General features: G+C 39.6%; 3 protein-coding genes and 1 non-coding gene across 5 annotated transcripts; 1 reads left to right on the top strand and 3 right to left on the bottom strand.

The window, feature by feature from the left end:
• Positions 1–12,254: 12,254 nt before the first annotated feature.
• Positions 12,255–59,087, bottom strand: LOC131962439 (myosin-10-like). Its single transcript, XM_059327441.1, has 19 exons — positions 59,026–59,087; positions 53,931–54,098; positions 51,749–51,928; positions 46,188–46,271; positions 45,669–45,836; positions 45,407–45,490; positions 44,501–44,668; positions 42,248–42,478; positions 41,841–42,071; positions 39,505–39,606; positions 39,141–39,217; positions 38,662–38,806; positions 36,961–37,198; positions 30,526–30,610; positions 27,536–27,647; positions 14,371–14,480; positions 13,789–13,863; positions 12,632–12,725; positions 12,255–12,526 (listed from the first exon to the last, which is right to left on the bottom strand). Exons 2-19 carry the CDS (start codon positions 54,096–54,098, stop codon positions 12,482–12,484), a joined length of 2,397 nt encoding a protein of 798 aa, XP_059183424.1. The 5' UTR covers positions 59,026–59,087; the 3' UTR covers positions 12,255–12,481.
• On the bottom strand, positions 56,612–103,899 carry LOC131962440 (golgin subfamily A member 6-like protein 25). Its single transcript, XM_059327442.1, has 9 exons — positions 103,363–103,899; positions 99,623–99,772; positions 86,399–86,475; positions 80,600–80,723; positions 78,875–79,054; positions 77,501–77,773; positions 69,152–69,235; positions 59,026–59,145; positions 56,612–56,653 (listed from the first exon to the last, which is right to left on the bottom strand). Exons 1-9 carry the CDS (start codon positions 103,618–103,620, stop codon positions 56,612–56,614), a joined length of 1,308 nt encoding a protein of 435 aa, XP_059183425.1. The 5' UTR covers positions 103,621–103,899.
• trnal-uag (transfer RNA leucine (anticodon UAG)) lies at positions 103,238–103,319 on the bottom strand. Its single transcript has one exon. It is a non-coding gene; the product is annotated as a tRNA-Leu (tRNA).
• A 147-nt stretch (positions 103,900–104,046) lies between the features above and the next one.
• On the top strand, positions 104,047–111,651 carry pex2 (peroxisomal biogenesis factor 2). Of its 2 annotated transcripts, none has more exons than XM_059326993.1 (2): positions 104,047–104,133; positions 110,044–111,651. In XM_059326993.1, exons 1-2 carry the CDS (start codon positions 104,130–104,132, stop codon positions 111,024–111,026), a joined length of 987 nt encoding a protein of 328 aa, XP_059182976.1. In that variant the 5' UTR covers positions 104,047–104,129; the 3' UTR covers positions 111,027–111,651. The 2 variants fall into 2 exon arrangements, with proteins under 2 accessions (XP_059182976.1, XP_059182977.1); XM_059326994.1 differs by having other exon boundaries at positions 104,102–104,133; positions 110,047–111,651.
• The last annotated feature ends 7,316 nt before the right edge of the window (positions 111,652–118,967 follow it).

The following is a 118,967-nucleotide window of genomic DNA, read 5'->3' on the forward strand; positions in this document are numbered from 1 at the left end:
GGTTTTATTAATGCCTATTGACGGTATGTTAATGCCAGGAGATATTTCAGTCACATAAACGTTTTAATAAGAGATGGGGTTAGTGCCTTTAGGGCCACAGATTCCCACCTAGCTGGTTCTATTCGTGCAGACTGGCCTTGATTTTCTCTGCTGATAAATCTCTGTTGAGATGGTTCTATATAGTGATAGCAACTACAAGAACTTTAATTTTGTGTTAATTTTGCAGACCCCTGTGGAAAAAGCGGCGGTGTTTCCATGAGCCTCATCTTGATCTGAATAGCAAATGCATTTGTTTTAGAAGCCAGTGAAAGAAAGACCCAAGTTATTCTTCTTTTTAAACACAGCTGTTTGCAGGATGCAGGATACATGGTAATGTATTTATTTGTGGTTATGTAAGATTAATAGCTTAACTGTAGTTTGGCAATGGTGAAACAAAGTAAACTTTGTTGAGGCCACCATCATAAATTCATATACTGATGTAAAACAAAGTTTCACAATATATTTCACAAATAAAAGCCACGTTACGTACCTGTTGAAGAAGAAGAGGGCCAAGTGGGGATCAGTTTGAATATAAATTTATAAAATATAAAGGTAAAAATAAAATTCTCTATAGAAAAATCTCCTCCTGCTTCCTTTTATCTTGCTAACTTAGTACTCACTGCCAAACTTTATCTGTGAAAATACAAGAATGCTGTTCTGGTCTGTGTGCCGTGAATTATTTTGTCTGATTTTGCAGGGATCACATGCAGGGACAGGCATTTAGAACTAACTAACCATAATAAAATAGTCAACCTTCTCACTGATGGTCTTACTTGCCTATGTACTGTATGTCATATAGAGGCTTCATTATTAAAGTGTCAGTTCCCACCCAAATTTTAAAAAACAAACATAGAATAATGATAATGATAATACTTCTTACTTGTAGTGCTATTTATCAGTCTAGACTTGTTACAGTAAAGGGGTCCAGTACTACACAGAGGCAAATCAGTTTTCACCATTAACTGTGCACAAACAATAAAAGCTTTTAGTTAAAGTAAAACAAATAAAATCAGATCAAGGAGGAAACCCATTGACTTTTAATAACTTCAATCAGTCTTACAGCTACCCTTGCAAATTATTGAGATGAGATATAATAAATAAACATAAAATTACCTCTACAGTCTATCTCCACCCAATAGGTACTCCAAGTTGGTTAAAACAAACACTAAGTATCATTTGCAAACACTATTTGTTGCAAAGCTGCTTACGACATGGGCGGTAAGTGCAAGCTTTTTGTCTGATTATTAGCATGGGCAACCACACAGAGACCTACAGGGAAGCCCAGACTGGAGCTGATAACAAACACACACACACACACACACACACACACACACACACACACACAATCACACACACAATCACACACACACACACACACACACACACACAATCACACATCACAAGCACCCCAATCATTTGTATCTTGAAATAGGGATCAAATAATGCCTCGTAAACACTGTAATGAGTGCCGTGATGATCAACAGCTACTCTGTCTCTCTTTCTCCGTCTCTCTCGTGGTTGAGGGCCCACACTGTTCACAAACAGCCTGACGCTAATTTGGGATAAAAAGAAAAATACTGACTTGCAATATTTTGCTGGTTTACCACAGATTTCCAAGGGACCACACATACAGCAGTGAAGTACCACCCACTCTCATTTGATGAAATTAGGTTAGGAAGGAGCCTGTTCTGTGCTTTCCGCTTTTGTGAGGGAAGAGCTCATGGTGTGGAAATTAAGAGCCTGTATGTGCTTGTGTGTGTGCGAGTGTGTGCATTTGTGTTTGTGTGTGTGAGAGGCTGACTAATCCCTCCACAGAGCTGAAACGAGTTAAAAACACATCAAAGGGAAGCTTAACCTCTGTGAAACCTCACCGGGTTTTCAAGAACAACAAATGATCATTCTCCTCATTGTTTCCAGGGGGACTCTTTTCACCGCTGCGCCGCTGACTTTTCCCTCAGTCCTGGGAGTTTTCAAAAAGCGTGTGGTTTCATTTTTAATGACTGTGCCGTTTGCGTAAGTGTGTGTGTGTTTGTGAAAGAATATAAATGCGTGTGGATGTGTGAGTGGGTGCACGCATGTGTGTTTGCACATAAAAGAAGGGTATTTTTGAGTGTGACATGGCAAATGAGGAAAACCAAGCTAACAAGGACATGCAGTTCTACTCACAATCATTAAAATGTACGACATCCTGACCGGCTATACAACAGCTATGCATGTACAGAGCCAATGAAGGATTAAAAAAAAAAAAGGTTTGGAAGATAGGTGGGGGAGTGTGGGAGACAGGTGGGGGGAGACAGCAAGATGAGGAAGCCAATTGTGGTCTGAGACCTGCTTTCCCTAGAATTCTCATTATCACAGTATAATAGTGCTTCTTCTGTTTAGGTTCAGATATTTGCATGCTTTTATTCCTTGTTTTTGCTCATGTGTATGTGAAGTGCTCTTGTTCAACCACTATAAAAAGAGCTACGAGTCACCTGTAGATGCTCATGTAAAGACTGCAGGTCAATAGTGTGTAAGTGTGCTTTCGTCCCTGCTTCAAAACCTCATTTAGATCATTTATTCAATGCTAAACATCCTAATTATGCAATGTTAGCAGGTAGCATTGCTAGCCTGCTATTATACACTCCTAACTGGTAGAAATAAGATATTGAATGGGGGGAAATGTACGACCGCTTACAAATGTATCTGTTTTTATTTTCCCGTCTTTACAACGCGGGGGCTCCAACACAGCGACAGAGAGAAATCAATAAATAGTTTTTAAAGTATAAAACAAAATATAAAACAACATCTACCACAATAAACATCTAATATACTCAATCACACACGAGCACACACTCCCCCCACGGGCACTTACAGAGAGACAGAAGCACGCAGACACATATGCACTCGCACATAAAGACACACGGCCGCATTCACTGCAGTAGATGCAGGACACATGGCGCACAGCTGCGGCGTAATCAGAGACTGTGTTACAGCCATCCACATCAGCATCTGAGTTATGTGTGTAGACACTGATGATGTGCTGTCCCTCATTTATCCAAAGCACGACTCTACTCCAGTGTGAGACACATTCATCAACACCAAAGAATTTGCAGTTAGTCACTTGCTCTGTTTAGTTCATTTGCCATTTTAAGTTCAATTAGATTGATTATAGTCCATGGGAAATGGTGGAATTTTCAAATAAGTGCAGACAAAAAATATTTTAGTGCTTAGTACTCCAGTTTTGCTGAAAAACAAGATCATTATTTAAAGGAGTAATTGCTAATGTTATGCGAGCTGCCGCTGCTCAGAGCATTAAAGACTTTTCCGGATGCTATCAATTCTTTCTTTATGTTAAGTGTCAGATTTTTGAATCTCTAAAAATAAATGTTCTTGGAGTAAATCTCTTCATGGCACAGGAGTAGAGATATGTTTGGGTTGATTTTTGATGATTTGAGGGAATTCCATCATGCGCTGGTTCTGGAGCCCCCCTCAGGCAAAAAGCACCCAGGGACTTGACTTTGACCTGCAGGGCATTAACCTCATACTGAGCGTGCTCCCTGGTGAGGAGCTGGAGGTCAAGAAGTCATGACAGGTCAAAGTCTTCAGGGGGCTTCATTTGTTCAGATCCCTGCTCTTCCTCCCAGACCAAGCATCTTCCAGAGAGGCAGTCGGCCTAATCCAGAACGCTTCACCCAATGCCTCAGACTCACCTGGTCTCCCTAGCCCAGCTCCGCTCAGCTGGGTTTGGGTTCGAATCCTGTCAGTGTCCCTTGTCCCTGTGTCCAGGCTCAGGGGATGAGGGAGGCAGAGGGATGAGGGTAGGGAGGTGGAGAGAGGAGGTGGGCAGGCACTGAGGGAGAGAGGGAGGTGGATGGAGGAGCACTGCTGGGAGGTGGGAGGAGGAGGGAGCAGTCGCTCCACTTGTCTACGCATGGACCTCTCCTCCTCCAGCTGCCTACGCAACCGCTTATTCTCCCTGGCGAGGGAGTTTAACTGGAGAGAGAAAGAAAGAGACAATGAGAGAGACATATGCACACAGAAAGACACGTACAGACAAAGAGGATAACAATAGTTTTGAAAGAAGACCTTCATGTGTCACCGTGAAACAGACTGAGGGAGCGGGGAAGTTTCAAGGAAGTTTAAACATCACACTTGTTTAGTTAAATCAACCAAATTACAGAACTTAATTTCAAGTTACCAATAAATATCAACCATCAAAAGTCAACAGCTATCAAGTTGATGAAGTAGCTGACATCCCATTATGTGCTTAATTCATCTTTCACAGTTACTTTCATGCCTGTTGAAACAGAAATGCAAGTGGAAAATTGCGAGGGGGGCTTTCAGGAGAGTATTGTGTTCACAGTTTGAAATGGTTGCAAGTAGGAGTCATGCGACGGTGTAAATTTCTACATGAAAACAACCAATTTGAGCGATCATTAGAGGTCGATTTGACACAAAATCATCCGTGACACAAAACAAATCGCACATCGTCAGAACATGATTGGGCTCCCTGAAACACAATTACAGACTAGCTAAATTGAGGGTGTTTTATTTTTTGACAGGGACATTTGGGTAAAGGCAGGGAGGAGTGTGAGTTAAAAAGTGGCTTTAAATGCAAAAAAAAGGCATTTACATTTGTTGTACAGCGTGGTAATTATATGCAAAATGTGCCAGTCTAAAAACTGTAATAAGGCAGATAAAAGAGAATAAAAGATTTGAAATAATGTATTTTTAGCTATGAGGAAGAGTAAAATAAGAAATTAAAGGATGGAGAGACAAAGAGACACGTCGGGTAATGACAGTTGCACTAATCCACATCTGTTTTTTAGTGTGCGTGTGTGTGTCTGTGTGAATGCTGCGGTTCAAGAATGATGTCACATCGACATGTCTGGCCATGTGTGTGTCTGTGTGTGCATATGTGTGTGTGTGTGTTAGGGGGGAGAGAAAAACACAAACGGAGATGAGACAGACACATTTCCGAATGGTTCTGCTAACATTACCCTTCCAGACACAGTGCGCACGCACACACACACACACACACACACACACACACACACTCAATAAATCTCAGCAAATGTATTACATCTCATGACTAGAAATAGCAAAGTCTTAGGCTTAACCCTCAAAGGGCCAATGACATGTCGATGTGTCAAAACTATCCTAAGACGCTTAAAGAGTATTTACTATCTTCAACAGGCAAACATCCTACAACGTGTTCATTTTATGTTATGCCAAAAGCAATAGAATTTCTAGATGAAAAACACTGAGGTTGACATTTATAATTAACCGTATATTCAAGGGGACCTGTTTAATTTTCCTCGTCTTTGGTTGCTCTGGATGCTTTCCTAATTGCAAAGGAGGGGGGTGAAATTAAAAATCACAGCTTGTCTCCTCAACCTTCACATATTGCGGATGAACTGGTGGGCATACGTTTGGATGAAAAGGATGTGTGTAAGTGGGGGAAAAGGGAAAGAAAGAGACAGACAGAAAGACACAGGGGGGGTGTTTTATTCCTGGTGTATGAGTGTGTTTGCACTTTTTCATTTGTATAGCTGCGTTTCCATTCAAGTATTTTAATACAAATTATGAGAATTACTGAGCTAGAAAACCTGAATAGAGACAGCAAAATTTGAGTACATTTCTTTTCGTCTACAAAAAAGTTTGAAAATGTGGTTATTTTTTTAATGGAGTTTTGGATCCGTTGGTGTAGGATGATCTGCACACGGAAAACAAAAGTAATTTTTCGAAATCCTGTGCAATTGATCCATAACTCCTGTGCAGCTGCTTGTCGTGGAGGGTGTACTAGAAAATTGCATCGTCTTTGCATAAAAGCCTGAAACAACCTGGACATCAGCTGACACTAAAGCACAATAACAGCTTGCTTAATGCTAATCAAGCCTTGAAAGAATCTCAGTTTTCTCTTCTGATGTTCATCTTCATCCCAGTTGATGGAAAATCACTTAACTCGCATCTAATTTTGTGCGACATTTCAAAAGTTTGCATGAAATTAGCTTGACAGTTGGATGTAAATCATGCGAGCGTGTGTTTTACAGCTGGTGTTAATATGCGCCTGTGGGCAAGTGAGAAAGCATCAGCACTAAACCAGTTTGTGACTATGAGTAAATGAGACCGATCCAAAGCAGAGACACAGAGCTGATTTATAAGCCAGCGCCGAGATAAACTGAGACATTCTATTCGGCTTCTTTACTGATATCTGTATGTGTGTGCAAGTGTGTGTGTCCAGTGGACAGTAAAGGGAATAGCCTTGTGTAAATGACTTGTCTATATCCCATCCTTTCCAACTGTGCTTGTATGTTTGTGTGTGCGTAGGATGCCCATGTTGGATCGATGTGTGTAATGATTCACACTAGAGATTAAGAGGTGCTATTACACACCTGACCTGTTAAACAACACCTCTCTCTTCCTCTCTGTCGGTCTTCTTCTGCTCCCACCTTCCTCTGCCTCATGCATGCAGCTAATGCTATTTGCTTTCCACTGAAACAACACTACATTAAAACTTCAACAAGTACCAGCTTTTGTCGTACGCCGTCAATCAGCGGGCCATTCTGCAGACTAACAAAAGTCGGGTGAGCCGTTCCCCAGGCCCTGGAGTTTTGGAGAACTGAGGGGGCTGAGGAGTACTTTTGATTTGTCTCTCCTTTGGTGATTTGTTGACTCTTGTGAAGTTCAACACAGTAAAAAAAATGTCAGCTTTTCCTCAGAATATTCCTCTGTGTTTTTTCCCCCACATTGTTTTATCACAGCGGGCCATTTCCCTATGCTGTCATGGAGAGATCAGCGCGGCTGTATTGATATACATCCCTCTCTCAGTTTCATGAAAGGGAAATCATTTACCAGTGGAAAGAAACGTCACTGCTTTTTCCCGATACGATTTGTCCCCCCCTTCCCCACACCGCGCACACCCCCCCACCCTGCTGCCGACTTTTCACTTTTATCGTAGGAAGAGGAAATGGATGTCTGTGTGCGCCTGTGTGTAAGTGCGCGTGTGTGTTTGAAGTTGGACGCATGAAAGCTTCCTCTTCTGTGTGAGCTCAACAGCAGGTGGGCTGGTGTGTGGGTGTGTGTTTGTATCTGTCGGGTAAAAGGACTGTCAGGACCTGGTGTGTGTGTGTGTGTAAGTGTGTGCGTGCGTGCACGCTCTTACTTGTTGATTTAGCATTCCAATGGCCTCCAGGTTGCTTCGCAATCTGGTCTGCATGTCCTCGATTCTGCTGAGGTTCAGAGCCACACAACCCTGCTTCTCCAAGCTGTAACATAAGCGTATGCACACACACAAACATAACTTAAGAAATTAACTTTGACATCTTTACTGTATACTGTAGTACCTGTAGTAGTTTAAGAAAACAGTTGAATAAAAACTTTACTTTTCGGCACAGGCTTGAAACTGGTTCGTGTGTGGCTTATCATAAAAAGCATAATAAATATACAGTCATGATAAACTTTTAAACTGTAGTATTTTTGTATTATGATATGCATTTGCAAGACAAAACAGTTTCAATCAAATGTCCTGGAAAACTGGGGCATAAAGAAGTTGGCGTACATCATCTTCATTATAACCCTCTTCATTATAACTTATTACTAAAGTAAAAGATGGGTAAGCAAATGAGTTCCAGGAATCATTAAATTATATATGAAAGCGCATATAAAACTGAAAGAAAAAAAATACAAAAACAAAACGAACGCAACCGCAGCCAGGGAACATTAAGAGTACAAGAAGCCATTTAAGATTTTAACTGTTTATTAAAAACGTTTTGGGAAATGACAAACAAATGTTAGGGTCTGCTATCTTCAGACCCAGGGCTGACTAAGGAATGTCTATTAAATTAACGACGGTGGATAATGGTGCTCTGTACGGGCTGAAGAGCTTGCTGCCCCCGCTTTACGCTCTTTCTTTCATGCCCCAGTGAACCTGTCCAGTTAGCATTCGGAAAAACCTTCTAAATACTTTATTGAAGACTTCTTAGCCCATTAAAGTACCACTGTACCTCCCCAATGTTAATTTTCTTGTAAAAGAGCAAGCTGGGATTTTCTATCAGAGCAGCGGATGGAAAGATGGTCCCGTTTTGCTTCAGTTGAGAAGACAGGCACGCTCATCCAAACGCTAATAAATGGCATTATTGTTCCTGTGGATGTGGGTGAGCTGACACACACACACACACACACACACACACAAACTTTTGGCCCTATTAGCGTTGAATTAAAACATTTAAGATCTGAGGAGACACTTGAGGGAGATGCTAGTATATGAACTGACATTTTTGTCTGAAACGTTTTTGAGGTTCATTAGTGAAAGCTCCCATGTATTTGGAACCATCTCTGGTAAACCTCAACCAGGAGACAATAACAACAACATAAACAACTGTGACTGCAACACCACTGTATGAAATAATATGCACCATATTTAAATTGTGATTTCTCTTTTGGATTTCTATGTAAATTGATGCAACATCTACCTAAATCACTGAATCCAACCATTTCTCCAAAAAGAACCAGTTATTTACAATGTGTGTTTATGTAAAGTACTTTCAAGCCTTTCAGGGAAGGGATGTGATGCATTGACCCAATCATTTTTTTTAGTAAATATATTAATGATGAAGACACCAAAATAAAAATAAATATGAATTTAGAAATTAAGGCTGGGTGATATGGCCAAAATGTTGAAATCTGATACAGTTCATATTCTGATAATGATATACTGTATCTTATAATAACTATATACCGTGTTTTCTGGTGATTCAATAAATAAATAATACAAATAACCACATGGTTAAGCCTACTTTTATATGCTCCTGTGTGAATAAAATAGTTGACAAATGAAAAGTGTATTTTCTGATTTAATTTAAAAACTTTGGTGGAAAATGGACATAACAGCTTCAAGGGAAGTCATAGAAAAAAAATAAATGAAAGAAATTTTATGAAATTGAAAGATGATAAATTATCATACTAAATTATCACTCAACCCCATTAGATAAGTTATATATATTTTTGATTAACTTGCCCATATATGTATAAACAGAAAATTAACCATGACAAGTCATCAAAACATTTTTTTTTTTTTAAATCCATACATCTACTGACAGAATGTAATCTGAATCACCGTCTATTAACCAACTAACTAATCAAGCTTGGCCAAAGTAAGCATTTTTTTTTAAAGAAATCTAATTTCCTGAAAATGACATTCATAAACTGAACATAATTGCAACTGACCCCTCCAAATCTTTCAATTTCACACCATAATGATGATACAGAGAACATTAATAAGAAGAAATGTTGAAATTTCCTTTGATCTTTTGAAATTGTAAATGCCTTTTAAAAAGATGACTTCCCGTTGCTACAGCGAAGGAAAAACAGGAGGCGTAAAGTTTAAACACAAGCATTAAATCCAAAGAGCCACATCTCCACAGATTCTTCACATGATTTAAACTCTTTCCTAGATGGTAATGTGGTCTTCAGCAGATCATGAAACATCACCGCCGCTGAGACAACTGTGTGAGATTTATGCACCCGATGTGAGAAGGCAGCGATGCGCTTAGCGCTTGGCGTGACGCCTGTGTAAACATGTGTTCCACTGTTTACACGCAAACATGGATGTGTGTAATTAGCGGCCTAACCCAATCAGTGTGTGTATAATTACAGTCATTAGTGTCAAAGCCAAGCTGCCATGCTCTCTAAACCAGGCAATAAACTACATGGTCCCATCATTGCTCCAATCTCACTCTCATCTTTCTTATTTACTGCTCTCATCTTAAATTTTATGCAAGACTTGACTGTCTTCTCTCACAGTCTCCTTCTTATCTCCTCTTTCTGTGTCTCTGTCACTTTGGTGCTCTGTGTTTGTACAAATCCTCTGCTGTGATCACTGGGTGCTCTTAATTGGAAGCACATTGTTAATGGTGCGTCTGATGAAGCCTGATGCTTTATGAGCGCTTCCCCCAGATGGGTTGTGTCAGACAGTCACAGCAAACAGCATCAGTCTCGACTTCCACAACTTAGTTCATCTTAATGTGTTATGGTATTTTAATGTTTTCAGATATTATTTTAGATCATTTAAGGTGAAATGTCAAAGATGCTGATAACAAATTATTAACAGTTAATTAAAAGACTGGAGTGTAGTTGTTATTGAGAAACATTTGGAGTTCAGGGTTTAAGTCCATCTAGTACATTGTTTAACAGGGAAGGAAAGGATGGAAACCTAGACTCCTCCTTCCTAAGTATTCTTTATAAACAGATATCTGCATATGAATGCAAATTCTTTAGGCAACAAGACAAGATTTTGTAAAGTTTAAACACAAGCATTAAATCTCTTTATATTAAATATGGTAATACTGACCACTAACATTTGAGTGAGCTTTGGTTGCATGCAGGTAAACAGTCTGTGTGGAAAGCAAAGTAGGTGGATGTCTGACAACTATTAAGCTTTTTTAAAAAAACATGGTTGTCATTCATCTGAACTTGCTGATTGTACTGTAAACAATGAACCGCATATGAAAAAGGAGATCTGGGCATGGATATCAGAACGACTGGCGCCTCCAACCGGCCATTCAGCGTAGCGATACAATCATTTGAAGATCAGTAGGATTGAAAAAAAAATCCCCATATAGGGTTGGACAAAATCTACCAAATTGGCATGAAACAATGTCGACATAGACAATATCATTGTTCTTTATACACTTTCTTTTATACTTGAAATATATATGTATGCTGGATATTAGTTAGTATTTTATCTTTTTAAATATCAATATTTGACATCATCATCCACCATCCTCACCTACCCACCCTCGTTCCTTAGGCTACTTTTCCTCCCTTTTAGTGATGCGTGGATCGGGGATTTTTATTGTGCACCTACTCTACCTGTTAGAGCCAATACACAAAAAAAGCATTAATCACCCACCAGACCTGAACTGCAAACTGCAAGCTTTATGCACTATAGCAGCACAATTGCCAGGACTGAGACGAAGGGCTTTTAAGTCATGATGTTGGGCTTAGTGGCGCTCGACAGTCCCTAATACTAGTTTTGACTTTAATTTGGCAATACGCTGTTATTTTATACCTAAACAACTTTTCTAACTTAACATAACATAGGCCTTTTTCTTTCATCAATCTAAATTTCAATTTCTCTTTTCTTCACCTTTCTGTGGGTTCAACTGGTATAAAATGCCCTCCACAATGTGAAGCCGTGACACTCTAGCTGCTTTGTAACAGTAGGCCATGCAATCATAATACATTTCTTTAATAAAGGCATATCTAATGACAAAACCTTCAAGCGGTGTTGATTGCTGCCAGTGATAGTGACAGTGGAGAGACACTGAAGATATCCCCTTTGCCACCAGTAATGAGATTTATACACTGAATGTATATGGCTGCCATGCAAATGACACATCTGTTTCCTTATGGATGTATGATATCCACACATATGGCATTTTGGGTAGGTGTGAGGGGTGTACAATAATGAAATGAAATAAATTAGGAATCCTCATAATAAAGAAAAGAGGAGAGGGAAAAGGGAGAGAGAGAGAATAGATGGGGAGACACTATGGAAGAGGCTTTCATTCACTGTTTTTATCTCGTTCCATGTTATTATATTCGCTCAATCAAAATCCCTCTTATGCATACATCTATATGAACTGCCTCTCTCGCTCTGTCCCTCTCTCTCGCTCATTCGCAATTATGAGGGAAAGACAAAGAAAAGCGATTCATCTTTCTGTCGCGGCCCCTTAATGATATCATTAAAATGACTGACAGCTTTGAATAGCATTGGAAACCTACGCCAGTCAAAACAAATCTGATCCGTTTTGGAAACAGAGCCTGGTGGTTCGTTAGGGGAGGGGTGCAATATGAGCGTGTGCACAAATGGGGTGAGGTGGTGAGGGAAGGAGGGGGGTGTTGTTAATGAGGGAGACCTCGGGGGGTCACACTGGGAGTATGGGGAGTACTGCTGCAGGCAGGTGCCCCCACAAACACCCTCTCCCCCATACACACACCCTCCTTTCTCACTTCCATCCTACACCCAATCCCATCTGTGCCACATTCATTTTAATTACCTTAATGAACATAATAAATATATCTCCTCTCTATTGATGAATGCTATTTGACAGCCATGGGGGTGGCAAGCAGGAGAGGATGGGCCCTTGATTGGAGTGTAATCATTGTTAAAGGCCCAGCATGAATAACATATTCAGACTGAAGAAGAGACACGCACACACATGCATATACACACATGAGGAAACACAGGTGGCTAGGCCCACAGGGTGTTTCATTCACAACTTGGCACTCCTGCTGTTATTATCATCATCAGCTTTGTTCGGGCTCGATTGAGTGTGAAAGAGCGAAACATGGTGGGCAACGCTTTTGTTGGATGTAAATGCTAAACTCTGATCAGCTAGTGGATGCACACAAATGTATGCACTTATATATACGCTCACGCACACACATAGAGGACTCACGTTCTCTCATCTTGCCGGATGCCCTGGTCTCGGATCCGGGCCTGCAAACAATTACAAAAATGAAAAACATACCTGTTTGTCATCATCTCTTTTTTTTGTCTCTCCCTCTTGTACTTCATTGCCTTTTCCACTCTGCACTTGTTCACCTTAAAGTGCTCCATGTCTCTCTCCTTCTCATCCGCCACTTCTTTCAGTCTCTTTACCTCCGCCTTCAATGTGTCATTAGTGTCCTGAAGATGTCTGACGAAGCCAGGGAGATGCAGAGTTAAACAGAGAAACACACATAGGGAGGCAGGCATAGAGAGAGACAGACACCTATTATCATCAAGAGACTCTTGTTAACATGGCAGACAAAATATTCCGCCACACAACGGCAATGATGTCTGTGTTTCTGTGCTTTCAGAGCAGCCTTTAACTAGCAGTTCAGACATTATCTCTGACACATAAACACACACACATATCACGATCTATTATAATGAAATGCTATATTTCCGCAGTCATTTATCATTTACCCTTGTGGCTATTTATTTCCGTATTTTGCTATGCCACGAATTCTCACTATGCTGAACTATTAAAATAAGTTGTTATTCGTACGTTTATTGTACTGTCATAATACACTTCAGACGCATAAAATAGTTTTATTTAATCGAAAGGGAGATTAAAATATTCTGTATATTCAGGGAGATTTCTGAGTATAAGGAAGAAACTCTATCACTCTAACTTTGAGTAGCCTGAGACTGGTAAAATTGGTACAGGTTTCCATAACAAAAATATAAGAAGAAAACACACACAGTGTAAAATAAGAGAGAGAAGAAGAGGCAGACACACAGACGGTTGTGGTGCTGATGGGCGGGGCAGAGGGAGGCATGGCACTGCAGGGGGCCGGGATGACAGAAGACGGCTAGACCGCTTTGATCTCCTGTAAGAGGAATATGTCCCGCCCATGTCTGTGTGTGTGCATGTGTGTGTGCGTGTGTGTATGTGAGTGAGTGAGTCATGATGATGCAGATATGCTGAATGACTGTCAGGTGCAAGCATGTCAGAAAGTCCATCTGAATCCCTCCAACACGTGCGCAGAAACACATACGACATAACAGTATACGCACACACACGTGCAGTATAATCATAAAACTCCTCCTAGTTCGAAGGTGTAGCGGTACGCTGAGTTGTTTTACCCCCATCTTTAGGAAACAAATATACTGAACAAACACACACACACACACACACACGCCCACTCACAAACAAAAATGCACTCATTGATGATCTAGCGTACCTAAAAATCGGACTCTAAATAAATACTCACTCTTTTTCTTCAGTGACGATGAGCAGCACCTTGTTTTGGGCCTTCATCTGGGCTGTGAGACTCTCGTTAGAAGTCCTGAGAGGAAAAGGAGAAGAAAGACTTTTGAAATCTAATGATGAACTTTAGAACTGCATCTGTAGCTCTATGTACACTCAAAGAGCTGTGCACTTGTTTTTGGGTGTTGTTTTTGCATTGAAACTTTATATTTTCACAGTGTGTTTTTGGTTAATAAAAGTTGACATTTTGGTCACCTAAAATGTTGTGTTCAGTGTTCTAGGGAGTAGGCTTTTTTTTCATTTCAATTTATAGTTACCGTGAACTAAAGATGAACCTTTATAACCAGGCTAGTGTTAGCTGGTGCTTCAGTGCTTGCTTACTGGTAGCTTCAAAACTGTAGTTCACAGTTCACACAACCAATCAGTGATGTCACGGTCTTTTATACACGGTTCTTTTATAAAATCTCTGCAGTTACAAGACATGAAAAAATATCCTACAAACACACAAACTATGAATGAAAAAACATTCTGTATGTACAATACTGCAAGTTTTTCACAACACATAACAGTGTGAGTGTGGTTATACTTTTGTTCGATAATCCAACGGTTCACATTAGTCATGACCAGCTGGCTCTCATGGCGAAGGTTTGCATTGTCAGACCGCATCCCCTCTAGCTCTGACCGGAGCGTATCCACCTGTGATACACAATCAAATATTATCTGTCACAACAAAGACTGTCATTCAACAAACAGTGTAAAATCCTGTTACAGTTTTTTTTTTCACATTTCCCTTCTAATTTGTTACTTTTCTAACTTTAAAAAAAAACTCATCTTTACTGTGATGAGGGTTTTTAATGTTATGACTATGACTGAATTAGTGATGGATAACATCTGGGAGAAAAACATTGCTAATTTTAATTGCAGCTTAAAAAATAAATAATAATAAAAACATATTACTTTCTTTCAAGGAAAGTTATTAACGCCTAATACTGGCTTTTCACATTTAGATGGGTTTAAGTCTGTCTCTTACTCTATACACACTCTCACACCAAAGGTGTGAAATAAAGGAAGGAGAAAAAAAAAAGGGATAAGTGAGGCTCTAATAGATGGGAAGCATGGACAGGGTGAAAATATATGTCAAAAATAGAGCCTAATCGCAACAGAAGAGAAAAATTAGGTAAATGGAGAATAATAGGGGATGAATGAGATGGCATTTTGCAGACACAGGTATAAATAGCAGGGTGAGGTATTAAGCAGGTGCAAAGAGGTAAAGATGGAGGATGGGGGAGAGCAGAGGCAGACTGAAGGCGAGATTGTAGAGAGAAAACGGGCGAGGGGTTAAAAACAGGAATGGGATGGCACTGGCCAAACTGCTGACTTTTTCATTCTGCTTATCAGTCAGGACCTTTCCAGGCCTAAACTCTAGGGACCCTGACACATTACCCTTATCGCCATGGAAACACCTTGATATACCATACCATCTTCCCACAAAGACTTGGGCAAACATAAAAAAAAGTTTCCAATATGTGGGCCATGATTTAAGTATCCAAAAATGTCATATGATTAACCTAAAATGTCAAAAAAATAAACTGAAATCATGTAGTGTGCATGTGTGTGTGTGTGTGTGTGTGTGTGTGTTGAATCCCAGAAGTATACCAAAATATCTTCCTGATGATGTTTATCTGAAAACCACCATGGGACAGAGATAATAACACACCTGATCTTGTTGATGCAGAGCTGAATTAAAAAAAAAATAGCATGCAGGAGTAATCAAAAAGTGATTACGACAAATATTCTTTCATTATCAAATGGCTTCAGTGGAACAGGACAATACAGGCAGTAAGAGTGAAGAGTGGGAAATCATCAAGATTACAAAAAATAGATGAATTGTAGTAGTTCAGAAAGTCTGGTAATTTAGTGTCTGTTTGTTGATGGCTCTATTGGTTGAACAGCTTGTCGATATATTAGTCACACACCTAAATAAGTTACAGGACTCGTGCACCCCAATGTTCAAGTGAAAATAACATGATTTTAGTTGCCTGAGGGGAAAATCTTTTAAAGTTATTTATCGAAGAGAAGCCACTCTTTCATGTGTGCTCCGAATCAACCCTGGGCTGCACAGTGGGCAGACAGTTCAAAAGTTTACCAGACAATTTTGCTGCATACTCTATGAGAAGAATTCATACAACAACTCACAGAAAATGTGCAATCTAATATTAAAATCTGCTGCAACATCAACTGATTTCAACACTGTATGAAAAATACTGCTAAATGAACCAATGCTGTACCCGTTTTCTACCAGTGAATACTTGGATGTTGGATGAATGGATGATGGATTGTGGAGCTGGTTAAATCCATTACATACATAACTTAAAGGGGACATATAATGATAATTTTCAGGTTCATACATGTATTTTGGGTTTTCACTACAATATGTTTACACACTTTAATGTTCAAAAAACACTTTCTCATACTGTCTGTCTGAATAAACCTTATTCACACTCTCCGTTTCTTTCACCATCTCTTTATGCCCACCTGCCAAAAAAGCAAAATGGTCTCACAGGAATCCGTGAAATAGCCACGGATTTGCTTAACTCAAAATCCGTGGAATACACGGAATCACTCAAATTTCCGTGAAACTGACACAGATTTCGCTACAATGCAAGTTAATGACAGTCATATCCCGTGGCTATTCCAACATACAAAGTGATTATGTACATTCACTGAGTGAATATTTAGACAATAAAACATATATTTCTCGCTAGAAATGTGATCAAAATCCATTTTTATGCAGAAACTAAGTCAAAATATTGATTTTTTTCACTAAAAATGAGAGAACTGTCCGCCATGTCTTTTGTTCTGACTGTCGGGACCTTGAAAGTCACATGACTTGGAACAAACCAATAGGAAAAAATATTAACTTGCATTATAGCGAAATCCGTGTCAGTTTCACGGATTCCTGTGAGACCAGGTTCCAAAAAAGCCTGTTCTGCTCCGTTTGGTCAATGTTTTTGTGAGAAGTTCCATCAAAAAATGTCTTTGCTAGAAAGCCTTTCTAACATGTGGTTAATGTTGTGAAAGGGTCTATTTTAAAACAAAACCATGAGCTGAACCCAAACAACCTAACCCAGCAACCAAACTTTAAAAAAAATAATAATACAAAAAGAAAAACAAAATAATAGCTCAACTAAGTCTGGTGTCTTACGGGGCACAAACCAAAAACTGCTGGGTGAAAGTCCTGTATTTGACCCACTTATTCATCACAACCTACTCACTGAATATATAACCCTGATTCCAAAGAAGCTGGAACAAAACCCAAAATGCAAACAGAATACAATCAAATCCAGAATTAAAAACAACATAAAAACTATTTATATATATATATATATATTTATTTATATTTATATATATATAAAACTTAGTTTGAAAAATAAATCTCGTCTTTGTACTGTATTCAATTGAATTCAGGTCAAAAAGGATTTGCAAATCATTGCATTCTGTGTTTATTTACATTCTTCAGAACGCCTCATCTCCTCCAGAATAGGGGTTGTACTTTGTCTCTCTTTATACTACTGCTACTACCACTACTAGAACAAAAGCTTTCTGGCAAAATGCTTTTTGTCAGAAAGCCATATATCCCATGTGGTCAAGCCGTGTGTGGAGATACTCAGATGAGGGGGTTATGTATATCTAATGAGCCTGCATGTGACGTAGGAGGAATAGCCAAATCTGACTAGCTTGCTGAATCTGATCAAAACAGCCCATGAACAAAAATGACTGGATTGTCATGTTTCACTGTTTGTGGGTTCCACTTCAGGTACCAAAATGTATATGCACAAGCCCCAAACAAATAAGTTCTTCATATGTTCTACTTAAAATGTAACGCAGAACAATACAAATAAATTTGAGTGCAAGACAACATGCTGACATGAAGACATGTAAGGTGTCATAAAAGAGATGACTCAGTGAATCATGTTCTGGTCAAAAGAAAAAACAGATAGATTTGACTTGTATTAGACATGCACATATTTGAGATAATAAAGATAGAAAGAATGATCCTTCAACAACACAGATGAATAGGCTGCATTAGACGTGAAAGGAAGTTGTGAATATCACAGCGACACATAATCAATGATTCAAATTTCATAACATGCTGAAGAATTACACTTTTAATTACACTCAAATTAAAGAAGGGCTGCATTTCAACAAATAAAGCAATGAAGAAAAACTCAATGAATTAATGGAATTACATCAAGCAAATCATTACATTTTAAAGAGTAAACCAAGTCAGGGCATCAATAGTAACTGCATTTATCAATTAACAATGAATAGTGGATACCCTGTTGTTTCTGATTTCATTTATTTTTTGTCTCGTGCATAAACACATTTTCATATGAAGGAAGTTCTGTTGTGGACCAAAACCCCACGCTAATGCTCCGATATTAATTATATACACAAAAATATCAAACCGTACCATTGAACAGCTCAAAACACAGCCACACTCACACCCTATCTGCACACACCTCCACATGCACGAGTGTTCACACACACTGGTGGGATGTGTGCTGTGCTGTAATGACAGTAATTACCTGTGGTCTCACATTAACATCTCCCTCCTGACTGTCTGACTGGCTCGGCTGGTGGAGGGATGTAAATCGCAGCACAAGTCTGATGTTGTGATTAGGACTAAATTACGCACCATCACTCTGTTTCCACCAGTGTCAGGGGAGGCAGTGAAAGGGTGTGTGAGAAAGAGGGGGAGAGTGAGAGAGAGAGGGACATTTAGAGAAAAAGGGACAAAGGAGGTGCGATTGCAAGCAGGGGGAGGAGGAAAGTAGCCTACCTGCTTAACATTTAGATTGGTTTTGTTGCACAAATATTTTAGCAGATGATGGGGGCTAAAAGGGGCAACAAAATGCATTTGGGACGCACTTATAACCAAGTTGGGTGATACCACTGGTCTTTCAGGTCTATGCTAGAGAATATGAGTTGACTACTGCACTGCTGGTGGAGGATTTGGGATCTTTACAGCTGCTGAAATAGTATTCGTCGTCTTGATGGTTTATTCTATCTAAATAAGGCCACCCAGCCCACAGCCCATACTTGCATTGATAATGGAAACAAGATGGACTTTGTGCAATCTTTTTTCTGAACTTGAACATCTGAATGAACTTTCATGACAAACCACAAAGTGTACCTGCAGACAGAAGAAAAAAAAAAAGATTGTGGCGACTTAATGGATTTTCCATCTTTTCTATTCTCAATGGAGCTGTGGACTAGTATTACATTGCACATTAGCTGTCCAGGACAAAAGTGCATTTTCACTAAAACAGACCAAGCTGTCCAAGGTCGTGGGATAAACATAATTCAAAGTTAACTTTCTGGGTAAAGAGCGGAATATGAAGATGAGGGGGGAAAATCAGAAACAGACAGCCGAGTTGTTGCTAACATCACCATCAAACCGCCAGAGCTGAATACGAGCCATTACTCTGTTCCACTCAGCTCATCAGAGCACATCCTCTCATCAAATTAATGAACACATTTATTGTTAAACACGTTTTTATAAAACATTCATTCATTCTGTCTAATTAAAAGACCCAACAGGCCTGACATCACTTAAATATGCATACTTATCACTCACAGGGTCTGAATTAAAGATCTACAGGCGTGTGTGTGTGTACACTGTATGTGTGCATGTGCGTATACGACGGCAGGAGAGAATGAGGTTTCCTAAGCAGGTCTTCTCACTCTAGGCTTAATGGTGATAATCATGGCGTGACCCAACATTAAGACCATGTGTGCGTGTGTTTATGTGTGTCCCACTCTCCCTAATGGTGACGATGATGACATGTTCTCCATTAGACTAGTCAGTGGGCCACAGCAGATCTAGCATATTAATGATGCTGATGATGGCTTCTTTAATTACCTTCGTCTGCGGCTGCATGGCCTCACTCCTTTCCCCGAGTCCTTTCATCACTGACTCTCCTACGCATGCTGCTGGGTTGTTTATCAGCGGCTGCCATTATTGAAGTCCCCTATCTTGCATCTAGCCCGCATGAGCACAACTACATTACCAGCCTTGGTAAAAAAGTTTCTAAACCACTTCCCAGCCAGATGAAGTTCCCACATCAAGTTGGTACAGAGGAAGCTCAGACTTGGTTTCTCGGCTCAAATGTGCTTATATTACTGAGGATACCAAACACAGAACACTTGCACATATTCATAATCTTCTTTAATCGGCCTTTAAACAGATGGTTTCCAAAAGTAATCATAATATTGTCAATTTTAGACCGCATTTTCTACAAGAAAATGTATTTTAAGTATGTTTGTTTAGATAACGTTTACCTTTTGAGATGTTTGGTTTCTTGTAGTTTCTAAAAAGAGGTTATTTGTCGAAATATAAGTTAAAAAATTGTTATTAGGGCTGTAACGACTTGTGTATTTGTGCTAACAGATCCCTGTAAGATAGTTACTGGGGCAGGGTGACTAAACGAATAAATCTGCCGTTCGGCAATCGGCTGAGTACATCATCAGTTGTTTTATTTGGGCAATTTTGTTTTTTTATTTTGCAGAATGTGCTGCACAATGGAATCCAGTTGTAACAGATGTTAATAAAAAACATCAAATACCTAAATGTTGGTAGCTAATACCAAACCTTAGAAGTCACTCAGCCTCACAGTGTTGTTAGTTAGTTCACAGGACTACTTAAGAAAAAATGCAAATAGTGTCATTCAACAACTACGACTGCTTTATTTGTTGGTAACCTCCAACAATAGAAAGCTATAAATGTATCCTGGATGTGAGGAATTCCCATTTGGCAGACCTTCCGATGTTTAGTTGTCCAGGTGACCACCCAGCAGCAGTGCTTAGCTGACAGCAGCAACACAAAAGAACAATTTTAGGTTTTTATTGTTGCTGTATTGTTTAGTGAAGAGCTGATGCAGCAAGAGTTTGGAAAAACACTGCAAGTCCTGTTGTTATTTTTTCAGCATGTTAATAAAATGTTGGAAAATGAAATAGTGGTGGGAGGCATTTATTTCTAATTAGTTATTTTCGCCAATATAGGAAACAATTTCTGCTTACAAAAACGTGCCATGGCCAAACTCCTTTTAATGGGCCACAGTTCAATTCACAATACAGTGAAGCAGCCCCAAACTCTAAATGCTGGTTAATCAGGGAGCATCATAATATTCACTTGTATAATGTTACATGTTCTCTTGTACAGAAGCATTTATATGATATGTGGGACATGACATTTAAAACTCAAATTACCTCCTTGCGGGTGTATGCCTCCGCCAACCAGTTTAGTTGTAATCCAGACTTCTATATATAGCAGTCAATGACAGGAGACAATGCTTCAAATATGGATGTTGCTACAAAATCTAAAAACTGGATGCTACAAACACATCTTTAACCCAACAGCACAGAAGAAGAGCAAAACAATCACGAGTCTCAAGGTGGGCACCAAGATTAGTGTCATTAATTAATGTGAAATAAGGTCACAATCTGCCCTCCTAGAGTTATGGTGTTAAATAAGTTTGAAATTAAAAGGTCTTTTTGCAGAACATTATAATGTCACAGTGAAGCTGACCTTTGACCTTTTGAATATAAAATGTCATCACTTCATCCTATTAGACATTTGTGTAAAATCTTGTAATAATTAGTGTATGAATTCTTGACATTTGACCACCAAAATCGAATCAATTCATTCTTGAGTCCATGTGGACGTTTGTCACATATTTGTCACATTTGAAGACATTTCCCGAAGGCGTTTCTGAGATATCGCCTTCACTAGGATGGGAGAGACATGAGGTCACAGTGACCTTTGAATACAAAAATCTAGTCAGTTCATCTTTGAGTCCAAGTGGATATTTGCGCCACATTTGAAGACATTCCCTTCAGGTGTAACTAAGAAATCATGTCACGATATTGTGACTTTGACCTTTAACCAAGAAAATCTAATCAGTTCCTCCTTAACTCCAATTGCACATTTTTGCAGAGTGTGAAGACATTCCTGAGATATCGTATTCTCAAGACTGGGACAGACAGGGCATTGTGCTGTCTGGTCCGCATGCGCAGAGGGAAAAAATCTCACCATAAATGAAAAAAGTATGCTGCTGCTGCAAAAATGTTGAAATGAAAAAGAAACACACTTTTATAGGTTTCCATTTTCACGTTATTAATCATATCAATATACGCTAACTAGTCTTTATTCTTTGGTTCTAGACTGAGAATTGACTTTGAATAAGGGGGTATTGCAAAGCCCTTTTAGAATCTGTGAAGGAGGTTTTAGTGGAGTAAAACCTAAGCTAAGGTGAGATGATTAAAGGTTAGCCTTGAGTAATTACAATAATAGCATTCTTTTGCACTTTTGCAAATTAGAAGCTGTTAGATGAGTGGCAGCTGGAATTTGTAAAGACTCATTTTCACTCATTTTCAAGTTCCTTGAACAAGGTCACAAACACGGAGCTATATAAAAGTGAAGAGTCTGAACTTTGACTAAGTGATATGAATTTGCCTCGGCTTCTTGCTAAAACTAACAAGGTAAATACACATTTTTAACTTAGAGAACAAAATGTTTCAATAATAATGTTAAAAACCTACATTTATAAAAATGAAAGTAAACATTTCCTAAGAATAAGAGAGACACAACCTTTAAATATTTTTGGACATACTCCACATTTATGTCTCATCCTGTTCTTTCTTGTGCTAAATTAAAATCATCCTGCCTTATGTGTTACTTCCATGAACTTTTCATGCAGCAATCTTTTTATGATTAATCCACATTTTATACAGTTCATACAGTCTATGATCCACATTCATGCACAGAAACATCTACTGTACAGCCTTATTTGGTGAAAAAAGTCAGTGTATAACACAGGGAGTTATGGAGGCAGCATAAGGAGAATAAAGGCTGATGTATGCTTGACTGTCCGTTCCCAATAAATTGCAGGACTGTAGCCTAATGAGCTGTGTTTGAGAGCGATGGGACACAAGGACATGCATGCACACACACATTGAACAAACACGAAGGCCATTCTATGGTTAAACAGTCAGACAATTGGACCACTTCTCTTTATTCATCAACTAAATAAATGAGCTTCATTTGTCTGTCCTCATTTCTCCATCAACAAACCTGTGTGTGTGTGTGTGTGTGTGTGTGTGTGTGTGTGTGTGTGCGCGTGCATGTATAAAACGATGATCTAGTACAGGTCATTCTAAGCTAATTAGGCCAGGCTTGTGGGCTTCTATCAGGTGTAATGTGTGAGATCAATGAACAGATGAGACCGTTACAGAGACCAATTCTCTCTGGCATCACCAAAATGAAAAAACTACACGCTAATGTTTGCAAAGTTCACCCACACAGCCACATTTCAAATAAAACAAATACTTAACAGGTGTCTGTGTTTGACACCTGTAAGTGTGTCGAAAATGATTGTATAACAGCAACATTAGGAAGCTAAATCACTGTCTGTAAATCACTGTCTATCGCTGCTGGAGTGGTGAACAAACTGGAGCGAATGACATTTCGCTTTGCCCACCTCCATGCTCAACTGCTGTGCAGAATAAAAAAGCGTCTTGGAGCTTTTTGTGATTCAGTGTGTTGTCTTGTTCAAGGATACTTAAGCAGCGACCAGGCTCGTCTCTCTAATCACTAGGCAGGCACCCCACTGACTCGGAATGATTAAAAGCTACTGTCTAATTGTATTTCTATAGAATGACATCAATAGTTGTAAAAAGTTTATGGAAATGAAAACATGCTCATAAACTTTTGCTATCTGAAAACTTCTCTGCAAATTCTCATTAAAACTGTTTGAAATCTTTTACTCCATGCTAAAAGAAGTTGAGGTAAACACACTAATGACTGTGATTGTGTGTGTGTGTGTGTGTGTGTGTGTGTGGTACTGTACAGAGAGAAAGTGAGGAAGAGGGAAAAGGAAAAAAGGAGAGAGGGATGATCTGATCAGTTACACAAACATGCCTCATGTTTACCACGACTTGTATTTGAACTGGACCCATGCAGAGGGGCAGGATCGAGTGAAGTGTTTGTGTGTGTGTGTGTGTGTGTGTGTGTGTGTGTGTGTGTGTCTGTGTCTGCGTCTGTGTGTGTATGTGTATGTGTGTGTGCTGAGCGGCATACATGCAAGCACAAAATTGACTGGCAGATATCATGCTAATCCCTTTCTTCATATAAGAAAAGAAACATTAAACAGGCCCGGATAACACAAACACGACCTTGCGTGTAAAACACACACACACACACACACACACACACACACACACACACACATAAATATACACACACTGTGCATACAAAGATATACACACAGAGAAAGACAGAGCTATCTGAGGTTCAGCTACTGTGCACCGAGGCAATTTGTAATATAGATTTCCTCTATAGGCCACTGTAGTGTACCATTTACCATTTCAAACCCTTTGATTTTTTTCACCAGCGGATAATTCATCTTCTGCTGGTCAATAACAGAGATTGGGACCTAATGAAGGAGTCATAGTCAGAACGGCCATCACACTGGTGTTTAAACACTGTTTGGAGTCAAATTCATTGAAAAGCTCATCTGTTGTTGAAATGATGGAAGACAGCAAGAATGCAAAGGGGAAATGTAAGAGATTGTGCATGTGTGCAGGAGCCGGCCATAGAATACATATACACAGAGAAATAGAGAAAAGCACATGCATTTTAAAACAGCTTACTACAAATATAAGTCTAAAATAATCAAAAGTATATGTTTGACTGAAGCATTTAAGAACAGCAATTCAAGTATGATCAAGTATGAAATTGCTTTAAAAACAAAAAATTGCTTGTTTTCATACTGAGTCGTCAGAATTAAAACATTAAACAAAGCTTTTCTTAAATAGTGTTCAGCCAAAGAAAAGCAGGAAGCTTATCTAGTTTGTCGGTCCAGTAATGCATGTTTGATGTTTTTGGGAAATATGTTCATTAACATTTTTACCAAGAGAAAGATAAGAAGATCTATAGTATAAGTCTAAGACCTGTAAGCTTAGATTTACATAAAGACGGGAAGCAGGGGCAAACAGCTAACCTTGCTCAAAAAATGTTAAAGTAGCAGGACTATTTATTGGCTGGGAGCAGTGATTTCATGGACTCAACCTCATAGAGAAGGCAAGAAAAAACCCATAACCACCAGAACACCCGGACAGAGCTAAACTAAGCTAATCTGCTACTGAGCACATGGAAGTGGTATCATTCTTATCACTAAAAATACCATTGTTAAGGATTCAGGGGGCTCTGTTGGGAGAAATTGAATGAAATCTTCATTATTTTTTATTAGAATATAATCACTTGAAACTACAGATTATTATGTTTTCGTCCTTCATATCTACGTAGGGAGCAGATCCACGGAGTCCGGCATGTTGCACCGCCATGTTTCTAAAATAGCCAAGAATGGGCAAATCAAATAGAGACTCTGAAGAGGGCCATTTTTTCATTACCTGAAGGCCACTTTAGTTCTACGACATGCTTAGAAAGGCCAGGGTGAGCTTAATGGTATTCATCCAGTTGCAATCTGCAACCTCACGGCTAGATGCCACTAAATAATCCTTTAACTCTAAAGAATAAGGACGCAGAGAACAGAACTCCCCCATGCACAGCCAGTAATAGAGACTGGTTGCTGGTTAGTCGCAGGAGTAACTGAGATAAAGATTTTTTTAAAAGAGAGTACACATACACAGTATACATCAGCTTGCTCTGCTTAGAGGAGAAAGGGAAAAAGCACATTTCAAAAAATATGAAACTATTTCTTTCAGAACTAGAAGGGCAAATAGTGAGAGCAGACCTCTACCAAGACCTTGCCCCATTTGGTAATTTAAATGAAAGGGAAAAAATATTTGTGAATCTCCTCCATTATTCAAATAATAACTGGAGATTAATGGGGTCCTCCTTGGTCCATGCTTCACACTTCCATTAAGTTTAATGAAAATTGGGCCAGTATTTTTCTGTGACCACTGACAAACAGACAAATACACCAACAAACCGAATGGAAAACATAACCTGCCATCAAATAGTGAAAATGGTACAAGAATCAAAATTGATTTAGAAGTGTTAGAGTGTTATCTTAATGATACTCTTTAACGACTTTCAGTGAAATTGTATTGCAAAAATATGATTATATAATCTCATTTTTTTTAAGAAGTTGTACCTACCTAAAATGTATTATTCAAAGCAAGTTATAATTAAAACTAACAAAATGAGTTAGTGCAGTTCATGTTGTACATGCCCGATGTAGTTTTGTCTGCTTAAGTGCATAAAGTGGAACACAGTTCACCGTATTGTACATCAGTTAATTATTTTAGATGATATTTTTGCCATATTCAAATATAAATATCAACACCAAAGAAGAAGTAATATGCTCATTATTTTGTGACATTAACTGCATCCACCTCAACATTTAAACCACTTCTGTTTTACCCAAGCAAACTGTTACTTCTAATACACTGGAAACAGACCTTTACGTAATGCTTGATAATTCATACAAGGGTAGCCATTGCCATGTCCTCTTCATGCAAGACTTGACGGACCTGTGACTAACTCTGACATGTCTTGCAATATGTTTGATCAGAAATTGTACAATGGAGAACAGAGGGCCGGTCACACAGCAGAGGCAGAGATGAAAGGATTTCCAACAGCTGAGAAATAGATGAAGAATTTTTCACGAGCACCAGCTTGGCTACTGACTGACCAATCAACTGGCCTAAGTCAGTGTCTTACTGGCCCTGGGCAATCAGTATTGTCAAAACCTGGTGCACTAATGTTAAGAGAAAAAAGGAGAGGCACGCTATGTGGGCTGCATTATTCACAAGGACAGGGTGAAAAAAGAGTAAGGTGAAAAAGAGCGAGTGAGAGAGGAAGGAATGGAGAGAGAGGAAGACAGGGAAACATGTCTGAAAGAAAGAGTGATAAAGAGAAGGACAGAGAACAAGAGAGCACTTGGAGAAAAATAAAGAAACAGAGGCAGAAAAGGGAGAAAGACCAGCAGTCATTTCAAGAATTTAAACAAAATGCACAATCAAGATCCGAAGAGCACTTCTGTGCACGGAAGCTTAAGACGGAATTCAAAGTTTGTCGGATCTAAATGAACATCAGTTCCCCGTCCTGGCTTTACCCTTAATTATCCATTCTGCCTTTGTACAGCGGCGGCTCAGCTCTGACAACTGCTCTCCCCAGAGACGCAACCCCCCTCCTCCTCCACTCCCAGCCAGAACATTAGGGAATATCAGGGAATATTACACCCAGGAATTAACGCTCCAAATCACCTTGCCAGGTTTAGGTCCCGCATGCACCCCTCCTTCTCTTGGACAAGATAATCCGGGCTCTAGCACCGGATATATGCCACTAATCATCAAAAAGGTAAGGGAGGGGTGTAGGGAGAGAGAGGAGGAAGGAAGGAGAGAGGAGGAGAGGAAGACTTTGGAGGGCATGGGAGGAGAGTGAACATATATGCGTTTGTGTAGACCTGGCTCACACTTTAAGTATAAAAAGCATGAGTTAGCTACAGAAATCAATATGCCAACTGGCAGAAGGATTCGATTATCATACTAAAATTATATTTAAGTGATGAAACTGATAAGTTATTGTGAATACAGACAGTATCTCAGTGGTTCAGATGACAAACACCTCACCTGTGCAGTGCCGTGCTCCAAGCCTATTTAAACAAACCCTCCAAATTATTTGCCGAGGCCGTGTCACTCAGGTCTGGTGTGTATTTATTTACCTGGTCCTGGGCATCCTGCGTCTCTCGCTCTGCCTTGAGTTTGTGATCGACAGCCTGCTGAAGATTCCTCCTGAGCTCTGCCACCTCCGTCTCCAGCTTCATAGCCATTGACCTGCACACACAAACAAAACAATTCAACCAGAATAAGGTTAATTAATAAAAATCTGTTACTATATTAAAGCCACCCCTATATATTTTCTGAAAATGTATTTAAATATTTTCTCATTCATTTTTACTATAAACAATCCTAAAAACAAACACATTAAAAGTATTTAATTCCAATATTAAGTTTTGTGAAAATCTAGCTATGTGGGAGTGTAACGTAGGCCCAGAAAGTGTGAGTATGTGTGTGTGTGTGTGTGTGTGTGTGTGTGTGTGTGTGTGTGTGTGTATGTGTGAGTGTGTGTGGCAGCCGAGCTAAGGGAATGTGAAGGGGATCAATATGAGGGGGTCTATTCCTGCCACGCAACTGTGCGTCTGTGTGTATGTGAGTCAGTTAGTGTCTGCAAGTGTGTGTGTACATGTGTGCGAGCGAGTTTGTGTGTGCCAGCTGCCCTGGCTACAGCGAGATCAATACGACAAATGATTACCATTTCCACAAACCTCCCTCCACAGCCTCGCTTTGGCCGCTCAGTGAGCCTCAACACCCCCACCAACCTTCTCCACACGCACATAAACACACACAGACCAAAACAAACCACCCTCACTCTTGACCCACACCTTTAAAAGCAAATATAAAAAATGAAAAATTACAAGTTTATTAATAGTAAAATATTTTTGGCTTTGTGCAAGCAAAAGTTTTGGGACAGTGGGCTGAAGTTAGTGTATTATAGATTTTACAGTTAAAACAAGAATGACTGTGCAGGGAAAGATCACACAGTCAGCATTTGACCATTAGTTTTTAGTGGCATTTGTGTTAAATTGACAAATTTAAAAAAAATACCCAAAACATAATGCATAATCCAATACATACCCCTGTCCTTTTATACTTCATTTGTTATTTTTTTTCCAGTGATAACTTAGTCTAGTGACTGTCAAAAGCAATGACCTATCACAAGTTAGAGGATTCTACTTTTGTAAGGACAAAGCTATCAATTTGTTTTTATTATTATTATGATTAACTGAATTGTTGTTTTCTTGGTGAAAGAAGTACTTAAGCAAAACTAGTAATTCCACAGTGTATAAATATTCAGTTATAAGTCCAAAAAGTCCAAAAGGGTTGCCAGAAAAATATACATGGTCGCCCATAAAGTTGGAATAAAGTATTTTTTTTTACCTCTTTCCATGAAATGATTGTGACAATGTGATTTTTTTCTAGGCAGAAACAGTGTATCTTCTCAAAACTTAATTATTTATATTTAATGTGTAATATATTACTATTAATCAATCTCTTCCAAACAAATCACAATAAAACACAAATGAAGGAGGATTGTGTCTGAAAAAAACAACTTTATGGGCGACCGTGTGCTGAAAGTACCAAAAGTAAAAATACTCATTATGCAGAAATGCCCATTTCAAAAGCTTATATATATTATATTATTCTCACTTAAATATTGCAAGATGTTGTAAATGTTGATAAAGATGGATTAATTTTAACTACTTGATGTACTCCAATGTAGTTTTATCCATAAAAATACATCATAATTTATTGGAATTTTAAAAATAGTTTAATAAAATTGAATCACAATTGAGAAACTGGGATGGCAAAATTTGGGGATTTTTTAATTTTTAGATTTTTTTTTATTTCAAGAAAAGGCTTACATAAATAATCGCAATTGGTCTCAATTGATCTTATTTACACTCAAAGTTGAGATATGTTGGAATTTTTTTTAAATCTTAAATAGACAGTGGAAAAAAGTTGTGAGGGCATACCCAAAGCTTGGCACATTTAATGATTCAACATTTTAAATGATTATAAAACATAAACTATAAATTCTAAAATATATCATACAAATAAATTATTGTTGCCTTTTATCTATGTCCAAATACAGATTAGCTGAGTTAATGGTTCAGCAGTGAACTTAAAATTGATACTAATAGAGTAATGCAGTGGTAGTAAAAGATGAGGCAGAACGGCCAAAACAAAAAGAGAAGAAAATGCCTGATAGATTGGTCCGTGGAGAGAACACATGATAGGATGAACGGAGTGGGAGAGAGAAAGGAAAGAAAGAGAGGAGGCATCCTGTGGAGAAAGGAGGGGATTTCCCACAGCACAGATGGAAGCCATTAGTATGGTGTTGTTGCTTAAAAACCTTTCATGTCTTTGCAGTTATTAGATAATACTGGGTTAACAGTAAACAGCATGATTCTGCAAATGGATATAATATGCAGACACAGCGATTGTTTAAACCATTCACTACCTAAAATTGGTTTAAATCTAATAAAATGTAATAATTCAGAATGTAACCTATAAAAGTCTGCATGCCGAGTTTGAAATTGTCGGGTTGACGATGAAAATGTTCCATGGCTCGACTTAACCAAGAAACTCCCTAAGACGGAGACCGTTGCAGTGAGGTCATGTCGAAGCCAAAGCCACAACCACAACTATGTGCGCACAAACAGACGCACACAAACACACACTCCACTGGGTGATACATGCTTGCTGATGTCATCACCGCAGCTCTGGTGACACACAGGGGTCAACCAGGGGTCTCGCCTCTGAACTCTGAACTCCGCGACCTAACATCTGCTGTGTCTCGTCAATAAACATTTTGATATTCAAGATCAGAAATGAACACAACAGAAATCATCAGTTGGACTGTTCAAATCTTCAGAAATAAAAATATTATAGGCATTTTGCTTTGTAGACTCTCCTAAACAACATTTAGAGCTTAGGGCTGTTCTGTTCAACACATGTTCGGTTAAACAGCCTACTGTACGCCGCACGTAAAAAAGCTAAATGTTTTTGATTACTGAGCTTACACAGGGGACGATGGGAAATGGGATAAGAGAGGAAGCTTCTTTCCCTCTCTCCCTCTTTCCCTTCTTACCTTATTTTCCCCTCTGCTAGCTTTCCCTCATTCAGGCACCCCTCCATCCGCCTCGCCTCCTCTGCACGGGCTGCCAACTCCTCCACTGAGCAGGAGAGAGAGAGGACAGACAGAGGCAGAAAAGTGTGAGATAAAGAGCAACAGTTCACTTCAGACACTGTTGGTTAAGATTCATTAGAGAGTAATTCAAATAGCCATATGACAGAAAAAGGACATTTTCCAATTGAGATATAGCTCTCAAGGCCGGGTTAAATACCATTTTTAATATAACTTTTTAATGTACTTGAAAAAGGAACATGTAACATGAGTACAGATATACACAATACTTCACATGCACTGGCATATCAAGGTTAACAGAATGATTTACAACACATGCATACACAGAAGTGATTATTGATTCTGTTCGAGTTCAGCAGGAGTGGGAAAATATGAACTGCGAGCCACCTTCAAAGCAAAACAAACTCCGCCACAGAAGAGGCACTGAATGCCTTTCAGAGGCAGAGACGGGAGAAGTGAAAGTATTGCACTGCTTGCACTTAGACGAGGCAGCAGCCCTTTTGTTGAGAGACAAAAGGAACGCTCCCCGGCTTCGTCAATAGATGGCACTCTTTACCTTGAGCACACCACTTGAGCTCATACTCCTGACTGCATCCCTTCAATCACATTCCCTTTTCAGCCGTCTCCTGCGTCTACATGCAATAAAACCCTATTGTCCTACACTTAGTAGTTTAGCGCATTGAGCGGATGCATAATAAACCACTAGTCAGGTTCCTTGGTTAGGTTTGCTTTTGCAGGCCCTTTTCAGTTTGAATTTAAAATTTAGGATTTGCTTCTTTCACCCCTCTTTTTTTGTTCTGTATGCTGTTTTGTGAGTCAATGTTTCTCCATAGCTCTTAAAACCTTTTCACTAAATTCAGTATTCATTGAATATAACATAAACTGTCAGCCATCGGTGGCCAAGGCTAGTGAATATTGAGAAGGTGTGTGCGCTGAATATGTAGAGGTGGGTGCGCTCCTGAGTATGTGTGTGTGTTGAATATTTACAGGACGGACCTTGACTTTGTGGGCGTGCATGTGTATTTTAGTGTGTGATAGAAAGAGAAAAATGTTTCATGTATTGCTGTAATGCTTTTAGGGCCACGCACCACACTGTGATGGTAGTGGTGGGACAGACTGAATATGGGGGAAGATAAAACCAATACCAGAAAAGGAGGAAACAGAAAAAAGAAAATCTACATTTAATAAAACTATGATTAATTTATGTTTTTGCAGCATCCAAACTGTTTAAACTGAAGCCCTAGGAAAATTGAAGCAGCAACTGGAATTGCTAAATATTTAACGATGCACAAACAATTTTATTTGTGTGTGTGTGTGTGTGTGTGCGTGTGTGTGTGTGTGTGTGTGTGTGTGTGTGTGTGTGTGTGTGTTCTACCATGGCTATTTCACTGACTCTCAAGGTGAAAGTTTGCTATGAATCTCAATAATCAATAAAAGCAGAGATGTGAAAACTTGAGATGAGGATCAAATTCGCATTCAAGGCATTCGTTTTGAGGTGACCTCAGTGACACCTCCCACCAGGGGAGGCCACAGAGAGAGCAATTAGCTGCAGACTGACCGTTTACACAAACTCTCATATTTGCAACCAAACACACACGTAGGAAATAGGCACACACACACTCACACACTGCTGAAACAAACACAAAAAATTAAGTGAAAACACACACACACGTTTCTGAAATTTCAGGAAATATGAAAACAGAGACACACAAAAATGGAAAGCAACATGCACATACACATGCACGCGCACACACACAGGCACACACACACCAGGAGTTTAGACAATAGATAAGATGTATTGTTTATTTAGCTTGATGACCAAATGCTGCCAACATTTTCCACATTAAACAAGGATCCACAGAGGATTGTGGACTTCTCAACAATCAATTCTTCTTAATAGCTTAAGGTAGAACAGTAGTCCATATTCTGAGGCCTGCGCTCTTTTACCACTGGCTTCATGAGTTAAGTTATGACATTAGTCCACAATCTAAGATCTTGGGTCTCTCACTTTCTTGACCCTTTTATACTGGCTTCACAACTTAAGGTTTGACATTAGTTCTTAATCTAACTCTCTCTTGGTCTCTCCCTCTCAACGCCTTCATACAAGCTTCAAAGCCCATCATACAGCATCAGTTTATAATCACAGATCTGCGATCAGATTACCCCACTCTCACAGCTAACCTTTAACATGAGAGGGACGAAAACCCGGCTAACCCTGAATCAGTGGTTGGGGCTAGGCTGGGCCCTGCCTGGCCCTCATAAAAGCTTCATAAGGCTTCATAGGGGCTTCCTTTGGCTTTGTTGGGGGATTCGTAGCGGGCTAAGGTGCTCCCAAGAGACGTCCCAAAGCCTCCCAAGACTCTCTCTCTCTCTTTCTGAAGTTTCATGGGCTTGCAACACTGCTTTTGGGTATAAGCCAAAAGGTGCAGGCGCACAGCCGCACACCGCCATGCACACAAATACACCACAAGAAGAAAAAAAAAAAATCATATGCACACCACAGTGAACGCTCACAAAGACAAAGAGTAACACACACACTCGCATAGATTCTAAAACTCACACACACATACACCCCGAACACACTCCCCTCTTGCTCTCTCCTCTCCGCTTTATTTACAATCCTCTGGCAGCGGTACAAGGGCCCGGGGCTATAACACACGGCACCTAATGCTCAAACTGCCAGGTAATCTCATGTCTGACATCCCCCTTTGATAGAAACTGATCAATAGACTCTTGTAAAGGAGTCATTTTCTCTGATGTTTCTACCAACCACTTCTCTCTATCTCTATCTCTCTCCCCTTCTCTCTCTCTTTTCCCCCTTTCTCTTTTATTAGCCATACATTTATAATTCATATTTCAGTGGGGTTGAGTTTGCTCTGAGACAAAGGGGGGCTTCTTTGTGTAATAAAGAACAATGGTGGTGAAATGATGGGGAGAAATGCCAGTGTTTGCTGCTGGTTCCGGTGAACAACAGTTTTGGGGATCGATAGAGTGTGAAATGGGATTATAGCTAGTAATAGAGGTGAATTGGAGGAGAGAGGCCTGTGCACGTGTGCGTCCAGGGATCCAGATTGGATAGCAGCACACACACACACACGCAAACGCACACACTTGTGCGCGCACACACATATGCACGCTAATGATTTCATCATCTTTAGGCAGATGCACATCAGCAGCACAGAGGGGTGGTAATATCACATTTCTGTTTTTGTGGAAGTGTGGAAATATGGATATTGTGTTTTTGTTTATGCTGTTATTTCATTTGTTGTCACACAGCATCACATTTATTTCACATTAGGGCCAACCCTACAACACATCTTATTTAAGATGGAAGATGACACCATCAGCCATATTTGAATGTTTTAAACATCCATCCATGCTCAAATTTCACAGGTAGGTGGTAAAAAACATTTTCCAAAACAATTAAGCAGCCATTCATAACATACGGTTTCCCATTAAACTGATTAATAACGCAATCTTAGTAATAAAACATTTCTATTTGTTGTCAGTATAATAATGTTGTCACAGTACTGGAATTTCTAACTTTGATAGAATACCTTCAGAAATATTGATTTTTGATACCCCATTGAGACAATATTAAGGACATAAACATTTAGAATTGTATTAAAAGATAAATATAACAACACTATAAAATGACAACAGCTACCTCTCTTTTCTATAGCAGCAGAGAACAGCAGAATGAGTGCTGTAAAAATAAAAAATATATATAATTAAAAATGCAGCTGATGGCTGACCCGTGGATCGATACTGCGGAACATGAGTATTAAAAATCATTTTAAAAAATTCAGCATTGATATGTATCAGTACTGATATTTCTGACAACACAACTCTATAAGTGTCTTTCAAAAATGGTGCCACATTTCAGTTCAAACTACCCTAATATAATGTAAATGCTACATTGCATACTGTACACACACTGGCATTCTCTTTGCCCCATTTGCAGTTTATTTAGTGTTGCGTGATTTTCTTTCTGGACTCACTATTTTTGTAAGTAACAGAATATCTTCTGAACTGAGAATCATACAGAAAATGCATGCTGTCAAAGAGTGACAGTAAATTTGACACATACAGTCATATGCCAGGTTTAAGGACTTTTTTTCTCTTCTTTTTAATCACCCTCTTCTTTCCCGTCTCTCCTACCACAGTCTGATTGAATCCAGCTGCCTTCAGCCGCTTCAATCTCATCCATATGACACTTCTCTGGTTCCCAACTCATCCTCCTATATCCTCTGTTTCTTTCCTTCTTTGACATTCCCTCCATCTGGCCACAGAGACCTTTAAATATAATATCCATCACATCCTAACTATGCTTATGTGTACGCCCAGTTAACTGTGGGAATCATGTACAGGGTTCATACAGCTTTTTAAGAGTTAATTTCAAGCACTAATCAAGCATTTCCAAGGTGATGAATCCAAAAATGTCCAAACTGTCAAAGCCTCTATATTCATGTCTAAATTGTTACTAAAAGAATTAATTTATACTCACAGCAAATCAATGTATATTTAAACTTCTTTTATCGGCTGGTTATATTAACTCTGATTTTATTTTTTTTGATCATGAGTTTTCAATGTTTGCTATTTTCCAGGGTAAGGGATGAGCAAAGGAGTAAACACAAGAAAAGGATTGTTTCGTTCACATAATAAAAGTATGTGTGATTGTGTAGATGATGCACCAGATTATGATGAAAACCGAGCACTTTTCAAGGAGTGTATTCAAATCCAAGCATCCTAACCTTGACAACATAACGGTTATAATTCAGCATTTGTTAACCGTCTCAAAGCAGCAAACAACTTTCCAAGTAAAAATTAACCATAAAATATATCAATTCTATAATCATTTTAACATCAGCAGTAAAAATGATATTCTGTCATTTTACAGGCTGCCAAAATAAGAGAGACCATTGACTGGATACCCATTACAACACAACATAAAGTAATAAAAAAAAAGTCTTACCTATGTAGTATTAATGGAAATTTACTGTGGTCTGCTCCTGTTTTGTCCTTACTATTTTACTGTATACCTCTCTGTGTTTATCCATACTGTTCTAACAATATGCATCTAACCTGTTCATTTTCAATCCACCCCATCCTGAACCAGATCTACTGTTATCAAGCAACAAAAAGAATCATCTCCACTCAAGGCTCTGTTTTCATAATACAGAAACCAAGGGCTTCGTGTTAATAAAAAGGCCTTTTGTTCACAACAGTAATTTCTCAAGCTGACTCCTCACCCAGTCTATTCAGGCTACTGCTATATCCAGGTAAACAATGCCCCCTTTGTTATAATAATGCATCTTTATTCTTCTTAAGTCATTACAATAGGCTCTACGTTGCTGGATTGTATTTGCTGAAGGTAAAAGCGGAATAATATGTGGTTTTGTGTGGATCGTAGAGTTGAGGGAATGCGTTTTGATCACAGACAAAGGCCAAGCTACACAGCGTTGTCCTTCTGTCTCTATCTTGTTAATGAGCAGTGTTCACCGAGCAAGCCAGCCACTGTCTGCCACAGAGAAAGACCTCAGATTCATCTCTCTGCGGACAATAGGTGAGTGTGTGTGTGTGTGTGTGTGTGTGTGTGTTTGTACCTCAGAGAGCGAGTGTGTATGTGCTAATTAAAGCAGTGGGAGTAGGGAGAAATGGCTGTGTAGCGTGTGTGTATGTGAGGTGTTTGCCTGGCGTGACCGTAGATGTGTACGTTAATTCTTAATGAGACATTTCTGTGCCCAGTGAGACCCAGCCATCACCATTCCTGCACTGACACACTACTACAAAGGCCACCATCAGACACGCACACACACACACACACACACACACGCACACGCACACAGACAGACAGACACACGCACACATAAACCAGATCATTACCATACCGCTAAAGCAGTGTGCCATTAAATCAAACCTCTATCTCCAGTGTGTGTGTGTGTGTGTGTGTGTGTGTATGTGTCTGAGTTAACATTGCGTGCAGACAGCTAGCAACTGAATCACCACATTGCTGTACCACTGCTGGCTAATTTGAGCTAACTAACAGCAGTGTGGCTGGTTCAAAACAAAGCCAGGGTACACAGTATAGCTCCTCCAGCATCCTATATGCTTCCGACGGACAACACTGCCAATCCAGAAAAGCAGAGCGACTAGTAAATCAAACAATTAAGTGAGATAAAAACGAAATTCTTGATAGAAAAAACTCATCTAAACTTTTTTTCTTGTGCACCATTTTTTCAGCTATGCAGGTGTAAAAGCTGCACTGGCCACTGGTCATATGTGGGTTAGTTTTTTATTATTTGGTAAAAAAGAAACCTGTATGTGCGTGTGGTTAATGGGTAAATGGACAGATGGATGGATGAAACTGCTTGCTACCTGTCACTTGCAGCTTGCAGCGTTGCTCCTCCAGCTCTTGGCTCAGCTGCCTGACGTGACTGCTCAGACTCTGTTTCTCTCTGATGGCACTCCTCTTCATCTCATCCTCCTTTAGTAACTCTTCCTGAAGTCTGTGCACCTCTCCTCTCTGTGCATCCGCCTCACCGCACCTTCTCGCTGCCTCTCGTCGGGCCTCCTTCAGCTCCTCCTCTGACTGTCTGAGAAGTGCCACATGTACCTGCAGCATAAGTAAGGGCCAAGATGAGTAATAAATAAGTGACTGTGTTTTTGTGTGCACACATGTGATGTTTGTGGCCCTGTTTCGATCGAATAACTTGCTAGATTGTGTCCAGAATGCACTTTACACCCACCATAACAAGTCTAAAATGTGTATTGAGCGACAACTTATTATTTGATTTTGCTTTCATTTGCTTCTATCCATGGGCAACCTTGACTGAAGCTATAAAATAAAAAAATACATATTTGCAATGGTCATACAGCTAGAGAAGCAAAGGCGTAGGACATTTGGTTGCTCGCCTCCAATGCAAACTTCAAATTCTTGTCTGAGTTGTTTGGCATAGGCAAATCAATTGTGTTAAGGGGTTTGGAAGGCATACACTAGTCCGCTCTGCATACTGCAAACTTATTAGAAAGTCCTTCACAGCAGTTATGGATGGATTTATGTGTACACGTGTTCCTGACTTTACACAGATATTAAAAGTTGTCCACCTGTGTGGAAACTATGTAGTAGAAACTACAGATGGGTGACATACACAATAATAGAATAAAGAATAATAAAGAAAATAACTAACTAATTTGAGTTATATTTTATGGCTCTGCTATTTGTTCTCTGTTCTCATTTTCAGTTGTTAAGTGTTTTGTCTTTTAGTCTGCAACATTGTTAATTGTGATGTTGCCTGTCCCAGCTAGGACACTGAAAAAGGGATTTTTTTTAAATCTCAGTGAGATTCTCTCCCGGTTAAATAAAGGTTAAATGAAAAAAAAGTGTTAGTTTTTCCTTTAATTTGTCACAGACTCATTATGTGATTTTCCACAGGGATGCTGGATGAAAGGACAAGACCTGACTGCAAGAGAATATGCTACAGTTGCGTGTGTGTGCGTGTGTGTGTGTGAGAATAAACATCTGTGCGCATGCATATGATCTTGGTAAGCATGACATGTCTAGCACTTGTATGTGCCAGAGGACGCACAAATTAATGTGTAAAATCAAATGTTCCCACTTGCACCTACGCATACAAGACTACACACACACACACCCACACACACATACACCAATGATGTGACTATGACTGCCAGCAGTGTTGGCACTCTGCCAGACTACAGTCACCACTTTGAGTAATTTGAATATTTAGTGTCCCATTGAGCTCTTAATTGGAGTCAATTTCACCAGCCTTGGCACGTTTGGTGCTTTAATTAATGGCGAGGCAATTTGTTTCTGCCAGGAAATCACGGGACAATCACATGAGTGGTGGGTGTGTGGTGCCGGTGGAGGTGGGTTGAGTACTCCTCTTTGGGAACTTGAATTGAATCTCCTGCTCATGTTTGTAGCCTGAGATGCATGCATCGCCAACATTTTAGGACAATGGATGAGGTTTCTTAATCCAAAGGGGAAAAAGGTCAAAATAATATCCCCGTCTCTAAATTAGAGGACAGATCAGCAGATATGCATTACTTTAATACCTTTTGGGTGTCAGCCAGCTCGAGCTCTAAGCGTGTTACTTCCTTTTTCAGACACATCACTTCCTGTTCCAGCTGGCTGCGATTGCTAATGTGTGTATGGTGGGACGCAACAAGACTTTGCTTCAGACCTGCTTTTTCCTTGGCCCTATAGGGAGGAGAACAAACAGTAACTGACCAGTCCAAACTGCTGTGTAAGGAATAAAAAGCACCAGTGGAAGAAAAAAAAACTGTCTGCAACAAGAAAAAATAAACCAGATAACAGATTAGCTAAATTAGGAGAAAATGATTTGAGTGGATTATGTTAAATTATCCATGTGACATAAAGTGTGCTACTGTGTGCCATTTGGCAAGCAGACTGTTAAGAGAATGAGAGAGGGGAGGGGGCGGCGGAGGCAGATGGGAAGGACATGAGAGGAGAGACAAGGACAGGAACCAGGATCAGCAGAGGAGAATGAGAGTTTTATAGACTCAGTTATTACTGTCTCTCCAGCTCTGACTTCATCTGAAGAATAGCCTTTTCACACTCCGCAAGGCGCTCAACCTGCTCAGTGCAGCGCTGGAACACACATATGCAGATACACACACAAAAATGTGAGGAATTGAATCCAGTTTCATTTTATTGTTTACGTAAATGTGAAATCAACCTTAAGCATTACTTAGTATTCACATGTATCTGAATAAAGATATACATAAGATAGGTGTTTGTTTTTTTTAAGACTAGAACATTGTTTTTTGTTTTCTTTATATGTAACTTTAAGTACTGTATATATTCTAATGGTTTAATGAGATTAAATTACGATATCTCTAATTTGTAGCTTTAATGTATCAAATGTTTGACCTTACCTTCTGTAGCTGCTGTCTGTGTCTTAGTAGGCTGAGGTAGTCCTCATCAGAATGAGAATGACTCTGTTGATAAAGCTGTAGGTCACACTCCAATGTCAGTTTCTGTGAGTTACAGAGCACGTGAAACAGGTAGAGAGAAATAAGAAACCGTTATTATTTCAAAGAACTAACACATTTAATTTACCTCCTATTTGTTGGGCTTTTTTCTTTATTTATTTAGTCTTTATTTGAATCCCCTTTAGCTGCCAAAAAGTGGTCACTAGTCTTCCTAGGGCACACAAAATTATATGTTTTTTAATTAAATGACACAATGACAATAAAACAAGAGAAGGTAAAACAAGCCACATATAAGGATCAGAAATTAGGTGATTTGGCTCTACGTATAAAACAATGAACAATAAAGGCCTACAATAGAAACAAATACAAAATTTTCACAAATACACAAGACAATAATAAGAATAAAAGTAGCCGTAAAAGCAGTGGAAAAAGCTACAAAAAAAAAGAAAAGAAACAAAAGTGATCGTTATAAAAGCAAAGTCACAAAAGGGTGCATTTGTAATGAACTGAATTTCAACAGATTATATGCATTTTGGTTTACTAATAAATGACAATGACACTGATGTGCCACTAAGGAAACACATCATTATGCATTACACTCATTTGTGAATTGATTTGTTGCATGGCAGAGCACAGAGACACATGGCCTTGTTGTTCCAAGCTCAGTTGACAAACTCCAACACAGCTGGCATAGCATTAACAAGTGAATCTAGCATGAGAAAATAAAAAAGCCAATGAGCACCTTTAGATCTTAATGTTCTCTTAAAAGTGTATTATAGACTCACTTTTTAGATCTCGATCTAAATATATATTTTAACCAGATTTTAGTCATTGCAAGTCTGGATCGTCAGTTATCAGAAACAAGCTGAGCCAACATTTGCAGTCATTCAGCTTGCAGGGTCCTTTACCCACCGAACAGTGTTGGAGAAACACCGATTTTTAGCGTGAAACTTCTTAATTCAGTGTTTTTTACCGGTTTTTATCACCTGGTCTGTTTGTTTTATAGAGGAGGAGAACTCTGCAGATACTTCTACGTCCAGTAAAACCTCCTGAATAATGAACACTGAATGAATCCTAACTGGGAAAAGCTGCAATGACGACAAGGGCGTGAAGGGAACAATTCCCATGATCCCACAATACTTCACAACGCCATCAAACTCTGTCTTTTGTTATTGTTTTATTGCGAGACCCTTAGCAACAGAAATTACATACTGTAATTTCAAAGTAAAATCTTCTTGAAAAAAAGACCTTGTAGCTCATTGTGTTTTCTAAATGTATTGCTAAATGTATCACCACACTCAATCTTGGTCTATTAAGTGCTGTCCTTTATATAGGCAAATTATGTAACTAATTCAAAAGTAGACATCTTTATAGGAAAGAAGAGACATTTCATAGTAATAATCTTTACGTTATAGTGAAATATGTCCTGGTCAGAATACAAAATGGAGTAGAATAAAGATAGCATTAAGATACTATACTGTGTAAGTATTGCCTCTTTTTCTATTTGTACTCAAATATAAACTGCTAAAACTTGTATACTAATTTTATATACATTTAAAAAAAATCCATTTAGATTTTCTTGTAAACAGGGAATGAAGACATTAGTGATTTTAGGGTTAGCTGAGCCCAACAGTGGCACGAGGTAGAGAATTAGCAGGATGTGAAGCTCCATAAGAACTTCTAACCTCTTGATAGGCGCCTCACAATCAAAGTCATTAGCCAGTGTAATAAAGGGCCTGAGATACAGCCATTCTTCAACAGCCTAACTCTTTTATAACCAACAGATTAAAGTTGATTGGATTAAAATGACATTCTGCCCGTCTGACCTTGGCGGCAGCAGTTAAGTTCATCCAAATTAAATTTCTCCGTAATAAAGATGATTCATTTGTTGCCTGACGTAGTAAATATAAAACAGAAAGAAAAAGGAGAAAAGATTAAGTGACACACACCAGTGAACACATGCACAAATGCACACTTGTACACACACATACACATGAGTGCAATGACAAATGCACACAAAGGCCCATGCGTGCCCTCACACAACACTGATGGAGCTGGCAGGCACCTGGGAGCTCACACAAGAACACAGAAACACCCATTTAACATCACCTAAACTCTGGTACGGGTAATCCAAATGCTCTTGTTGAGATCTCACATGAGGTCACATGAAAACTGCATCCTTAAAGATTACAAACAACCACTATGAAATAAAGTATATTAAAATGATGTTGTATGTGTTGTGTCTCCATATGCTACTGTAATGTGTCATTTGTCCTGACCTGCTGTTGGAGTGTGTCTGCCTGCTCCTGCAGGCATCCTATCAGGCTTTTCAGGTGGTCCACTTTTTGTTTACTCTCTCTCAGTAAATTCTGATTGGCCTGGAGCTCATCTGTCAACTGGTCAAGAGCCTCCTGTGAGTTCTCCCACTGACCAGCCTTTTCCTGGTACCGCCGCTCCATCTCTGCTAGCTCTTCCTTCACCGAATGAGTGGCCAGTTTGGACTCTCCGAGCTTACAATTAAAAGAAAATTATTTTATACTGTAGTTTTACTCACAGGATTGAGGGCATGTTACACAAAAATGTATATACTGTATGTAGAATAGCTATTGAGCTGATTAATTCTCTTCAGAGGCACAAAGCAAGCCAAATACAATAATATACTGTATTACGGTAAACTATGACTTACCTGTTGCTGTGAATACTGTAGTTCCTCTTCCAAAAGCTCCACCTGCCCTTGCACTTTATGCACCTTCTCTATTGCTGCAGTGTACTTTTGTCTAAAAATGGCTAGTGTTTCTTTCTGCTCCTGGGCTTTTAAACTGGCATCTTTCAGCTCCTCCTTGGCTCTTTTCAGCTGTTGATGAAGAAGTTCCATCTCAACCTCCTGCTTCTTTACCTTTCCTTCATATGTCTCGACCTGAAAGCAAACACGGTGGAATGTACAAAAAATGAAGTGAAGTACACTATTACAAGGTAGCATTGAGCTTCCCCTCATGCAGAGAACAGTTATGGAACAGCTACCAAGTGTGGATGGTTACTGATTCAATGAGTTGCTGCTGATGAATAAAGCAGCTGGAAGCCTTTATGCACAAATAAAAAATACTAAAGATTAAAGATGGCTTTATTGTCACTGCATGAGGCATAAAAGGTGCACAGCCTGAAACAGTGCTCATAAGAGAACATAAAATATACAGTATATAATTATGCACGTGTATCTATACACCCTGACACACACAAAATAAAATGATCCACACATCTAACATCATACATTGTAAATCATACACTACATAAACGCAGGGAAATTCTGAATCTATTACAGCAGCAACCATCATAATCAAGGTGAGAAAGGATACTCAATCTTTAAACCATATTTGCTAGAAAAAAGAAAAAAAGTATGCTAGTTTGTCAAACATGGTGCAATAGACTGTGCTGCTCTACAGTAACCTCACTTATAATGAAAGCAGAACCCAGGAAGTGAAACCAGGCTTAATCCCGGTGTTACACAAGGAATCCTACCGTAGCTCACCTTTCAAGGGAAGAGGTTGAGAAAGTAAAACCCACTCTAACACTCATCTTGAGTTCATCCACGTTAATCCCGCTGTAATCTGGATCAGAACACGAGGGTTTACAACTAATGACAGCCAACTAGTTAGATTTCAGTGGTTTGCTGCAGCTTGGTTTAACCAGGGATTAGCTGGGCCCATCTAGGACTAACACTGGGTGCATGACTGGGTAGAGAACTTGCTCATGCAAAGGAAAGAGACACAAACCAGAGGAGAGCATGGAAGGGTACCATCAACTTTAATTCTCTACTTTAGAGTCAAAACTGAACAACCTGTGTAGGTGTATGTGCGTGTGGACTTTTTAAAACCATTGACTCAGCCCATGTGCTCTCGACTTTATTCAAGTGTGTGGCGAATGTTTTACCCAAGGTTACCCAAGGTAGCAGTTTTAAAGTTGCACTGTGAATCACACACACGATATAAAGCAAGGTGTCATATGCCAACTCTAACTATTATATCTGTATATGTTTGTTGCTCTTTGTCTTTCCCTTTAATGTTTCCACAACAGCCCAAAGACTAATGGTGGATTCTGCATTTCATTCTGTCACTGCCTTATAACAAGGCTTAATGGGAGCACCATGGCTTTCTTGTGACCATAATCAGGAGCTTGTGCTTTGTGGAAACAAACAGCCCTCATTAAACATGATAGAAAACACATCGCTTTGACCCTCATTTGGCCTGCCTTTTGAGTATTCATGGCTGTCACATGACTACCCAAGATGACCCTCAGGCTGATAATAACTTTATCCTCCTCTTCTTGTCTTCTTCTTCTTTCCCTCTCTGTATTAATGTTTGGGTCCAATTGGATGTGAGAGGTTGACAAACAGAGGGGTCATCTTGTCTTGTTTGCCAATTCAGATGATGTAGATGGGGATATATGTAAGTTGACTGCAAAATAAAGCTTGGCTGCTGTAAACGGGTCAGTTTGTTGTTCTTGGCAAAGGACTCTGACTACTTGATTGTCCACTGTGATTTAGATCACTCGCACTCAGACGCATGTGTGCATCTGATTTTCCTTTTTATGTTGTTCACTGGATTTCCACCATAGACTGTGTTGCTTTTGCTCAGCTGATTGACATCTGAACACACAAAAGACTTGCTTTCTCTGCGGCTATGTGCTGCTGACTTAAACTGTCCTTGAGATTCGTGACCTGCAACTCGCGCTCCTTCAGCCTGCTCTGTATTTGGCTGAGCTCAGAGTTGTTCTGCTTCAATCGGCTGTGAAGCAGGACACTCCTCTGGCTCCAGTGTTCCGCATCAATCTTGTGAGCCTGTTTCACAGCTTCCAGGTCAGAGGCCAACTGATCTATAGATCCCCCTGTAGGGGAGGTGAAGATGAGCAAAGCCGAAGAGGAGAAGAGAGAATTCTTCCTTACCTGTTGCTGACCGATACAAAGCTGATCATGTTGCTGCTGCTGTTCTTTCTCTCTCTGCTCTATGAGGCGCTCGATATCTCTGACCTTTTCAGTTAACTGACACGTCTCTTCCTGGTGTCCTCTGACCTTGTGTTTTAAGTGTCTAACCTCACCCTCCAGTGCTGCCACCTGAGCAAGAAGAACGAGAAAGAGAGGAGAAGGATGGAAATGGCATAACTTTATGTAGCAATACAAAGCACACATAGACAGACAGAAAAACAGCGAGGGGGCGGTAGTAGCCTAAAAGTGAGGGAATCAGGCTTGAGTCAGAGAGTTTCCCAGTTTAGTCTCAGGACCAGTTGGGAAAATGTGGGCACGGCAGACATGAATGAGTAACGATTCCCCTTTCCTTAGCTCCGACTTTCGAGGAGCCTTTGAGCAAGGTGCTATGCCTCCCACTGCTCTAATGGAGCTGCTCGGTAGCCAACTGTGTTGCTGGTTTGGGCACTTCCCTTGAGTGGATGTGTGCAACTCTGTGGGTGTAAAACAGGTCATTGTTGGAGGAAAAAAAACACAGGGGTGCTCGCTCAACCTAGCCTCAGCATATGAAAGGAAAAAAACAAAAAATAGTAAGACAGGTTTAAAACCCTTGTAGTAGAATTGAATATAAGCCCTGAGACAAATTTAAAACCCAAAAAGAAATCTGAACAATCCAACCTATTTTCCCATGGAACACAGTTGGCAGATGCTAACGTAGCAATATTAAAAAGGGACAGGTATGAAGGCAAAATTTGCAATATTATAACCTATAAATATACTTAATAATCAGAAACCAAATAATAGGAAATACAGTTGGGAAAGCCCTGATAAGGACATAAATAGATAGAAATGATACAAATCAACATAGACACAAACAAGCCACCACACCTGTTCCCGTTTCCTTTGGTGCTTTTGTTCAGCTGTCTTCATTTCAGCTCTTAACTGCAGAATCAACTCATCTCTGCTTCGAATCTGAACACAGAAAATACACTTAGAAGTACATTCAATAAAATGTATTTGTAGGCTATTTAGCCCATCATGTTACTTGAGTTTAATATTTGGTTGACAACGAAAGATTTTGCTGCACATCTCTGACCTATGTTTGCATGCATACACAAACACATGCACACAGAGACAGAAAGAGACGGACCTCCAGGTGCGAGGTGTGGAGTTTCTCATGGCTCAGAGCCAAGTCAGCCTCCAGTCTCTCTTTGGTCTGGTTGAGGTGAACAGACTCTCTGCTCCGGTCTTCCATCTTGGCTCTCAGCTCATCCCTTTTCTCGCTCAGTTGCTCCAAAGCCTTCTCTCTTTCGAGCAACTGGTAAATATGCAATAAAATTGAAAAACTCAATCAGTGGTACAATCACAAAGCACCTCCACACCCACATTACCACAATGAAAAAAAACTTCACTTAAATGTTAAAGTAATAAAATATTAATTCTAGGCCCACAAAAGCCATTCAACATTATCTAATGTGCGAGACATGAAAAGCATAATTAAATTGATTCTAACTTTGAATTCCGTTATCGAATTAAAAATTAAAGTAACTGCATCTGTTTGATCGTGGAATAAACAATCAAATGATCTTTTAACACAGTTAACATTAATATGAATCATGAGCATTAAAATTTCAATCAACATGGTGAATAATGAAGCGGTTGTTTTTACCTCTTTCTGGCATTCAGAGTGCTGCTTCTTACTCTCTGTGAGCTCTTTTACCAGCACGCACATCTTAATCTCCCTCTTCTGAATCTGAAAAATAAAACATATTTCTCATTATTTAAGATTGTTTAATAATGTTTTTTTAAATTGCAAAACACAGATGCTCTTTTTGATATTTTGACAATGCAGCATTATGTTAAGGATCACATCTTGTTGAATCATTGGCAACCGAAGCTGTATCTCAGGAAGCAGTGGAACTTAGGTCATTGTTTACAAAACTTGAGATAAAATATTCCAGTCTTGTTTTCATATTTGTGTTTAAGGTAACAGTGGTGGTGGGTGGATGGTGCTACATGGAGAAAATGGTTGTTTATGCTTCTCTTGAGTATACACTATGTTTGACGATTGCTTGTGTTTGTCTGTTTCCTTGGTGACCTTCCCTAATTACCCACTTCAGTTGCATGCATGTGTGTGTGTGCATGTCTGCATGTGCTTTTATGTGGGTGTGATGCCTCACAAGTTTGCTGTGGAAATGTTTTGGACTTTTTCTTCTTTTTTTTATCTCTTCTGTTTGTGTTCTCTTCGTCGTTTTTTGCTTAAGGTCAGTGAAAATGACAAGGTATCTGCCTTTGTGTGTCTATTTTGAGCCAAATAGGTAAGATGATACGGATTCCCTTTAAAAAGACCATTCTTACCAAAATCAATTTTTTCAATTTTATTTATTACCTCTAGTGCCATTTATTAATCTAGATTGTTGACATTAGCCATAGAGATGTCGGCCTTCTCTCAAACATAATGCAACTATATGGCACTTGTGGTGTTCAAAGCACCAAAACTTATATATTCAAAAACTCAACAGCGATGTCTCTTTCCAGAAATCATGACCAGGCTACTCAAGATAATCCACAGACCTCGTTGTGAGCAGTTTCATGTATGAACTGTTTTCTTTGTCATTTAGTTTCTTTATGAAACTGCTCACAACACGGTCTTTGGATTCTTGAGTAAATGGGCTATTATATTTGGGAGAAGGCATTTTTACAGCCAACATATATCTCCAACACAGCTTCTAAAAACAATCTAGATTGATGACAAACAGTACAGGTAAGAGGATGATTTTGGGTTGAACTGTCCCTTTTAAGCTTTTAGCAGTTGAGACCAAAAAAGAGGAACTCCTGTGTCTGGGAGTTAGCGACATACTCCACAACCTAAAAAATAATGAGAATATAACCTATAAGAATAAAGAAATTGTACAGTTTAGTCTATTTTGCACTGTGCATTTTTAGTGATATAAACATTTGATGCAGACATATTTTCCACTTTCAATTATATATATATATATATATAAAATATATATGTAAAAAAAAAAATATATATATACACACACACACACACACACACAGTCCTTCATGCCAAACTGAGTCAAACGCTCTCTCCCTCTCCTCCTGCATGATCCAGGGATTGTTTTGACCAGAGTTGAGGGCTCGTTTGTAACTGTCCTGGGGGATTGATGGAGTTAACTTGGCTCTTTGACCTCTCACCTCTGGCTGTCAGCGGCCAGGCACGCTAAACACACTAAACCTGAGCTACGGCAAGGTGAGGTGAAAAAAAAAAACACTGCATACACACACCTCCATTCACGTAGCAGCAGCTAAATCACAAATGAGTGCTCATGCAAACACACACAGACTCATACAAATTGGTGATAGCTGAGAAATTTTGCCATCCATGGACATCAGATACAATAAAAGAAAAATAAATGACCATGGCATTCATCTAATGGTGAATACAAGTCATTCCACTTACCCAAGGCAAACACAACACTTACTTCCTGCCAATTTTTAAATCTCAACTTGATTTATCTTCGAGTGTATGTGTGTGTGTGTGTGTGTGTGTGTGTGTGTGTGTGTGTGTGTGTGAATTCCCAATGTGAGCATGTGATAGGCAAAATGGATGTTGATAAACACCGGAGGATGTCGTGTCAAAACAGACAACTTGTCAAAACGACACGCTAACTAGGTCAATCACAAAGTTTAAGGAGAAACTTTGGAGTGGAGCTTTGGTTTATGCATATCTCTACGTGGATGTCTATGTGCGCGTGTGATAAGCTTCTGAACGAATCTGCGGGAGGGGACCTCCAATATCGAAGGTATTTTTAAATCAATGAGCTCTTAAGTGTATCTCAGTCTCAATGTGTTCACACATTCGCACGCACACACAACACTCAGCGCAGATAGAATCCCTACTGACAGGCAATGACAAGATAAAGAGAGGGAGAAATAAGGGGGGAGAGGACGACAGGAGGGGGAGAAATAATATTTGAACAGTTGGGGGTGGGGGTGGTGACGTGGGGGATGAAAGGGAGAAGTGGCAAGGCAAGAAAAGAAATGAGCAATAAGAGAGATCAAGAGAGAAAGCAGGGAGAGAGAAAAATCAGTAAGCTATTCTGATGGTTGTAAAGCATTGTGAGCAGGACCAATGTTTGTCCAAGTCTATCCTTGAAGGCTTGAACAACCTTCCACAACACTGCTTACCTTCAACTGCTCTTTCTGTCTCCTTTCAGTCTTGTTTGCTTCCTCTCTCTCCCTCTCTCTCCTCCCGTTCCCCACTTGTCCATTTCAAATAATACGCAATTTGAATTCTCATATCGAATGCGCTTTATAGAAGAACTATGAGTGTATACTTTTCAAACTGAAGTCCCACTGGGGAAGCTGGAGACACACTGCGCTGCGAGTGGTAACAAAAACTAAAATGATTGGACATCACACATTGAACTAACATTCACAGATCTTGTTTTCATGCTGCATCTTATAAGCACACAGAATTGAAAATGAGTAATACAACAAGCTCTCGTGGTACAACAAAATGGAACAAAAATGCTCAATACTTACAGTACAATACTACAGTTTTTTTAATTCTCTTTCACTTATCTTTCATTTCAGAGCTGAATAGCCTCCATGCAGATTTGCACCATTGATCACCTTCTACTAGTGAATGAATCAAACATTTTAAAACTGATTATAAAGGGTTAGATAGAAACATCACATCCGAAGTATTTAACTTTCGGATGACAATGATGTTTTGGCGCAAAAATGCTGAAACCTGCCTGGACAGAACTACGATTAAATGGCTAAATTGTGGCTATTAACACCCAAAATCTCATGGCCACAGCTAAAACCTCTGCCCATTGGATCACAAGTTTTCTCCCTTTATCTCAACTTTTCCTTCCTCCCTACATCCTATAACCTTTTTTTCTCACACTAAATCCAACCACCTTGCCTCCTTTTCATACTCCTCTGTACATTTATGACTTGAACATTCAAAAGAGATGCCTTCAGAAAACTGAGAAAGTGACTTTTGGATCTGATAGAATGAAGCAGATCATCTCTGAGACAAAGCCCCTTGTCATGTAAATGCCTTCACTACTTTCAACTTCCTCAGTGGGGGAGTTAACACTTTAAACACATGTATAAACTACAGCAACATGTGGTCATTTTCATGATCATAATTTATATGAGTTAGTGAGACACAGAACTACTAAAAGAGATGGAGAACAAGTAAAAAGGGATAGGGATTAAGGAGGATTTTGTGTTTTAAAAAAAACATCCGCTTTAATTTAGTGATTTCCTTATGCAACAGCTGATCACAACTGGACTGTAGATGTTCTGAGTTATTCTTGATATCACATAATACCAAAATGTGACATGTTTGATTATCAGTTGAAAAGAAAAAATCAATATGATGCATCCCAATTCTGTCATTAAAATGAGTGTCTGAGTGTACTCAACTGCTATTTCAGTGAATTAGGTCCAAAAAATAACAAAAAGTAGAGTGAGTGGACGACTCATTCTCTACAGAAAAGGCAAACTGCTTTCCTATTCTACTGAGCGAAGAAGCGTAAGTGAGAGGGGGAGCGAGTGAGAGGAGAGTGAATCAGCAGAGTACATTTCAGATGAAGGAGGAGAGAGTGTTGACAGTATTTGTTCAGCTGTGCTAATGTTAGGACATTTAGCGCTGCAAAGGAAAATACTTAACACAAAAGTTCTCTCAGTTTCACTTACAGTATATTCAAGTGGGAGCAGGCGCACTCACTCTCTTTTACACACACCTACTGTTACCACTGTCCATACAATAGTGGAATGAAGTGTGCATGAGTGAATGCAAAGCTGTGAATGCAAAGCTGCGTGTGTGAGTGTGTGTGTGCCTGTGTGCGAGAGAGAGAGAGAGAGAGAGAGACAGAGAGGGAGAGCTTGTAATAGATCAGAGAAAGAACAGTTTTGGTGCACAAAGCGGGGCCAGATGTGGAGCAGAAACCAGATCCCTGGACAGAGTGTAATGGCCCATCCGTTGACTTAACCAATCCCAACATGAAAGAAACACAACCTCACACACACATGTGCACACATGCACACAGACAGAAAGTACATCTTATTGCATCTAGTGTACATCCACAATAAAACACACATGCCAATCTTACACACTTGTACAGTACAAATTCTAATGCAACAGTTTGCTTCCATCCTGCAGGATGGCAGCTGAATTAATGTTCACTTCAACAGAGTGAATTACAAAAGGTCAAAAAATATCATCTAAAAATTTTAATTAAAATGTTATTTTACCAAAGCCCAATTGCTGTCACATAGCATGAGCTCCAGAGCATGTAGTCTTTTAATGTGCCTTCTATACACTCGAAGACTGTTGTAATAATAACTTCCGTGATAGCCAACAAAATCCTGACCTTTACCCTTTAAAATGCTCTGAAAGGAGTCGGTGAAAAGGCTTGCCAGTGAAAAGGACTCAACCTTGTGTATGCCTTACCTTAATGTTTAAAAAGCCAAGCCCCTGAAATGCACAATAGCTTTGTGAAAAGTGTCTTTCTTACGTGGTTCATTGAAGGTTGAATAAAAACCACTGAGCTCTAACATATGCTTTTGGCATATTATAAAAAGGCCAGAGCTTAAAAAGGTCTAACAAGCAATATACCATATGAACATGTGATTTTTAAATTTTACTGAAGTCCTAGCCTGGAAAAAATCCCATTTTAGCAGAACAATCCAAATTTATGTCAAGGCTGTCTTCGTCAAAAGTGTGTGTTTTTAATAAGGCTCTAAATATCAGAACATCCCATTACCCATTATCTAAAACCTTATTATCAGCACCATTGTAGAAATAGACAATGCCTGTCACAGTGAATATTACATTTGAAAATTGAATATTTAAATGAATCCCTCACCTGTGCGACCCTTCTTATCAGCCCCATTGTGGGAAAAGACAATGCATTACATTAAAGTGAATATTATATTTCATCTCCATCCTGTAGAAATTGCGTATTTTCAGTTTTACCATCCCTCCCTGACATTGTCCACTTTGTGTAGAAAATGTTTCTTGACCTTGTGAGCAAATGAACTCACTGATAATTTATCCGTGTCAACAATACATGGCCAACAACAGGGGAGTCAAATACGCATTTATTGAGTGCCACAAGAAAATGGCAAAGTTGGACAAGAAAAGTTTTGCAAGAATTTATCATTTCATATTTGAGTGAGGACCTTGAGGAAGAAACCAATTACCTTCTTTTCAGTGGTGTGACGCACATGTGCTAGCTCCTGCTGCAGATGCTCCATCTCTTTATTGGCATGGCGCAACTGGTCCTGGATCTGCTGCCTCTGATGTCTTTCCGTGTCCAGGCTGGTTTTGGTCTTATCCAGGGTTTCACTGATGTCACACAGCATGAGTTCATTTGTTTGTAACTAAGGGGAGAGCAGAGATAGAAAGAAAAAGGAGAAAGATGAAGAACAAGTACAGTATACCTGGTTTGAACCTCCTCCAACAGCTGAGAGGGGGACATTGACAGGCAGGGGAGCAGCTTCAGAGAGAGTTGTGGAGGAAAGGCACACAAGGAGAAGAATGGGTGAACCGTTACAACAAGATGCAAGCAGGAGGAGAAGGAGATGAAAGTATAATTTAGGGACGTTTGCCTCCTATCGGTCTCCATAGCAGTGAAAGGGAACATCATAAAGGCTTTGTGCCAGGCTGGGGAACCCTACAGTTACTGCTTTGACTCAGGACCAATAAAACTGCTTGACTACACATCATAAAGTTGTAGGACACTAACTGAAGACTTGTGCTTCTTAAACCTTAGGACAAGGATCACAGAGAGATGTGGTCTTTTTTCTCTGTGCTCCACATCAGACAAGAGATAGCTATTACCAATATGGTTCCTTAAAAACAGTACATTTCTTAACACAACTGCACTATGAAATGTACAGCAAAATAATACTGCCAATCTCGTAAACTCATGCTCACCCCTGGAATACCTCACAGAAACCAGTTTCAAATGCATGCTGGTGTTAGCTATTCAAAAACATCGGATGTGTCAAAATCATTCTTAAGGCCTTTACACACCAGGGGTGTGACAATAAAAGACATGAAAATGTGAAATACTTGCCTGGGGATATTGTACATCAAAACTATTTATACTTGTAGCAATGCATATTTGCAAAAGTACAACAACTCAAAGTGCAAACAAAATAGGCTGTTAAAGTATGAATAGAAGTATTATGCCTATTATCATTCAGTGCATCTTCCTCCTGTTCACCTGTGTACATCTTCTTCTAAATCAACTGTACACTATGTAATTCCTTGTGTTAGCAAATTAATTTGAAATCCAATAAAACAAAGGTTAGATCAGAAAAAGAAAAGGAAAAACAGAAACAGAAACAGACTCAGAGTGTGGAAAATAAGTCCTAACACTTAAAGATATTAGGAAACACATCAAGCGCTTACCACCTCCAGAATACACCAATAATGTCAGCAAGCTAGCAGGAAAATTTAGTAAGTGTTAGAAAAGTAAGGGCATAAAGTCGTCATCTGAGAGAGTCTTTCAAGTGTTCTCTAAGTCAAGTAACTAACATGCTTTATGTTGAATATACTTTATGTAGTTGGCTGCCGGGCAGCCGCACCACTAAAACACTAGTCGCAGATGAATGACTTGGCTTGGTCAAGGACACAGTAAATGGGTTAATTTAAGCCTAAAACACATCACTGCCACGCACCATACTGGTATACCTAGAGGGGGCGAGAGAAGGAAGAAAAGAGGGAGAGAGAAAGAAATACAGTAGGAGTGAGAAGGAGAGAGGGAAAGAATTATAAGAAAGAGAGGAAAAGGACAATGAGAGAAACCTAAAGGCCATTCCATTCATCATGCGTATGACTCTTTAATGTTCCCATACATTACCATTGGTTCTCATTGGGGCGAGGGCGAGACTGGACAAGGGAGAAGAGAGAGGAAAAGAAAGACAAGAAAGAAAGGAAGAAAGAATGATCTGAAAAAAAAATGAATGGAAAAAGAAAGAAACAAAAACAACATTTAACCCCTCCCCCACTCTCCCTCTCTCTCTCTCTCTCTCTCTCTCTCTCTCTGTCTCTCTCTCGGCTAAGTGATATTCACACGAACATGGTTCTTTATTGTACAATGAGCCAACCCTCTGCGGAGCTAAGATGGTGGCGATGAGTTATTAAATATGGAGAGAGGGCGAGAGAGGGAAGGCGGAGGAGGAGGGGAAGAAGGACGGATGATTAACTGTGAAGGAAGTAAAAAATGAGGAGAATTCCCCAATGTAGCTGACTGGATTTGATTTAGAGAAGGTTGCCCAATTCTGTTCCTTATTTAAGAAGAGCTCCCCTCCTGCATGTGTATATATGTGTGTGTGTGTGTGTGTGTGAATTTGTGTTTGTGCGTGTGTTACCTACTTTGCTCTGCAGTGATGCCTGGCTTTCTTTGAGCTGTGCGTTGTCTTGGACCAGCTGTTGTGTAAGTTTCTCCTTCATAGCCAAGGTTCCCTTCAGAGAGTCCTGTGTGGCTCGCAAACCAACCACATCCTGATCCAGGTGCCTCACATGGTCCTCTCTCTCTTTCATCTAACACAGACACACACACACACACACACACACACACACACACACACACACACACACACACACGGACAACAGAACAGTCTGTGCTGTAGGTATACACACTTTTAAACTACTTCAGGCAGTGGTTTTATCTGCCTTGTGTCCATGCAAACATCAAAAATATGAATAAAAGGTAGCATCCTGGATCTGTCTGTTAGTCATTATCAGAGTAGAGCTGCAGCTTAACCAAGTCAAAATAATTGTTAACATAAGTAGTTAAATACATAAATAGTTACCTGAAAGTAATGTTAATGGATAAACAGTTTAACTAAAGGTAACATTCTTTTATTTCAATTATAGTAGTGGTAGGAGTAGTAGAACTACTTCTCTAAAGCAACTTAACTGATCACTGTGGGACATCTGTCCAACAATGTTGTTGCCAGATGTACTAAAGATAATTCCATGTAAAAAATAACAACTTCATCATGTTTCATGTGAGGTCAATCCATTTTTATATGACATTTTCTTGAAACAAAATACTACAACAAAATAACTCTTGCTGTGTGTTACTGTACATAAATAAAGTGTTTAAGTAATTATTTTGCTGGGAAAGAGACTGATTATTTCTAAAGGAAGCAGACAGGGGTTGAACTTCTCACCCCGTGCATGACTGTGTGTGTGTGTGGGCCTGCGGTTCAGAACCCCTAGCCAAATCAAAGCCCCTATTCATTAGCACTGTGTTAAATGAGCCCTGTGTTAGATTAGTAAGGAGGCTCCGCAGACAGTCAGCACACATACAAACACACATGCAAACACATTTGCATACACACACTGAGACAATTTTGTCAGGCTGGATAATTTAGGTTTGTGACCACACACACATATATAGTGGGCACCTTCACCGCAGTATCCTTCTGAACTTCTGATCTCTCTCAAGTTCTCTCGCCTCCTGTTTTAAAAGCAGACTGTGACTCTGGACTTCTTCGTCTTGGCACAGACACAGCCCACCTCTGCCTCCTCTCCAGACTGTGCAGTATATATATCATCCAACCTATTGTAACAGCGAGCTAAAGGTGGTCTTTTATGCAGTTAACTCATCTACAGCGAGGCTAATGGATGGTAACAATTATAAGCGATGGGGCAGCCAGTATTGCCACACTGAATTAAAATGACTCTTTAATCTAGAGATCCTACCAATTTTAGTGTGACTATTGGGAAATAAAATGTTTTACAAAACTGTGACAATTTGATGTGAATTTCAGTACTACAGCCAAGTTCAACACATTACATAAGTGGGCAGAAGTTTATGTTCTTTATGTAAACGCATCTATAGTGCAAGAGGGATTTTTGAATGATTATGAGTTTTTCTAATGATTTTTCATGCCAATCATTCATATGAAATATACATTATGCAGTTTTTATTAGCCTACCTGTTCAGATTTTAATGGTCCCATATGATAAAAGTAAGATTCCTATTTCTTTTTTTATTATAAATAAGCTCTATGTGCATCAAGCCATGGAAAAATGCACCCAGGTTACAATTTTGTATCAATGCAAAAATTGCTATGAGACATAATCCAGCATGGGAATGACCATAGCATGTTTGTGGCAGCTAATTCACTTGTGTTTAATATGAATGATTGTTTAAAATATTTTCCTGAGCTGAAATAAATGCAGGATAGTTCAGACGCATACTCATTTACATACACCTACACATAAAAGGAAGCCTGATCGGGCATTTTAATCAATTGATTAATTTTTCTTAAATACACTGAGGAGAAGAGATATTGAGTAGTTTTTTACATTAAGGCTGTTACAATTTGATGCATAAGTATCTAAGTTAAATTAACTTTAGTGAATTAGGTTGGTAAACACATGATAGATTTATATGTAGAACTGTATGTGAAGACAAGTGCATACAAGAGTAACAATGTGATAGATATTATATATTAGTTATTACTGATTATTCAGTGCCATTCTATTTAAAGTTGCCTACAGTAGCTGGATTTGGCTGAGTCAAGCGAGTGGGTGCACAGGAGTAATAATGATTTAGAGGCTGATGAAGCAATGTGTGAATATTGCTACAATGGCAGACTGAATTCTCTCATGGCAAAGTGCCTGCGGGACAACAAGTGGAGCAATGCAAACATAGGTAACTGTATTTGTAACTTTTTGTAATCGTAATCTGGCATGTTCAGGTCATAAAAGTCAAATAAATCTTGTTAAAAAAAACCAGATCTGTTGCCTACAGACTGACAGGCTTATGTTATTTGCTTATATGAATAATTCATTTCTTATGAACATAGTGTTCTATGCACCACTACCACTGTATGGTCACTGCTATCTCTCCATGAGGCTGCTAGGTAAAGATCACATTGTCTGTCAAAATTCCTCCTTTAGCCCAAGGTCTTTATGCCACTGACTTTCACAACTCTGTAATATTGTTACATAATTAATACATTACAGTGACTTTTCTCATCTCCAAATCTGCCACCATCAGAGATGATTAAAAGTTCCCATGTGGTCTGTGTAAAGTCTTAATTCTCCAGTGGGGGAGTATAGGACCTTGGCTGGAAGTCCTGAAGAAAGAATATCAGATTTTGATTTTCTTTCAAATTAGTGCTTAAGCCTTGGACTTTCATATTAGTAGAGTCCCTATTGAGAGAGAAACCTCAATCTGATCAAGTCTCATTACTTTAGCAATTAAGGTTTCACCCCTGGGGTCCTCCCTTCAGCTCCTGCCCCCGCCTCCTCCTCCTTCTCCTCCTCCTGTCTCCTTTCCTTTATTCTCTCCTCCTAGCCATCATATGTTTTTTGCCACCGAGGCGGAGAGGAGAGGAGAAAGGGAGAACGGCTTGCGCAAATCCTTGATTGGCCAAAGTCTATCCTCCATCTAGGATTACGAATAGAAATGGAACATTTGAGGACAAAGGAAGGAGGGGTGAGATGGGAAGGGACAGAAAGAAAAAAAGAGAGAGATTGAGTGTGAGAGAGAGATGTGAGTTGCAGAGTTATGGGCACAGAGAGAGAGAGAGGGTGGCTAATATAATTGAATTAAAAAGATGGAGCGGGGCCATTTCTAAGCAGGTGGGAGTGTGGAGTGAGAAAGAGCAGGCGAGATATTAACTTCTAATAAAAGAGAGATTAGAAAGTGGCTAGGAGGACTGCTCTGTCTTTACCTGTGGGAGTGACGGCCCCCACATAACCTTTCACTGCAATATGCACACTGATATTGGCCGCCATATTCTCAGTATACCACACACAGACTGACAAATACATATACACAAGCATCCATGCACACCCCAGTGTCTCTGCACACACATAGATGTGAATATATGTGACATTTGAGGAGACACACACACACACACACACACAGTCATGAGTTCAGTGTGACAGCAATGCATTATCAGCTCCCATTCAGTGATCCAACAGGCGGCAGTCATCAGATAATGAAGACGCAGCTCTTTGGGAAGCCGCTGCTATACAGACAATTAATTAACTAATTGGTCTAACGAGCTCGTTAAAGCCATGCTTTTTTGGCAGCCGGTGTGAATACATTAACGAGGCTAATTCAATTAAACAGGTGCAGATTTCACAGCTGCCTCTCTCACGGGCGCACACACACACACACACACACACACACAAATCCTACAGGTGTTGTGTACATGTTCGCTCCATTTGACTCTGATGTCTTTCTCAGCGAAACCTTGGCATTCAATCAAAAGCATAATGATATGCAGATCAAGTGGTGTGTACTTGTGTGTTTGCGTGTGTATTTCTGTCAGTGCTTGTGCCTCAATGGGCTGGTGTGCCTTTGAATCAAAAGCACAGCTCAATAAGCTCGAGCAGCATTGGTAATCTCTATAATTGAAATGGTATAAAATAAGTGGGTGGAAAACTGATTGAAGCGCTATCATAGCATACTTAAATTAGTGCAGAGAATCCCAGGGGTCAACCAATAATGTTAGCAAAAGCTTCACAATGCAATACAATTCTTAATTTGCTCCAAAGATTTTCAATGTTGTACATTCATTTGTGTGTGTGTTTGACGAAAAAAGGCAGTCTACATTCACAACATATCATTGAGTATTCGGCACATTAAAAGTATTAATCTCAAGGATTTTCAATCAAATAAATGTCTGTCCCTATCTACTGCCAAATGAGGCAACACAATGGAGAGGAATTGAGCATAGGCCCTATTATAAAAGACCTTGCACTGACAGTGTTAGGCCTACTCATGAACTGGCTATCTGTGACATTTATACAGTTTTTCTCTTATTGCCGTAAAAAATAAAAAAAATGGTAATGACGACAGACAAAAGCTGTGTTTCCATTAAAGTCAAATTGAATTTTGAAGAGAAATTTTGCTTTAATTTCGCATTAAAGAAAATGCAAATTAGAAACATTTCCATCAACTGGTTTAGAGCGAATAAACAAAGCTGCATAAACGTACTTTTGTGAGAAGATGGCAGTGTAATGTATCGTTGAAGGCTAATCCGTCAGTAAACAGTAGAAGAAGAAGAGAGTGTGACTAAAGAAAACAGTGGAAGAAGAAGAGATTGAGCAAGAGAGAAAAAATAATTAAAAAAGATGTTGCTGATCAGACAACTTTGGCCACCCATGAAAGAAAATATGTTTGTTCTTTCATGTCAGCTCGTCTTGACCGACAGAGCGGAAACAGCTGATCAGTCATGTGAATTAAATGTTCAATACGTCAGAATTTATTCGGAAAAAATGTTTCCATCTCCCATTTAGCACATTAACTATTTAAAAAAAAAAGACAAAAACCACCTCAAGTAAGCATTAAAACTTTTTATCAAATTTTGGTGCTCCCATCAAGCTTTTTTTCATGCCAATCCTCAAAATGTGCATAGAAATTAGTTTAAAAAACAAGTGAAAGTGAAATTGAAATCCATCCCTGAAACATCCCTTCAATTGCTGCAGATCTTACCTTTTGTCTCACTCTTTTCAGCTCTTCAGTCAGTTGGTTAACCTTCGCCTCTTTCTCATCCATACTTCTCTCAAATAGGGCGCCGAGCTCGGCCCTTAGAGTCACCATTTTGGCCTCGGCCTGGAACACAGTCAGAGTTTCATAATTATTCCCTGTCATAAACTGGAGACAAAGCTGAAGCATGCGCTTTGTCTTAAAAAGGTGCGAATCGGTTATGAGATATTGCATGGAATTATGCTCATGGATGGACAGTATGCACACATATTTATTACACACTAATGCACACAAACATAGCAGAGGGGGACTTTTGGTGACACCAGATTTTGTCTGAAGGCTTGTAAGTCTGATGTGTGATCTGGGTGTCTGTAAATGTATATGCATGGTGATTTGGTGGGGTTGGTTTGTTATGGCAGCAGCTCCAGTAGAAGCTCCCTCATAGGCTGACTAAAGCGCTGAGGTCGGTGGTTAGCTAAACTCCATGGAGATGATACCACTGATTAATTTCCTCCATCTTCATCTCCTCCACCTCCCTCCCCCATCCATAAGGTCCACCTTCTTTCCCTTCCCCCAGCCCCTTCAGCCACTGCTGAATATTAAATCAGTCCCTTTTTTAATTTCCAGATAACCACGGTTCATTTTTCTCAAAGTGTCATATAGCCGTGACATAGTGTAGCAGCCTATATATTAGGGATGGCTGATGTGAGTTATTGTTATTGTTATCTTTTTTCCATTTATTGCTCGCGTGTCCTACTGTACACTATGCATGGCTAAATCATTACCTGCACATGTGATACAAATATTGAATAACACCATTAATAATTTGCAGTGGAATTTCCTATCTTGACAGTTAGACATGCTGCAGTCTTAAGAGCCAAACAACAACAAATGTCTCTGTTTCACCATAACACAAATATTGCCTGTGGTGTTTTGTGTTTTGTTGTTTCTTTCTGTAATAAAGTCTGTTTTTGAGTGTATATGTATGTTTGTGTACAAGCTGGCCAGGGAGAAGGAGAAGAGGGGTGAATCTATACTGCTGCAGTGTGTTTTCTAGTGATTTTGATTTTTGCCACTACTACTTAGAGACTGATGTTAAAGAGGGAACTGACACAGAAGAAATAGCAACCCTGATAGCAATCCTGCAGTTTGTACTATATATATATATATATACACAAACATATACAACTGTGTACATATCCTATGTGAAAATACACACTCAGCTATTATCGTGCGCACACACACACAAACACACATACACACACACACACCCCAGGTGTCATCACTCAATGTCCCAGCTGCAAATGAAATCTCATTCTCTCTAACAATCTGAGTAGCCCAATCTGAAATATCTCTCTGCCTCCTGCCTCCCTAACCCCCCTACTTATACTGGGTCTTCACTAAATCACACCCTATTTTCCTTTACCTATCTGCACACCCTTTTCTTCCTCTTTTATCCAAAACACATGTGTGCTCATTTGTATTGTCGTCGGTGTGATCAAATATTTATTAACCCCTAGTTAACACTGGTTTTGCATCCAGCCACATAACAACAGCTGCTCTTAGGTTTTTAGCTTTTGCATTGTTGTGCCTTCCTGTCATCATATTACTCCACATCACCTGCTTGCATAGCCTGCAACCTCGCCCAGGAAACTGGGGAAGTGGGAAGTGATTTGGAAAAATGAGGGCAATAAAAAAAACACAGGGATGAATGGAGAGATGTGATATAGGGTAATATGCTAACCCAATCAGTGGGCTGCTGTTTGCCGACAGTATAATCAACATATCGGCCTAATGTCATTACAGCTATATGAGAAAGAATATTGCGTGAAATGATATTGCGCAGCGCGTGCATGCATGTGTGGCGCACACAAGACCGAGCTCACGCATCCAGATGTATGTATCACCTACCATTTTCTTTGAACAGACAGGCCTGCAAACACACACGGTGACACAAAGATGCAAAATTCTGCATTCATGCACATGCTGCAAAAATTACTTTTTTCTGTGTAAAGACATTCAGTTTTAAAGAAAAGAAATAAAGTAACTGCTATTAAGATGAGAAGATTCTACTTGTTCAGGATGATTAATTGATTGATTATTTCATGATTGCAATTGATTAGATAAAAGTATTATTTTCCCCACTGACAATTTATTTCATTTGTTCTAAGATAAGATTTTAAGATTTATTTTAAAGGGTTATTGGTTAGATCAGTCAAAATCAATATTTTTCACTTTATGTGCACACACATATCTGCATATTCACACTCACACACACAGGCTGCCCACTGGCTCTGACACAAGAGGATAATAGTTAGTGTGTGGCTTCCATATCCTGAATGCATGAGGCCGCTGATGGCCTCTATTGATGGACACTGGCGTGAAGCCATCACTCAAGTTATGGAGCTTTAATTGGAGACAGCATAAAACGATAAACCAAGAAACATGCATGGCTGAACAGCCCAATGTAAACCATTAATCATAGCGCAGGCAAAGACAAGTGGCCGCCACATACACACATGCACACACGCAAGAGGGAGCACACAACTGTAGAAGCACACACACGCTGCCCTTGCACCACACACCTTGCATTTGTGTGCATATTTGCACACACACACACACACACACACACACTCTGAGCGTGGCAGAGACAAGTGTCCCAGTCACATATTCTCATGATAGATGACCCATTTAACTTTGATTTCTGAGAGAAATGAGCTCACCAGCGATACAGGGTTACCACACACACATACTTACCCATTCATAATACACACACATAGATACATGTGCAACATATATGAACTCACAGTGAACATTTAGTTTATATGTAAATAACAGCTTGCATTTTTTTGTCGACACATGCATTCATGCCCTCTCTCGCTCTCTCACACACGCACAGGCGCGCACACACACACACACACACACGGTGCCTACTTATTTGCATGAGAAGGGTTATAATATGGGGATGATTTGTGATGTAAGCAATCAGAAGTGAAGTAATTCATCAGTGGTGGTGTCTAACACACATCTCCACTGGTCATAAATACAAATCTACACACAGGCTCGCATACACCTGCTTGTAAAATCTGCACAATCCCACAGAGGAGAGAATAAATCAGCGAAAAGTTGGCATGAAGGCAAAACCGTTAATAACGCAAAGCCACACAAGTGTGCTCTTACACACCTCTAGCTCTCCACAAATACTTGGAATAAAAAAAACTTGAAGACACATGATGTGTTTTAGGAAAGTTGGATTCTATGTATGTAAAGCCTCGGAAATGCAAAGTAACCAGTGTTGTCAATATGAGTTTGTGTGTCATGCATGCAGCTGCTGATGTGCTTTGATTAAGTATTTTCACAATGTGTCTTACGTTTTTTTATATAAATAAATCTGGTTTGGCTTGACTTAGTTTTACTAGTTATACTTGACCTATCATAGACATATGGATACATATCAGTATCAATGTGTATGTTGTCCGACATGTGCCATAAAAACCTTTTTTCCAGAACTTATAGTGCAGAAAACAATGCTTGGGGAGATTTAGAAATAGTGTAGGTTATTTATTACATTTTTATTTATTCTTTATTTAAATGGTCAGCAATTGACTAATACTGATACTGGACATACAGTACTGATGTTTATTTAGCTAATTATTTTATTTTGTTTATTTGTTTATTTGAATGGTCAGTATTCTTTATTTTGCCAGTTTTTAATTCCTAGAATTGGTTGACAATGCAACATATCAAGTATCATGTATGAATAATATTCTTTAATTACTTTAAAGACATTGGCCGCCATATAAGTAATCTGTGAATTTCTCCCTCTCTAAAATAAGTATTGTATCCATATCAGTCTTTAAAATTCCATATCAGTTGGGCTGTTGGGTTATCTATATTGGGAAACCTTGTGAAATAAGAGATTAAAAAAAGCTTCCCGTATAGCCTGAAGATGATTAAGAGACGATATTACCTGTGCATTATGTCTTATGTGATGACATGCCGGTAAAAAGTGTTAAGTAAAACCATGAAAAAATTGAGAACTAGGTAAGGATAAAGATCTATTTATTGGCAATGGGAGTAGATAGAGATGTCATTGATTCAGAGAGGAGAGGCTGGTGTGAGGAATTTCTTGAAAAGATGAAATCTCACATTAAAAGAGAAGATAAGAAGTGACTGCTGCTCTGACTGGAGTGAGAAGGTTATAAGTCCAATGGGAAGCCAGTGGAAGAGCAGAGAAAACTCAAGGTCTCTGTGTCAATAGGTTAAACAACTCAGTAGGCTGACATGGAACCAGAGCAAGAGAAAAACAGAAAGCATTTCTGCTCTTTTCTGTCTCTACCGTTTCCTTCTGTTTTTGTACAAAAGTGTTGCTGCTGCCAAATACGAAAGCATTTCTGTTCCAGCTTCAGTCCCACGGGCAATTCACTTTTGCAAACTGATAATGCTGTAATCCAATCCTTTTCTTATTTGATTGCAAATGTTAAGACCCCAAAACCAACTGCGCCCCACCACTGCCACTGTCCGGTGACATATAAGACAGTGTTGATATTTAGACAGATGGATGTTGCATTAGAAGGATAAAAACTCCAAATACACACAAACATGTACAACACGCGCACACACGCGTTCCATACAGCGGTTGCAGCCCCTCAGCGCTCCTCTGTCCTCACATGCTTGGTTTCCCCATCTAATTGCTGCCATTCGTCAGTGTGTGTGTGTGTGTGTGTGTGTGTGTGTGTGTGTGTGCTCCTGTACTTTGTGTTTTTGTGCTTCTTTCGTGATTCTGTCACCGTGCATTTACAAACAACTGCGGTGAAAAGAGAGAAAGTAACAGATAATCAGACAGACAGGTAAGAATGGGAAGGAAGAGAAAGACAGAAAGACGCAGAGACAGAGTAACACGCACACGCACACACACACGCACACACACACACACACATACACACACAGAGAGAGCTGTCACAGTGCCATAGGGCATACTAAACCTGTCAACATTTAAACCTGCTGGCTTGTACTCTGGCTTGCCAAGTAGAATTAGTCTCACATAATATGCCAGCCTCTTTATCGAAAACAACAAACACCTACCTTAGTTATACTTTATATACTATATTATAATATTATACACAGGATAAGAATCTCTTCACAATAAAAATGTGCGCATTTGTTATTTTGAGGTATCTTAGCCACTCTTCCCATGTGTACAAAAAAGCAGTGACATGTAATTTTACCCTCTGAACCCCAAGTCCAAATTTCAATGTTTTGTGCCGCTCTGTGTAAACTGCCTGCAGTCAAGTTGAAGATTTGCAGAATTTTTGTCAAATGACTGTTGGTCTCAGTTGAGTCATTCAGGGCTTTCCAGTTGCGCTTAGGAACGCAGAATTTTTTGTTTTTTACAGGATCTGGTTTTTATAAACATTTTATGTTTGACAAAATTTTGATAAGCTCTGTAGACTAAAGCAATACTGATGAAATATCACTATTTTGGGCTTAGATTGTTTTCTGACTGAAGTATTTGTCACACCAATTATTTTAAGGACCTTTAGACTTTTAAAAATCCAGTGATAATTTCTGTTTTTACAGGTTCTGGCTATTATGAATACTGTTATTTTGGCAATTTTATTAAAAAATACTTAACCTTCCAAAGGTTTGTGGGGTTCCGAGGGTTAAAGTAAACACAGAGAAGTCTGTGTCAAAATGAACAAAAGAAGAACAACATCAAAATCCTTGATCATTGGTACAGAAATCCTCCTAATAATTCTTCAGCATGGAGCAAATCAAAACTCTAAGTGCATAAAACAAGTTAATTGCAGCTTAACTTGACTTACATACATCTGATACTGACATGTAAACAAATGAGACTGATTGCACTCTTTGGGCAATCATGAAAGTATGAGTGTGCTGATGAATAAACCTGTTTATGTTCTGTGTGTGTGTGTGTGTGTGTGTGTGTGTGTGTGTGTGTGATATGACGTTTGTGTGTGTTTAATACGAAGGTCCGCATTATTACGTTTTTTTTTCCTTTCTTTTGCATGGGCTTGTGTGTGTGTGTGTGTGTGTGTGTGTGTGTGTGTGTGTGTTCAACATGATAATTTGTCAGTTTATGTTGTGAGGGGGCTAAACAGATAAGCAATCCACAGCTCAATCCTTCATCCTGCTCTGATTATAAATCAGCTGGAGCTCTCAGAAGCAATCAGCAAGAGCAATCTGCAGCCGGCACAGACACCTTATCAATCAGAGGGGACCATCACACTGTCACACACACGCGCACATAAACTAAAGAAATACACACTCCCATATTCGTACGGTGCTACATACACACAACCGTAGACACAAAGACAGGTATGCCGCAATTGTAATTCTACATCCCCACCCTGCAGCCTCTTTCCTCCTTTTAAAACTTCCTTCTCTTTTCTCTTTTTTTGTCTTGTGAAACGGGATCACAGAGTCACAGCAAGAGTTTCATCCAGCTAGCTGCCTGGCGGCCACGGAACTGTGCAGAGCGAGACACATCACTCCTAATTACAGTCTGATATTAATAACAGAGAAAAATATTAATCTTGGAGGTAAACACTAAGCCGCTTAAAGGAAAATTGCAAATAAATCAGATTATCTTATAGGAATATCCTCCGAATGGGCCGAGGGGGTAATGAGAAACCTGGGCCCAACCTCTCTCCCTCCCTCTCTTACTCTCTCTGTCATTTCCCACTCCGCATTCTCCTGCCGGATTGAAAAAGGTGTGACTGTGTGTACGTGTCTGGTTGTGTGTTTGTGAGCACATCTGTGTATTTATAAAACTGCAGTGCGACCCCCCCCCATCTTCATCCCCTCCACCACCAGCATCACCTCCCACCTTCTCCCTCTCTCTCTGCTGCTGTATTCATTTTTCACCTCCAATTTTATTTTTTCATCAGTCGGGGGGGGGGGGGGACGCCGCCAAGCAGATTCAATTAGGTTCTGTGATTGGGCCGCTGGCATTCAGCGGGGTCATGGAAAGGTTAAAGAATTCAGTGGCACAAACATGATTATGGCTCTGTAGCATTTGATCAAAAGTAAGGTTTGTCACGGCAAAGTGGAGCCCCTATGTTTCTTGAACTGGGACCACCGGTTTGGCTAGAGTGTGATGTGAGAGCTGTTCCACATGTTGGTTTAGTTGATTCTTTCATCGAATGGTAATTACATGCTGAAGATGCTGGATATACAGGAGGCATGGGGAGATATACAAGGATATGCACAAGTGCATGTGTGTGCACAGGTGTGGCATGCTGCTACACCAGTCAGCAAGGAAACACACATATATATTCACAGAAATATTCATTCTCTCTCGCTCCTTCTCTCTCTCTCTCACTCTCTCACACACACACACACACACACACACATGCACACACACACTGAGAGAGTAGCAGAGTAATAAAGCCCACCCTTGCAGTGAAATTAAAGCTAGTCAATGACACTGCATGCTGAGAACACACTAAATCATTTTTATACCCAGATGAAACAGCCAACATAATACCAGCTCTGCACATGTATCCAATATCACCTGGAGACTATGAAAAAACAACAACAAAAAACACCAACAACTAATCAAATATCATATTGGATGTGTCAGATTCGTGTCAGAACAAGAGATTGATACTAAATATAGGAAATATGGTACAATAACAGTATGAGATCTTTTTATATTCAAAATGACCAAGCAGAGAGCACATTATGAGATATTGGATTGATAAACAGGCTGGGATGCTGTTGTTCCGTGAGTATAATAGAACAATAACGTTGCTCCTGGGTTAGCAAAGATTGCATTATGATTTTAATGTGTTTTACAGACACAAGCCCTTCACTGAGAGGAAATTATGTCAATAAATAAGCAGCCTCGCTTTTTTAAAACAAAGAGAATCATAGTCAATGAAAAAAAAATGTAAACCAGAATATGGAATGGTGTTTGGTTACTATCAAATATCTGACACAACATGGCAAAGCATGCACACATGCACTTCATCATGGCATATTTTGAGCTCAGGAATATAAGATTCTGTCTGACTTCTTTTTAAACAACTTTATGGACACATTTATATTAGCTTATGCTTATATGTGTATACTAAACCACAGATCAAAAATGTGAAGAGTGCTCTTGGATAGTGGGGCTGAAAGTAGGATGAACAGGCATTTTATTGAGGAACTCAAAAAAAATAGGAAGGAAATATTAGAAAGCCTTAAATATTGTGGCTAACTCATAAAAAATGCCTACATGTTGCAACCATGTTTTGTTTTGTTTATTAATGTTGGCTTTTTAAAATATTCAACCAGTCTAATAAAGAATTTTTAATATTTCCTTCCTTGTTCGTCAATATTTTGTTAATCTATACAATCCTGTTTCACTCTAAAAAATGTGGGTGCTGTGTAAAAAAAAATGCATAAAAAGAGGAAGCAGCAAATTCACAATGGCTGTATGTACTTACAAAAATTGTTTCCCAGTTTGAGCATTAGATATCTTGTCTGTATTCAACTTAATGTAAGTCGTACAGGATTTGTAAGTCATTGCACTTTATTTTTATTTTCACAGCATCCCAACTATTTGGGGTGCTATATGTTTTTATAAGTTCATCTTGGAGAAGTAAACACTAAAAACTGAATAGAACAATAGTACAAAAGTTTACACTTTAGGCATATAATTATAATGCAACCATATCCATGCATATAGTATCTGCACACACATTTCTTTCCACTCACACCTGGACTTGCCCATAAGTAGATTCATTGTGACAGTGCACGTCAATCATCTCATTTTGGGAGCGCCTGTCAATCGTCACCTTCCCTCATATCACCAGAAGCGACAGCCATAAGGGAGCTTTCCCATCTGCCACTATCGGCCACTTCAGGTGTGGAACACCAGCCAGACACAACCAGTCAATAGAGCTGTTTGGTACTCCAGTCCCTAGCTGCGGCCTAATTGCTGGTGAAACACTGAAATATGTCCCACACTTCCCAATTCCCCCCCCCCCCCAACTAAGCAATCCCCATTCCATACTCAAGATGGGTATTTACATGCCCCACACCACGAAGAGCAAACAAGCTCATTTAAAAGTTCACATGCTAATGTGTGACATTTAATCCAAACTTTACACGGGGAAAAGGACACGCAACAATAGATTTTGATTCCTTTCTTGTCCGTGAATCTCATCATCTTTCGCCTTCCATATTTATGAGTCAAAAAGGCGGGACACCTTAGAGGGGAGTGAGGGGAAGGGACAGGGAGTTCACTGTTTGAAAATTGGACTGGTTAGTGATATTTCCACTCTAGAGTCTCCTTCTTTGTTGATATTGTTGATATGCACAAATTACTCATTGTTCTGGTGATTTGAAGCTACGTGGGAGAGTACACTAAAAAGATTTATTATCAACTTTAATTTTCTGCAGGCTCGTTTATCAGCTGGCGAGTGTCGCTTTCACCAGCTACAATGACAACTGTCTGCAATATCAGCTGTAACTAATTAATGTAGTTAATTTTATGAGTTGGCCAAACCACAAAGTGAAACTCTAAGCAGTTGTCTGGTAAATGTACTCTGAAAAAGCAGTGTCTGCACGCTAAGCCAAAGACAATTTCCTAGAGATACACCACTCTGTATCGGTTTGATATAAGAGTGGAAAGAATGGAAAGTGGAAAAACCAAAAAGTCAGCCAAAGGGGTTGTGGTTGGGAGGGATAGTGTGTGTGTGTGTGTGTGTGTGTGTGTGTGTGTGTGTTTGTCTCTGGCTGAATATTTTGGTTTCACTGGCTGACACATAGCCACACAGCCACACTGCATATTATACTCCCATGCAGATTTATGTTTAATCTAGATTTTATTTGTAGGTGTTGAGTATGAGTATATACATATATTTTAATCTTCACTCCTGGGTCTTTTCCATGATCCCCTGCCGTAGGTATTTCTGTTGTAAACGTTTTATTTTGTATAGATTTAATACTTTTTTTCCTCCCTTTGGGCCTTATTAGAGGAATTTTCATCGCATTTTAGAATTTCTTTCAGGTGCTGGTGTTAGGTGAAGAATGAGAGGGGAAACCATAGCTAAATGGATGCAAGGACAGTGACAAACATGAGTGCAGTGCATCTTTTTTTTTTGTGTGTTTTCCATACCTCAGAGAGAAGCGTCTCCTCCTTCTGCTGAGACTCTGACAGCTCCCTGTTTTGTCGCTCCACCTGCTTCCTGCTGACCGTTAACTACAGAGAGAGACAGAGTGTGTGGAAACAGCTCAAAAATAATGACAATGATAATAATATTAAAATGAAAAACCTTCCACTGATGCTGAATTTGATATACTGTATGCTTGTCACATTGCAGGCACCTGAGGTTCAAAAAGAGACAAGGAACAAAAGGAGTGCCAAAGGAAAAAGGGTTGTGATGTACAAATAGTCAGGTTGTTTCTCTCTCTCTTTCTCTCACACACACACACACACACACACACACACACACACACACACACACACTCACATTCACACTCACACTCACACTCACACGTACCCACACAGATCGACCAGGACAGGCCAGGGATGAGCACACCCCATCTGATCTGTGGCCCGTTCATTCATTAGACCCATGCTCTCCCCTATTGATTTCAGCTTAAATAATGAGAAAGCTTATCCAAAAATCTTTAGCATTTGGGCTCCAACTTAAGGGAATCGATGGGGCCATTTCCCATTTTGAACAGCACATACGCAGGGGTTTTATGTACGGTGAACGGGACAAATCCAGATGCTGATAAATCAATAGGCCTTTTTGTCGATGGACAGGCATGCTTGCACACACACACATGCATGCATACATGGACACACATGGTTGATAAATGGTATTTTTGAGGCAATTAAAGTGAGCTGTAAACATATGAAGGCCAATCAATTGGCCAGTGAGGTCTATTATCAAGGCTTTAACACTGATTTAGAAGGGGCTTTAAGGAGCCAGCAGCTTTAAGTGTGCCACAGTCACTTATGCAGATCAGCAGCAGCTAGAGACCTGCACAGATCAGTGGTGTACTGTGCTAAGCTGCTCACACAACAAGATAGCATATATGTCACCAGTGCAGAGCTTCAAAACTACTGCACACGGGGAGAGGTATGTGAAATAAAAATATGGTTCTACTTTAAAAGCCCATTTTTGTTTATTGCCTTATATCATGTTCAAAAGTTCTATTATTTAAACATGCAATATGTTATTTTCTGCCGCTATGGGTCTCTCAGTTAAACAATAACAAAGATGAGCAATCAATCATAAAAACAATCAATAAATCTATTTGTCACATGACATTGTACAGGGTACAGTTTCAGTGAAATGTAATCAGTTCCATAATTTTTTGCATTAAAACAGTCAAATAAAAATATGTGTATGCTTTTGGGTGGGGAGTGTCTCAGTGGAGCTGATGGAGAGGCGACTGGATAGGTCTGCGCCTTCTAGAGTTTATGTAATGCTGTCATTACAGTCAGTTTCCTCGGTTTGAATTTGTTCAGTGTTCATTGTTCAGGAGGTTTTTCCCTGGAGTCGGATATCTACATATGCGTCCTCCTCTCTAAAGCATACAGACCAGGTGATTAAAACTGGTAAAAAATACTGAATAAAGAAGTTTTCATGGTAAAAGTCAGTGTTTCTTCAATGCTGTTGAAAACTTGCTCAACTCGTTTCGCTCATAACTTAATATCTAGACATTCAATAACTAAAATCCTTCACCTGGTTAAAATATATAGTTAAAAAGAAACACAATCTAAAAAATGAGTTGTGAAAATGTGGTTAAAACTGGACAAAAAGTTAATTTATTACAGCTTTGGGCAGACAGCAACACCGCTGCATTTACTAAGGGGATATGACACCACTGACAGACAACAGACAGGGAGCATGTTCTTCATTAAAATTACAGATTTCTCTGAGTTTGTCAATTGTTGAAAATATTAAAGATAATGCCATTGCACAACTCAAAAAATGTATAACAGAGATCCAATCATTTTTAGATTTTTAAGGTGGAAATTTTATATGCACTTTTAACCAAGCTGGATAAATATATATACAGTATAAAAACAAAATTGTGGCAAAACATTTAGAAATTACATTTTTGCTTATTTTAATTAAATCTTTGCAAGCAACATGATCAGAACTGGTGCCAATATTAACTCCCTCTTAGCCATAGGCGTGGTTTAAAAATGTCATAATTTATTCTCTCCATAATTCATTTTTTTTAGACATTGCAGTTTGCATCTAGGTGAAATGGGGAGTGGGGAGCGGAGGAGCTGTGTGCTGGACAATTCTATTTTAGAAGGGGTAGACAAGCTTGTTAGGAGGAAAACGAATACATCAGTGCTGTCCACCCTCCAGGCTTTCCCCCCCACTGCTTCCACTTTGCTAAAGGTGAGACACGTGTGTTAGAAAAGCTAACCTACAGACAACATTTCCCTGAGGTAATTGGTTCCGCATTAATATTCATTTGATTCTGTATTCAGCGGCTATGACAGGCCTCTCCGCTTTGATGCTTTGTGCCTAGGTCCCCTCGTCCACCACACAATGTTAACCCTGTAACTATGAGTTTAGATAAACACGCACATATTAGGGCACTTTTTTGCTGCTTTATGAAGTACTACAGTGATATATAAAGCTAAACTAAAACACTCCTCCCCTTCTCGTGTCTCACTTTTGTCTCTGGTTTCTCTCACTTTGACTTGTACAACGCGCCCTGTCTTTTCATACCACTGTTTCAGTCTGGTTGATCTGGTGTGTGTGTGTGTGTGTGTGTGTGTGTTGCTGAGGCATGACATTTCAATTGTGGGTCCAATCAAATTGGCAGAGAGGCAGTAAGGAAGGTTGGGTAGTGATGAGGGGTGCGGGGGTGTTCTGAGGGGTTGCCGACCGACCGTTACCATGGTGAACCACTTCTGTCAAAACCACCAAGGTCACAACTGCTGACCTGCAGTGTTATGGGACTTCTGAATAGCAAACTGTATATGGACATGAGGATCTCTCTCTTTTTTTTGCTTTCTCTCTTATTTCCTTCTTATCTCCTTCTTTACATTTTCCCATTGTTTTCTGTTCTGCTTTTCACCTTTTCTTTCTCACATCTTTGTTTATTTATCTTTTTTCTGTCGCTCTTTATCTCTACATATCACCACATTTCCTTCATTTGGCCTCTCTCTCTTTCTTTCATATTTAAGACTGACTAATTGTACCATTATGAGGCCTGTGGTGTCACTGAATACATTATGTATGGCCTGTGCTGGCAGTGAGTCTGAACACGGCCTGTTTTGAGTCATTATAATTCCGTTTGCTAACACACAGCCATTGTGCTAGTCTGGGGTTAGGGGAGATGGTATGATAAAATATTGAGGGCGAGCAAGGCAGCTGCAGATGCTAGCTGTCATGTGTGAGCGAATGAATGTTATGACAAGCATGTTTAAACATTCATGCGGGGAGGAGAGTTTAGGAGGGCTTTTCATTAACACCAATATGTCTTCGTCTCCCTGGTGCAGACACTGCTGGTGTTAGCATGACAACAACAGGGAGGAGAGGAATTAACATCTTGAGAGGAAACTGTCACAGACACACACATAAAGAGAGGTAGAAACAAGCAATTCTGTGCATGAACACACACAAACCTACACATTTTACATTGGCTGAATACTGTGCGTGCTACCTTACATCTAACATAAAAAGTAGAGTGAAATTGACACTCCACTCTCAAACTCTAACAGACAGCAAGACAACGTTCTCTTGTTTACCAGAACAACTATCTGAAAGTGTAACACCGTGTTCTGAGCTGATCAAATAGCTCACAGTAGAACTGAGCAACACATTCAAATAGGAAGAAACAGGAGTGCAGTGGGTTCTCACATCAACCACAACAATGACATAATAGAAATGATTTTTCAAAGGAAGAATAAGGATGTGGGAGGTTTCTAGGCCAAACTTACATCACCCACCATGCTGTTTGGCTGTCAGGAGATTTGACCTGGTAGCAACAGTGCAATCTCTTGACAGTTCCTGGAGACTAGAGAGAAGAAAAGCTATTTGTGGCATTTGTTGGCGAGCAGAGCAACGGCCAATTTGTTTGCATAACCTTGACAAAGCTAGATGAAGAGACACTTTAACAGGTAGGGGGCTGAAATAAAAGCACTTTTATAAAAGGGTGAAAATAATGTCCATGTAGAAAGAAAGGCTCATTCTTCTAATCTCTTACCGAAGTCCTATTAACATATCTGAGGCATTCGTAGCCTGTGATGAAAAGCACATGGCATGCACATTACAGTAAAGTAGTAGCAGAGCTCAACATCATTATTCTGTTACTGTGGCATGTTATTATGGAAGAGGCATACACATTTTAGCTCACTAAAACTCCACCAAATGGAGTGCAAAATCAATACCTATGCTGATGATCTCATGAAGTCAAATCAAGGCAAAGGAGAAAAACGGAGCATCAAGTATTCTCAACATAAGTGGCTTTGACTTGCAAAATGTGTTTGCATAACATGAGCTTCAGATAATGTCATAAATGGCTTTAAATGCTGCAAGGTGCATTAAAAATATGCACAGTCATCGCTTTTACCCACACCTTGATGCAAACAGTTTGAATTAATCTAGTTTTCACTGGTCAAGCAATTCCATTTTGATATTCAAATTTGGTGTGGATGTGTGTATGCGTGCCAGCGCACGCTCGTGCAGGACTGATCTAATCAGTCTTAAATCAGTTAATAAGCCAAGGACACAGAGGAGATGACTCAGCTGATGTGAGCATGAGCTAATATTAGCATCTCGCCCCCATTCAAGACCTGCGCTGCACAGAGTAGCATCCAATGTTTGGTCTTCCCATTACAAAAGTGCAGGCTTTCGACATTAAGCCCCACAGTTTAGCTCACCACAGTGAATTCCATTAGCACATTAGCGAAGGTGCCATGACCTAATGCTAATGTATGGTGCAGAATTGAATACCTTATTTGCTTTTTTAAAACACCTTAAGTCAGTTGAGTGTAGTTCTTTGTCTGTTTTTCATGTATTTGGATTACCCTTGTTTACCCTTTTTTAAAACAGATTGACGGGTAAATAGATAACATGTAGCTGACTGTGGTTTTATGCCTTGAAATGACAAAACTTCTCAGTTTTAGTGCTGTCTAAAATATGAACATAGAATACTGAAAAGCCTTTGTGAAGCTCAGTCTGGTGGCTCCAGCCGTCACCATCATGGCCCTGGCTGACCCCATGTAGCTCCCTCGTAATCTAGAAATGGACAAGGAGGTAGAGCGTGGGTGGCGCTGAGATGCCGAATGAAGCCTGTGGGTCATAGTAGTAATCTGTGAATGTTTCCCCTCTAAAATCTGGATCGATACCGATTTAAAAAATCCCATTTCAGCCAGGCTCTAGTAAATTACGTACAAAAGCACAATCAAATCATGGTTTAGAAAGAATATAAATCTGCATCCAACAAAGACACAACTTATGTCATTGTGAAAGATGATCTACTTTGTACAAGGCTGTAAACATTTTTATTACTGCTGTGAAATTGGGCGTTTTATCATGGGGGGGTCTATAGGGACTGACTCCCTTTTGGAGCCAGCCCCAAGTGGCCATTCGAGGAACTGCAGTTTTTGGCTCTTCCGTGTTGCCTTAATTGCTCGAAGGTTGACGCATGGCTGTAGGAATCTTGTCTGAGCTTTAACACAATATGTAACTCTTATGACAAATCATTCTGATGCTGTTTTAATTGAAGCTCTGATACTGTAAGCCAAACAGACAAAACCAGAGTACTAATCTGTCAAAACCAATTCTGATCAACAAACTCCACATAATAAACTGCAAGCCTAAATGTTGCAAATAGACACACACTTACATAAATACTCAATACACTCACGTGCGCACACAGAGAACATAAACTGACTATTAATTAAAAGCCAGAGCATGGAGTTGACTCGGGGTAGGCGGTTTGCGACACCACAAATCTGGGAGACTTCCTGTAAGACATAAATCTTTTGTGTTCTCGCTCTCTCTTGTGCATAGACACAACAAAGGCAGTCTTGTCTCGATGTCTCCCTCCCTTCTCTCTCTTCACCATTCATTAGAAGCACAAGAAGCTGTGGTCAGGTTCAAAGAAAATCTACATTCTCTCTCTTTCACTCACTCATTCATTCCCTCTGTCTTCTTCCTTCTGGTCTGCTCTAACTTGTACTCATTTTCTCCCCCCCCCTCTTTCTCTTTCTCTCTCTCTGTCCCTCTCCAAGTCTCTCTCCCTCTCCTCTCTAAACACTGTCTCCTCCACATGGCCCGGATAATGAGTGGTGAAGCTAAACGAGAGGAAACACGGCTCACTATTAGGATGGGAACGCTGACTGAAGGTTTTAAATAAACGGAGAGAACTTGAGGCCAAATTGTATTTCCAAGGACATAAACTAATGGAACAGGCAGACATTCTCTGAACAAATACACACTCTGTTTAAACTACCATAATAGTTGTAAAAATATACATGTCCATGTGGATCTAACTGAGACACAGACTGGCAGAAGGCAGACAGAAATACATATAAATGCACATATTCTCACGTATGCTTGTAGAAAGCCACAAACACTGGTAACATGAATTCAATACCACATATATGCTCGGTGTGGAAAGCCTATTACCTCGCATTCAAAAGCAAAACAATAAGGACATGAAAAACATAAATGCTTGTCTATGTCAGTGAAAGCTAATTAGGCAAATGTGTTTTCTTAAGTGTCTCTGATATGCTCTCAGGCATAGAAATCCACACCCACATATAAATACACAGAAGAGCCTCACTCTATGAGGTTAATTGGGTTATCTATGCTGATTAGCATAACTAATTAGGATGCTTGTTAACGGATAAGAATTATTTATTCAATTAGCGCTCTGTGTGTATGTATGAAGCTGTGCATGTGTATAGATCCCCTTCATCACTGGCACAAGTTCAAATGAAAATGAAACAAAGCTAAGCAGGCATGAAGTGAGACCTGTGTGTGTGTTAATTTATCTATTCTACACACACAGATGCTCACCATCAGGTGCCAGACACCCCACCCTTTCACCCCCCACCAACAACACACACACCAAGCATGCCATGTTGTAGCTCTTAAATCCCTAATCATCATCATTAGGCTCCCATTTAGCATAATTAGCATTGTTAACCAGATGAGCTGAGTTGAGTCAGGCTGTGCCAGTCACAGCAACTGACATATGTCACCCTTCCGGCACCTTCCCATGCTGCTGAAGAGGCTACTTGTCCCCATCAGGTGGCTTTAAAGCCCATTTGCATGCTTTCACTGATTGCTGATGGGATAATGCAGCAGCTCATGTTTGCAGCATATTCTGATGCAATGTCTGCAGAAATGTCCAAAGGGGTGATTTCTTTCTTTTCTTTTTTCTATTCTTTGGAGGGCACACAGCTTGTAAAGTGGCACAGCTCTTGCAGTTATATCAGTTAATGGAACAATACTGAGCTCATTTCACCAATTTATTCATTCACGTTTTCAAACGCAGATGCCGCCTTTTGTTTGTGATGCTTAACATGCGCTTCAAGCCGACAGTAAACACGAAAAAAGCAAATCAACAACACTCCTCTAGTCTTCAGCTCACAAGTGAAAACTCACAAACACACTCCAACACTCACAAATAACCAGAGAGGGAAAATGAAAGAGAGAGAAAGAGAGAGGGAGCGCTACATTTACTGAAATTAAACATTTTCTCATCAGCCTGAGGGTGCAGCAGGCCCACTAATGTATTATTCATCCCCACTTCACAAAGGAACATTAATCAATTATGAAGATATGAGGATCTTAAAGTATAGAGGAGAGACGAAGAGCGGCCCGTTCGTATTAATATGCGGCCGCAATCGTGCGCCCCCACCCCCCCTCACCCCCTTGCTCCTCAAATCAATATTTTGCAGATTAATTTGGAGCGGTTGTGGCGAGATGGCAGGATGGAAGGAAGGAGGGGATGTGGGGGTGGAGGAGAGGAGAGAGTGTCTGAGGTCTGAATTAAGGTGAAGTGTTTTGTTGTTTTTTTTGTTTTTTTTTTACAAGTCTGTGTAAGTGTGTGTACACGCGTGCGTGTAAATATGCTTTCTTCTGTACTGCTGTGAGTAAACATACTAAAACCGCTCAATTAAGAAAACTTCATAAAAAATATGACACACTTAATTAGGGCCTACAGACAAAAAAGGTAAAAATGAAAATGTTCGAAGTTCAAAAGAGGAGAGCCTATTTTAAATATGTAAATTAGATTTTTAATTAAATGATTCTAGTCATCTTTTAATTGTGGATGAAGGTGTGTAATTGTGTGATATTCTGGCTTGAGTTCATGATGGGGAAAAGCATCATTTCATACATGGGAATTAAAATGAAGGAACACAATGAAAAGAATCTATTTTCTGACTTGCGGCAGAGTTTACATATTATCATCCATTGTTTCTAGTTAGATACAACAGATCTACTTATACCACTTATATACTCACCTCAGCATTCAACATAGCTGCCTCCTCAGCCCACTTTTTAACGGCTTGAGCATGGGCCTTTCTCTCCTCCTCAATCCCCCTCTTCCTCTCCTCCTCCACTGTCTTCACCCACTCCTCCTCTCTCTTGTGCTGCTCCTGCCTTCTCCTCTCCTCTGCTTTTTGATGCTCCTTTTCATATTTCAGTCTCCGTTCATCTTCTCTGTGCCTCCATTCCTCCTCTTTTCTCTTCAGCTCTTCCTGAAGCTCTCTCGCTCTCACATCCAGCTTGGAGAGCTAAAAAGTCAGACAGGAGAAAAAAAAGCAGAAATGTGCAGGCAGTCACATCTCTGCACTGTGTAAAACAAATGAGGTACCAGTCACTTAATCTCAAAACTAATCTGAAACATCAAGAGACCCATTGCAAGGCAGCATCCTGTAAGACAGCTGAGGAGAAAGGTTTAAAAAAAGATGTTTAAAGTGACTGATTGACAGCAAGCGAGTGCATTTACGTTTACAATATCACCTATTTTTTATGTACAGTATCTGCTGTGCATGTTGAAGTACATGTATGCAAATAGGAATCCTGTCAGTGGTGAAAAGAACATTTGCTCGAATACAATATTGAAGTCTTTTTTATACTTTATTGCAGGGTTGAATGAGTTCATTTAAATTGGTTGCATATGCTTTTGTTCATACTTTTATTCCTGCAATATTATACATTTTTTGTGAAAAAAAATAAAAAATAATAATAATAAAAGTAAAATGCCAGTAAAAGGAAAAAAAAGTAGGCTAGTATGATGGCGCACACATTGATTGATTGATTGATTGATTGATTGATTGATTGATTGATTGATTGATTGATTGATTATTCATTCTTGATTTCTGATTCTATACATTATTTTATCCATTCCGAAAATGCTCTTTTTATTTGACTTCAAGCTGTTATATGAGGGCCGAGTTGGTTTTAACCAGTTCCCTATTATCTGTTTCATAGCTGCAATTCTAAGTAACCTTTTACTATTACTTAGGTACAATTTATTATACTTTTACTGCACTTTTTCATACTTTACTTAAGTAATCCAATTTTTACAGCTTTATACTTTTACTCCACTACATTTATTTAACAGGTGTACTTATTAGTTACTATTCAGGTATGAAAACATACGTATGTGTTTTTATAATAAATATAATACAATATCAGTCATGTGGAAAGTTTACTCCAGAATACTTTAATTGCTGATAATAATTAAGTAATTTTACTAAAATATGATTTGAAATCCACTTACAAACAAAATATGTAAAAGTGCATTTTACCATTGTTGTATTGGCACTTTTATTTAAGTAAAAGATCTGAATTCTTCTTCCACCACTGCAACACATGCACACTGGGCCCACCTGAGCATGCGTGTCGTCTCCCTCTTCTTGCAGCATCTCAATGTTAGCTTGCAGTTTGGTGATGCAGATGTCTTTCTCAGCAATCTCCTTCATGTTGTCTTTCTGGATCCACTGCAGACATGATAGTTCGCTCTGCAGGTGCACCAGTCTCTCACTACTCTCCAGCGCCTGTGTTGCAGTCTGGGCCATGAAGGAGTTTAAACGTTAAAGAATCTTCCAAAGGAAGCAAGATATTGTAAGAGAGTGTGACTGATTATCATTGTGCTGTGTGTTACTTCTTCACAAATGTCATGGAATAATGAACTATCTATCCATTTCATATACATTTTGTATTAAGGGTTCATATCTTATTTTAAAATAGAACTCTGAATTATGAAAGATTGTTATATACCGTAAGTATAATTTATTAAAAATGTTTACATTTATTTTCTCTTCAGTAAAACAGCAGTTTATGTCTTAAATTCTAATGTTTTTAGTTATTTATGAGGTCAGACTGTACAGGGGAGGCACAACATCAAGCAGAGGATTATGTTATGTAAAGAAAACACTGCAACCATGTTAGTAATTCACATATCATTACAAATAAAAACCTTCTACACTGATAAATTCAAAGGAATTACATATATATGCATGGCTTGTTTTCATCTTAAAGGATATGCAGTTGTTTTAATTGGGCCTCATTGGTGTCAGACTCTGGGAATATGTTTAGTTATACAGAAACTGGCGTATTGCTAACAAACAAAGATGAAATTCTGTGGCAATCATCTTTATTAAGGCTGTGTACGTGACTCTGTGCCAAAGGATCTATTCATGCATCTGCATTGCAGACGCACCAGTTAAACAGAAACACAAGCAGAATGAAAAGATATATCAACATTTGCTGAAAATATGATTAACAGAACAAGCTCCAGTTACTCTGCTTGTTTCTCTTAGGCTCTGTAATCACACAAACCACTAATTAGCGGCAGCACAAATGAGTCAACTCGCAAGCAGCATAAACAAACAGTAACCAGCCAACACACACATAAACAACCAACAAGCCCGGGTTTACCACAAGCACAAATGTACGTGTGTATGTGTGTGTGCATTTCTGCAAGTCTGTGTATTTACGTGTGTCTTAACCGTAAGCCACAGAAGACAGTAAAACAGCAGTGGGTATAATTTAGTGACACCCTGTAAGGAGGTGTGGGAAGGCCGTAAAAAACTCTCCCTTTTAATCCCGGCCGGCAACGCCATGTTTGTTACCCAGGGCTCTGAGATATGCCGGTAATTCATCACACACGCCTCGGCTTCCTGTTAAACCTGGCTGCACATGGAGCGCTCCTAGCACAGCTGCCAAACCAATATCGTAAAAAAAAAAAAAATACTTCTCCACCTCTCAGACAGGCTTCTAAACAATAGCAAGCACGGTGCAGGACAAAAATCACCTTAACAAGTTATTAAATTGTGTAGGCAGTATTAGAACTGTGGTGGAAAATATAGATTAAAATGATAAGACGTAGTTCTTTGTAGGCTTACTTATTTTAGGAACAAAAAAGTCAGTCCAGATGCATGAAGGTGTATGCCATGTACTGTATTCAGCTCAATTGAGAAACAAAGGAAAGATTTTCATGAAACTTAATTGCTCACAATATGTTTTAAGAATGGACAGGATAGCTTGATGACATTTTGGTGTTGTGATCCTGTAGTTTATCTTTTTTAATCAGGACAAGTCGACTTAATTACCTTTTGCTTCTGCTGGAAATTTTCTCTGAGCTCCTTCTCCAGATCAGAGATGAATATGTCCTTGGTTTGCAACTGGATTTTCAGGTCTTCTAACTCAGATGTGATGTGGACCAAGGAACCAGTACTATACGTAGCAGACAGACGGAGAAGAAAGGAGGAAGAGGATGAAATGTGAAGAAGAATTGTAGGAAAAACAGGTGGGGTTAAACCACTAGAGCACAGGCTGAAGTGTTTTTTATATTAGTTGTTGATATTTACTGGTACAATTTCCAGAATATGTATTGAAAATAATAAAAATGTGATCTGAATTACAGAGGTGAGCCTAATTATTATCATATGATCTTAATACACAAATAACATAAAAGGCCAGTCTTTGAACTGGTTTATTATATTAAAAATGACACATGAGACCGATTACAAAACTAACCCTGAGTGAACCTTGATGGTTAACTAAGAATTTAATTAATTCATGCAATGCTTTCCAACATAAAATATTAAATACATAAATAAGCACTCAGCTATGTGAACAGCATAGAGTGTGTAAACAGTGGCATATGTGATTCAAGAAAATATCTCATTTAAAAGCAGCAAAGAGATGCTGAGCCTAGTGAAATTTGTGCAAGGTGACAGCAACTGATATGTGTGTGTGTGTGTGTGTGTGTGTGTGTGTGTGTGTGTTTCCCAGCGGTGAAAATATGTTAACTCTGCCCAGACACCTTTCTGAGTCACCAATGACAGCTGTCACACACCCAAGATGGAAGGAGAAAAAAGAAAAAAAAGAAAACAGATCACACGGTTCTATGCGGTTCTCTTCACAAAAACACACACACACACACACACACACACACACACACACAGACACACACATACACAATTTCATATTTACCAGCCTCATGAGATGAGTTATTCTGATGAAACTTTGCGCAGATTAAAAATGTTAAACTCACATTTGATCAAGCGTGTCTACACGTTCACACCAAGCAGGGAAGGAAAGGCAAGATTTGACAAAAGTGACATGTGAGTGGATAGAGAGCGCTGAGAGTTAAATCTTTCACTTCAGGAAAAAAAACAACTTTTCAGTCAAATGGAGTAAAAGCCACAGAGGAGAGTGTGAACAAACTGACTTTAGATTATAGTCTGTTTCTGTCTCTAGAAGAGAATGGGAAAGTGTGTGCTGCTGTGCTATCAATTCACTTGATTCTTTTTATTCCGCTCTAACTACAATGTTCCTTTGTTATGAATTATCACTTTGCCGAGCATTTCACTAAGAAAACCTGTTTTAAAAAAGAATGTACAAAAACTGTGTGTACTCCTAAGCATGCACAGAAGCCTTTATATGTATATAAATGTGCAGACAAAGACAATATTTCCCTAAAGATATGCACAAATATCAATCCTCAACTTTTACAAAGGACAAAACCTTCTACAGTTGCATTATAACGTGATTTTTTCGTATTATTTTGGGGCCTTTTATGGAAGGAAAAAGCTTGGTCTGTTTATTAGCATTTTCAAAACTTATTTCCCTGTCAGTTTGGTGGAAAAATACTTAAATCACCCCACATTTAGGAGAGATTCTTTAGAGACGAATGGTCTGAAATTGGAACAAGTTGAAAATCGAAGGAAGGTTTTGAATGAAAAGTAACTGCAGCCAATTTCATCCCTATTTTCACCTGCACAGTGGGATGGTAGGTTTAGAGTGCTGTGTGTATGTGTGTGTACATGCATAAGTCTACTACAGAAAACACTCAATATCTGAGATGAGGAACATAATTTTGTCTTGGCCAAGTACTGTGTTTTTAAAACACAAATGCACACACACCAAGATAATATGTAGTCAACAAAGATTAAAAAATAGAAGAAAATATGCATAGTTTTTAATACTCAATGATACATAAGGTTTTATTTTCTGCACCATTAATTGATGGAACTGAATTTAATACAACAGATAGAGGATGTCTTTTAGTTGTTGTTTGCTTCTTTTGGGGAACATAAATACAAGAACATGCAACACATTCTGTCCTGCAACAAGTCAAAATGCTAATTTATTCATGCCATTCAATGTGCGTGCATGTGTGGGCGCATATTAGGTCATGATTATGCATGTAGCAAATGAGGCTATATGATTTACTATATTGTTGTATACAATAAAGTAGTTGTGGTAAACAAATGACACAATGTCAAACCAACAGATGAACAGGGAATTCCTATTTAGAGCCTTAAGTGTTGTTATGATTACTGTGTGGACAGAGAGAGCAAGGCGATTGAATGTGACTGAAGAGTGTGTGTGCATGTGTGTATCACCGCAAGTGTGTGCGATATTAAAGCAGGCTCTCGATATCTCAAGCTGTCACTCAGGCCTATTAGGCAAGGCTAACAAAATTAGTCATGAATATGCAGTAATAACATGCAAATTGCCACCCCTTCCCCCTGCTACCCTGTGTGCATGTATGTGTGTGTGTGTGTGTGTGTGTGTGTGTGTGTGTGTGTGTGTTTGCCCTCAGGGCTATAGACATTGGCTCTGTAAACCTAATTCTTTCTACATCATTACAGCAACAAGACATAATTCATAAGAATAATATAAACATGCATGTAGCCTGGCATACATGCACACACATGCACACACACACACACACACACACACACACACACACACACACACACACACACACACACACACACAACACACACACGGGACACAGGTCCCCTACGCTGCCCTCTTCACATGTCGGTACTAATATACTGCAGGTCGTTGTTAAACAGTTTTATGTTGAGAAAAGCGTTTTTTTAAGATTACTAGTGGCACATTTTATGCCTAAACACACAAACGCACACACATTTGTGCGTGTGCATACACAAACATGTAGATTGTCTGTTGCCGCCGTGTCCCCAGGGTGATGTTTGACACAGCCTGGGTGCTGCCACAGCAATTAACCTCCCTGTTAATGAGAAGAGCTCTGTCAAGCAGCCAGATGGCACTGCCTGGCACGTTGCCATGCACACACACACACAGCACATTCACAGACACATATACACATGCACGATCCTGTCTCCCCGTGCTGCACACCTAACTGTTGCTGGTTGTCAGTGCCCCTCATCCCTCCCTTAGGCACCCCCTTCCCTCGTCACTTCTCTCCTGCATTGTCTTCTATGGCTCTCCCCCCTTCCATCCCTCCCTCCCTCCCTCCAGCTCTGGCAGCTGCTTATCCATGTCGCAGCACTGCAGATGTCACAACTCACCAGCTGGGAAAACAGCAGGGGAGGAGAAGAGAGGAGAAGGTTTGAGAGGAGAGGAGGAGTTTGTTGCATCTTCGCATTTGACAGAGAAGCAACCGAGTGGATAAAGATTTTTAGATGATTGATTGATTGATTTAGACATTAGTTCTCAGATTTGCGAGTTTTTATTACAGATTGCAGGTTGTTAGAAAGGTTTTCTACAGCCAGTTGTATCATTATGAATTTTATATGAACATTTATGAGAGAGTGTGATTGGGTAGATACGTGTATATATGTCCTGCTGGGTGTGTGTTAATGAGCGTGGCACTTGGCCGGCCCGCTGTGTATGCCTGTCTGCATGTCCACACAGCAGCCCACCAGGCCCGTGTATTGATCAGTTAGCTTGGCCTAATAGGAGAAGAGGAGCCTGACCTGGGAAAGTCAATATGGAGAAAAAGAGACATATCCTCCTCCCGTCCTGAGAGAGAAATGGGAGAGAGAGAAAGAAAGAGCGAGAGGGGAGAGATAGAGACAGAGATTGAATGTAATGTGCATCCACTACTGTCCTTGCAAAGAAGTAAGAGAAAAGACTGTCAGATAAACAGCTGGACAACAGAAAAACAAGCAAAGCCGTGAGGAAAATAATAATGCAACAATAATGAACCTCCAGTCTCCTAAACTTAAATATCTTATCACTTTTGTTAACAAAGAAAAGTTTTGAGTTGAATTAGAACAGTTACACTGAGGGATACTGCTGGAGTGTGAAATAAGTTAAGTTCCTACCTTTCCCAAATGAGAATCGGGATATTCTGTCAAAGCTTTTTTTTTTTTTTTACCTAACTAACTTTCAGCATTTGAGTGCTTTTGGCAAAGGAAAACAGCACTCAAGTTAACTCAAGTGTAAAAAACTCTGCAGGAGATTATACTAAGGGAAAATAATTAAAAAATTGGAGGGAGATGGAAAATAAAAAACTGACACCCACTCACACATCAATACATCGATAGATCAATGTGTGTGAGAGAGAGAGAATGTGTGTGTGTGTGTGTGTGTGTGTGTGTGTGTGTGTGTGTGTGTGTGTGTGTGTGTGTGTGTGTGTGTGTGTGTGTGCTCTGTACACCATTTCAGTAGAAATATATAAATAAATCTGTAGATAAACAAAAAACCAGAGGAAATGGAAAAGTAGATAAAAGACTTAGGTTTCACCATGCACACGCACACATTTACACACACACACACAACACACACCTGGCTGAGTGATGCTACCCTGGAGGGTGGCTTCAATCTGATGTGTTTAATGTTGACGCTGGTGGCAAGAAACACACACACTCACCCGCTGTTTCAACCTGCCTGTCATTTCATTTCATGAGACCTGATTTACTCATTTCATTTATTTCTTTTTTTTTTTATTATTATTATATGTGCAGCCATTTAAAACGCTCAAGGTGTGATGCAAATCCCCGCGCCTCTGACAGCGAGTACGCTGACTGAGGATCCATCACGCCCTTCAGTGCCTTTCGCAGGAATAGCAGAGAAACCCTGTACAGCCGCAAACTCAATTGTGCCACATTGTGCCAGACCACCGATTCCCGCTTTGCTTGGTGCTTTAATTGGCTGCACTGCAGGCTGTCAAACTACTGACTGGTTACCATATTTGGATGTGTTCTTAGTTTTTTAGATGACAGCTTTAGAAAAAACAATGTTGACTGCAATATTATCCTCCTGTTTGGAAACAAAATCAATTGATTTATTTCATGTAATCACACTTAACATTACAATGTCAGCTTCTAGGATTTAGTATTTGACAGGAATCTTTTCCTTTGAATGTTGTCAGTGAAAAACATCAGTGGAAAGTCGATGTGAAGAACTATCATTAATGTGAATGGTTGTTAAATTAGGTCAACATTCAATGTTTTATTTCCAGGATAATTTTGACTGACAAAAACAGGGTGCGCTCAGCTGCTAAAGGCACTTACAATAACGCTTAACATATTGAAGATTGACAGCAGGTAAGTTTAGCTTCAGCAAGCAATGGGGATTATTGAAACTCAAGTCATTTTCATATCAAACCTCTCCCTGGTCTGGTGAGTCCAGGTGTCTAGCTAGCGATGGAAAAATCGGTTATAGGTACATATGTATGAGCATGAAGATTTAGATTCAGAAAATGCTCCTTTCATTATTTTTGTCGAAAGGTGTGAAACTTAAAATAAAAATCTGTCTTTCGAGAAAGGTCTAAAGTAGAAACAGAACAAGTCTTTAGGGGCCTTGGAGCACTGCATGTTGGGAAATATCATATAGGGATTTGCATATTGCCATGGGGACAGTGGTGTTCCAGCGACTCCCCGAGGAGCTCAACCTCCCTAAGGAGAGACAGAGTCCCTGAGGCCAACTCTGTTACCTCTCTCTACACTGTGTGTATGTGTGTGTGGTCGATTCATGAAGTTATTATAAAGAAGTTAATAGTTATTTAAGTCAAGAGTAAACTTTTCTTGGGGAAAAAACATGCCTTGTTGATGAGGCTGGAAGCTGACTAACTATAAATCATTACAAGTGAGGCATACAGCACGTCTGGCTTTAACTATGCATACCTGTGTGGGGTTGGAGCTGCAGGTCCAACAAGCTCAAGCTCATCCAGCAACATAGTCCTCAGATCAACCTCAGACACCTGGGAGAGATATGAATAACAGACAGGTTGTTTAGTCACTTTATTATTTAATAAGGAATCACTGATCCACATTAGAAAATGATACAAAGGGAAACAACTATGCAGTCCCTGTTCTTCTGAAATATAACTATCTCACATTTTTACCCTAATACAACTTTGACATGTATTAATTAATCATACACTGCTCGTTAAAGGACAATTATTTTGTAAAAAAGTGATTTTCTTAAGTTTGACGGCCCAGTTAAAGGTGATATCACCCCATCACTTACTGCTTGGAAATGGCATCTTGATTACCATGGCAATGTGACAATACAACAATACAATACAAGGACAAGAAACAAAAAGAAATAAAAAAGAAACGTGTGAGGCTCTATAAACAATTGACGAAAGAAGAGAAAAAAATTCTCTTCTTCGCTTTATTCATTTTCAAAACAGGGTCAACTGCACACAAATCACCAAAATCAAATAAAAAATCTGACAAAATCAAATATGGAGGAAAGAATTGAAGATGAAACTTGAAATATGATTACACTAATGACATAATTTGGATGTGCTCTTTGAGGATTTAAAAAAAAACATTTGACGCAATAGTAGCCCAGGAAGTCACTCGCTCTGAAAGAAGGGCATTGATATGAAGAGACAGTACAGTTTGCAAATAAAAAACACAAACACACAAGTCTTCTGTTCATTTTCAGATACACTACAACCCCTTTAACTCTAACAACCCTGCCATTACCCTGTCTGCCTGTCTCTCTCTGTCTCTCTTTGTGACTGTTGGACGGGTGGGAAATATGGGTCAAAACTGGTCAATTCATACTGTATCTGTACAAAAAAGGAACATAAAGAAAAAGAAAAATGAATAGAGGTCAGATGAGAGGTAAACGGTTACGTTGACCCAGCTTTTTGTCATTACACAGGACTATTAAAAAAAGGGTATAAACTGTTCAGGACAAAGAAAAAGGGGTATGGTCATGGAGTTGAACAGAAAAGGGAGAGATGCAAGTACAAAGAGAGATAGAGTCAGACTTACAGAATGAGAGGGAGGGGGTTTGAGAGAAAGACAGAGACCCGGCAGTACTGGTGAAATATCGGCCACTCTATCGCTGTGGTGACAGGGGTCACTCTGGGGAAAGGAAATCAATGCTGACAGCGATGACTCACAGGTCAACACACAGGTCTCTATATATGTGTGTGTGCTTTAAGTATGAGCTTGCGTCGGTATTTCAATTATGCATATGCTAGTGTTAAGTATGTGTGCAGCTGTTTGTTTATATGAATGCAGGTATGGGGTGATGAACCAGTCACCGAAAAACACACAAAGCAACAAGCAAAAGCATCATCAGAAAGGAGTTGTAAGGATGGAAAGATGAGATTCAATTATTTGTGAAGGTAATATTTGACGCATGATGCAGGCAGACTGGCTACCTTTATGTCTGCTGAGTGAACAAGTTGCTTTTTTTAGGACACCACTTCTAAATACGGAAATCAACGCAGACAGACTTGTTAAGTGCCTCCTCCTAATTCTAGACTTTGAGTTGATTTAAACACCTTAAATTTAACAATTATGATAGAAAAGTACATAGGCGTGTGATAAACAGCTTCATATTTTCTGCATCTGGGTGACGTAAATGCTGTAATTTGCACATCTGAAGGGGTTTGCATGGACCTTTTCTGGGCAGCCCAAAAAAAGTAACTGCGCGTACTTTTACGCATAGCAAGCACGCTGACTGCACAATGGTGTGAATGGTAGGGGTGTGATGATACAATGATTGATCAAGATCAATATATCGATACAATGATCAACAATCCAATCATTGATGCAAAGGGTCATCTTTAAGATACGCATTTATTTTTAAATTCCCATTGCAAACATGCCCATAAAGTTGGAATAAAATATATTTTTTACCTCTTTCCATGAAATAAATGTGACAATGTGATATATTCCTGACAAATAAACTGTACATCTTCTCACAACTTAAATCAATCTTTTCCAAACATATCACAATGAAAATGAAACCACAATTAACAGAGGACTGTGTCTGAAAACAAATTATTCCGTGTAACGTTATGGGTGACCGTGTATTTGTTCTTTTTATTAAAAAATAATAAATACAGCTCAGTCATTAAACTGTTATATACATAAAAACATACATATTCATACATACATTTCAGTTCCTGTTGTGATTTGATAGAAATGTAACTGATTGTGTTAAATGGGCATATGGTATCATCTCATATCAGTCACAGTTCCAGGAATTAAATAAATGAATAAATTAAGTGATTTTGTTTTGATTTGATTTTGATTTAGAATTTAATTGAAATTGAATTTTTCAAGCTACTGATTTCATGAACATAATTTTTTTGTAAAACAAATGTACATAAAGTCAAACCATTAGACACACACACACACACACACACACACACACACATGATTTCTTCACCTCCAATAACAAAACATTCATATTCCAATGTGGCTGCAATGTGACAGTGAGAAGACCTGGCACACATAGAGGTCAGTGGCTAATGCAGGTAGGCTATGTGTGTTTGGGAGTGTGTGTGTGTGTGTGTGTGTGTGTGTGTGTGTGTGGCTGTGTATGCATGCCTTATATACCCTTGGGTTAGCAGGAGTTACGACCTGCTTACATTATTAAGGTGAGTAGTAGGCTGTGTTATGTATGCCTAAACAGCCAGTCCATTCATTACAGATGCAATCCCCTAAGTACATGAATAAGCGCACGGCCTACTCTCTCTCTCTCTCTGCCTCTCTGAACTGTAAAGGAGACAAAATATTGGTGTGATGCAGAGCGCTTTAGATAAATCAGAAACAGGAGCAAATTAATAATAAGGAATAAAACAACATTAGCTGATTAAGTATGTATGGCAGAGTGGCGGCTGTAATTTACAGGCAGCTGGGTTGGGTGTCCGGAATAAGGTCTCATTACGGATCACTGTGTGTGTGTGTGTGTGTATGTGTGTGTGTGTCCATCCCGTTAGTAATCCGTCACCAGTGGTCTCAGCTTTATGAAAAGGCCTGCGATCTATGATAATGAGCCCTGTGAAGGTTATGACCACGGTAAACTCATTTGTTAGAGGGAGGGCTAACGTGCATATGTGTGTTTGTCCGTGTGTGTGTAATACAACTACACCATTAAAGAGCGGTGGGGAAATATACTATTAAAGTAATGGTCAAAACCAGCTGAGTGCATGAGTGAGACAAAAAGTAGTAGGAGTGTGAGAGAAACAGAGAGGGCATTACATGGATGTTACATCACATCCCTTAGTTTTCTCACTCAGTTTTAAGACAAACAGAACAGGCATATGCAATACATTCTTATTGAAGGTGCTCAGTCTATAACAAGCAGTACTGATACTTCCAAAGCAAGCACTTCTCTGTCTCCGGTAAAGAAGGCAAGGATGTGGAAAATAGTCAAACAAATGCTGTCACTGTGGATATGTTCACTGTTTGACAATGGAGGAAAGACAGCAGTGGTGGTAGACACACTGTAGCAGAACAGTATAAGTACTAGTAGGACTTATATTCTTAAAAGTAGTAATGGTAGCAGTTCTTCTTCTGTAAGAATGAACCAAACAAAGAAGGGTTATCATAGCAACATTGTCACTGTTCCACTCCTTTTCCATCCATTTCTATTCTTTTGTTTCCAGCCTCCGACCTCGTCACATTCTCTTGTCTCCTCCTGTCTCTTCCACTTGCTCCTCACCCACGCCTCCTCTTCCCTGCTCTTTTTTCCCTCTTCCCCACCTCACTTTTGCTTTTCTTGCTTCTTTTTCTATCTGAAAATAGCCATCCATTTACGCAATCATTCCATTTTTTTCACTCCCCTCCATTCCTTTTGTCTGGAGCTAGGTCAACTGAAAGCAACAGAGGAGAAAAAACAACAGCAGTAACGCGTGTGCGTGAGTCACCAGATCACAACAGAAAGCGAGGAATGAAAAAAACGGGATAATGCGACTCCTGATGATGATGACTGGAAGGAACACGCCAGCATCTTGTTCCACTATGTCAATGGGTTCATGTTTTAGAGTGAGTGTGTACTAAAAATGTGGCCTTTAATTTTGTCCAGAGTGAGCTTGATGCAAGTGTAAAGTGATGCAACTATGATGATAGCCTCCAGGAAAAACACATATCTGCTGCCTTACATGCAGGACTTTTTATTCTGTGCTGTAAAGATACTGTATGGCATCAAAATGCAATCAATTAACCTATATAGTAAAAATATACAGTATGTACCCACATAAGTTGATTCCATTTTTTATACATTCTGACATGATTTATTATGACCTCTTCTGATAATATATTTGTCCTAACTGTGCAGTCAAAAGAACAGGGACTGAAGCAGAGCTACAAATAAATAACTTTATTAATGTTATGATCAGTTAATCCGTCTCTATTTTTACAATTAATCAATGAATCATTTAATTTATCAAATGTCAGAAAAGATTAAAAATCGAAGATTACATCTTCAAATTGCTTGATTCGGCAGACCAGCAGTCCATATCGAATATTCACTTGACATTGATATAAAACTGGGAAAATCAGCAATTCCTCACATTTGAGATCCTGGAACCAGCACATTTTTATTTAATAGGTGACTTAAATCCGTGGTTCCCAAACTGAGGGGTGGGCCCCTAGGGGGGACCTGGAGTTATGGGGGGGGGGGGCAAATATAAATGATGCATGGTTCTGCACTGCTAGCAAAGCATGGACACGTGTGAAAGGACTGCCAGGTAAATGGAAAGCAGACGAATGAATGATTTTAAGAGTAAAATTCAAGCACTTTTAAGGTACCTAAACTAAAAAATTGGTTTTATTTTAACTTTTCTAATTTTTGTATGTTGCAATTATGATTTTTTAATGCTTATTAATTAACAAAGTAGGGATCAACAGAGGACTTATCTGGCTAAATAAAGCACCAGATTATGTTAAAAATCAAGCAGGTCACAGGTCAAGAAGCATATTCAAATTCAACAATTTTGTCATCTTCAACAAAACAGCTAAAATTACATATTGTCCAAACTTTCAAAATTTTCAAACCCTGTAATGGCTTTATCGACTAATTGTTTCACCTCTGTGTTGTAGAAATGTAATGAATTGAACAATAGAACAGGACATTCACATTCACATCAACGTGGCAGGATAAAACGTTTTTTGTTCGCAAAAGGGTGGCCTTGCAAGAAAAATTTAGAAACAACTGACTTAAATGATACCTTGATAACTAGAACTGCAAAGAACTATTACCGCTGAAGCAGGTTAACATTTTCTTATTTTATCGCAATCAAGAATGACTAGTAAAATGACCATGACAAAAAGTTTCATGTCCGTTCCACTCTTATTCTTTTTGTAGCAAATCACATTTACTACAAACACAGTAGGTGTTTTTTATGGTTATTTTGTCCAACTACAAAAGTTCTGTCCACTAAACTATTGTGTTGTTCTAACAGAAAATTCAAAGTGGAATAAAATAATTACCATACAGGTTAGGGAGTCACACTCATCCTGCTGTATCAGATAGACTAGTTATAGTCCCATCCTGTGGCTGATATATTAACAAAGGTTTACAAGGGCAGAGCACTACATATGTAAGTTTGGCCTTATGGCTGACCTTACAATGCACTTAGTATCCTGTACAGGGAGTAATGCTGCAGCCACTCCTACAAGCCATTTATTCCAGCTAACGACCGTCAAGCACTCATAAATCAGCATTAGGAACCTCTTTCGCCCTCACTCTCTCTCTCTCTCTCTCTCTCTCTCTCTCTCTCTCTCTCTCTCTCTCTCTCTCTCTCTCTCTCTCTCTCTCTCTCTCTCTCTCTCTCTCTCTCTCTCTCTCTCTCTCTCTCTCTCTCTCTCTCTCTCTCTCTCCCATTTAGTTTCCCTTCTCTGTGGCTCCCTCCTTTACTCTGACATTTTCTGTCTCTTTCTCTCATGCTTTCTTGTCTTCGGCTTTGTCCAATCACTATTAAACTTGCAAGCGCTATTGTCCCACTGACTTTTTTTGTCCGTTTGTGCATACCGATCTCATCTTAATTTTGAATGTTAATGTTAAAAATGTCCTACTCTCTTTTCGAACAACCACTTCTTCGTTTTCTGCTCGCGTGTCTCCGTCTCGCTTTTCTTCTTCTTGCTCCTCACCTTTTCCCACCCTTCCTGCTGTTTATATATTGCTCCTCTAACCTCCTGCCATCCATCCTCTCTCACCCTCTCATTCTGAAAATTCCTTTCCCTGCGGATAGAGACGGCATCCCTGAGATGTCTAACCTGGTATTGGCACTTCTATTGATTTTAATTAAGCTAATTAGTTCATTATTTGAAGGATCAAACGGGGGCATCCATTACTGCATAGGCATAGACTGGGAGTTGTGGGGGGCATGGGAAGGGTGGGGGCAGAGAAGTTAATATGGTAATGAAGACGATCAATTATCACTCACAGCAAAGTCATTAACAACAGCATTAGCATAGTCAACCATCGCAACCCCCTGACCTCCCCTGCTCCCTTGTTCGCACTCTCACTCCCGCTCTCCCTCCAAGCAGATGCTATACAAGCAAATGTATGTGTGTGTGTGACAGAGAGAGAGAGGAGGGGGGTGATAAAGGTCACACAGTTCACGGACTGTTTTTAACGCAGAGCTGAATTGAGTTTCCACTTTTTCTCATTGACTTGGGCTGAGCACTACCCACTACACAGGGTCAGCTGCTTCTTTACATTGTGTCCACAGTATGAATAGTATACAGGCTAGCAAGCATAATTCTGTTCTTAATCAGTTATAGCAACAAAAAAAAAACATATCAACAACGCTATTAGAATTAATCTTTCCAGGAAATGGGTGTACATATATTTGTAGCATTGCTGTGACATGGAAACAGATGAAAGCTGCATCTGCATGTGTGGTTGTGAACCGTATGAAATCATTCTGAAAAGAGAGCTGTTGTGTTAATTCCAGAAAAGTTTTTCTTCCAACAGCTACGCCATAACTTACAGTCCTCTTCTTTTATGTACTGTTTTGTTGAAATGGGTCTTAAGAGTGCTACTACGGAGGGTGCTCCACATGACAGAAAAAATGATGTTCTCATTAGCATGGATTAAGTCATGAGACCAATTTTCTCATTTGGTTCCTGAGCATTTTAATAGCCCCTGTTCTGTGGTTTATGGGGAATGTCATAAATAGTCACTTTGTGAATCACACAAAAAAATTGGAGACTCTCATCACAGCTGGAGATATTCCCGGCATCCAGTTAGCAAATTTGTAGTCGTCACTTGTTATAACCCAATTTTTTCTTCTCTGATACAAATAAGACAAAATAAATTAGGTCTTCTTTGTTAACCCTGTCTCCTATAAACAAGGAAAGCTAACAAGCATAAAAAATGGGATACTTTCAATTTAAGCTGCAGCACCACGTACATCTCCAGTCTCAAAATTGTGTTTACTAACGTGGGTGTTTTGAATATGCCATGGTAATGATTTGAGAATTATGTGGGAATGAGTGAGATGACAGGATGAGTGGATCAAAGAGAAGGCCAGTGATCCTAAATGATCCCTACTGATCTGTTCTGATCTACACTGATCCCCCTCAGGCCTTCACAGCCCCTCATACTGCCCTGCAGGCTAGGGGCTAAACTCTGGGAATTAAAAAATCTGCCCAACACACAAACACACACACACACACACACACAGACTGCATGTTCACACAAACACAATGTCCGAAATTCCTAACATATACTACGTACCTGATCTGTGTGTGATATGAATCATAAATTTAAAAAAATAAATCAAAATTATCACAATCATCAGCAGGATGCCCAATTCTGACCGGCTGGCCTTATTGTGGTATATTCTAGAAAAATATAATGGAAATATGGAAAAATGGAAATAAAAGTTGTCAGGGCATAAAACTAATAATCTGGTGATCTTTACAAATCAAGACTCAATAGTCTAACAATGGCACACACTTTAGTGCTGAATAAAAATGTTTATTTGAAAATTGATTTGCGGATTTGCAGGATCGTGACATTCAGATAAGACAAGAGATACAAAGACACAGCAACTGATGGATGCAGAAGCATGATGCACTTGAACATAGACTTGAATAAGCAAGAGATCACAGAAAAGAAAGAATAGGACCCACATTAAGGCTGTTCATGTGTTCAGTATGTTGGATGTGTTATCTAACAGAGTAAAGTCTGACTTCAGATCTTTTCTTTGAAACACTAGTCACACACACAAAAGACTTTAACAGCCAACTGCTGACCAATTTTCATCAAGCTTCATACCATCTGCAGCCTGCTGTTAGTGGGGCGAAATACGATGACATGAACATATAATATATTAAAGTTGAGCCTTTATGTTTTCCTAATTATATGTCCTATGAAGGCAAATGCTTTATTCATCCTCCAACTGTTACTGAAACCCCAAGTTGGCCACCATTTGGCCAACAAAAGTCTCTTCAAGCAAGATACTGAATCCCTGCCAGCTCCACATGTTGTTCTCTAGCTGCCCTTGTGCCTTTGACCTGCCTGGAATAACACAAGTGGAAAAAACTCTTCTACAGAGATCAATAAAGTGCCAATTTTATTGCATTATATGATTACTAATCCTTAAGCTGCCAAAAGTGACTATCCAACAAGAGTATAACCTAGACGACTGAAGGAAATTACTTTGAGGAAGTTTCCCAGAAGTTTCCAAAAACTTCTCAGCACTTATGATAATACTTTTTATTGTAACCGAATGACACAAAGAAAGTTTTTCCGTACATTTTTCACTGGCTGGAAAAACTGCTAAGTATAGAAACTGATACCAGCAAGAGCACCACAAGGACTGTGAGTCTACATCCCAACACTAATACAGATTCTCAGAGTTAAACAATGTTGTTTTACAGTCCAGCTCCTATAACTTTCATACTGAAGTGAACTTGTGTACTGAAAGTATTGTCCTATAACCACAGATTAAAATAGACATTTGTATTATTTACAAAGTACTGTTAAATTCATGTGTTTATATTATATGCAGGGAATATGACGATGCTACATCCGTCTGTCGATGGATGACAAATAGACAACAGGCTAATTGCAGCAGTCTAGAACAGAGAACACAAGCCTTGGATTTCATGATATTATGACCACAAAACAAACTCTGTTTAGTGTCCATTACAGTTCAACCCTATTGTGCATCAACAAGACCATACACTACGATTCAATCAGACGTTAGCCAAGCTCCTATTACAGAGCTCATTGCATCGTTTACATGGTGGAACGGTCCATAAGTAGCTCTAAATGCTCTTCATTTGATTGGATTTCACATTATGGACATCAGAGCAGAAACACACTGTTGTCCCCTGGCTATCCTAATAGACTGTTGAGTGAAGCAGTCCATTTGTTTGTATTTGTTTACCAATCTAGACCCTGAAAACATAAAAAAGTAACATAAACAGACAGTGAGAGCATCGTTTAAGACGGGTGAAAATGGAGATTCAAAGGCTCAGAACATGGGTCGATAGCATGGCAACAAACTATTGTGCTTCCTCACACTGTGTCTCTTTGGCTGCCAAAAGAAGCTGCTGTTGTCACGAACGATAGCTAAACTATGCAGCTAGATGAACTCTTTAGCAGTGTTTTTCAATCTGCAAAAGAGAGCTTCATAAATTGGTAAAGTGCTTTGTGCTTAGAATAAAATTACTGATAACACATGAACACCATAGCCACCTTGATGCTACCCATTGGTTTGTGGCCTAGTGGTCAGGGCTCAAGAATAAGGACTGCCCAATGCCCCGGGGCAAGTACAATGTCATTTTAGGCTAGTTAATCTAGCAACTCACTTGCGCAATTGGATTGGTGGTAATTAAGAATTAATACCAGTTTCGATATGCAAGGATGTTTGTTGCTTTGCATCTGTAACACCTTATTTCCTTGTTCGAATTCATCATTCACTTAAATAAAGACTAAACCACAAGTCTTTCTGGATATCTGGTAACAGCTAAAACAGTTTGTATAGGGGCAATTAAAAACGGACTTTGGGCAAGTCGATTTTTGACCAACTTCAGGCCAGTGAAATAAAAAATTACCGCTCAACCCTGCCGTTTAAATCCTCAAAAATTTGGGTGGCCACAATCTTGGATTCGTGGAGCTAGATGCTAGAAGTGACAGCCAAAATTACAATGTCCAGTCCACAAACAGACAGGTGATGTTACAGTGACTATGTCAGTATTTTTAGACAGTCTATGATTGCTTTGCCTCTATCATTGATGGGTAGCCTTGGTAGCCCTAAAGAAGGCCCTGCTTTAATGTCTATTTTACTCTAAATGGGACCATCATTTACAAAATCATGCTGTATTGTAAATAGGGATGGGTAGCGAATTCGGTACTTTTTTAGGTACCGACCGAGTTCCGTCGGTACTACCGAGTACCGATTCATGTAAAATCAAACGGTACAATGTTTCGGTACCTAAACAGCGTTAACTTTAAACTGATCATTGATTTCAACCTGTTTTCATTTGACGTCTTTGATTTACAAGCGTGCTGACGATCGCAATATTTTTCATTTGTTTACCTCCTCGTCTGGTCCTGTCTGCTCACCGTGGCCACTAGCTGCTGCCCTCGTCCACCCCGGCGCAGAGACGAAGGGTCTGGGCCTGCTAGCCGCCAGCTGCTATCTCTCCAATGTCTCTACCCGGGCTTGGCCTTCGTCTGCGTCAAGATTGGACCTTCCTTACTCCATTTGCTCTCTCCATTCTTCTGTAGACCAGTCATTAACAGCTAGCAGCTAGCTGATGCATCTCTAGTCCTCCGCTAATACTCCGCTCTTCAACTCAGGAATATTACCTGCCACTTTACTCCAAACTGCCTCGCTGAAATTAAATCCCTCGGACTCCTGCGTCATCCTCTATATGTACACAGAGCAGCCCGACTCAACTTTGTTTATTCTAACCATGCTATGCCCACAATATTGTCTGACCGGTGCTCCGCTGCACACCTACGACGTCATCACAACAAATCACACGTGCACTTGCAACCTGTTTTTTTTTTTCTCCGTGCACTTGCCACCTGAGAGCGCTCCTCTGTGTTGACAGCATCATCCACCTCCCAACCTCTGTTCCGGCATCCTTTGATAACACTGCAACCTTCATGTTACAAAATGCACGTTCACTCAACAATAAAGCACTGCTCATCCTGGATTTTATATTGTTTTGATATAAATAAGTTATAATTTATAAGTTGTTTTGATATAAGTTTATATTTTGAGCAATAAATATGTTGAAATGAGATTTTATTATTAAACAAATTAACATTTATTACCATAAACAAACGCAAAAGTACCGAAAATTGGTACCGTTGAGTACCAATGCCGATTCCCAGGTACCGGGTATTGGTACTGTATCGGTTCAAATGTGAAAGGTACCCATCCCTAATTGTAAACGCCTTGAAACTAGCAAATGAGACCATAATAAGGTAAATAAAGTTGGAGTTAGGCTTATTTCCTTCTTTTTGCAACCAGTGGAGACCCCCCTGCTGGCTATTAGAAAAAAATGCAGGTTTAGGCACTTCTGCATTGGCTTCACTGTTCAGAACCAAGCGCAACCTCCACTTCTTTCATACAGTCTATGGTGAAAACTAAAAGGGCATGGCCATCCTCACCCTTCAGTAAGCATTTATAGAAACTTAATAATAATAGTGTAAAGCCTATACAGAAACGGTATCTGAGAAAGCCTTATGGAAGTGAATGCAATATGTCACCAAAGAAAAGTTAAATTAAAATTAAGTTTTAAAATTATATAAAAGTTAAAAAACTGACTGCAATGAATGTTGAGAAATGCAAGCATTGTATTATAGTGACCTTTGTGACCAGTGCAGAGAGCACACAAAGCTGGCCCTCTGACCTTCTCTATAATAGCAGATAAGTACTCTGATGGATAAAAGGCCATAATTACTTTTCTGTGTGCAAAATTCACTCTGAAGAGCGAATATTGATGGAGGCCTGGCTATAACTGAAATGGAACAATACCTTAAGGTCACTACATCAAGTGATGTAGTCTTTATGATGCTTTCTTGAAGTGATGAAATCTTGCATTAAAAACAAATGAACAAAAAAAGGCTTCAGTAATTTAAGGTTTCCTTCAGAGACAGTTAAGGCTACAAACTTTAAAAGTAATAACATAATAGAGCTGTCTCTGTTTGACTCCTTTTTCACTTTACATGCATCTTTACTAAAGAGTGCACTGTATTAGGTCTCAGCATCAAGAAGCAACAAACAGCAGCAAGAATATCTATTATACAAAATGCTACACAGCTCAATGTTCTTCCTAATTGCTTTTCTACATTGCCATTATTCAATATACTGATATTGTTCTGTATAAACAACTGAGGGATTTTCAGGGGCTTATCTGTTAACCATATTCAGAGTGATCTCTACTGATTGGATTCTGTAAAGTCTAAGAGGCCTTGGCCTCGAGGAGTGTACACAAAGAAAGGATCTTGAAGATATATACTACACAATAAAAAATAATGCCATGAGCTGTTATTCTCTCTTTCTCTTCCTGTCTTATTTTATCTCTTTTGAAAACATTTCGCTGTGTATATGCATGCTTGATATTTGTATATAGATGGTGGCTATGAGTAGATATCTTTCTATTGACATATGCTGCTCCACTTATTGCTAATGTTTAAGTAAGTATTAAATATCCAAAGGATATAAGTTGGGTTTATACATTTAATTCATGTTGCAAATCTTTGAAAGGTTTCACCTGGAGAACTGAGCCAGACTTTTCTTTTACATTTTCTTTAAGCATACGTAAGAATATTGTGCTCTTTTCATACATGTGTGGGTGCACACAAGGGGAGTCGTGGTTATCTTCGGGTGTGTTCATCCCATGCTCCAAAATATATTGTACATATTACAACTTTTGAGGGTATACTGTGTAACATGTCTCTAAAAATATTCTAAAGCTCTATAATGTATTGAAACCCTAACTGTATTTCTGTAAATAATAATCTACTGAAAACAATATTTATCAAGGAAATAAATACCATAAAGAACACTATAAATCTGTTTAAAGTACAAAAATAAAGAAAATAATGATACTCTATCTGGGCCAACTACTTCATTAAGCTGAAATGCTATAAAGACATTTATAAAACCTTACGTCCAAAATGCGATCAGAGGTGCAGAGCTTCATTCCCCATTTGGAAACCTTGTAGTCAGCTTCCTTCTGCAGATCCTCAATAGTCTGAACCAGCACCTGGTTCTGGTCTGCGAGGTCATTCACATAAGACCACAGGAAATTCACTTTCTTCTGCAAGAATAACAGCACAGCAGGATCAAACAGTGGGTAATTTATTGTGTTTAACAAGCTGACAGTACACCAAGCTGTTTTTTTCTAAATTTCAAGTTGTTTCACTTTATGGAGTCAGTCAAATAAATGGCAAGCTAAAACTCCTGTTTTAAACAAGAGAGCAGTAAACACATCATTTGTACATCAAAAACTATGTAAAACTTGGGTCACCCCGAAACAGAATCCCGGTTTTCCCGAAGAATAACAATGATATACAACTATTTTGTATTAGCTTGGTATGCTTTGGGGGAAAACATAATTACAGTATTTTGCTCATATGTTGTTCATAAAATGTAAAGGGTAAATTTTGTTTTCCCTTCAATATCCACTTGTGGTAACTTAATTGTGATATGTATATTTATGCTTACAGAAGTAAAACACACAGTTAAAGTAAGAAAAAGCGCTTTGACAAACAAAAAAATAAACATTTTAAATGTTTAGAACACACTGAATTACAGCATGGGAAGGGACACAAATGTCAGTCTACATTGTTGAAGTCAAAGACTAAACTAATCTATCCACCCCAATTTCCTCCCTGCAGCTACCTCATACATTGGGGCCAAAAGTTGCCAGTGAACATAAATCACTATCGGAAATTAGCTGCAATATGAACGAGAGAGTTGCAAAGACAGTATGTCATCTTCACTGACCTACAAATGTAGCACTCCCTTTTGGCAAATCACTGTTTTTGAAGTTGACAGATTACAGAAGTGAGATGCATAATTTCTCCAAGACTCAAACGTCAAAGTGATGTCAGATATCAGTTTGACACACATCTGGATGAACAGAAAAACAGCGACTATATGCCTCCAATGAGGGAAACACGAATGCTCCCCAGACAAACCAGAATCTGAAAGTGTATGTTTTATTTAGTTTAATCTAAATCTTGAGTCTTTAGGGTAATCCCACTGAGATTAAGAATATAATTTAACAGGGAAATATACCGGGTGGTGAGTGAATGACAGGTTTGTTCTTTCCCACAGGTGGTGATTCTTTTACTTTGTGACAAAAACACATCTGAAGAAGGTAGCAGAAATTGATTTGGTGGTGAAATCTACATCTGATGGCCACAAGCTCTCATTCTACCACAAGTAGACCATGTATTTTTAACATCTGGAGGACCGACAAAATGAGAGCAGCAACACATTGCTTACGAGGGAAGCAGAAATTTGTAATAGCCTAAAATAAAGACTTTTATATCAGTTCTATTGTGAGACATCTTCCCATCTTCTTATGTTAAGTTAAATAACACATCCATTATAATATATATTAATAGGCTTGTTATTAGTAGGACTATATAGTAGGATTGAATTTCCTGTCTAATTTGTTCACCGAATTTAGGCATCACCTTCATGAGTAGTATCCAATTGGTTTTGAAATTTAAGACATTGTTTAAATTTCCAAAACCTCTATAGAAAACTACTGCTGCCAGAAAGGAAGTCAGATAATTTGGGCTTTCATAGAGCAACCCACCTAGGATTCACAAAAGATGACATCTGAACTGTATTAGAGAGGAATACTTCATGAGCAAGAAAGAATATAAATCTGGTCAGGGGTTAGAGCAGGCTTAGAAATATGGTATTCTCTGTTGCTTCTTTATGTCTGGAAGAATGCATTTTGAAGTACACCTTTTATTGTGTACAAAAAATAGATCAGATAAAAAGGCTCCTCAACTGATATCATGTATGAAATCCTCACAGTTATTCAGTATAGTTTTGTTTCGGTTCTTTAAAAAAACTGTGTTTACATAGGTAACCAGATAGCCTACATATACAATAACTGCAGCTCTGATAAAAGGGAATGGCTCTGAATTTCAGAATAATTCTGCCTTAGAGGTGCACCTGTACATCTGTGTTCATGAACGTCTGTCCCCTAAAGCCAAAAAAGTCAACAAGCAGTTTAAACCGTCCCCTGGCGAATAATATAACACTAGTGTATAGCTTCAGGGAGAGTAACTTTACAAAGATGTGACAGAATCTAAGATTTAAAAAAAATCCAGGGTTGACATTGTATTTATAAAAAGGTGTGGAACTTAAATTGCATCCGTGATATAAAACTTTATGGCATGTTGGTTTACTGTGTTCCAGCTTTGGAGCAGCCATTTGTGATAGTGAGAGCTGCAACTGCTGGCACGCATTTCTGTGCTGCACTTGTTTTGTTTAAATGCCAGTATTAAAACTGTTTTATTTGTGGTTAAGTTGGTAGTGCTTGCCTTTGTGAAACCCCTTTGCCAGAAAAATGGTCTGATCATTGAAAGTGTTTATATTCGTCTTCAGTTTGTTGGTTCAGTTTAGTCTGTGCAGTTTTATACAGTTTACAGTTAGTTAGCATAACCTGAATTAAATTCTGTTAATCTGACATTTTTATGGGCCAAGAATTTTGCTGCATATTTTGCAAATTGGTTGCTTTTTGGGTTAATTAAAGCCTCCTTTTTATAAATCTATCTGAGACTCCTTGTGAATGCCAGCTCAGCCCCTGACAGCTATCACTGCCTTAAGCATAAGGAAAAAATAGTTTATATGAATTTTTTAATTGGGAGGTTGTTCTAACATGTTAGGAAACATCATAAAACCTACAATTGGTTATGGATGAATGGGCTCTATGTTTTCAATGGACAAGCTTCATGATTAATTGCCTACATCAACCTTTAGGACTTGGGAGCTCCTGGGTTCTAAACACATAACCTTGTTAAATAGGCCCGCGACTGGGGCCGGCTGACCGAAACCCATCTCTGAAACCTTGTTACACTTGCTTTGATGCACAGCCCAACTCACACAGGCTACATTCTGTAGCTAAATGATGTCACATGACAATCCTGATGATTAGAAACCTCTCTTTTTTAAATATGAGTGTGGATCTGTGTTCCTGATCTCTGCCGCTCAGATGGAAACATAATGCAATTTGCCACCTGTTACAAGTGCTGCGGCTTTATGAAAGCACCCCTGCGCTTCCTCCTGTCATTTGTCTGACAGGACAGAGGTCATCTTCTGATGCCCGAGTCACGGTGGACAGGATGCTCTTTGATTTGTATTGGATGGATGATAACCTAATGACAATAGATGTCAGCAGAAAACTGCACTTCCTGTATATGGACTTTGGGTATGAATGGGGTCCTCAATAATGTCTTCCTGAAAACATAAAACCAGGGCCAGAACCCCGAATGATTACCTTAGGAGGATTCAGAGTGTAAACTGCTGTAAAATGAGGAACAGGGTGATTTCAGAGTTAATTGTGTCAGTAAAAGTTACAGTATCACTAAAGAGGCGATAAAAGATCAATTCTCACCTAAACCACACTTCCAGATTAGTGTTAGAGTTACACACTTTTACATAACATTAGTTAGTCACACAACTTGTACCTTATATTTCTTCCTCAAACGCGTGTTCACTCTTCAAGACGACTTCTAACAACTTTAAATGATCATAATGGCAGCGGTGGGATTCGAACCCACGCCTCCAGAGAGACTGGAGCCTAAATCCAGCGCCTTAGACCGCTCGGCCACGCTACCGTGACTACGTCACAGTGAAAACATCTGGAGAATCAGCACTCACCTGCAGTACTTCCTCTTGTGTCACTGTTGCGTCTAGCTCCAAACATCTCAGTCTCTGCACGTAAAGTCGTTTGAACTCGTTTAGAAGCTGTTTAATGTCGTTTGTCTCTGTCCCAGAATCCCGGATGACAACTTTTAGCTCATCTCTTGAGGGTGAGGTCAGGTTCAAAGTATCACTCCCATGGCCCGTAAGCTTCGAGTTTTCGTCTGACTCAGGTGATGCTGTCTTTTGGCTTGTTGTTGCGTACGTTTTCAGCATGGCTCGAAGAAAGTGTTTCAGAAACAAACCGCAGGCTGGAAAAAGCAAACTGTTAGGTGACACTCATAATCACGGCGTGTCACTCCGGTTGAACCTCTGCACAGCCTCACACAGCTTATTATCAGACAACTGAAGAGCAACTTAAAAAAAAGTCAACACATGGCATTTTGAGTGCATATACGACACTATATGTGTTACTTTCTGTGAATTACCGTGGTTTCACCAACAATTTGGTCGCTATGTGCCGTTACTACAACGGAGGACTTTGAATGAGTTATTTCCAGACAGAACGACGCTTCCCCCTACAGTTTGCCGCTGCCTTGGCGCTGTGTGCGCTGATTGGCTCATTTGGATCATTGCGGTCGTAATCATGACGTAACTCCACACCATTGGTGAGTTTTCTTTAAGAGGCGGGTCATATTTGCAAAACCCGGAACTACAGATTGTTTTCGTCTGGTCCAATCAAGGAGGACTGGGTAACATTGAGTTCGTCTTTGCCCTGAAAAGAAATGGGTAAATATATCTTCGTTGTGTTGTTAGGCGAATACTCGAGTCTGCATTGCTTTCCTCCAAACCCCGGTATTTCCACAGAAAGCTGAAATGCGTCACGTCTGCTTCTTCTCAGCGGTGCAGACAGAGACTCGAGGTCTAATATCACCTCTGTGTTGCTGTTTATTGTCAAGTGTTGTGCCTCTAAAGCGACATTTGTTCAATTTATCTGCATGTTTGCATTTAAAATCAAATTGATTGTTGATATCTGTCGATGTGCTTAGTTCATACCGTTCAAACGTCCCACAATAGTGAATTAGTATTCATTACGAGTCATCTCCAGGTATATTTACCCAGCTGCAAGTTTGGATGGTAACCTTGTGAGTGTGTGTTCCTTCAAGACTATGTTGTACTGCTCCGCACATAATTCCATTATTCCCCTAAATAATCAGTGCCAGAGATCAAAACCTTCAACATTGAGATTCAAGGCAAAGTTGATCTTATTGATTTTCAAGAGACTACTCACTTCATTTCTCTCATCCCAATCATCGCTCCTCTACTCTTATCTGTCTCTTGGTTATATCTCTCTTTTCCACTGGCTTTGACTGCACTGCTCTTGCACACTCTGCCAAAACCTAATCCCCACTGTGATTATCACATAATGCTTTTGCCTTATTATCAAAATGGAGCAGATTTGGGTTTTGTTGTTGTTAAAGACTGATGGGCATGGGCTTAAAAAATTAAGAGACAATGTCATTATGAGGAGAATGTGGAGCGGCTGATTGCATGAGATTGAAGTATAGGCGCGTGCTTCTGGAGCTAAACACTTAGTGTAATGAGTGTGTTTTTAAGGGAGTCACTGAAGTTAAACTGCGCTGTGATCTCACTCTGGGGTCATAAGGTCATTTTATACAGTTTCCAGATGAAGGCAAGTGATAAAGGCAGCAGGGTTATCTGTGCACTTATTTATAGCTAGTCAGTTAACAGAACAAAACATGTTTTGTGAACAGAGCAAAACATAACATATATACAAAATATACACAACTGTATAACATAGTTTCAGTTATAATAGCTACAAAATTATCCAATATACCTATGTATTATCATGTTTTTCTTATTTCTTTAATTTCTGTGCAACTATAGAATCAATACTTACCAGCTATTCATAGACTGATAGGACAGTCTTTACATCATATTCGTTAGTCTCCAATTATTACTGTATTTATTCATGATATTTTAGGCATATTAGTTCTAATGTCTACATTGCCAGAAGGCACATTTTTTGCAGGAAATCAATCCATTAGACTTCCAAATTGAGATGAAAATATAACATATTGGCATGTCATTAGGGGGACAATTTGCAGTGACAGCAATCCAATTCCCCAAATTGATTCACAGATACATGTCAAAGTGGAATTCCTAAAAGTAGCATTGGTACAGTCAGTTTGACTGTTTTTAAGCAATTTCTTACATCTCAACATTTAACAGTGTCCTTCATATTCTTATAGATTTTATAGGAGATAAAAAGTAGCTTCACCTCAGTTTAGAATTTTCCACTCCTACACCCATTTTAATTGATTAAAAACACAGACACTATGTTTTCATGCATAAAGCTGGAGCTAAGAAATGTGCTGATCAAATATTCCTCAGTATAACACATTGTATTTGCATGAGGTGAGGCCCCAGTGCTCTCAGTGACTCCTAAGAAAGACACAAATTCAGTTCTCTCATTTATTAGCTGTTCCACTTTTTCCACGTTCATTGTGCCTGTCTGCCCTCTAAATGTTTCATTACTTTTTAAGTTGTTTTTTTGCAAACCCCCTGTACTTATTACTCATACAACCCTAGCATACTCAACCTTCCTACTCCTGAAATCAATTAATTCTCTTAAATAATTTACCTTCTGAGCAAACCAGATTAAGCAGAGCACATTTTTGTGTGTCAGAGTGCTGTTCTAACTGATGTGTGTGTTTTTTTTTTTTGTGTTCAGGCATTAACTTGGCCCTCACCCCATGGCTCGGAGGAGTCTTGGGTGATTACAGAAAGAGGAGAGCCTTGATAAAGCATTAGTGTGTGACGCACACACATACACACAGCCTGAAGACCCCTCTGTGCATTTGCACACATTCATTTTTCATGAAACAGACTCATAACAATTAGTCTGGTTACCGCCTGGGTAATCTTAGCGTCCCCGTAATGCCTGTGGTCTGCTGTATGACATCACTCTCTTAAAAGTTCTAAATCTGACATTCTCATCCGTTTTCATAGTGAGGACATTAGAAGGCCATGGCTAATAGGCCTTCACTCGTTCCTGGCGAAAGAAGGGCAATAAAGTGAGGGAGCGGGGGAGAGAGAGAGAGAAAAAAAATGAGACCGGAGTGCTCAGAGAAATAGGTTTTATTCACCAGAGCTTTTACACAAATTAATTTACATGAGCGAGAGAAGAAAATGTAAAGTTGTAATCCAGCATGCTTTGCCAATGCATAGCCTATTTCTCGCTACAAGCATCATAGAAAGCCAAGTGAACGTTTATGCATTATTTCAGCAAATATATTATGCTAACAACCATAGCTAAGTGCTTAGGAATTTGAGCCCTGCACCACGCCAGGAGCTAAATCGAGACTTTTGGACACACAGTTTCCAAATTGCATGGAATGATACCCTTGTGAGAAGCTTCAGAGCACTTGTCCGCTGCAGAAAAAGCAAATCCCCCAGAGATACTCCACCTTCCCAGCATCCCTTAGTCTTTAGTCCCCTGCCCTAAACACCCTCATCCCCTCCCTAGACACCAAAGCCAAGGTCAAGAAGAAAGTGCAGCCTTCCTCTGTCTATAGGCTATTCCCTGGATGCCTGCACCTCAGTGTGGCTGAGCCGCATATGCTTCAGGAATGTTCCCTCCTCCTTTATTGTGACCGTCAGTCTCAAGGTCAGCTCCTAGGGAGAGGTTTGTGCTTATCTGTTTTCCTACTCCCTCATTTTTCTCCTTAGCTATCTTTACCCCCAGTTTTTTTTTTCGTTCACTGTATCAGTAGACAGTAGCTCAGAGCTCCCAGCTGAGGGGTTCATGACGCGTTGTCTGACGCGTCTGTCTTTTTTAGTCCATCTCTTTGTCTATCCATCTTTCTGTTTGGTTGTTGTCATTACAGCCCGTTGTCTAGTTTTCAGAGGACCCAGTGCAGCTGCGAGGCTTCAGTCTGATGCTCTGTACGCTTTTGTTTCTTCGGCTCTCCTTCCTCGCACTGGTCATGGCCCCTTTTGCCTTGAAGCGATGTTGCAGTGTGTTCCCTGTTAGATTGGATATTGTTGTTGTTGTTGTTGTTGTCTGTAAGCTATGGCAGTCAGCCTTGAGTCAGTGCGCTATCTTTGTCTGAACAAGATGCACAGGCTAAGGGAACAAGGGGAGAAAAAACCTCTCATCTGACCTGAATCAAAATACCCTTTAATATTCCCAGGAAGGTGTTTTTAAAGTATTTCATACAAACTCTGATAAAAAAGCGAGAACTCAGACCCCAGATTTTCTGTAGATTTTTTTTCAGCTAACTCCTTCAACCTGCCTTCTGACCCTGCTGGTCGTCAGCTGCCGGCTCTCCAAGAGAGGGCATTTTGTCTCTGGGTCAGTTGTTGGCTGACCCAACGAGAGAATTATCAAGTCAATGTATCACACCAAGTGTGTGTGTTTGAATGATTTCATCAGAGAAAAAGTCTCTGCACTGGTATTCGTGTATACATTTTGTGTGTCCTCTAACACACTCTGTACCAGCGCTCTGTAAACACTGGCATTGACTGTGACTTTTGACTATTACATAAGGAACATGGATTTCCAGCTGTCCACGATAAAAGCCCTGTAAATTCAAATGCTTAATTTTTATAGGCAGCCCGGCATTGACTGAAGTGTCTGCTTGTTATATATTTGGCAAGTGCTGCAAGTCTGAAGGGAAGCTGTCAATAGCAATCCCAGCTATTGATATGGCAGTGGGCAGGAGATGTTACTTGGCCCCCGACTCCGGCATCCCTCTGATCCCTCTACATCATAATTACATTAATATTGACAGACCCTTGACAATAGTCACATTACTATTGATAGGTGGCTGTCAATACCGTGTTTCCCCAAATAAAACATATTCATTCATAACTTGTAAACTGCTCGATAAAAGGCTTTGAAAAGAATATTGGACCCGGCCGGGTTTGCTCTCCCGAGAGGGCTGCTGCTGCTGTGACGGGGATTTCCACCACCTGGCTGTGTGTGTGCTCGTCTGCGTAACCATGGACTGATAGATTAATTTAGCTCTGTATTAGAGCTCTGCATAGATCAAGGCTACCCTTGACATACATACATAGTCACATACACACACACACACACAGGCACATAATCTGCACATTTTCTCCCATCAAGGAAAAACTTTCAGATTAAGCTAAACAAATGGAGCCTGTTTATTGGTTACCATACACATTCAGACTACCTCTATTTTTTTTAAAACTCAAACTCCACTTCCGTCACAGGCGAGGTTCTAGTCACTAAACATGGCAGCATTTCAAATGCAGCTCAATGAATTTGTCACACCTGCTTACTTCAGCGTGAATTCACTCTTTTTTCATTCATTTGCTAATTCTAACTTAGTTGGACGGTGTATCCTGGCTCTATTGAAACATCATGAATACACAGATGGTCCTGTGCACCACAATAAACCCCAAGCATTGCCACCGCATATTAGAATTTTTTTTTACCTCCTCGAGAAACGTCTAAAGTGACCATCATCTCTCTCTCTTTCTGTCAAAACTGCCATATTTACCCGGCTGAAATCTCTTTTAAAGCCTCGTGACAAATCCTGTTCAGCGAGACACAAAAGCCACTGTCAAAAAAAGGCCTCTCTGTCTCTCTCTCTCACTCTCTCTCTCTCTCTCTCTGTGGGCCTCTTGCTCTGTCTCTCCTTGCGTTAGTTAGTCTCCCACTTCTTAAGCGTTTCATTTGAGGATAGGGCAGATAAAACGGGGGGGAACTGTGAGCAGTTTGGAAACGTATGCAGCGCAAAATAGCCCAGACGTCACAATGGTGGGATCCCATATGGAGTCGACTCTAGGGGGAGGAAAATTGTTCCACATTTGGCAGATGTTTACGGTGTACCAGAGACTGTGCCGTTAGCCTAATCCCTAGTGATGTGATTTGTACACACACCCCTATCTCCAGAGGGAGCAGGCACCAAGAGCCCCTGGGCTTCGCCTCCTGTGTGTGTGTGTCTATGTGTGTGTGTGTGTTGGATTGTGTGTGTTTATACACTGGAGAGAGCAGTCTAAGACCCCCTGCTCCTCTGCATTGCGCAGCTCAAAGGTTGCATTAAGGACGGGTTTTACATGTGAAAAGTGATTTCCGTTCCTATGTATAAAGAAAAAATAACCTTCCTAACAGGATGGGCCTCACCTCCGGGGCCTCATTCCTCCCAACAACCCAGTGGTCCTTTTTCTAGTGGTACCTCCTGTATATATTTTCTTCATGTTCATGACTTTTAATAGACATTTAAGTAGTGCTGTCTGTACATTAACATGACATTTTAATAATGTCAAGTCATAAAATATTTATGTACAAGATTATACCCAGCTTTAAAGGAAATTTGAAGGTAAAATATTTTTTTTGTTTGTTTGCTTTACAACTTTTTACTTATTTATAGTTTTGGCCAGCTTTTAACCATCCTGTTTTATTTGTTTAAAACCTGTTTGATAACTTGTGCACTTCAGCTTAAATCCATTTTTGACAAAGTTTAAGTTGGTGAATACAGTATCATGACATCTAGAATGATGGTTCAAACAAAACAAAAAGAGATCAAGGCTGAAAAAAGATCCTGATCTCTTAGTTTTTTTTCTACATGATGCATAAACTTTAAAATTGAATATCCTGAAAAAGATGATTAATACATATCCTTGTTGGTCTTATTTTTCCAGCAGGTTATGAACATGAAGACAACCAGAAAAGGATGGTTGGAATTCCTCGTTCAGAATCCGATGTTGACCCACAGATCCCAGTATTGCGTATCAACCAGCTGGATGCCCTCGAGCTAGACTCAGCCCTAGAGCAGCTGCTATGGACCCAGTTTTCCAAGTGCTTCCACAACTTTCGGCCGGGTCTGCTCACCCCGCTGGAGCCTGAACTGAGGGCTCTGCTCCATTTGCTTCTGTGGAGGTTCACACTTTATTCTAACAGCGCCACTGTGGGCCAGTCTTTACTGAGCCTACGCTACCACAACAACCTCTCCTCGTCTCCCCGCTACAGACCTCTGACTCGCAGGCAGAAGCTGGCTCTGGCCCTGTTCACTGCAGGTCCACGCTGGCTCCAGGAGCGATCCCACAGCCTGCTGCTGTGCATGGGTTCAGGAGGGCCTGTGTCTGAAAGAGGCGGTAGTTTACTCCAACAGGGTCTCCGCAGTTGCCTGACCCTAGTTTCTGGTATCACACAGCTTGCAAGTCTCATCAACTTCCTAGTGTTCCTAAGGAAAGGTCAACATCCGGTCCTGGCTGAAAGGATTGTAGGAGCCCGGGCGGTTTTCAGCAAGCCAAATGTGGTCCGGGACGTAACCTACCAGTACATGAACCGCGAGCTGCTGTGGCACGGCTTCGCTCAGTTCCTCATCTTTCTTTTACCACTGATCAATATAAAGAAACTAAAGGCACAGATGTTTTCGATTGTTTTTGGAGGAGATCGTACAGACAGGGAGGGAGAGACGGAAGGGCAAGAGATGTGGAAAGAGTGTGGACTGTGCGGAGAGTGGCCGACCATGCCTCATACAGTGGGCTGCCAACATGTTTTCTGCTACTACTGCATCAAAAGCCACACCATTGCAGGCTCTTACCTCACCTGTCCTAAGTGTGGTGCAGACGCAGGGCAGCCTGAGCCTGTCAGGATGGAGGTGGAGATGATTGGCAGGTGAAGCTGTCATGACTGAGTTTATTTTAAAATTGCAGGTATTATTGAAAGTAAAACGGTGGTTCATATCTTTATAACTGCACAAATGGAATACAAATATGCATTGAACAGTCATGATTGACCACCTTTGTATGATTAAGAAAAAGGATATTAATGTTCACCACATTTTGATGAAAATAAATGAAATAATTAAACTTTATTACATAAGAATATTTTGTATATCACAACATGAAGAAATGCACTTGTTTTTGAAAGATTGACCAGGTAGTCGAGTTTATGACTGGACTTCAGTCTTTATGATGTCTGTGTCTTTCCTGAACACACACAGACCTGCCATGTTTAATGTATGTGTGCATATATTGACAATCCTCTGCCCCCTTCTGTTTCTCCAGCTGGACTTTGGACAGAACTATTTGTCTTTGGTGCAGTGGACAGACTACAGAGAACCACACAGAGCATATATTTGATGAGCGATCGTGTTGATTTATGCTCCAAATTGGCTGTGTGTTAGCACGTGTGTGTGTGTCTGTGTGTTTGTTGAAATGGGAATATTTGTTCTGATGAAAAATGCAGAAAGTCAGCTGAATAAATAATGGGAGGAATTTCTGATGCCTCTCATCATGGCCAAATTAGCATTTGTTGTGTATTTTGTGCCTAAATTGTATTTCAACATCATTAAAATTGATAGAGTGCTACCTCTTGGGTGTTTATTTAGTTAAGTGGAGGAGAGAGAGATGAGGGAAAGTTATAACAATCAGCACACTTCTCTCTAGACAGGCCCGGTCGTTCTAACTCCCATTATCCGTTTTCACAGCACCCCAACATGCTCAAGATCAAGGGGGCAGCCGGGGGCTTGGATTGACTCTCACACACACACACACACACACACTTGACAGCCAGCCTCTCTTTTCCCTTGGCCTTTCTCTCTTTTGCTGCCTTTCCATCTCTCTCCCTCTGTAATCTCCAGGGCCCTCGCCCCTATAAGACTGTAGTAAACTGTACCAAAACCCTGGCAGTCTTCTCCTTCCTCGCAGGCGAATTACTCTCTAATCCCTGTAATGAGTCCAAAGATGCTTATTTATGCTGGAGTTAACCTCCACCAGTGAGCCCAGCCCCGGGCCAAACGCACCCCAGCTGAGTGAAGCCTTTCCTGGGCTGACAAGAGAGGAGTGGGCCGGGAGGGGGGGGGGGCTACCTCCCACCTCTTCTTCCCTCCCCCGTCCTCCCCTCTCCCGCTCTGATCACTAGGGCTTAATTGCTGATTGCCGAGACGATCAATCGGAACTGCAGGCGTGATAGAAAGCCTATTGCGGAGAGCTGGTCTCAGATCTACCGGCTCAGACAGACGTACACACATTTGCACTCAGATGAGGTTAATGTTTCTGTTGAGTAGAGAGGATAGCATGAAATATTTGTCCTCATGAGGTGCACGAATGCCCTGAAGAATACTGGGAAGGTGTACTGGCAAGGCTGATATTTAATTATTTATGTTACTGACCGATGTGAGCTTTTTTTCTTCTACTTCCACAGGTTTATAGAGCATATGTATAGAGTATGTGTCCTTGGTGGTAATACAAGGCCAAAATTAATGAATTGTACAGTTTAAAGCATATAGAACTATTACATTTGATTAGAGAAATGATTTGTTTGACATTATGTAAAAAACATCAGACTCACTACTTGGAGGTCCTCTCACATCAAGGACATTTTAACTAATGAATCCTATAGCGACACATATAGAGACACAAAAGACTGTTTGTCAATATTTTATACACTACATTGCATTAATGTACGGCAAGTCCCAGAAGGGGAGATTAAGGAGATGTTTAAGATTAAGAATGAATATTATAGACAAACGGAATGCCGCTGGGACATGTCATTGTCTTAACATTCAGACAGACTTACAATCCAAACCTTTTTGCAGATATTACTCTACAACTCCAACTGAAGTCCCCAATCCCCGGGAAACAGAAAAGATAAAGAAGAAACAGTGCATTAAAGTCTATTAATTGAGTTAGGCCATGGATTGAATTAGTTGGAAGTTGGAACAGGGCTCTGGACTTAAGGAAGGTAGCTAGGGCTCCGTTAAGCCTATCTGTCTTTGGATCTTTTCTAATTCACAGGCTCCGTGTGGAGAAGAAAAAGAGGAAGAAGCCCAGATTCCCAGCGGCTATGCAAAGCAATCTGCCCATTCACACGCAGCCATTTAGGGAGCAAATTGGCCCTGTGCCCCCTCTGACGAAGGTTTTAAGAGAAAGGGAATTAGGGCGTTGAATCCCTAACTAGATCTCCTTCTTTGATGAGCCTCTTTATCCGCCTGTCCCTCATCTCCATTTCTTTGATGTGAGGCGTTGATTTTCCTGATTAAATAGTTTTTAAAGTATAAAGCTCTTCTCTTGGCTCTGTAATACTGGGTACTTTACTGTACCTATTGTAGGTTCGTTTGTGTGTGCATGCTTGCTGAATGGTCCATCTGTGGTATTCTTTAATTGGAACAGAGCCCTTGGCTTGCAGATAATAATAAGGATAGTACAATAGCTTTGATTCGTACATGCATATTTTTCTCTGAGAAAGAATGTTATCATTTAAGCTTATGCCTGCTTTTACCTCTTCATTTGAAATGGCTAGAAGGACTCAGAAAGCCCTATGCATCACTAATGAAATTAAAGAGTAAAAACACCTGTGCTATTTCACTTCAACAAAATGTAATCTCTGATCCTTTTGCTCATGGTGAAAGCTTTTACCTACTCCTCAACAGGTAAGGGAATTACACCCCTCTCGTAATGGGGAGATATTTCCAACAACTGACATCACTTTCAAAGAGCGAATGACATTATGTTCATGCCAAGAAAAGATGAAACAAAAAATGCAGCATTTATTTGTTGACACGACAGAGGATTTTTGACACCTGTATATGTTTTTTTCTTGTGGCATGTCCAATATGTCAATAGGTTTTACAAGTATCTCTCATATTTCATCTATTCAATAAAAGACATGCCAAACATAAAACACCAAAATTCCTCCAAGGTAGTGAAATCCTAGGTGTGCTTGAGTTCAGGGCTGCAGCCGCTGCAGGTACCTCTGTTATGAGAGTTCTTTCAACACCTGCCGGGCTTTGGATACCACCGGGCCCAATTATCTTAGTCTGCCTCCTCTTCTTAACCACCTCTTCAGTCTAACAGGTCAGGGGGACAATCAATCACTCCTAAAATAAGGAAGTAATTTCCTGAGCTTTTATCGTGGTGTTGAGGTTTTGTCTGGTTGCATTTCACACCTTGAGAGAAGATGGAGCGGCAATGGTTAGGGAATATACAGAATTTGGCCTTTCCTTCTTTGTTCTCAAGACCCAGGATAATTTGGGATCTATATGGGATCTATATGTTCACCTCAATATGTGTAGTTTGGAAGAGCAAGTACAAAGATCAAGGAAATACAGTAAGAAGTCCTGTATCTTATGATGCACGTCGATAAAGGTTAGGCTACTGTATAACTTAAAAAAGTTGAAATGTAGGCTGCATCCTCCTCCACATTAGAAACAAAGATATCCCTGACAACATGCAGACAGTCACAGATGTGGAAGGGAGATTCATATCAATTCAATATGATATAGCTGGTTATGCTGCATATTTATGTATATAAACCTTTTAAAAAATGGTTGATTATTTATGTTAAAGTGACTGAAAGGAGCTTTAATTTTGTGTTGATCTTGGCGGTTGCTCTGGACAAAAGTAATAGTGTTTTGATTAGCACCACCACTTTGTTTGGGAAGATCTTTATCTGGCTAGCATGCACATTTGTTTTGCAAGCAAGTGAAAGAAGGATGCGACTTATCAATATAACTGCCGCAATGGCGGGTCTTCTTTTGGCAGAACAGCATTGGAGAAGCAACAATTTTGTATAATCTTTTTAAGACTTTTTGAGTGTTTAGACATGTTTAAATCACCAGGTCCGGTTGTTTTGGAGAGGAAGTCTGAATTTTAAATTGTCTGGGTGACAAGCAAAGCACAGAAAGACACTGTAACGATGGCTTCTGTGAACTCTCAAGGACTACTTGTTGTCTGATGCATCCTCCACTGTCTACGATCTTTCTACTTGACAAGGTACTGGCAGCCATCCTGATCAGAGGTGGTGCGTGGAAGTAACAGATGGGGCTGCTGCCTCATCACCTGGCCTGGACCGCTCCAACTGCTACGCGTCCTGTCCGATGACACTCCAGTCCACCCAGCTGATGCTTCTGCAACTCTGGCACCGGCTCCTGAACTGGAACCTGTCCCTAGTGACAGTGGACCTGCTTCAGTAGGTAACAATGATCACCAATGTATTTGAGAAATAAAATAGACATATCATACCTTTAAGAAAGAAGAGGGCCAATTCAGGATCAGTCTCTCTCCATCCACTGAATCACAGACCAAGGTTAACTCATGTTTTTACCTGTGCTACATCACTGTCCCTTGTAAAACTCCTTAAAATAGCATACTATAGTTTATCCACTTTACAAAACTCTCCAAACAGATCATTTTATAAATCTGTAATCTGCAAATCTGATCTGAACATCAAATTAAATATTTTTTCTTTGTATATTTTTTTTATTTTTAACAGTGTAATACAAATGACTGGACAAGTGAGGTATTTACGACTGCATCAAATAAAATCACCAAACAGATACCAGCGATGTATTTTTCATATTTCACATCGTCTTACATTAACACAGGGCTAAAGAGATGGAAGCAAACTTTACCTGACCTGCCCTCTGATTGGATGAGCTAGGACAGGAGGAGAGAGGGGATTGGACAAACGACCAGAGGGCATCATAGGGGATTATACACAGGTGTGTTGTGGTGCGCCTGGGGTTAGATCTGCCAAAGCCAAGCCTGTTTGTGTGTGTGTGCATCCTCCAGTCTGTGCGTGTGTTTAGCCATCTCAGTCCTCTTCCTACTGATGTCTAGAACAGACTAAATGAGCAATAATCTGCACACATCCCTCCAGATGTCCCAGTGAATTTCCTGTGGCTTAAGGCGCCAGCTGAGCTCTTTGAAAGTTTTGATAACTTCTGCAAATGTGATTGAACCTCTGCTTGTTCAGGAATGTGGTGCAGGACACAATGTGCTTATTCCTATTTTACCTCATAGAGATGAAAAAGGAGGCATGCGCTTGGTTCCGCTACTAGTACACCTTTTAGTACAATATAGTCTTACAGGCTTTTTAAGAGGATTGTTAGAGAAAGATGTTTGATGTGTGGTGCACAAGTTAAGAAATATATTTTAAGGAAACTTTTTTAAGTTGAACCATTTTATATGCTCACTGTAATAATTCAGGTAACTAAAATTATTGTAAGATAAATAGCAGAATGTTCTTTTTTTTTTTGTCTCCAGTTTTATAATGAGCAGATTACATGTGAAGTCACATGCAAAAAGTAATGGTTTTTATGTCTTTTTGTTTAGCTTTTTTTATACTAATAATATGGTGTACAGATATATAGTTTTATACTGTTGGAGCTCAGCCTTTAAACTCATTTCCATAAACATGTATTGTTATTGGGGGGAAAAGTCTCTGATCATTGTGCAATCAACCAGAAGTTGTCAGCAGAGGAAGATAGTGGAGTAGAACAGAGCTTTATTCCCCATCATCTGTCAATCAATGCTACTACAAGGTCCTCATTCCTCACAAGAAACCAAATACAAGCCGGAGCACATGTAAAGTGACATGAATATTTGATAATGTCCTGCCAGTCTGACTAGCATTACTTTCATTCATTGACTAAATCAAATATTTCAAATCTCAGAACCAAGTTGCAAACAAAAATATGTAGGAATGTAAAACAGAAACATAATAATGGCCGTGGATGGAAAGAATTTTCAATAAAGCAGTCTTACGTGGGCATGGAGAAAAGCTTCAACCCTGCATGTAAAGATAATATGGAGTTTCTGTCGGAGAAAGGTAACAAGAGGAATTTCTAAATTACATGTGTAGGCAACACACTGAACAATGAGAACAGCAGGCAGAAAAAGCCTAACCCTGTTAAGTATGAGGCTGCCGGGTAATGACAATGTATTTGTGCATTTCAGCATCTTGGAATCTCCGGCTCGCCGGGGAAGGAAGAAATATAATTTTTGTGGTTGCCATGGATACCTGTGTGTGAAGGTTTTGCTGCGAGTCTCGACTCCTCTAGGAGATCAGTGAACCGCATGTGTCAACCAGCATTAACCTGCTCAGTCCAACAGATGCACAGAGACACACATGCACAAGAAAGAATAATAAACACACACAAACATGCGCATTAACCTTCTCATCTCAACACAAAGTACAGCACAAACTGAACTGCAGCCTCTAAACACACAAACACACACTTGTGAGTAGAGCTACACATTGTCGGAGCTGATATACTCTTGAGTGAACACGGAGCTGTACCCTGAAGAAAAAACTTTGATTATGATGTTGTTCTGTTGTACTACACGAGGTCTAAACCTTCACTGTGGAGCTGGTGCTTTCCAAACAGACAAAGTCCTACCTCCTAAACACTCTGATACTGTACCTTCTGTGTGCGGTGTAGTTTTACTTTCTCTGGCATGTTGCTCTTAATAATTAGCAGATGTAAATCCATTATTTCTGGTTGAAGTTAAGATTGATTTCAGAGGTGTTTCAGCAAGTTTGTCTGTGGTGCTTTAGCTGAAATGTATTGTATGAAATTTCTGCCACAAGGGGTGTCTTAATCAAAACAAAACTTTGATAATTGGAAGCATGGGATCATGGCACTTGTTTTCTTCATTGTTTAAAGACCATCATTGTCAATGAAAATCTATCTGATGTGACTCAGGCAGAAACAATATTCTCGGACAAGTCTATGTAAGTTTTAGTCATGTTACGTTTCTAATTTTATTTAAATAAATTAGCTGCAAGTAATGTTAGGTAGCGTAACATTAACTCGCTAACTAATGAGTCGGCTCATGGATGTATTTTTTAAATGGATATGGTGCCACTGCTTAGCTGTGCAGCCAATTTTTTTTCATTATAGTATTACAGTGAAAAATTCCCCTGTGGCCCCAAAATAATTTCCCCCATAGACCAACATTGTAAAAGAGACATCTGTAAAACTGTTGACAGGACACCTTGCACTGCAAAACAAGGTTGATTATGACTTTTTCTATTAAGAGGTTTTGATCCATGGAGGTTTTATATTTGTAAAACTTTCCTGAAGCTGAGAAAAGTGATTTAAAATATGTGATTCCATCATAATGTGAAGTGGCGAGCGGGAACTCATGATGGGGCTGGGGGAGAAACACTACTGTGCAGTTTTAGTGAGCCACATAATGCAGAAGTAAACCTGGAATCTAACATTTTTTAAAGTATGTGCCAGGTGAGCAATTCTCATTGGATGGAAGAGGGTCAGGTTTCCATTTCTATAAGAGTGTAATACTGCCTGTAATATAGTCAGCTAGCCACACAGTTACTGTAGCTAACATAATGTAGCAAATTTAATTGCGGGGTAAACTGTAATATGTAGTAAAACTATGCTATAAATAACTTTATGAGCATGTTGTGTGTGGATGAAGCATTATTTAAAACTAATTCAGTGGCTAACTGGTAAACTAGCTAGCTTGCTAATCACCAATCGCAAACTCCAGCACGGTAGGGCCATAGTAACCAATCATAATGTGTGTACGCAAACCCCCGAGCTGATCTAGCAGGCTGGGCACATCTGTTAATCCCAGGTGACCAAATGAACCATAACCTTGAATACAATTACATATATCTCTGAGTTTGAACATTGCCAGAAACATTTGGAATTATATAAATATACAACTCAGCAAAATATATAAAATGGTTGCAGTCATGTTTAAGCATTTTAATTCCAAATGTTACATATTATACCTTTAACATGAAGAGCATTAAGCCAGGGTTAGAGGATTCTTCCAACTGGGACCCTGTCAGCTAAATGATTCATTTA

The sequence above is a fragment of the Centropristis striata genome, chromosome 23 (genome assembly GCF_030273125.1).
Source record: "Centropristis striata isolate RG_2023a ecotype Rhode Island chromosome 23, C.striata_1.0, whole genome shotgun sequence".
Taxonomy (NCBI): domain Eukaryota; kingdom Metazoa; phylum Chordata; class Actinopteri; order Perciformes; family Serranidae; genus Centropristis; species Centropristis striata.

Bases quoted from the DNA above. Each gene is read 5' to 3' on its own strand.
- LOC131962439 (XM_059327441.1), bottom strand. From the start codon at position 54,098: ATGAAAGAGAGAGAGGACCATGTGAGGCACCTGGATCAGGATGTGGTT. The intron at 39,607-41,840 runs GTCAGGACAAAT...TGTAACTCACAG, and splicing joins CAGACACACTCCAACAGCAG to AAACTGACATTGGAGTGTGA. The intron at 12,726-13,788 runs GTGAGTATTTAT...TGGCTTCGTCAG, and splicing joins ATCGTCACTGAAGAAAAAGA to ACATCTTCAGGACACTAATG.
- LOC131962440 (XM_059327442.1), bottom strand. From the start codon at position 103,620: ATGCTGAAAACGTACGCAACAACAAGCCAAAAGACAGCATCACCTGAG. The intron at 86,476-99,622 runs GTAAGGTTTTAT...TATCTCTCCCAG, and splicing joins CCTCTGATCGCATTTTGGAC to GTGTCTGAGGTTGATCTGAG. The intron at 69,236-77,500 runs GTGAGTATATAA...CTCTCTCTGTAG, and splicing joins CAGCTATGTTGAATGCTGAG to TTAACGGTCAGCAGGAAGCA.